The sequence below is a fragment of the Bos indicus x Bos taurus genome, chromosome 24 (genome assembly GCF_003369695.1).
Source record: "Bos indicus x Bos taurus breed Angus x Brahman F1 hybrid chromosome 24, Bos_hybrid_MaternalHap_v2.0, whole genome shotgun sequence".
In the NCBI taxonomy this organism is placed as follows: Eukaryota; Metazoa; Chordata; class Mammalia; order Artiodactyla; family Bovidae; genus Bos; species Bos indicus x Bos taurus.
The window spans coordinates 18531748-18675926 of NC_040099.1; positions in this window are offsets into that span (position 1 = coordinate 18531748).

A 144179-nucleotide genomic window follows, 5' to 3' on the forward strand; every position below is an offset into this window, starting at 1 on the left:
CATTTTGTGTATTTATGTTTTATTTCCATCCAGTTTGCAAGTTCCTATTTTGTGTCAATCACTCATGGTGGTGGTGCCATTCCCTGTATGATATCTTTCGGGTATGCTACCTCTGTGCTAGAGGTTTATTGATTTTCCCCATACCTTAGTACCAGGCTTAGTAACATAAATGTAAACAAAATTAGAAATTACCATGCATGAAGTTAATAATTGTTTGAAATTCCTAGAAATAGATATTAATGTTTTATTTATTTATCCATGACATATCAATAATGTGCTAATCATATGAAACACTAAAATGCAACCATTGATTTAAAGACATTACATTCAAATCGACAGACTTTTGCTGTTTGAATTATCCATTTTAACTTTTTGGTAGAGGAACTTGAGTTTGAGTTTTCACACATCTCTCTCATCCTGGGTTTTGATCAAGTTTGAGTAAAAACTGAAGCACAGAGAACCGGACTCAAAAAGTGTTTATAATTCCTACAGGAAAAATCGAGTGTCTAAAATTGCAGATCATATTTTCAAAAATGTTTTTGCAAAATGTCCAAGGCAGCTGCTAGACCAAACAGAGAGAAGAGATGATAGAGTTGGAAATTTGTTTTTTTCCATTTCTTTTTAGAAAAACATGATGAAATTCAGTAACTTTTAAAATTAAAGGATACTTTTATTCTCTTAGAAGTCATGTTTCTAACGAAACATAGAAGCAATGGTATTACAATCAATATGACACCAGCTACTTCAAATAAACCATGAGACATTAGTGATGGAGGCCCTTCCACATCTTCTGGCTATCTAAATAGCCGGCAGTATTAACAATATTTGAATGTTCTCAAGCAGTCTATAAATTTGAAATTTAGGAGATTTTGAGTTACTTTCTATATTTACTGCATGAAAATTCCAAGTTTGTTCTAAAAGGAAACCAAGATTTCAGGCTGGCATGTGAAAATAAGAGCGAGTGAATTATTCATTTTATTTGATGATTGTAGTTGCAGAGAGGTTAATCAATACAATATTTATCTCATGGATTTCATTTTCCAGAGTAGTGGTTATGGTGAGTGAATAAACTGTAAAGTTCACTTAACATTAATCAAATAACCTTCAATCAATCAACATTTACCAAGCAGCACTTTGCAAGACCAGGAGGGATACAAATGTATAGTAAACACCTTCCACACGGGGATTCCCTGGCAGTCAAGTGGTTAAGATTTCACCTGCCAGTGCTCGGATTGTGGGTTTGATCTCTGGTCAGAGAGCTAAGATGCCACAAGCCTCACAGAAATAAGACAAACTATAAAACAGAAATGATATTTTAACAATTTCAATCTAAAGATGGGCCACATAAAACAAACAAAAAACAACAGTAACCTTACAGCTGGGCCAGGAGAGGGTATTCCTTGCGCTAAAGGGACACCCCAACAAGGAGTTGGCTGTCACTTCCAGATTCTGCTCTGTATACTAGAGACCTTGGAATTCCCTTTATTAATGGTTCTGAGTGTACTCCTAGCAACTGCATGGGCTTTTCCCCCTTTTTTGTTTTCAGAGGTTGAATAGGATATTGGGAGTGCAAACCCCTAGACATGAAGGGAAGCCAAGGGACATTTAAGGGGAAAGTTTCTAAGAGGTGAGGCACACACACCTGAGGACTCCTTTACAGTGCAACTATACAAGGATGGCAAGAAAGCCAGGTGTGGTGAGATCCCATGTGAAAAGCTAGGTTTTCGATAGCTTCATGATCAAAAAGAGCTTTGAGGACTCTGAGAATTTTAAATTCAACTTAGCCTCTGGGTTGTCATGAAGATACACTTGCCTAGGTAACATATAAAAATTAATTTTTAATTTATAACTTATAAGTATAAAGAAATCAACCCTGAATATTCATTGGAAAGACTGATGCTGAAGCTGAAGCTCCAATACTTTGGCCATCTAATGTGAAGAGTGGACTCATTGGAAAAGACCCTGATGCTGGGAAACATTGAAGACAGAAGGAGAAGGTGGTGTCAGAGGATGAAATGGTTAGATAGCATCACCAACTCAACAGATATGAATTTGAGCAAACTCTAGAGATAGTGGAGGACAGAGAAAACCGATGTGCTGCAGTCCATGGGGTCAAAAGAGTCAGACACAACCTATCAACTGACCAACAACAAAAGGATAGGAGATATTAGGTCTGTGGAACTTGTTCTTGATCAATAAAATGGTCAGGATGAGCTAAATGCATTGTCGTTGTCTGCAAGAAGTTTACATTTAAGGAGATGAAATAAAACATATAAAATATTCATTATGCATATAAAGGAGCATAAAATCAGAACTCTTTAAACCTGGACAATTACATACCACTTATTTTTATTTTCTCAGCATAGGTAAATAATTATTTTGCCTTCCTAGGAGGCCCTAGTGGTAAAGAACCTCCCTGCCATTGCAGGAAGCATAAGAGATACAGGTTTTGTTCTTGGGTTGAGAAGATCCCCTGGAGAAAGGCTTGGCGACCCACTCCAATATTCTTGCCTGCAGAATCCCATGGACAGAGGAGCCTGGAGGGCTACAGTCCATGGGGTCACAAACACCTGGACAAAACTGAAGCAATTTAGCATGCATGATTGCAAAGATTATTAGCTTGGTTGTAGCTTTCTTAGGTACTGAAAGAATATTTTGTTCACAAGACCAGTTCCTCCTGGTTTACTTTTGAGAGTATTCCAGGATTAGTTCAACATAATGTCTTTAGAATATGCAGTGTTAAGTTTGTGTGTAGGTGTGTGTATGTATTAACATAGAAATCTAAGTTATTTCAGGAATTTGAAAAGGGATGGCTGGCGGGGAGGGGGCAGGGAATAAATATCTGCAGTGAATATCTTGGCGAAGCATATTAAATATAAAAAGTACATATCTGTTATTAGATTGTCCTAGTTTATCAGTATATATTTTAAAAAGTAATTAAACCCACTGAACTCAAAAAAGTAGGGTCTATAATTTTGAAATGACTCCATAGTGTGGTCAAACTACCTGTGATATTAAAAGAAAAGAGAAGAAAAAATGAAATACCATTGAAATCTTATCTCTTGGATATAGTCACTGCCCCACAGCATGAGCAAATCTGATTTTCTACAGGTGTCTCTTACAACAGGCTTTAATATGCAGGTCATGTGATTACTATCTATGTTTACATGATAGAGAAGAATAGAATCAGAGGTAAGAGATTTTTGACTTAATTTTTTTTTATTATAAAAAATGTATTTAAATTGAATGGGTCTAACATTCAACTATCTCCTAATGCCTTTTACCTAGTAGACCAGCTGTTCAGGCCTCTTAGGTAAATAACTAAATGTTTTTAAAAGCCACACAAATACATATTTAATCAATAGACTGGAACAAATAGAACCTCAATGGGCTATTTGGAGCTTGGGACAATTGGAAGATTATTGAGCTGGTAGCCCACTGTGGCTCATGTTAACATTTTAGAGCAGGTTAAAAAATGCTAACCTGAACTCACTTTAATGAAAGTCCTTAATGTGCAAGATTAAAAAGTCATAATGGAACATTATTATAGAGGGGGCAACCTGGATTAAAAGTAGTTCGGGTAATGTTTGTTAAACATGACTTATCACACATAAGGGAAAGAGAACTTAAGAAATTGGTTCAAAAGCAAAACAGAGTATTTTAAGATGTTTTTGAGAACACAGTTCCAATATTTGCAGATTTATTTGAATATATTTATTCATTTATGTATTTGTTATTTACAAATACTTCAAAACAAATTTTGTGAAGCAGTGTATTTAAAATGTTTCTGAGAATCATAGAAGTTTGATTTCATCTTATAGATGACTCATTTTCTCATGTTTTTGATCAGTTGTTAGTCTCTCAAGGAACAAGATAACCTAGAGTAGGTTCTTTGTTCATGGAATTAGAAATAAGCCCGTATTTTAAATAGTCACTGGCAATTTTACTGTTTGACTTTGCTTAAATCATATTTGGTTGGCCTCTTCCTGTCATGCCTTTGCTTCCCTCCTAGCTAAGACGGTAAAGCGTCTGTGTACAATGCGGGAGACCTGGGTTCAATCCCTGGGTCGGGAAGAAACCCTGGAGAAGGAAATGGCAACCCACTCCAGTATTCATGCCTGGAAAATCCCATGGACCAAGGAGCCTGGTGGGCTACAGTCCATGGGGTCGCAAAGAATCTGACACGACTAAGCGACTTCAATTTACTTCTTCAAGAAGACCAGTGGAGAAGGCAATGGCACCCCACTCCAGTCCTCTTGCCTGGAAAATCCCATGGATGGAAGAGCCTGGTGGGCTGCAGTCCATGGGGTCGCTAAGAGTCGGACACGACTGAGCGACTTCACTTTCACTTTTCACTTTCATGCATTGGAGAAGGAAATGGCAACCCACACCAGTGTTCTTACCTGGAGAATCCCAGGGATGGTGGAGCCTGGTGGGCTGCCGTCTATGGGGTCGCACAGAGTCGGACACGACTGAAGCAACTTAGCAGCAGCAGCAGCAGCAGCAGCAGCAGCAAGAAGACCGGACACTTGGCATGGAGATTTCCATTTGTACTTCATCAGTGGTATAGCTTCAGCTACTTTTCTGGAATCATCTCAGGTCTTTCATCTATTCTGTGAAACATAGTTTAATTAATATCAAAAGTAAAATCCTAAATACACATAGCCAGATAGATGTAAACTGTAATCCATCATAGTATGATCGACGGTGGTGAGGCACTGAGGTGGTCTCCATCATCTCTGCTGAGCTACAAAAATTCCATCTTCCCCTTGGGACACACCTCTTGATGGGTAGCCTTCTTCCATATGGACAGGCTCAGGAGAGTAAGTGGCAATTTGTGTGGTAAATATTTGAAAAGCTTCTTTTTGTCCACTGAAATGCTTACAATGAGAGGTTCTATTTTCTGCACCCAGCTAGATAGTCATGTATATCTACTGCCCGGCAAGTGCTTTGCTTCAGAAACCACTGTTCTAGGATTATGTGCATAGATAGATTATGTGCATTTTAGAAAGGAATGGGAAACCCTACACAATGATGAAGCTGCAAGGGAATGCCAAGAATGCTTTAGATGTACAGGGATAGCATGTTATAGAGTGAATGGTCTTTGAGAATGGTGCTACCTGGAAATGAGCAGGATGTGGTCTGCGTGGCTTTCACAGTGGCACTGGCAAAGGAGACAGATGTTGAAGCCTCTTACAGGTAATCAAAGACCTATAAATAGGGCAACTTTTATTAAATCACTTTATTGAACCCTTACCACATGTAGAATTCTACCTCGAAAGAAAGTCCCATTATCTCCATATAACTGAAGCTTTGATATCCAGAGAATGGTGTTTTTGTTAAGATATTCATTTGTGTAAAAAAAAAAAAAAATCCACTGTATATTTACAATTTTGAAAAGAAGTGTGCCAAGCACAGTGAAGTTATATAAAGACGGATAAAATATATGCTTTTTTTAAAAAATTTAAATTTATTTATTTTATTTGGAGGCTAATTACTTTACAGTATTGTATTGGTTTTGCCATACATCAACATGAATCTGCCACGGGTGTACACATGTTCCCCATCCTGAACCCCCCTCCCACCTCCCTCCCCGTACCTTCCCTCTGGTCTTTCATATGCCTCACTTAAAAGCATATATTTTAAAGACAGATAAAATATACGCTTTTAAGTGAGGCATATGAAAGAGGATACAATGACCCAGAGTAGAGCACAGAGCTAAATCAGTTCTATACGCAACCCAGTTATCACAACCTCTCAAGATGGCAACTTCTACTCTATAAGGGGGTCACACTGAACCAAGGTCCAGTTCTTAAATACTTGATGGTTCCAAGACTGGAAATTCAGGAGAAATGGGCATTTTACCTAAGGTCTGGTGGGAAAGCAACAAATATTTCATACAACCCTTCAATGTCTCTCTTCTCTATTACTCAATTACTCCAACAATGTGACTTTCTCTTAAAACTTATCCTCTATCCCCTCTAAAAATTTCCCTCTCTGGTGGGGAGAAACTCTTCTGTCTAGTATCTGTGCTCAGTTTGCTTGTCTCACTCAACCAAACAAGAACAGATAAGTTATCTGTCAAAGGAGGGTGGTCTCCATTCTGAAACACAGAACCTAGGCTATCACTAAATGAAAAATTAATGTTGATTTGGAGAATAAACACGAGATTTAAAAACAGGTAGCTTTGTTCTAAAACATCTCTGAGCAAGTCTTTATAGTCAAATAGATACGTTTTGCCTTTTACTCTCTCAGTGAGCCCAGAACTTACAGAAGAGATTTCCAGTGTGATAATTGTGCCCCAGAGGAGTGCAAAGGCAGTATGTTCAAGCCAAAAAGAGTTGGACAGTTGAGTAATTACACAGAGAATTTGATCAAGGAAGACATCCAAATTGGATCATCGAGACTCTAAATGTACCCATCCTCGGGCCTTGTATGCATTGGCAAATTAAGTGAAAAACAGAGAAGTGATTGTCCAGATAATTCAGACTAAGTAATATTTTACACCAATTAAACCAAAGTGTTATTTGGCCAGTTTTCCTTGGTTTAGTTAATTTTATTCTCCCCTTCATTCAGGCAATGTAGACCTCTATTCACCTGTGTGATTGCTTCAGCTCTCCATCATTTTTTTTTTTTCCTTTTCCTCTTGGGGAGATGAAATCTAAGTTCTTATTTAGAAACCTAGAAAGGATAAGTCTAAAAATCAGAAGACTTTGTGTTTTTTAAACTTATACTTAAGATATGACTCATACACCCTCCTTCTGAGAGGCCAAGGACAGTCTTGACCGTCTAACCAGCTCCCAGCATAACTGCAAACCAGACAGAGAGTCTTCAGAAAACCTATGCCCAGCTACTGATGGGAAGTAACCATGGTATTTATTCTGCCTTGCTCTCCTGCAGGGCTTTGCTCTTCTCTGAAAGTGCCTACAGTGGAAAGCACTAGCTAAAATTGTTTTGGCTGGGGTGATAATGCTTTAAAATGTCTTCTGATGTTAACCTACCTCAGAGTAGCCACCTCTCAACAAGAGTATCTCCCCATCTGGGCAGTCTTTGAAATCTAGTGACTTTGTCTAATGTTGTAAAACCAGTTAGTGTATTTGGAAGTAGTGACATGGTCATAGACATAATCAGTTCCTTCAAATTCTATCACTAGTCTTCTACTTGTTCTGAATATGAATGGTGTTTGTATTGCATGCAAAAAACAAACAAACAAAAAAAAACAGCCAAAATGTAAGGAATTAGGGTTCAATTCATTACTATGGAGAAGCAAAGCGCTTGTTGTAATCAATGGCTGGCCATAGTGGCAAAATTGTGGTAGCAAAGAAGAAAGGGTACATCAAGGATCATAAATAAAAGAGAAAAGATGTTCTCAATCTCTGTATCTATACACATTTTCTATGCTAAATTAAGGCCTTTTGTGGTTCTGTGTGGCAATGTCATCAATAATGAGTAAAACAGGATTAAATAATTTTAAATAATATTTCTAACATATCCATTCATCAGCATGAAATATTCTATGGCACTGACAACCCAGGGCCCTCGGAAATATTTTAAACCTTTCAGAAATGTTCCCCACAGGGAAATTTTGGACACTGGAATTCTTTCCATTAGATAGACTGATTGAGAACCACGGTTACAATAACACTTAATTCAACTGAGTTTTTAAAACAAAGGTTTGTCTAATTGTTTTGCCTCATTCTTCATGTACTACCCATTTCCTGAAGTTCTGTAAAGTCAGTATTGAAACAGAATGAGTTGTAGGATGTATGATTTGTTTCTTGAGTTTTCTTTCTGCTTAAGAATATTTACTGTCTAGCATTTTTTTCTAAAGATAGCTATGAAAGGTGCCTATGCATGCCATACATTAATTAGTTTATTCATGTATGCTTCAGTCAACATTAATGAAGGCCCTACTATGTGTCAACTTTGTGAGGTTCAAAGACATAACATAAAGTTAGATTACAAGTATGGGCTAAGTGAGCTTCCCTTGTGGCTCAGAAAGTAAAGAATCTGCCTGCAATATGGGAGACCTAGGTTCAGTCCCTGGGTGGGGAACATACCCTGGAGAAGAGAATGGCAACCCACTCCATTATTCTTGCCTGGAGAATCCCCTGGACAGAGGAGCCTGGGGGGCTGCAGTCCATGGGGTCACAAAGAGTTGGACATGCTTGAGAGAATAACACACTTGGATGGGCTAAGTGACACATACATCACTTTCAAATATTTGATTTATATACAAAAATATTAATACTTACATCAAGCTTCTACTACATATCTGAAGTTGAGAGTCATTCACTAAAAAGGCATTCTTTGCCTCAGTGTTACATTCACACATCCAACCCTAGAACTGCATTATTTTTCAGCACAAAAACAACAAAAAAGGTGGACCCTGCCTTCAGTGAACACCTGGAAAGTACTGAGTACATAGACACTAACATAATGAAAGGACAGCCAATAAGATGGTTGTATGTGCTAGATGCAACGATAAGTTAGAAACATCTGAGTTGGCCTGGGCATCAGAGAAACAAAAATCAATCTCAAGTGCTACCACCCAAAGAGCTGTTATGAGATGTCAACCCTTATGTGTGATCCTTGTCCCTTCATGGCAAATAGATGAAGAAGCAGTGGAAATAGTGGCAGACTATTTTCTTTTGGTGGGGTGGGGGGAGGCTTCAAAATCACTGCAGATGGTGACTGCAGACATGAAATTAAAAGAGGCTTACTCCTTGGGAGAAAAGTTGTGAGCAACCTAGACAGCATATTAAAAAGCAGAGACATTACTTTGCCAACAAAGGTGTGTCTAATCAAGGCTATGGTTTTTTCAGTAGTCATGTATGGATGAACTATAAAGAAAGCTGAGCAGCAAAGAATTGATGCTTTTGAACTGTGGTGTTGGAGAAGACTCTTGACAGTTCCTTGGACTGCAAGGAGATCCAACCAGTTCATCCTAAAGGAAATCAGTCCTGAATATTCACTGGAAAGACTGATGTTGAAACTGAAACTCCAATACTTTAGCCACCTGATGCGAAGAATTGATTCATTTGAAAAGACCTTGATGCTGGGAAAGATTGAAGGTGGGAGGAGAAGGGGATGACAGAGTAAAAGGTGGTTGGATGGCATCACCAACTCAATGGATATGAGTTTGAGTAAGCTCTGGAAGTTGGTGATGGACAGGGAGGCCTGGCATGCTGCAGTTCAATGGGGTCACAGAGTTGGACACAACTGAGCGACTGAACTGAATTGAACTGTTACACTTTATCTCTTATTTAGACTCCATTGCCTATAAGGTAGGTATCAATATTACACTAACTTTAAAGATGTAGGAAATTGAGATGAAGAGTTGTTGTATATCTTGCTCAACATCCCATAAATGGGAAGATTCAAATTTATACCTTTTTTTAAAGTTAAGCTTCCTGAAGGGATAAGGCCAGGGTACATTGGTCACAACATTGCCTTCTAATGTCTTAAGTAAATCAAACCATCTGCTTGATCTCTATTTTCTTATATAATGAAAAAATAACACTATCTAAAATATTTCTGAATGTCTTTCCCACTAAAACATATTGAGTAGAAACTGAAAATATATGAGATATCTGTATACTTGTATGTCAAATTCCCAACAGTGGTGTACTATATTATAATTTTCCTATTACTAATAAAACAAGATAATTTTGGTCCTGTTAAATAAAAAAAGTTGAACTAAGGTTGCATCAGTTTCAGGGAATATGATAAATTATATGCTTCCTTCATTTTGATAATGAGTGTTTCAATGTTTAAACAGAGTCCCAAAGAATAGCAAGGAGAGATAAGAAAGACTTCCTCAAGGATCAGTGCAAAGAAATAGAGGAAAACAACAGAATAGGAAAGACTGGAGATCTCTTCAAGAAAATTAGAGATACCAAGGGAACATTTCATGCAAAGATGGGCTCGATAAAGGACAGAAATGGTATGGACATAATGGAAGCAGAAGATATTAAGAAGAGGTGGCAAGAATACACAGAAGAACTGTACAGAAAAGATCTTCATGACCCAGATAATCACGATGGTGTGATGATTCACCTAGAGCCAGACATCCTGGAAAGTGAAGTCAAGTGGGCCTTAGAAAGCGTTACTACGAACAAAGCTAGTGGAGGTGATGGAATTCCAGTTGAGCTATTTCAAATCCTGAAAGATGATGCTGTCAAAGTGCTGGACTCAATATGCCAGCAAATTGGGAAAACTCAGCAGTGGCCACAGGGTTGGAAAAGCTCAGTTTTCATTCCAATCCCAAAGAAAGGCAATGCCAAAGAATGCTCAAACTACTGCACAATTGCACTCATCTCACACGCAAGTAAAGTAATGCTCAAAATTCTCCAAGCCAGGCTTCAGCAATACGTGAACTGTGAACTTCCAGATGTTCAAGCTGGTTTTAGAAAAGGCAGAGGAACCAGATATCAAAGTGCCAACATCCACTGGATCATCAAAAAAGCAAGAGAGTTCCAGAAAAACATCTATTTCTGCTTTATTGACTATGCCAAAGCCTTTGACTGTGTGGATCACAATAAACTGTGGAAAATTCTGAAAGAGATGGGAATACCAGACCACCTGACCTGCCTCTTGAGAAAACTATATGCAGATCAGGAAGCAACAATTAGAACTGGACATGGAACAACAGACTGGTTCCAAATAGGAAAAGGAGTATGTCAAGGCTGTATATTGTCACCCTGATTATTTAACTGATATGCAGAGTACATCGTGAGAAATGCTGGGCTGGAAGAAACAAAGCTGGAATCAAGATTGCCGGGAGAAATATCAGTAACTTCAGATATGCAGATGACACCACCCTTATGGCAGAAAGTGAAGAGGAACTAAAAAGACTCTTGATGCAAGTGAAAGTGGAGAGTGAAAAAGTTGGCTTAAACTCAACATTCAGAAAACTAAGATCATGGCATCCGGTCCCATCACTTCATGGGAAATAGATGGGGAAACAGTGGAAACAGTGTAAGACTTTATTTGGGGGGACTCCAAAATCACTGCAGATGGTGATTGCCCCCATGAAATTAAAAGACACTTACTCCTTGGAAGGAAAGTTATGACCAACCTAGATAGCATATTAAAAAGCAGAGACATTACTTTACCAACAAAGGTCCATCTGGTCAAGGCTATGGTTTTTCCAGTGGTCATGTATGCATCTGAGAGTTCAATTGTGAAGAAAGCTGAGCACTGAAGAATCGATGCTTTTGAACTGTGGTGTTGGAGAAGACTCTTGAGAGTCCCTTGGACTGCAAGGAGATCCAACCAGTCCATCCTAAAGGACATCGGTCCTGGGTGTTCATTGGAAGGACTGATGCTGAAACTGAAACTCCAATACTTTGGCCGCCTCATGTGAAGAGTTGACTCATTGGAAAGACCCTGAAGCTGGGAGGTTTGGGGGGCAGGAGGAGAAGGGGACGACAGAGGATGAGATGGCTGGATGGCATCACCAACTCGATGGACATGAGTTTGGGTAAACTCCAGGTTTGGTGATGGACAGGGAGGCCTGGCGTGCTGCAATTCATTGGGTCACAAAGAGTCAGACACTACTGAGTGACTGAACTGAACTGCCCTGAACGTATAAAAATGTATATGTAAGTTACTCCTATTTTCTCTATTTACCAAACTAAAAAATAAAAAAAAGATTGTTCTTGCCTGGCAATTTTTCCTCTTTTAACTCTTAACAAACTCTATTTATCTTCTCAACACAGAGAAAAGAGACCACAAATTATTCAAGTCATCGTTATGTTGGAGGAGATCTATGGTTGGCTCTTTGGCAAAAGCAGTAATCTGCAGGTTATTTCAATAGTGAAAAAGAGAACCAGCCAAATGTCTTTAAAACTATAAACTATTGGTTTAGTATCTTTTCATGGAGACATCCATGTCAGAAGGACAAAACCAATAATCAAGATTATGGATTCATGATGGAGAGAGTTACTTTATAATATATGAGTTAAATTACCCTTGATGATCTTCAGTTCAGTTCAGTTCAGTCGCTCAGTCATATCTGACTCTTTGCGATCCCATGAACCGCAGGACACCAGGCTTCCCTGTCCATCACCAACTCACAGAGTTCACCCAAACTCGTGTCCATTGACTCAGTGATACCATCCAACCATCTCATCCTCTGTCGTCCCCTTATCCTCCTGCCTTCAATTTTACCCAGCGTTAGGGTCTTTTCAAATGAGTCAGCTCTTTGCATCAGCTGGCCAAAGTGTTGGAGTTTCAGTTTCAACATCAGTCCTTGTAATGAACAACCAGGACTGATCTTCTTTAGGATGGACTGGTTGGATCTCCTTGCAGTCTAAGGGACTCTCAAGAGTCTTCTCCAACACCACAGTTCAAAAGCATCAATTCTTCAGCACTCAGCTTTCTTTATAGTCCAACTCTCACATCCATACATGACTACTGGAAAAACCATAGCTTTGACTAGATGGAACTTTGTAAGAAAAGTAAAGTCTCTGCTTTTTAATATGCTGTCTAGGTTGGTCATAACTTTCCTTCCAAGGAGTAAGCGTCTTTTAATTTCATTTTGCATCTTTTAATTTGATGATCTTAGTAGTCTGACAAAGAGCAAACCAGTAGATAAAAAATATACACCAATTAATACTATGAAACTCTTGGATGAAGCCCTCCCCCAATCACTTTTGATTGAATAATTCAGTAAGGAACTAAATCTACTAGGAACATATTTAGAGGAAAGAAATAATGTGTGTTGGGTGAAAAAAAGCATGGGGTATGCAACAAGCACCAAGTTGGAGGCAAACTGGTCTGGAGTTTAGTTCTACTTACATCACTGTTGTGGGGTAAGGTTTTGGCAAACTTTTGAATCTCTATGAGTCACATTTCTTCTGAAACAGAAACCAAAAAAAAAAATTGGAGCTGTTTTAGGAACATTGTTTATGATTGCACTTTCCAAAGACAATCCCAGATATTAAGTGTTTTTATGATTTGTTCTCCACGCAATGTTTTTGAGAAAAATGAGAAGCTGTCCATTATACCCAGATTGGGAATGAGAGAGGGTAATATTTTCCCAATATCTTGTAGAAAAATAAGAGATAGGATCTTTACAAAAATTTTGATTTCTAACACTGAGTTCAGTTTTCTTGTTATATTATGACAGTCTTCACAATATTGATGGACATTCTGAAAAGATGGATACTGTTAGAACTAAAAAAAAAATTGCCATTAATTAGTCTTTCTATAAACCATACTCCCTTTTATGAGTTATACTTTATTGATTTCTGGGTTCAATAAAGATTTGAAAGTTGTTGACATTTCAGATCTTCCAATAAAAAGAAACAGTTAGTAGCTACAGAGGTATGAGGCTACTCCTCTTCAAGCCCTTAAACTCTTCAAGTTAAGATAGAAATTGCTGGAATATGCTTTCAATTTTCTAGTTGACAGGACTTTTAGTTTAAGTAAGAGTTAATGGATAACCTTCCAGAGCAGGTAAACATGCCCTGCCTCAATTTTGGAGGCAATTTAACCATCAGATTGTCCACAGAAAAGAATACATAAACATGTAGATGGGAAAGTATGGTCAGCCTAAGGATGTATTAGTGATAAAGCTTTTATGTTGTTGTTGCTTCTCATTTGAATGATGGTGAATTAGCCAGATGCTGTCCTTGAGACACATGACATACTTCAAAGTGGTAGGTTATTCAGTATTTCATTGGAAACTGTCACTCACAATAGATATTAAAATCAAGTGGCCACAGAAGTCTGAGTTCAGTTCAGTTGCTCAGACATGTCTGATTCTTTGCAACCCCATGGACTGAAGCATGCCAGCCTTCCCTGTCCATCACCAACTCCCAGAGCTTACTCAAAACTCATGTCCATTGAGTGGGTGATCCCATCCAAACATCTCATCCTCTGTCATCCCCTTCTCCTCCCGCCTTCAATCTTCCCCAGCATCAGGGTCTTTTCCAATGAGTCAGTTCTTCTCATCAGCTGCCCAAAGTATTGGAGTTTCAGCTTTAGCATCAGTCCTTCCAATGAATATTCAGGACTGATTTACTTTAGGATTGACTGGTTGGATCTCCTTGCAGTCCAAGGAATTCTCAAGAGTCTTCTCCAACACCACAGTTCAAAAGCATCAATTCTTCGCCACTCAGCCTTATTTATGGTCCAACTCTCACATCCATACATGACTACTGAAAAATCCATAGCTTTGACTAGATGGACCTTTGTTAGAAAAGTAATGTCTCTGCTTTTTAATATGCTATCTAGGTTGGTCATCACTTTTCTTCTAAGGATTAAGCATCTTTTAATTTCATGGCTGCAGTCACCATCTGCATTGAATTTGGAGCCCCCCAAAATAAGGTCTCTCACTGTTTCCATGTTTTCCCATCTATTTGCCTTGAAGTGATGGGACCAGATGCCATGATCTTCATTTTCTGAATGTTGAGTTTTAAGCCAACTTTTTCACTCTCCGCTTTCACTTTGATCAAGAGGCTCTTTAGTTCTTCTTCCCTTTCTGCCATAAGGGTGGTGTCATCTGCATATCCGAGGTTATTGATATTTCTCCCAGCAATCTTGATTCCAGCTTGTGCTTTATCCAGCCCAGCATTTCACATGATGTACTCTGCATATAAATTAAATAAGCAGAGTGACAATATAGAGCCTTGACATACTCCTTTCCTGATTTGGAACCAGTCTGTTGTTCCATGCCCAGTTCTAACTGTTGCTTCTTGACCTACATATAAAAATTTCTCAGGAGGCAGCTAAGGTGGCTACTGATTCCCTAATGTTCAATAACTTCAGGATTCCCACTCTTATTCAAATTCTGCTTAAACACTTATTCATACCTTGAATTACATTGAGAGCAAAGCTTATTATTGTATTATAATGAAAATGTTATCATAGAAAAACATGCTCACAAGATTCAGTTAGATGTGTGGTTGAACTCTGGCCCAGGCTCTCCCTTCATGATTGTCTTTTAACAGTTACTGACCTTCAGTTTGAGGGCTTTCCAGTTGGCTCAGTGGTAAAGAATCTGTCTGCCAATGCAGGAGACACAGGTTCAATCCCTGTGTCGGGAAAATCCCCTGGAGAAGAAAGTGGCAACCTATTCCACTATCTTTGCCTGAAAAATCCCATGGACAGAGGAACCTGGCGGGCTACAGTATATGGCATCAAGAATTGGACAAAGAATCAGACATGACATAGTGACTGAGTACACACACATGCACTCAAGCTTCAATTTGCTTATCTACAAAGAGCAGATGACAGCTTATTACAGACATTAAATTAATTCATATATATGGAAGTAACTGACATACAGTAGACACACTCACTGCATCCCGTTTTTTTAGTTGGTCTTCCCTGCAGTGCAGGAGACCTGGGTTCAATCCCTGGGTTGGGAAAATCCCCTAGAGAAGGGAACGCCTACCCACTCCAGGATTTTAGCCTGGAGAATTCCATGGACTGTCCATGGAGTTGCAATGAGTCAGACATGACTGAGGGACTTTCAATTCACTATGCTGTTAAGGCTTTTCTTGCCACTGTTGCAAATGTTTCCTCAAAAAATGTTGATGTTAAAGCTCAGAGAGTAGGGGAAAAAAATCAATTGCATATCAAACAGTTGTTTTTCATTTAATTCATAACTTGGAATTAAGTGTTTTTTGGATCCTATAAGTAATGTTCTGTTGACCCCAGTATACCATTTACCAGTGAATGGTAGTCATGATATATATGGTCATCCGTGACAAGAGGTAATGGTAGAGATAACATGAAAGAAGGACCTATTGCTTTGGGTTATTTGGTTACTTTCCACACAGAATGAGTAACTTGAAACAAGTTTTCAAGATGGGGGCCTTTGTGTTTATTTTATGTGTTCATGTTTTAATAAAACATAAAAGTCTAAGCAAATATAACAACAGCATCATTAATTCATTCTGCTAAACAACTCCCATATAAAGACACCCACATATGTTTCCTTTTCTTTGTACCAGTAGTGACCTCAAGCTCCGGGAGCCGGTGATGGACAGGGAAGCCTGGCATGCTACAGTCCATGGGGTCACAAAGAGTCGCACAGGACTGAACGACTGAACTGAAATGAGTAGTGACCCAGGTCGTAACCTCAGAGTGGGCTGCAGAGAAGCACAGAGATCAAAGTAAATCATAGAAACCCATTTAATATCTCTGTTCCTGTCAAATCTGCTAACAGTCCATAGGCCATAAACCAAAGCAATTCACAGTATCTAACTCATCAACAACTACTGGAAAAATATGCTCTGCTCACCTGATGAAAGTGAAAGTCAGTCAGTCATGTCCAACTCTTTGCGACACCATGGACTACACAGTCCATGGAATTCTCTAGTCCAGAATACTGGAGCGGGTAGCCATTCCTCTCTCCAGGGGATCTTCCCAACCCAGGGACTGAACCCAGGTCTCCCACATTGCAGGCAGATTCTTTACCAACTGAGCCACCAGGAAAGTTCCCACCTGGTAGGAGATACAACAAAATCACATGGCAAAGTATGTAGATATTTAATTCTATAACAGGGATTGAAGAATTTGAAACAAACCAGATAGTAAGCCTGGAAATTTTCCTCTCCTATATCTTAAAAACAGACTATATAATGTTTACTGCTTTATTATTTTTATAGTTTATATGATTCAGCATAAATATTTTTAAATAGGTCAAGGGCCATCAGTGCATTGCCATTCTGACTATAATCTAAAGGAATATATAATAAAATAATTCTGTTAGCATTATATGTCTCTGAGTCCTCAATGATGTACTTCTGCAAGAAGAAAGTCCCAGAAGGGAGAAAAAGGAAAAAAAAATATTGGTAACTTCTTTTTTTTTTTTTTTTAAGTTTTAGGCCGCTTCTCCGACCACCGCGCCGCCGCTGCTGCCCAAAGAGCCGCAGTAGCTGAAACACGGGAATAGCTCCCTCCAACGAACGACCAAACCGCTCTGCCTGGTAACTTCTTTAAAGTATGATTTTAGGTCTAGCCTGACCTATAAAAAAATTACAGTACTGCCTATGTGACATAAATTGGAGGTAGAATGATGTAAAGCTTTGCACCTTCTTACTTCTACCATGAAGAATGATGAATGCTTGCAATTATATTTTGCACAAGCCAAACTTTTGATTTCATAAATGCACAGATATTCAAAGTAACTGAGAATAAATTATTTCCTGATAATTGAAGTTTTGGGGGCAATTAAGGGGGCTCCCCTGGTGGCTCAGATGATAAAGAATCTGTCTGTAATACAGGACACCTGGATTCAACTCCTGGGTTGGGAACATCCCCTGGAGAAGGGAATGGTTACCCACTCCAATATTCTTGCCTGGAGAATTCCATGGACAGAGAAGGTTGGTGAGCTACAGTCTATGGGTTGCAAAGAGTCGGATATAACTGAGCAACTAACACACACTCTCGAGGATAACAAAGGGGCTTTGAAACATTGTGTATCCAGAAAGTTCAACAAGAGTAAGAATGAATAGAAGATATACATTAGAGACTTATTACAAGGAATTGGTTTATGTGATTATGAGCACTGGCTAGGCAAGCTTCGGATTAGTAGAGCAGGGGGTCAGGAAGGGCAAGCCAGAATTCTTAAGTGTGAACTAAATCTACAGACCACTGGCACAATTTCTCCTTCTTTTCCAGGGAAATTCATTTCTGCACTTAAGGTTTTACAACTGATAGAATCAGTCCCACCCAGGTTATCTAGGCCAATCTTTCCTACTTAAAGTCAGCTGAGGATGAACTTAATCATATCTTCAAAATACTTTCACAGTAACATCTAGATTAGTGTTTGATTGTGTAATGGGACTATAGTCCAGCTAAACTGGTACATGAAACTGATCGTGGCACACTGTGACCCAAAGGGTAGAGAAAACAGACCCTAAATGGAGATAAGAGGGCTGTGAAAAACAAACTTTACTGACATCTGACCAGATCTGATTTCTAGATTTGGATTGAAATATAGAAGTCATTTGCTTGTGGCTTTTGTCACCATTCCTAAAAGCACTTTGTCATAATCAAACTGACAACCTGCTCCCTTAGAAGCTTGTGGGAAGAGTTTCTCAGAGATGTGCTTAATTGAAATCGCTCTTGGAGATTTTCTCTCTGCTTTATAGTCTTAGGATTTGCTTTGTTTTTAAACTGGAGCAGAAGAGAGGATGAATGGCTGATATATTCGATGATACATAATCACATTAATACTTTATTGCCACATTTGTCAATATATTAGTGCAATATGTTATCATATACATTATTAACTGTTGCTGTTAAATGTTTTATACTGATCTTTTACATTTTTTATTTCAATTGTGATAAATCTGGATCCAAGGGATTTTTTTTTTTTTTCAGAAAAAGAGGGAGTGAAAATATTGCATTAAAGGAATTTAGGAGAATTTTTGAGCCCAGTCTCACAAACAAAGAATATCAGTATTTTCCTCCTGTAGTCTTTTTACTTGCCCTTTCTTTGCTTAGAGGCTGCAGGTATTAGAACTTAAAAGTAGCAGACTGACTGTCTCTATACATAAGAAACCCGATAATTCCCCATCTTTGGCAATATCTCTGTAGATCATCGACAGAGGCTCCCACATTGTGTGATGGTTGTGGGGTGGCCTTCGATAAACCTGGATTAACAGCAGAGATGGCCTCTTCCAGTGGAGTATTATTTTTAAATGTTATCTCTTGAAGTCGGGCTTATGTTCTTAGCCATAGAGTGGTGCCATCATTCCTAAGCAGAGGCCAAAATTAAGGCTTATTTGACACGTTCTACTATCTTGTTTAGTGTTTTCTCTCTCTCTCTTTTTTTTTTTTTTTCATTTGGGGTAATTAGAGGAGAAAGGAAATATTATAGAATTGGGATTTCTTGAAGTGTGGTGGCTTTCATATTTAAAAGATTAGCAAGAGAGTGACGATTTCATATCATGAATTCCTTCTTGGTGCCTCACAGAATATAAATTGCTTCCCACATCCCTGAGACTAAATTTTACAGAATTGCTACATTTCTGAAAGTTTTTGTGTAAACAAATGTTCTACATACATGAGGTGACTTTGCTATCTAAAGAAAGTATGGCATGTGTCAATTTGTAAAACAAATGATTGCTCTTTAATCTGTTTTTATAAATTATGGTTTATAAATAATATTTTTGATTAATAAGAACTACTAAGCTTCTGTGATGCATATAAAAACTGGTCAGTATAAGGGTTAGGAGGTCAGAAAATTTCTTCCACTATATGTACATGTCTAAGTCACTCTTTATTCTAATCCTCACTAATTGCAGTGTTAATTTACTGTGTTGCTTGACTCCCTGAGGAAACGAGCCTTAGAGCAGCTCAGTGTTCTATCTCTATTTTCTCAGTTTTGAAATTCAGTAGCCAACTAGATAACCTCTTAATTCCTTTCCAGTTTTGATTTCTTTGGCTTATTTCTTCAAGGGTACTTTCCAATTGCATTCTGGCAAAATTCTGTGTTTTAAACTCATACACATCCCCATATATAATGATCAAAATGATCATATATATTTTATTTCTGTCAATTCAGTTTATTCACCTAACTCCCTCTTTGGGATCTTTTCATGAAAACTGTCTTTACACCATGCATACCTTCAGAACTCTCCCACTATTTCATAGTACAGAAATCTTCCCAAACCAGGCCAATGTGCCAATCCCATAACTGCATTTCCAAAGATGGATTTTACTACTGTCTGATTAAACAAAGTCTAAAATATAATACATATTTCACATATATTCATTGTATGCATTGCATATAAACATATATTGCATTTATTATGTATGCAAATACATGTTACTTATGACGTAACAAAATATATGTTCAGAGAGAAAGAGACAGATTATCTAATGAATCTGTTAAGTGAATTGAATTAGAGGAAATAGGTCCCTATGGAAGGATCACATGGGTCTTCATTGATCTTGCTGAGGTTAACAGGCATCAGAGGGCTCGGTCGACTCTTACCTCTATCACAGTTTTTGTTTTTTTTTTTAAAACAAGAGGAAAGGGACCTGAATACAGTTTAATGAAGTTTGTAAATAACTATGCTTTATCAACACATTATTAAAACCTAAATTTCTTTTTATAGGCCCTATGACTATTTTCCCCAAATCTCTTTTATCAGGCTCATCATTAAAGTGCTATGATGGGACAAGACAAACTGTTTTTTAAGAATCCATCCATTTATATAATGTAAAAAGTGATATTTTGTCTGCCTTCTTATTCATCATTTTGAACACCACCTATCTTCCATTTATCTCTACCTTTGTTTAATGAGGTTCATTTATATCAAACGAATCTTGAGCTTCAAGGGTTACTGTCATCCTTATAAAAGAATTAATCCTATTGTAAGGATCAACATTTATAACACTATTTGACGTACGTTCCATTTGACAAGCTTGCTTTTGTTCCCATATTACAAATGAAAAAATAAGTCTCCTCTTGGCAATAACTTTCTTAAGTTTGTTAACCAGCAGGGGGTAGAGTTAGATTTCAAATTGTAGCCTGGATGTTTGAAAAATCATCAAAGATCTGTGCTCTGATATGTTCCCCAGGAAATGGGAGGGTCTGAGGCAAGAGCCCATGGAGAAGTCATCAGAGTATCCTCCAGTGCCTGGCCTGGTCCTGGCAGCCAGTGTTATTCAATAAGTATTTTCAAATTGTAGGTGAGCTGCAGGGCATTCCTTTCATGACTATGGCTTCCAAACGTATTGCTCTTTTCCATTCGTCTTTCTTTTTTTTATATAGTTGTTCCTTATAGATCTCAGTCATCATCAAGTAACACTTCCCTCAAACTTCTCTTAGCCATCTTCATGTTGGTTTTTGAAAACCTCTCTATTTGGTTATGCTTATCTTTAGTATCATGACCAGAATGTGTGTGGGATCCTAGGATATTCAGGATATCACCTTCAGTTCAGTTCAGCCACTCATTTGTGTCTGACTCTTTGCAACCCCATGGACTGCAGCATGCCAAGCTTCTCTGTTCCTCACCAACTATGGAGCTTGCTCAAACTCATGTCCTTTGAATTGGTGATACCATCCAACCATCTCATACTCTGATGTCCCCTTCTCCTCATGCCTTCAATCTTTCCCAACAACAGGAACTTTTCCAATGAGTGCGTTCTTTACATCAGTTGGCCAGAGTATTGGAGCTTCAGCTTCAGCATCAATCCTTCCAATGAATATTCAGGACTGATATCTTTTAGGATGGACTGGTTTGATCTCTTTGCAGTCCAAGGGACTCTCAAGAGTCTTCTCCAACACCAGAGTTCAGAAGTGTCAAATCTTCAGCACTAAGCTTTCTTTATAGCCCAACTCTCACATCAATACCTGAATACTGGAAAAACCATAGTTTTGATGAAATGGACCTTTGTTGGCAAAGTAATGTCTCTGCTTTTCAATATGCTGTCTAAGTTGGTCATAGCTTTTCTTCCAAAGAGCAAGAATCTTTTAATTTCATGGATTCAATTACCATCTGCAGTGATTTTGGAGCCCCAAATCATTGTTTCCATTGTTTCCCCAACTATTTGCCGAGAAGTGATGGGACCAGATGCCATGATCTTGGTTTTCTGAATGTTGAGTTTTAAGCCAACTTTTTCACTCTTTTCTCTCACTTTCATCAAGAGGCTCTTTAGTTCTTTGCTTTTGAGCATAAGGGTGGTGTCATCTGTATATCTTAGGCTATTGATATTTCTTCTGGCAATCTTGTTTCCAGTTTGTGATTCATCCAGCCTGGCATTTTACAAGATGCACTCTGCATATAAGCTAAATAAGCCAGATGACAATATACAGTCTTGACATAGTCTTTTCCTAATTTGGAACCAGTCTGTTGTTCCATATCAGGTTCTAACTGTTGCTTCTTGACATGCATACTGATTTCTCAGGAGGCAGATAAGGTGGTCTGGTATTCCCATCTTTTTAAGAATTTCCCACAGTTTCTTGTGATCCACAGAGTTAAAGGGTTTGGCATAGTCAATAAAACAGAAGTAGATGTTTTTTTGGAACTCTCTTGCTTTTTCAATGATCCATCAGATATTGGCAATTTGATCTCTGGTTCCTCCGCCTTTTCTAAATCCAGCTTGAATATCTGGAAGTTCTCAGTTCATGTACTGTTGAAGACTGGCTTGGAAAATTTTGAGCATTATTTTGCTAATGTGTGAGATGAGTACAATTGTGTGGTAGTTTGAACATTCTTTGGCATAGACTTTCTTTGGGATTGGATTGAAAACTGACTTTTTTCCAGTCCTTTGGCCACTGCTGAGTTACCCAAATTTGCTGGCATATTGAGTGCATCACTTTCAGAGCATCATCTTTTAGGATTTGATATAGCTCAACTGGAATTCCATCACACCCACTAGGTGGTGGTAGTAATTCCAAAGGCCCATGTGACCACACATTCCAGGATGTCTGGCTCTAGGTGAGTGATCACACTGTCATGGTTATCTGGGTCATGAAGATCTTTTTTGTGCAGTTCTTCTGTGTATACTTGCTACCTCTTCTTAATATCTTCTATTTCTGTTAGGTCCATATCATTTTTGTCCTTTATTGTGCACATCTTTGCATGAAATGTTACTTTGGTACCTCTAATTTTCTTGAAGTGATTTCTAGTCTTTTCCATTGTATTGTTTTCCTCTACTTCTTTGCTCTGATCACTGAAGAAGGCTTTCTTATCTCGTCTTGCTCTTCTTTGGAACTCTGCATTCAAATGGGTATATCTTTCCTTTTCCCATTTGCCTTTCACTTCTCTTCTTTTCTCAGCTATTTGTAAGGCCTCCTCAGACAACCATTTTGCCTTTTTGCATTTCTTTTTCTTGGGGATGGTCTTGATCTCTGCCTCCTGTACAATGTCACAAACTTCTGTCTACAGTTCTTCAGGCACTCTTTCTATCAGATCTAATCCCTTAAATCTAGTTTGCCACTTACACTGTACAATCATTAGTGACTTGATTTAGGTCATACCCCACAGGACTGGAAAAGGTCAGTTTTCATTTCAATCCCAAAGAAAGGCAATGCCAAAGAATGCTCAAACTACCACACAATTGCACTCATCTCACACGCAAGTAAAGTAATGCTCAAAATTCTCCAGGCCAGATTTCAGCAATACATGAATCATGAACTTCCAGATGTTCAAGCTGGTTTTAGAAAAGGTAGAGGAACCAGAGATCAAATTGCCAACATCTGCTAGATCATCGAAAAAGCAAGAGAGTTCCAGAAAAACATCTATTTCTGCTTTCTTGACTATGCCAAAGCCTTTGACTGTGTGGATCACAATAAACTGTGGAAAATTCTGAAAGAGATGGGAATACCAGACCACCTGACCTGCCTCTTGAGAAACCTATTTGCAGGTCAAGAAGCAATGGTTAGAACTGGACATAGAACAACAGACTGGTTCTAAATAGGAAAAGGAGTACGTCAAGGCTGTCTATTGTCACCCTGATTATTTAACTGATATGCAGAGTACATCATGAGAAATGCTGGGCTGGAAGAAGCACAAGCTGGAATCAAGATTGCTGGGAGAAATATCAATAACCTCAGATATGCAGATGACACCACCCTTATGGCAGAAAGTGAAGAGGAACTAAAAAGCCTCTTGATGAAAGTGAAAGAGGAGAGTGAAAAACGTGGCTTAAACTCAACATTCAGAAAACTAAGATCATGGCATCTGGTCCCATCACTTCATGGCAGATAGATGGGGAAACAGTGCCAGGCTTTATTTTTTGGGGCTCCAAAATCACTGCAGATGGTGATTGCTGCCATGAAATTAAAAGATGCTTACTCCTCTGAAGGAAAGTTACGACCAACCTAGATAGCATATTGAAAAGCAGAGATATTACTTTGCCAACAAAGGTCCGTCTAGTTAAGGCTATGGTTTTTCCAGTGGTCATGTACAGATGTGAGAGTTGGACTGTGAAGAAAGCTGAGTGCTGAAGAATTGATGCTTTTGAACTGTGGTGTTGGAGAAGGCTCTCGAGAGTTCCTTGGACTGCAAGGAAATCCAACCAGTCCATCCTAAAGGAGATCAGTCCTGGGTGTTCATTGGAAGGACTGATGCTGAAGTTGAAACTCCAATACTTTGGCCACCTCATGCGAAGATCTGACTCATTGGAAAAGACTCTGATGCTGGGAGGGATTGGAGGCAGGAGGAGAAGGGGACGAGAGAGGATGAGATGGCTGGATGGCATCACCAACTTGATGGACATGAGTTTGAGTGAACTCTGGGAGTTGGTGATGGACAGGGAGGCCTGGCATGCTGTGATTCATGGGGCTGCAAAGAGTCGGACAAGACTGAGCGACTGAACTGAACTGAACTGACTGAATGATCTAGTGGTTTTCCCGAATTTATTCAATTTGTATCTGAATTTGGCAATAAGATGTTCATGGTCTGAGCCACAGTCAGGTCCCTGTCTTGTTTTTGCTTCCTGTATAGTGCTTTTCCATCTTTGGCTGCAAAGAATGTAACCAATATGATTTCGATATTGACCATCTGGTGACGTCCTTTTGTAGAGTCTTCTCTTGCGTTTTTTGAAGAAGGTATTTGCCATGACCAGTGTGTTCTCTTGGCAAAACTCTGTTAGTCTTTGACCTGCTTCATTCTGTACTCCAAGGCCCAATTTTCCTGTTATGCCAGGGACCTCTTGACTTCTCACTTTTGCATTCCAGTCCCCTATAATGAAAAGGGCATCTTTTGGGGGAGTTAGTTCTAGAAAGTTTTGTATATCTTCATAGAGCCACTCAACTTCAGCTTCTTTGGCATTAGTAATTGGGGCATAGACTTGGATTACTGTGAAATTGAATGATTTGCCTTGGAAATGAAGAGAGATCATTTTGTTGTTTTTGAGATTGCACCCGAGTATGACATTTTGGACTCTTCTGTTGACTATGAGGGACACTCCATTTCTTCTAAGGGATTCTTGCCCACATTTATAGATGTAGTGTTAATCTGAGTTAAATTTGCCCATTCTAGTCCATTTTAGTTCACTGATTCCTAAGATATCAATGTTCACCTTGCCATATCCTGTTTGACCACTTCCAATTTACCTTGATTCATAGATCTAACATTCCAGGTTTCTATGCAATATTGTTCTTTACAGAAATGGACTTTACTTCTACCACCAGTCACATCTACAACTGGGCATTGTTTTTGCTTTGGGTCTGTCTCTTCATTCTTTCTGGAGTTATTTCTCCACTCTTATCCAGTAGCATATTGGGTACCTACTGACCTGGGGAGTTCATCTTTCCGTGTCGTATCTTTTTGCCTTTTCATACTGTTCATGGGGTTCTTCATCTTGGCTTTGGGTTATATCCTCCTGACCTCAGAAGATGTGGAAAAAATTTTGACTTAATATTGACACAGATTTCCAAGAAATTTTACTATTTATCCAGCAGTTTTTTTATAATGAGCATTAATCATAATTAGCAGTGAATGACAGAAAAGGAAACTGTAAATAATTTACTATTATTTTATATTGTTGACTTCAATTCTATGTCCTATTGTTGAATGTTTATTTCTTCTACTTCATTGGTTTTCATTTTGGTGATGAAAATGTAAGGCCACCTAACTTACATAAACAGAGGAATATGGTCCTTGTGACTGTGATGTTTGAGGTAGATCTGGCTCCAGGATGACTGTAGAGGTTAAAGGTTGTGTCTGAGCTATTTCTCCTTCTTTCCTACTTGCTTCTCAGTTTCTTTCAGTGCATTTGCCTCATTTCCCTCTAAGTGCATATGATATCTTCTGAGCAGCTGATTGGAGCCATCACTGAAAGTTTTTCATCAAAACTCTACTGTCCCACCCTCTTGGACAGTGCGGCATGGCATTTTCTGCTCCTACTGTAGATGAGGGTGGTATGTGATTGAATTCTGGCCTGTGGAATATTAACAGAAGTTTTGATACCATTTTTGGGCCAAGACTTGTAAATGGTACAAGAGACCAAGGCTTGCTCTCTTGCCTCCCTTTCTTCTGAAGGAAGATAAGACAGAAAACCAAGGGGGCCGGTGATACTATAAGAACAAAGGAATCTCAGTTACTTAATCATCAATGGGGGAAACGTCATGCTGACTAGAAATGCCTTGTTGAACTATTAAGATACTAATAAGTCATTTTCAAAGTACTATCCGTTTTGGGGTGTCTTTGTTATATCAGCTGTCCTGATCCCAGTGACTACTCTGTAACATATGGCAATAAGAAACTCCTTACTCATCAGGTCCATGATTCATAAGAACAAGAATATCTTTGGTGCTAGCTTAGACACCAATTACCAAGGCATTTTAAAGATAAATTTGAACAAAAACATCTGAAAGATACAAAAAAAAAAGATGTTTTCAGATTCTGAGGTTATCAAACACATCATTTGACATTTAAACTAATAGTATGGTTCAGGAACCTGCTTCAGATGCGGACTCTTAGGCCACATGTCACAGTTTCTGATTCATTTGGTTTGATGCAAAGCCTAGGAGTCTGCATTTGGAAATTGCCAGAGGAGATGCTGAGCCAAGTGTTCCATTGACCAAAGTATGAGAAAAAATAAAAATAAAAAAATAAAAAGCTAATTATTTTGATTAAAAAGTCTGATTCAGGATCTGGGGCTGGCATTGAGTTCTATGAGTTTTATTTTCTGTTGAAAGAAATAATATTTATTATTAATAGGGAAAAGATACATAAAAAACAAAATTAAAATAATATCCCCAGCTAAACTTAAGCAAAATTTAAAATTTTGATCATTACCCAGAAGATACAAAACATATCTTGCCCATGTGTGCGTGTGTGCTAAGTTGCTTCAGTCATGTCTGACTCTGTGTGATCCCATGGGCTGTAGCCTGCTAGGCTCCTTTATCTGTGGAATTCTCTAGGCAAGAAAGAATACTGGAGTGGATTGCCATTTCCTTGTCCAGGAGATCGTCCCAATACAGGGAATAAACTTTCATTCTGAATGTCTCCTGCATTAGCAGATGGGTTCTTTACCACTAGTCCCACCTGAGAAGTCCTTTCTTGTCCATAATAGATGCTAATTAAATTGTACTAATTAAAGATGGTTTGGTACAAAGGCAGTTGTCAACCCTAGCTGCTCACAGAAATCAACTGGGGAGATTTTCAAACTGCAGATTCTTGAGGTCCAATGTCAAATAAAATTCATATATTATGGCAAGATAGAAATTTAAATATAAAATTTTCTCTGCCCTTTGGCCCCCTCTCTCCCTTCCACTGTGCCTTGTGTATGTGTATTATGCATCAACCAAACCTCCCCCAGAGTTATGCAAAGAGGAAAAACTGGTCATAGCAAACACTCTCTTCCAACAACATAAGAGAAGACTCTACACATGGATATCACCAGATGGTCAATACCAAAATAAGATTGATTATATTCTTTGCAGCCAAAGATGGAGAAGCTTGGTATAGTCAGCAAAAACAAGACAGTGAGCTGGCTGTAGCTCAGATCATGAAGTCCTTATTGCCAAATTCAGACTTAAATTGAAGAAAGTAGGGAAAACCATTAGACCATTCAGGTATGATCTAAATCAAATCCCTTACAATTATACAGTAGAAGTGACAAATGGATTTAAGGGATTAGATCTGTTAGATAGAGTGCCTGAAGAACTATGGATGGAGATTTGTGACATTGTACCAGAGGCAGGGATCAAGACCATCCCCAAGAAAAAGAATTGCAAAAATGCAAGATGGTTGTCTAAGGAGGCCTTATAAATAGCTGAGAAAAGAAGAGAAGTGAAAGGCAAGTAAGAAAAGAAAAGATATACCCGTTTGAATGCAGAGTTCCAAAGGAGAGCAAGAAGAGATAAAAATGCCTTCCTCAGTGATCAATGCAAAGAAGTAGAGGAAAACAATAGAATGGGAAAGACTAGAGATCTCTTCAAGAAAATTAGAGATACCAAGGTAACATTTCAGGCAAAATGAGCACAGTAAAAGACAGAAATGGTATGGATCTAATAGAAATAGAAGATATTAAGAAGAGGTGGCAAGAATACACAGAAGAACTATACAAACATATTTGCATGACCCAGATAATCATGATGGTGTGATCACTTACCAAGAGCCAGACATCCTGGAATGTGAAGTCAAGTTTGCCTTAGTTAGCATCACGGCGAACAAAACTAGTGGAGGTGATGGAATTCCAGCTGAGCTATTTCAAATCCTAAAAGATGATGCCTGAATATACCAGTAAATTTGGAAAACTCAACAGTGGCCATAGGAATCGAAAAGGTCAGTTTTCATTCCAATCCCAAATAAAGGCAATGCCAAAGAATGTTCAAACTACCGCACAACTGCATTCATGTCATATGCTAGCTTATTAATACTCAAAATTCTCAAAACCAGGCTTCAACAGTACGTGAACTGAGAACTTCCAGATATTCAAGCTGGATTTAGAAAAGGCAGAAGAACAAGAGATCAAATTGCCAACATCTGTTGCATCAATGAGAAAGCAAGAGAGTTCCAGAAAAACATCTATTTCTGCTTGATTTACTATGCCAAAGTCTTTGACTGTGTGGATCACAACAAACTGTGAAAAATTCTTAAAGAGATGGAAATACCAGAGTACCTGACCTGGCTCTTGAGGAATCTGTATGCAGGTCAAAAAGAAACAATTAGAACTAGACATGGAACAGCAGACTGGTTCCAAATCAGGAAAGGAGTACGTCAGGGTTGTACATTGTCACCCTTTTTATTTAACTTATATGCAAAGTACATCATGCAAAATGCTGGGCTGGATGAAACACAAGCTGGAATTAAGATTGCTGGGAGAAATATCAATAACCTCAGACATGCAGATGACAACACCCTTATAGCAGAAAGCGAAGAATATGTGAAGAGCCTCTTGATGAAAGTGGAAGAGGAGAGTAAAAAAACTGGCTTAAAACTCAACATTCGAAAAAACAAAGATTCATGACATCTGGTCCCATCACTTCATGGCAAATAGAAGGGGAAACAATAGAAACAGTGACAGACTTTATTTTCTGGGCTCCAAAGTCATTGCAGATGGTGACTGCAGCCATGAAATTAAAAGATGCTTGCTCCTTGAAAGAAAAGCTATGTCAAACCTAGACTGCATATTAAAAAAGCAGGGAAATTGCTGACAAAGTTCCATCTAGTCAAAACTACGGTTTTTCCAGTAGTCATATATGGATGTGAGAGTTGGACCAGAAAGAAAGCTGAGTGTTGAAGAATTGATGCTTTTGAACTGTGGTGTTGGAGAAGACTCTTGAGAGTCCCTTGGACTGCAAGGAGATCAAATTAGTCAATCCTAAAGGAAAGCAATCCTGAATATTCATTGGAAGGAGTCATGCTGAAGCTAAAGCTCCAATACTTTGCCCTCCTGATGTGAAGAACTGATTCATCAGAAAAGACCCTGATGCTGGGAAAGATTGAAGGCAGGAGAAGGGGATGACAGAAGATGAGATGGTTGGACGGCATCACTGACTTTATGGACATGCTCTTGAGCAAGCTCCGGGAGTTGGTGATGGACAGGGAAGCCCGGCGTGCTTTCAGTCCATGAGTTCGCAAAGAACTGGACATGACTGAGTGACTGAACTGGCTGAAAGCTCCTTCATCAGCAGAAATACCAGCTCAGCCATAAAGAGCTACATTCTCGTAGCATCAGCAAGATTACTCCTTAAATGATAACATTCCTTCTTAATCTTGTAAGACCCACAGTGAACCTTAGATCTGGATTGTGTAAACTATCAGTGACTGTAATGGATAGCCCTTTGTCTCTGAAAAACTTAGTGTGCCTTCACTTCTAATATGCAGGACTGCTCTCAGAGCTTTCTGAGATGTTCTTCTTGGGTTATAGTCTTCATCATAGCTTGAATAAAATTTCCCATTTCTTTCTTTTTTCAAATTTACTTTTTAATTTGAAGAAAATTACTTTACAATGCTGTAATGCTTTCTGATGTACAACGTCACAAATCAGCCATAATTATATATATATATATATATATATAAAATATAATATATATATTACCTTCCTCCCTTCTCCACATCCCATACCTCTAGATCATCACAGAGTGCCTGGCTGGGCTTCTATCATTCTGCAACAACTTCTCACCAGCTATCTATTATATGCATTGTAGTATATATATGTCAAGGCTACTTGCTCCATTTGTTCCCATCTCTCCCTCCCCAACTGTGTTCACAAGTACATTCTCTATATCTGTGTCTCTGTTCCTCCTGCAAATAGATTCATCAATACTATTTTTCTAGATTTTACATATATATTAATATACAATATTATTTTCTTTTTATGGCTTTATAACCAGCTCTAAGTTCATCTATTTCACTAGAATTGACTCAAATTTATTCTTTTTATGGCTGAGTGATATTCCATTGTACTCATTTACCGTATCTTTTTCACCCATTCATCTGTTGATGGACATCTAGGTTGCTTATATATCTCAACTATTGTAAACAGTGCTGCTATGAACACTGGGGCACACGTCTTTTTCAATTATGGTTTTGTCAAGGTACATGCCACGTAGTGAGATTGCTGAATTATATGGTAGTTTTATTCCTAGTTTTTTAAAAACAAATCCCATTTCTTTCTTAGATGGAATTATTACATTACATTTTTGATTAGTACATTCCAGTTTTAGGCTTAATTCAGTGGAGGCACAGTCTAGACATCAGACTTTTAAAAGATTCCTATAAAATTCTACTGTGTAGTGTTTAGAACCTTGCAAAATGTGATTCTTAGATGAACAGTTTGAGCATTGCCTAAAAATGTATTAGATAGATAGATAGATAGTAAAGTTACTCAGTCATGTCCGACTCTTTGCGACCCCATGGACAGTAGCCAACCAGGCTCTTCTGTCAATGGGATTTTCCAGGCAAGAATCCTGGAGTGGGTTGCCATTTCCTTCTCCAGGGGGTCTTCCCGACCCAGGGATCAAACCCAGGTCTCCCACATTGTGGGCAGACGCTTTACTGTCTGAACCACCAGGTGCAAATTCTCAGACCTTTAGGCACTAAATTGCAAATGCTTGGGGAGTGCTTCAGCCAATGGAGACTGAATACGAGACATGCCCAGTTTAAGAACCGCTGGTCTAGGTACTAGTTTCCAAATCTGATTGATCATCATAGGTATCTTGGGGAGAACTCTGAAAATAGAAATTCCTCAGCTTCACTCCAATTTCCACTTTTTAATCTAGAAAGTCTGAGGAAGGCTGACAACAACCTTTCTTTCTTTCTTTTATCTTTTCCTTTATTCTTGGCCAGACTTGGGAACCAATTAGAAAATATTTTCTGAAAATATAAATGCTAATTTAGGAAATGAACTCTAGCCCTGCCACTGTTCATAACTGATCACATGACTCTGTATACAGGATTCTCCTGTCCTCTGAATCAAATTTCCTCACAGTGACTGGTGACTCCCATTTGTATTTGGAAGCTCTAATGAACCTGAATGAAATTTGTAGCTTCAAAGCTCCTATAAATGTGAAATATGACTATGAAATGGTCTTTGAGAGGAAGAGGATATTTCCTGCTCTCCTGCCCCCTGGGAGAATATTACTGACTATCATGTCTCTTTCATTTCTTCTTTAATGGGAAACCTCCTGAAGGACACCTTGGGCTCTGCTATTGTCTTCATTTCCATAGCTGTCTTGAGCTAAGCTTTACCTTAGGAAACTCCTATTGTGAGGCTACCTTTCTGCAGGTTCCTCTTCCCAGCTCTCTCTTCTCTCTCCCCTTTTCTCACCTCTCTTTTGTCTCTTCCTGTCCTAGACAGCGTCTGTCCATTTCACCCTCTTTCTCTTGTATTATTACAATTTAAGTATCGTGAAGTGGAAGTCAGATTGCTGAGCTTTCGGAGACAGATGAGACCAAGCAGTCCGCCGGGAGCACTCGGCACCAGCGTGCGCAGTAGCCCAGCATATGGAGTTGAATCTCCAGATACTGACATTAACACTCCTGCTTCAGGTAACTCATTTAGCTTTGGTGTCATTTTACAATAAATATACCATCCACCGACACAAATTAGACAGCTATTGAGATTAATTTTGAGGCACTATCGGCAACATCTTAAATCAAAAATCATTCTTTATTAGCATGCTTGGCAGTATAGTGTGCCTGCCCTCCCCCCTCCTGATCCCTGCCACAGAATAAATGAGGCCCCATGGTTGACATAGCGCATCAAGTGTTTTATAATAGTCTAATTGTAGCTAATGGTTTGTGCAGCTAATTAAGGCCCTATGAATTACTGTAATCAGTCAGGCTCATCCTTTAAACCAGATAGTTCTATTCAACCGTCCCTTTAGTAAGAAACAATATGTATATGCACATACACACACACACACACACACACACACACACACACACACACACATATATATATATATATATATATATATGTATAAGGACACATACACACTCACACAGGCTGTAATGATCAGCCAGGTTCATCTGAGCACAAAGAGATTAATAAGACTTTTCTCTCTTCATTACAAAATATTGATTTAAAGAAGGACACATTTCCAGCAGCAGCTCCAGTCCCTGTAGATGGGGCCAAGGTAGAGTCTTCTGTATGTCTTCTACCTGAAAACTGAAACATGAGTTAATGCCTAGTACAGCAGCTCTCTGACTCTTCTCATAATCCATCCAGGTTGCAGCCCAGAGTTACCTTTTGGGGCATTTGTTAAGTTGTGGGAAACCAGACACTTCAGAGAAATGGTGACAAAGAAGCCACCTGAACAGCACAGTTGAAAATTCAGAAGGGACCAAACTCCATTTGTGAACCAGCTGGTTGACAACACTATCAACATGATTAAGCTTCTTTGATAGCAGTTACCAAGGATTTAGAGGAAGAAGTTACTGAACAATTCTAGAAGAGCTTTCCTCTCTTAAAGAATTGTAAGAGGAATGGGATAATTTTTTTTTGCAGTGGGTTTGCTTTGATGAGTATATTCTAAACAGAAGATCTGTCAGAGTACAGAAGAGTTTTCCAAAGGCCTGAAGCATATATAATTTCTTGGTTTATTTGAAACTTGACTGGACATAGCAAAAAATAACTTTGGAAGCAATTCTATAAGGCCTTGGGGAAACAGAGAAAAGGAGCAGTAGGCCTTCTTTAGTAATTGTATCTGACTCTTTGAGAGGGAGAAAACATCCTATAGAAATGTCATCCATATGACCTCTGTTGGAAAACATGCAATCTGGTCCCCCAGGGTCCCATTGTCAATGAAAAGTGGGAAAGGAAACAGACTTTCATGAAGGCGATGTGGTCACATTATTTCCAGCTCACAATCTCACTGGAACTGGGTAGAATCTTGATGGTTCCACCAGTTTTTCACCTTTTTAAAAGCAAGATTAAATTTAACTGCTCTGGACAGATACTTGGAGAACCAGTTATACCGTTTCCTTCTATCTGGTCAAGATGTTTGTATCCTCAACAAATGGCCATTTATTTATGATTTTAAAGAAAGTAAGTTGATATCCTTTAAGAATTCTGGCCACTTCCTCTCAATTTCCAAATTAGAGTACTCTTACTTCATTAAATTCCCCCCTGTTGATCTTCTTAGTTCATTGTTGTGAGATAGTGGAAAGATCATTTGTCAAGAAAAAAAAAAAAAGAGTGTTACTTGTCATATAACTAGAGTTTTGGAATTTGGTATTTGGATATTCAGTGTATCCCTCCAAGATTTACATTTATAGGTGGCTACTTAATCTGCATCCTATTTCTAAAGGATTCAACATTCAGGTATAGATGTCTCCTTGTTTCTGAAATGGCAGTTATCAAATTAAAATGCTTACATTTATGCCTAGCTGCTTCAAAATTAACCAGTGGACCTTGTTCATAAAATTCCATTTATTTACTTATATTTTAGGAAGACTATTGATACATTTTTCATGGTTATCAGTGATGGCATTCAAAGCTTTCTTTTTTATCTAAGTACACCTTGGAAACATCAGCTTCATGTTGACATTTGATTACACATATTTCAAGCTTCTATATGAAGATTTTCTTTTTTTTCCCCTTGAAGATGACCAGATGTTGGAATAAATCGGACTGATGGAGATGAAGAATGTGATTTGCCCAGCTCTCAACACTATCCACCTCTCCTCCTCCTTCTGTTCTTTTCACACCTATAATCCTTGTACTTGTTATGGCACTTAAAACTCAGCTGTGTTGACCTAGGTAATTTTAAAATAGATATTTCTAGTTCAGGTCAAACGATACCTGTCCTTGCTTGGAAAGCTTGCAGGGTAGGGGCTGGGCATTTATTTGTACTGCACCAGAATGAGAGTTGATGACAAATTTCCCTCACCTGCTGTTTGTCTCCTTCTCCAGATCAGCACCTACAGCCCTTTCTGTATATGAAAAAGTAATATTATTAGTCATTCTGGGAACAAGTCATATTCTGTTGGCTTTGGGTGGAATAGGGAAGTGTACATTCTGTTTGCACCACACTTCACACCCTGAGTTTCAAGGATCTCAAAAGAAAGCATGTTGATGCATGTAAAATCTCATTCACCCACCATTTGTCATTGTTCTTCTACTTCATAGTAAATCTTTAAATGTACCACAAAACATGTGTGCTAATAGACTCAAATACCTTGATAACCTCTAGGAAAGGAAACCAAAAGTATATAAACATATGCTCAGTCTTTAATGTTTCACTCTTTCGTTGTATTTTAAAATGACCCAGATATTCAATGAATTATTGTTTTTTAGTCACTAAGTTGTATCTGACTCTTTGTGACCCCATGGACTGTAGCATCTTATGCTCTTGTCCTTCACTATCTCCCAGGGTCTGTTCAAATTCATGTCCATGGAGTCAGTGATACTATCTAACCATCTCATCTTCTGCCACCCTCTTCTGTTGCCTTCAATCTTTCCAAGCATCAGGGTCTTTTCCAGTGAGTCAGCTCTTTGCATCAGGTGGCCTAAGTATTGGAACTTTGGCTTCAGCATCAGTCTTTCCAATGAATATTCAGGGTTGATCTCCTTTAGGACTGACAGGTTTGATATCCTTGTAGTCCAAAGGACTCTCAAGAGTCTTTTCCAGAACCACAATTCAAAAGCATCAATTCTTTGGAGCTCCACCTTCTTTGTTGTCCAACTCTCATATCCATACATGACTACTGGAAAAACCATAATTTTGACTATGCCAACCTTTGTCTCTGCTCTGGCATACGCTGTCTAGGTTGACCATAGCTTTCTTTCCAAGGAGCAAATGTCTTTTAATTTCATGACTGCAGTCAGCATCTGCAGTGATTTAGGAGCCCAAGAAAATAAAATCTGTCACTATTTCCTTTTCCCCCTTCTATTTGCCATGAAGTGATATGACTGTATGCCATGATCTTAGTTTTTGAATGTTGAGTTTCAAGCCAGCTTTTTCACTCTCCTCTTTCCTCATCAAAAAGCTCTTTAGTCCTTCACTCTGATATTAGAGTGGTATCATCTGCATATGTGTCCTGTGCTGTGCTTAGACACTCAGTCGTGTCCAACTCCTTGGCAATCCATGGACTCTAGTCCACCAGGCTCCTCTGTCCATGGGGATTGTCCAGGCAAGAATACTGGAGTGAGCTGTCATCCCCTCCTCCAGTGCCTCTTCCCAACCCAGGAATCAAACCCATGTCTCCCACATCGCCCGTGGGTTCTTTGCCATCTGAGTCAGCATATGTGAGATTGTTGATATTTCTCATAGCAAACTTGATTGCAGCTTGTGATTCATCCTGCCTGATATTCTGCATGATGTACTCTGCATAGAAGCTACATAGGCAGGTTGACAACATACAGCCTTGTCACACTCCTTTCCAAATTTTGAACCATTCACTTATTCCATGTCTGGTTCTAATTGTAGTATTCACTACAGTAGCACCCATCATAGTGCTACTCAATCCCATAGAGGTAGAGAGTAAAAAATAATCTCTTGCATGTCTGAAAGTCAGCTTTATCTGAAATTATTTATCATATTTGTGTGACTGGAACTCCTGGGTATGCTGCTGGGATAGACATTCACTTATCTCAAAATGCAGATGTGGGTCAGTTAAGATATGAAGGTCTCATGGTTTTCTGATTCTATACAGGTATTGAACGAGGGCACCAGAGCTCCAGTTATTCATAGACAGTTCACTGGAGACTGGCTACTGCTTTTAATTTACTTAATGTTATTTCTCTTATTTTATTTGATCCCACTCCAGAAAGTGGACACTATATGAATCGTACTTATAATTACCATATGTACTAGTTACAGAACCACAGGGTTCATTTATAAAGAAAGATTAAACACATACATTATTGTAATAAATTAGGTTCCCAACTTCCTTTACTCTTTGTGCCCAGAGTATCCTAAAGAATCCTGATCCAAATCCAGGGAGGATATGGAGAAGAATGGGCCACCAGAAAACCCCAACATTTCATGGGAATATTTCAGAAAATCATCTGGCATGTGGATCCATCTTCAAGATGACTCTAAGTCTCTCTATAACAGGGAAAAACAGAATTTCCCTGCATGCATTCTACATTTTGTCAGCCTTTTCCTACTGCAGCAATCATTTATTTTGAAATTTAGAGGTGTGAGTTTTGATTGCCAGTGTAGCGAAGGGTGAATTGATTAGTACTGCCCATGCCCATGGCAAATTTGAATGTATACTGCATTCTTGTTTCCTAATTCCTGTGACCCAGAATTTATGAATTTTTTATTTAATTTTGAAAACAAGACACTGGCCTAAGTTAACAGCATTATTGACAGTAAAATGCAAGAACATTGTAGGTATAGAGAACATGGACTATATAATTCTTGGTTGCATTGTGAAGAGAAAAAGTAGATTAGAGAAAAAAATTAAAGACTAGAGTTACCCAGTGTTTTACATCAGTAGCAATTGGCTTTAGCAGCCCAGTTGTCATAAATGTGTCTGAAAAGGAAAGTCTTCAAACCTTGGATCTGCCTCCTCTATAGAAAGAGTATCTTTTCTCACTCTTCCAGAATCTAGAACCTGTACACTTTTAGAATTCATTGTGAGTTTGTATTCCTTCAGGAAGCATTCCCAAAGCATGCCAGATTATGCCATCTCTCCTTTTTCTGAAAAGTAAAGTTTCTTATTACACTGGTAACTTTGGAGCTTTAATCATATATACCCTTGAATTTGTTTACCATTCATGTTGTGGTTTGTGTAAGCTAATGTTGAAATTAACCCACAGCTCTGGAATCTACACTCATGTAGACATTCATGAAGAAGGCAAGAAGTCTAAGAAACTCTTGAGGGGAAATGAAGGCAATATTTTAAGAAAAAAGAGATTATTCAGATTGGTAAAATAAAATAAGGGGCAGTAAACTAAATTTAACTCAGCTGTCCCAAAAAGTAAACTTATCAACCCAGGAATCCAATTTATAGGTTACTTGAAAGCTAGCTCAATTCAATCTTTAAAACTACTTTTCCAAACTAAAATATATTGAAAACGATTGTTAGAAAATGCAATAGCTAATGATTACCTAGATTTTCATTTTGAGAAGTAATAAAGCACAGTTGTAAAGAGCAGAATCCAGAGACAGATGGCGAGAGTTTGCCTTTGAGCTCTCCACTTAGGAGCTGTGTGACTTTGGAAATGTTGCTAAACTGTTCTGAGTCTCTCCTCATCCAAAAAAATATAATAGTTCCAATATCTACTTCATAGGGTCATTATGAAGATCACATGGCTAAATGGGTTCAACATTTCTCAGAATATTATCCAGCACATAATAAATTCAACGTAAGGATAAGTATTAATATGTTTTAAGTAGGTGAATGATCTTGAAATATTAGTATAAATTAGAAAGACTCAGATAGAAAGTGGCCTGAAACACCTATATCTGAGTTATAATCACATTTCTTTAGGTACTTATTGGCCCCAAAGATGTGTTCTATTATTATTGCTGGATGGAGAGTTGAAATACAAAATCTGATTTATTTTCAAAGATTGAAGAAATAGAGCTAGAGTTTTTAGCATACATATAACTTTCCATTATCATTCACTATCTACCAACTTGTAATTAGTATCTGTTTAAATCACAAAAGTGGCAGGACCACTTCTGGGCCAAATGAAATCTGATTGTTGGAGACTGGAATTAAATTTATTTTGATGTGATTTGGATCAACACCATAGTAATAATCAGTTTTGTCCTATGGCCATGTTTTTAATTCTCTGCAGTTAGGACTTTTAAAAAGGAAGCACAGACACCTTTTGATGTTGCATAAAAAATAGAATTTTAGAACTTATTCCCTTTATGGCCTTTGGATGCCTCATATCTCCAACCATGAAATGAAAATAATTGTTTTTCTTAAAGTTATGGTAACTCCAGAGTAATGGTAAATCCCCAACTATTTAATATGACATATAAAATTTCCATTCAATCACTTGTCATGTTTGCTATAATTCTTCTTCTAGTTTCCCAAAATATGGTTTGGAGATATTCATGTAGTTATAAGCTGGTCAATATTCATGCAGAAAAGGCAATGCAGTCTAGAAGAAGGCACTGTTCTTATGAAACATAGTTACCATGATCACACACCCTCAACCATACAGTCAAGCACATTAAATTTTTTGTATATATATATATATATATATATATATACACACACACACACATATAAGGAGATAAAAGAACAAGTTATTTGAAACAGACTTCTCTTAGAAAATTAAATGTATAGATAACATGCACCTCAAGTTGTGTGTATATAAGCTTGTGTAAAAGAGAGGTTGTCATGCAACTAATAAAAATAAAACTAGTGGCAACATTCAGGTGGGATTGTCTAGGTGCCATCCGTTCTTCTAAGTTTTATACATGTAGTGTGTGTTGAGAACAGCCAAAAAGTAGATACTGCTTTTACTCCTGTTTCATGGATGAGAACACTGAGGCACAGAGAGGTGAGGGAGATGCTCCAGTGGTTCAGAATTCAAATCCAGACACTCTTGCTGCCATACACTGTGCTCTTAACCATAGCGGCAATGAATTCTGTTTGGGGAATGGCTGAGTTTTAACTAAAGATGCAATCAATCAAATTTTCCTTTTATTTAATTAAGAAAGCAAATTTGTTTTGTCTGGGCTTGAGGATGCAAAACACTATAGACCAGCAACTTAGGTACTTCATATATAGCCACTTGCCTGATTATGTAATTCAAAATGTGGAAAATAGTATGCAGAAAAGCATCAGGAATAAAATTAATTTTTAGAGCATAAAACATTTCAGAAAGTGTAGCTGCTTATAGTCCACAATTTGCAAGCAAAAATAAGCCAAACTATGAGGATGATAAGTCATAAATTATCCTAAAACCTCACATCATGTTTATCACAGAATAGGCATTCACAGAACATCTCGCAATTGAGGAATCTTCTGGAAACGCCAAAGACAGAGAATCTAAAATGGCAGACTAAGAAGATCAATGGCCTCTTCTCTCTTCCTCACTTGTCAGAGTATGGTTTATATAAGGGTCAGAAAGTCCCTGTTCCATCCCATTTTATTAGCATCTGCCATACCTGCAGGTCCAGGCTGACCAGACTTGTGCCTTTGGCCTCTTTTGAGCCATTATTTGTGTTGTCAATGGGCATGACACTCAATATAATCTCCCAAGTAGCCCCTGTACAACTGCCATGTTGTTGTACAGAAATTCCACTATTGCCAGAGCCTGAGAGAAATGCCATATTCTAACACTTGCTCCGTGGTTTAGTTCATATACAATCTTCTAACAAGAGATGATCCTTATTTGCTTGTCCTACATCATGGTGTTCAATGGCTCAGCACTGGCAGGACGTTCCCTTGTGACCTTATCATCAGTGTCCACAGCGACTGCTAGAGCACTGAGGACTGGACAGGCTGGAGCTATGGAGATGCTGGCTCCTTGTTTGTGTCCCCAGCTGTCTATCAAGTCAGTCTGTGACTCTGTAGGAATGAAGGCAAGAATTCCTTCCATAATGGGAGATGCTTATTGGCGGGCACACAACTCTCAGATACTGGAGAAGGAAAGGCGCTTTCTAGACTTTCTAATTCGGCTTTCTCAAGAGAAATATTTACAGCTGTGCTGGCAAGTTACAGTACCTGAAAAACCTCTCTATCTCTCTTCCCTTTCCTTTCCTTTCACTTTCCCTTCTTTTTCTCTCTTTCCTTCTTTTCCTTTTTATTATTTGTTTTTCTTTTTCCCTTTCAAGGACTATAATTCTCTATTTGAGTTTTCTGATATGGGCTTTTTGGATTTTTGGATCTTAATTTCAGATGACCATTGCACAACCCAACTTTGTAAATATATTTAAAAAAACTACTCAGTCTTCCAGTGGGATTTTAAATTTCCTTATTCAAACTATCTCACCCTTTGTCCCTTGGGTTCTAATCAGTGGCTTTTCACTTTAATAATGTACATTGCCATGTGTAAAATAGATAGGCAGGAAATGTATGTATGACAGGAAAATGAAGCAGAAGTAGATGTTTCCCTGTAACTCCATTGCTTATTCCATGATCCAAAAAATGCTGGCAATTTAATCTCTGGTTCATTTGCCCTTTTGAAACTCAACTTGTACATCTGAAAGTTCTTGGTCCATGTACTACTGAAGCCTAGCTTGAAGAATTTTGAACATAATATTGTTAGCATGTGAAATGAGCACAATTTTATGGCAGTGTGAACATTCTTTGCTATTGCTTCTCTTTGGGACTGGAATGGAAACTGACCTTTTCCAGTCCTGTGGCCACTTCTGCTTTCCAAATTTACAGACATATTGAGTGCAACACCTTAACAGTATCATCTTTTAGGATTTTAAATAGCCCAGCTGGAATTCCATCACCTCCACTAGCTTTGTTCATATCAATGCTTGCTAAGACCCACTTGACTTTACACTCCAGGATGTGCTTCTCTAGGTGAGTGACCACACTATCATGTTTATCCGGGTCATTAAGACATAGTTCCTCTGTGTTCTTGCCACCTCTTCTTAATCTCTTCTCTTTTCTTAATCATTTCTGTCCCTTTGTCATGCCCATCCTTACATAAAATATTCCCTTGATATCTACAGTTTTCTTGAAGAGCTCTCTAGTCTTTCCCATTCTCTTGTTTTCCTCTATTTCTTTGAATTGTTCATTTAAGAAGACCTTCTTATGTCTCCCTGCTATTCTCTGGAACTCCACATTCAGTTCAGTATATCTTTCCCTTTGTCCTTTGCTTTTTGCTTCTTTCCATAGCAATTTGTAAATCATTCTCAGACAACTGTTTCCCTTCCTGCATTTCTTTTTCTTTGGAATGGTTTTTATCACTGCCTCCTGTACAGTGTTAGAAACTTCTATCCATAGTTCTCCAGGGTTCTCTCTACCAGACTGAAGCCTTTGAATCTATTTTTCAACTCCACTGTATAATCATAAGGGATTTGAATTAGGTCATACTTGAATGGCCTTGAAATTAAAAGACGCTTACTCCTTGGGAGAAAAGTTATGACCAACCTAGATAGCATATTCAAAAGCAGAGACATTACTTTGCCAACAAAGGTTCATCTAGTCAAGGCTATGGTTTTTCCAGTGGTCATATATGGATGTGAGAGTTGGACTGTGAAGAAAGCTGAGTGCCGAAGAATTGATGCTTTTGAACTGTGGTATTGAAGACTCTTGAGAGTCCCTTGGACTGCAAGGAGATCCAACCAGTCCATTCTGAAGGAGATCAGCCCTGGATTTCTTTGGAAGGAATGATGCTAAAGCTGAAACTCCAGTACTTTGGCCACCTCATGCGAAGAGCTGATTAATTGGAAAAGACTCTGATGCTGGGAGAGATTGGGGGCAGGAGGAAAAGGAGACGACAGAGGATGAGATGGCTGGATGGCATCACTGACTCGATGGACATGGGTTTGGGTGAACTCCGGGAGTTGGTGATGGACAGGGATGCCTGGCATGCTGCAATTCATGGGATCGTGAAGAGTCAGACACGACTGAGCGACTGAACTGAACTGAATGGCCTAGTGGTTGTTCCTACTTTCTTCAATTTAAGCCTGAATTATGTAATAAGGATCTAACGATTTGAGCCACAGTCAGCTCCAAGTCTTGTCTTTATTGACTGTATTTAATTTATATGTAGAGTAGATCATGAAAAATGCTAGGCTGACTGAATCACAAACTGGAGTCAAGATTGCCAGAAGAAATATCAACAATCTCAGATATGTAAATGATACCACTAAAGGCAGAAAATGAAGAGGGACTAAAGACTCTCTTGATGAGGATGAAAGAAGACAGTGAAAACACTGGCCTGAAACTCAGCATCAGAAAACTGAGATCATGGCATCCAGTCCTGTCACTTAATGTCAAATTAAGAAGATGTCAAAGAAGAAGAAAAAGTGGAAGCAGTGACAGATTTTACTTTCTTGGGCTCCAAAACACTGCAGCCATGAAATTACAAAACTTTTGCCTCTTGGAAGCAATGCTATAACAAATCTAGACATTGTATTAGGATGCAGAGATATCATTTACTGACAAAGTTCATACACTCAAAGCTATAGTTTATCCAGTGGTCATGTACAGATGTGAAAGTTGGACCAAAAAGAAAGCTGATGGCAGAAGAATTGAAGTTTTCATATTGTGGTGCGGAAGAAGACTCTTGAAAGTGTTTTGGACTGCAAAGAGATCAAACCAGTCAATCCTAAAGGAAATAAACCCTGAATATTCATTAGAAGGACTGTTTCTGATGCTGAAGCTCCAATAGTTTGGCCACCTGATGCGAAGAGCTGACTTATTGAAAAAGACTCTGATGTTGGGAAAGACTGAAGGCAAAAGAAGAAGAGGGGTGCAGAGAATGAGATGGTTAGATAGTATCACTGATTTAATGAACATGAATTTGAGCAAACTCCAGGAGATAGTGGAGAACAGAGGAGCCTGGCATGCTATATAGTTCACAAGGTCACAGAGTTGGACATGATTTAGCAAATGAAAAACAATTGGTTATATGGCCAGTAGATCAGATTGCTGGATTATATGGTAGCTCTCTTTATTTTCTTAGGGAACTTCCATACAGTTCCCTATACATACAGTTCAGGCTTCCCAGCAGGAGTTGCAGGAGATGCAGGTTTGATCCTTGGTTCAGGAAGATCTCCTGGTGGAGGAAATAACAACCCACCCAGTTTTATTGCTGAGATAACCCCATGGACAGAGGAAACTGGCAGTTTACAGTTCATGGGGTCACAAAGAGTTGGACACGAGTGAGCACACACACATGGCATGGTGCTTTCCGTAATGATTGTGCCAGAGACATTTTACCATATGTTTAAAAAAAAAATGGACATGATGAGAGTATACTAATTTGATTTGTCTGAAAATGGGTTCTAAACCTTACATAGGCTAACTTTTATATTTGTGCAACATGTCTACCTATATCTTTATCCTTTTTGTTCTTTGTTTAATGTTTCAGAGCAGATTCAGGATTGGAACCCAGTTTTATAGGCCATATACCTTTGAAATCTCAGCACAGAGTGCAGTGCTCCATGACAGGCCAACAGTCTCGTGTATTCCAGTTGCAATTCAAGCCTCACCTACTTTTCTGGAACCTTCTCTATTACACAGTTTTCCTTCTTCCTTGGAATTCACATTGCAAAGAGAATCTCTAACAAAAATTATAATGTCACTGTATATTGCCACTGTGTTATAGCAATGATTTTATTTGTACTTACCAACTTTATGAGACTATAGGCTGTTTCAAGCAAAGAACTACAGGCCTTGTCTTTAAAAAATACTAGACTTGATATTCATAATTAGCAAATATTTAGAGAATCCTTGTTGACTTTCTCGGTATTGGTTAGATATGATGCAATGAGATAGGATTCTCAAAGAGGATTGGGGAGGAAAAGAAGAAAGGGACACAGGCCCCATGGTGTTTTCTTATCTATTAAATTTGGAAAGCTCCTGCCTAACAACCCTCTATCTTATAGGCCTACAGATCAGATCAGATCAGTCGCTCAGTCGTGTCCGACTCTTTATGACCCCATGAATCGCAGCACGCCAGGCCTCCCTGTCCATCACCAACTCCCGGAGTTCACTCAGACTCACGTCCATCGAGTCAGTGACGCCATCCAGCCATCTCATCCTCTCTTGTCCCCTTCTCCTCCTGCCCCCAATCCCTCCCAGCATCAGAGTCTTTTCCAGTGAGTCAACACTTCTCATGAGGTGGCCAAAGTACTGGACTTTCAGCTTTAGCATCATCCCTTCCAAAGAAATCCCTGGGCTGATCTCCTTCAGAATGGACTGGTTGGATCTCCTTGCAGTCCAAGGAACTCTCAAGAGTCTTCTCCAACACCACAGTTCAAAAGCATCAATTCTTCGGCACTCAGCCTTCTTCACAGTCCGACTCTCATATCCATACATGACCACTGGAAGAACCATAGCCTTGACTAGACCAACCTTTGTTGGCAAAGTAATGTCTCTGCTTTTCAATATGCTATCTAGGTTGCTCATAACTTTCCTTCCAAGGAGTAAGCGTCTTTTAATTTCATGGCTGCAGTCACCATCTGCAGTAATTTTGGATCCCAGAAAAATAAAGTCTGACACTGTTTCCCCATCTATTTTCCATGAAGTGATGGGACCGGATGCCATGATCTTCATTTTCTGAATGTTGAGCTTTAAGCCAACTTTTTCACTCTCCACTTTCACTTTCATCAAGAGGCTTTTGAGTTCCTATTCAATTTCTGCCATAAGGGTGGTGTCATCTGCATATCTGAGGTTATTGATATTTCTCTCGGCAATCCTGATTCCAGCTAGTGTTTCTTCCAGTCCAGCGTTTCTCATGATGTACTCTGCATAGAAGTTAAATAAACAGGGTGACAATATACAGCCTTGACGAACTCCTTTTCCTATTTGGAACCAGTCTGTTGTTCCATGTCCAGTTCTAACTGTTGCTTCCTGACCTGCATACAAATTTCTCAAGAGGCAGATCAGGCGGTCTGGTATTCCCATCTCTTTCAGAATTTTCCACAGTTTATTGTGATCCACACAGTCTTTCACAGCATCATCTTTCAGGATTTGGAACAGCTCAACTGGAATTCTATCACCTCCACTAGCTTTGTTCGTAGTAACGCTTTCTAAGGCCCACTTGACTTCACATTCCAGGATGTCTGGCTCTAGGTCAGTGATCTCACCATCGTGATTATCTGGGTCGTGAAGATCTTTTTTGTACAGTTCTTCTGTGTATTCTTGCCATCTCTTCTTAAAATCTTCTGCTTCTCTTAGGTCCATACCATTTCTGTCCTTTATCAAGCCCATCTTTGCAAGAAATGTTCCTTTGGTATCTCTGATTTTTTTGAAGAGATCTCTAGTCTTTCCCATTCTGTTGTTTTCCTCTATTTCGTTGCATTGATCTCTTAAGAAAGCTTTCTTATCTCTTCTTGCTATTCTTTGGAACTCTGCATTCAGATGTTTATATCTTTCCTTTTCTCCTTTGCTTTTCATTTCTCTTCTTTTCACAGCTATTTGTAAGGCCTCCCCAGACAGCCATTTTGCTTTCTTGCATTTCTTTTCCATGGGGATGGTCTTGATCCCTGTCTCCTGTACAATGGCACAAACCTCATTCCATAGTTCATCAGACACTCTATCTATCAGATCTAGGCCCTTAAATCTATTTCTCACTTCCACTGTATAATCATAAGGGATTTGATTTAGGTCATACCTGAATGGTCTAGTGGTTTTCCCTACTTTCTTCAATTTAAGTCTGAATTTGGCAATAAGGAGTTCATGGTCTGAGCCACAGTCAGCTCCTGGTCTTATTTTTGCTGACTGTATAGAGCTTCTCCATCTTTGGCTGCAAAGAATATAATCAATCTGATTTTGGTGTTGACCATCAGGTGATATCCATGTATAGAGTCTTCTCTTGTGTTGTTGGAAGAGGGTGTTTGTTATGACCAGTGCATTTTCTTGGCAAACTCTAATAGACAAAGTCAGAGCTGGCAGAACCAAAGCAGAATGTAGTGATGCCACATAGGTGACAAGAAAGCTCTATAGAGTTCTACTGTGCTGTTATGTTCTCACAAGAATGAGGCTTAACTATTTAAACTTTGGCCATCATCATGGAAGGTCTAGGAGGTGACATTTTCAATGATACCTCCTAGACCTGGCAGAGATGGCCCTGCCTGCTGTCAACCTTCCATGATGATGGCCAAAGTTTAAGTTGTTTTAAGCCTCATTCTTGTGAGAAGATAACAAAACAGTAGAACTCTATAGAGCTTTCTTGTCACCTATGTGGCATCACCACATTCTGCTTTGGTTCTGCCAGCTCTGACTTTGTCTTTCTTACAGGCTAACTGAAGCTAATTCTCACATAGGATAGTTTGGGTTACTCATAGCAGAAAAGCACAGATGAATAGAGAAGCAGCATTGAGATGATCATAAAACCCTTTCACTTGTGGGAAGATCAATGTTGATATGTGGCTTGTTGGTTTATACTTTAGAGGCCCCAGGTGATACTGTTAACCAATCACAATCTCCTTACCCTTGATCCATTTCCATCATTTCCTCAAAGCAGCCACTTTTGATTATTTATAGTTGAGGTACTCTCTGTAGAGAGTTCTGGCCACAAAAGGCACGGTATATAAAGCATCACAGTATCTCCATTACCAACTGGGCCAGCATCATCCAGGAGCATATATAAGTAGATAGGGACTAAGACTGGGGATGTAGGAGCAGATGCCTGTAAGTATCCAGACCTGTTGGTACCTAGAAGTGTCCAGTATTATAAATGCAGGGGACAAAAAGAAGAAGTCACTATTTCTATATATTGGAGGTCATCCTGTAGGGATATGACAGACACATAAAGAGGTCATTTAAATATAGCATTGCAAATGCTATGACAAGCTGTATAGAAATTATAAGAATGGAGAAGTAGATTCAACCTGCTTTGGAGGAGGTAATCTGAGGAATATATTTTTAATATTTGTTGAGTTTTTTCATGAATTTATGGTTCTGTGGCTTAAATCCTGACTGTGATTGAGGGGGAAAAGTGTATGATTGCTGAGAAAGACATTCAACAAAGAGTTTCAGACAATATAGGCAAAGGCAGAGAGATGGGTTTCAGGCACAATAAGCAGTTTGTTCTTATTAGATCTGGGGTGACATCTCCTTATTGGAGCTGCAGTTAGGTGGACCTCACCACTGACTGTGCTTCTGGAGACAATCTGAAGCTCAATTTATGGTACAAGATAGAAGAATTTTAAGCCAAAGCAAAAGCCCAATCTTATGAACTGAGTCAGAATAAAACAATAGCTTAGGGAAATACGAGAGATAATTTCAAGTCCTCAGAGGACAAGTCCAAGAACTGATTGCAGAGAAACCGATTTTGAAAAAGATATAAGCCATCAGTAGTCATAACTAGAGCAAAAGAACTTAACTAAATTCTGTTGGAGGATTTCCTGATTGAGTGAATCTTAAATAAGTGATTTGAAAAGGCTCTGAGCCCTCAGGTAGTGGGTATTAGATGTAAGAAGCTGGGGAAACAGTTGATTTGGGGATGACATTGCCCAGTCCTCTGGGATCTTAAGAAGAGCCTAGGAAGATGATCAGCTCATTTTCCCCAGCAAAATTATTTGCAGCATAGATCTGTATCTGTTTACATTAACACAAAAGTGATTTCAGGATTGTCTATTGCTTGATATCAAAATCTTTAGTCTCAGTTCCATGGATATTATTTGGTGCTTCAGATGGTTATGAACCTGTTAAGAATATATTCAAATTGTATGCAAATTTATAGGCAAAAGACCTATGAGATCTTATCAGGAGATCCATAAGATCCAAGAAGATCTTATCAGTTCTTTAAATTTCATAACTCTGAATATTTAAAGTCCACTAGTACAGACACAGAAATTTATATTTTCTTTCCAGAGATAATACCTACTACTTCTTATGAGACACAAGAGAATTTGTGTCAAGTAAAGATATAGGTATTAGTATTAAATGAAGAGTCTATGATCACATATTTTTCTTCACTAGCCATTGTACTTTTCTTTAATAGATCAGAGTAAGGTGGAAGCAGGATAGACCCACACCCCATCTTTACTGCTTCTAGAATACATTGAAGAATCCTTCTTGAGTAAGTACTTGCTATGTATACCTTATTGCTATTTTGCCTGAAAATTTCTCTCAACAGGTAAAATTGACTTCAGGATCCATAGTTTTTGGTTAACTGGGAAGAAGGTTATATCAGGTAGTTATAACTTAGGCCTAATGACACGAACCCAATACAAACTCAAACATTTTATGCTCTGGGATTCAGATGACCTTATCTGGAGTTCTGTTCAAGATGCTATGAGGACAAGGATGCTTCCATGCTTCAATTTAAAATTTTGCCTGGGATGCCTGGGTTCAGTATTTTCTCACTGTCCTCTCATATTAAAAAACCCAGTTTGTCAGAAACAATCTCAGCACAGCGCTTGCAAAAATCACCACATTGAATGTGTACCTTCTGGAACAGTCAGAGGAAAGTTGCCTTTCTCTCACTGCTTTCCATAGAGCGAAGGATTCTGGAATTTGAGATGTTATCTCCCAAGGTGTTATTTATGGTAACTTTCTTATTTTCTGTTATTTCTGTGAATATTTGGGGTTCTAATTTAGGAAAGGCTGTTTATCCACCATATTATAGAGAGGTAGGCTCTTTCACAAATCATAATCAAGGTAAAAATCAGTGAAAGGTATATTCTTATTTTCATATGAAAGTCTATAAGCAATCTCTCTGAATACCAAATATCTTTGAGAATCCCTGGATGACCCAGCATTAATCAGATTTCCTTTTTCAGTTTCTAAGGTCATGAGCCTTTCCAGGTAACAGGTGTAAGAACAGAATTTAGAAGCAGAAACTGCCAAGTTGCAGACTATTACTGAATCTCTGGTCAAGTAAGAGAAAAAGTGGGCCCTTCCTAATGACCCTGGATATGCCTCCTTGAGATTCATTTAGATGTAATTACAAGATATTTCCTTCCTATTAGTATATATTCACAAATAACCTTGCTAAGCTAAGTCACTTCAGTCGTGTCCGACTTTGTGCGATCCCATAGACAGCAGCCCACCAGGCTTTCCCGTCCCTAGGATTCTCCAGGCAAGAACACTGGAGTGGGTTGCCATTTCCTTCTCCAGTGCATGAAAGTGAAAAGTGAAAGGGAAGTTTTGGAAAGCCTCCATGGATGAAATAGAAACTTCTACTCACTCATCTCTGGTTTTTTCTCCTAAATACGTAACAGAGCTCATTTCTGAGACCATGTCATCTTATTATTTGTTGGAGCCATGTGGCTATCTCTGGTCAGTGGGCTGTGGGTGAAATTGATTATTGATACGGAAGTGTTATTTCAATGCGTTCTTCGCTGAACACTGTGCCATCACAAGAACAGTGCTCCATACAGTTGCCTAGACCCACAGAAAACTTCTCATGAGTGAGTAAATTGTTGTGTTAAGCCATTAAATATTTCATCTGAAGTACAAGCCTGTTGTGATTTAAACAACAGAAGAGGTGTTGTGAGGTTTATAAAATAATTTTGATAGTGGATAGTAGAAGTAAAAAAAAAAGCATAGGCAAAATCATAAAAGTAGAAAAATGTAATTTTCATTTTATACTGTCCTTGGATTTTTTTTTTTTTTCCGTCAAGAATGCTGAAGTGAAGTGAAGTCACTCAGTCGTGTCTGACTCTTTGAGACCCCATGGACTGTAGCTTGCCAGGCTCCTCCATCCATGGGATTTTTCAGACAAGAATACTGAAGTGGGTTGTAATTTCCTTCTCCAAAGAAATGGAGAAAATTAAAAAGAGAGAGAGAGAAAGGCATAACTTTGCCAAACAAGGTCCATAGAGTCAAAGCTATGATTTTTCCAGTAGTCATATATGGATGTGAGAATTGGACCATAAAGAAGGTTGAACATCAAAGAATTGATGTTTTTTAATTGTGATGCTATTTTGAGAGTCCCTTGGACAGCAAGGAGAACAAACTAGTCAATCCTAAAGGAAATCAGCCCTCAATATTCATTGGAAGGACTGGCGCTGAAGCCGAATCTCCAATAGTTTGTCCACCTGATGCAAAGAGCCGACTCATTGGCAAAGACCCTGCTTCTGGGAAAGACTGAAGGCAAAAGGAGAATGGGGCGGTAGAGAATGAGATGGTTATATAGTGTTACCAACTCAATGGATGTGAATTTGAGCAAACTCAGGTAGATGGAGGACAGAGAAGTCTGGCGTCCATGGGGTCACAAAGAGTCAGACACTGCTTAGAGGCTGAAAAACGAACAGTAGTTTTCATCAGGGAGAAAATAAATGAAAAGAATATAGAGAGGACTAGATAATAAGCCAGAAGGCATAGATTAAAATGTTTGTACTAGCTTCATACTTAATCCTGTTGCCAATGGATGATCATCTATTATAGTAATGTACCTATTAAGAATCATTAAAGTGAGAAGATATTGAAAGAAAAAAATAATTTTTTAAAAACATAGATAAGACTAATAACACCTACAAATAGGGAATTAGTATCTATTAGAGATGGGAGAAAAACAAAGTAGAAAATATACTTCAATAATGAATATTTATGAGAAAAATTATCTACTTGACAATAGACCGATTTTGGAATGAAGACAGAATTTGTCTCAAAAAGTCAAGGTGACTGCTATTACAGCACATGGTGAGTTAGACTTTCTATGCCCAACCAAGTACTGAGTATCTTTTCTATGGGATACTCTCCTCTGAATTCTAAGCAAGTAGTTAATTTTACAGAAAAACATATATCTAAAATGGAGATGTCCTCTCTGGGGAAGATAAACTTATATGCCCCTAAGCCCTCAGTTTGTCTTAGCCTGTCTTTGCAATATTGATCTGTATTATCTTTGGGAAAAATCTCAGCATAGCCTATATCAATTCATGTAGCTCACATCAGTTTGTCAGGCCAACACAGATGCCTGGAGACTTGACATCTGGTTTCCATTCACATTTGCCCCAGGTTAGTGTGTGCATGGGGTAAACATTGCCAACCTTCTCTAATTCAACATGCTATGGGAACAAAGTTGGAGATCGCTGCAAAATAGGAAGTAAAAGTTCTTCCAGGGCCATGATTGACTGTGATTTAAAAGAACGTAGGAGGCAGAAAGAACTCATGGTTAAGAATATAGAATGTGGAGATAGTCATCTCTGAATATGAATCCCTGATCCCACTACAAGTCTCTACATACCGCAATTTTCATCTTGGAAAGGACAATCTCCCATGTAGGGTATGTCATTAAATGGGATGCTGCTGGCAAAATCCTTTGCACAGTTTATTTTTAAAGTAGCCAGTAGAGTGATTGTGCTATATGTAAGCTTTAGATAATAATAATAAAAAATTCTTACCTATCTCTTACCATATGCCAAATACTATTTTCAATTTACATACATTAACATTAGTCCTGGCTATAGCCTATGGGGAAAATATGATTTTTATCCCCCTTTTACATATGAGGGAACAGCAAAGGTGAACACCTAGCCCAAGGTTATATAGCTAGTAACGGGGGGGATCTGGACCACAATCCCAGGCAGCTTCACAGCAAAGCCTGTGGTCCTAATTACAACGGCCTAGGTATACAGTTCAGGGGACCTCAGTACAATCCCTGGGTCAAGAAGATCCCCTGGAGTAGGAAATGGCAACCCATTCCAGTATTCTTGCCTGGGAAATCCCATGGACAAAGCAGCCCGGAGGGCTATAGTTCATGGGGTCGCAGTCAGACATGACAGAGTGACTGAGCACACAAGCATATAAGGAAATAATATTTTCGTATGTGAATCAGATGAGGCATAAGTTAGTATTTCTCAACTGAATCCTAAACGTATGTTTTGCCCTTCCCTCTGCTGTCATTGAGCTTCCCAGCTGGCACTAGTAATAAAGAACATACTTACCAATGCAGAAGATGTAAGAGATTTGAGGTTCAATTTCTGGGCTGGAAAGATCCCCTGGAGGAAGGTATGGGAACCCACTGCAGTATTCTTGTCTGGAGAAACCCATAAACAGAGGAACCTGGAGGGTTACAGTCCATAGAGTCGCAGAGAGTAGGACACGACTGAAGCAGCTTAGCACACATGCCTGCTGCTGTCATCATGGGTGAATATGACAGTTTGAATTGAAAGTGTTATTTTAAAAAAAAATGCCTGGAAAGAGAGTTAGAGCTACAGGACAAGTTCTGGTTTAGGGGTTTGGGGATTTGCTTTCTTGGGGATACCACTAAGGAGCTGCATGATCTTGGTTTGGTATGTCAACATCTCTAGCCATTGATTTTCTTATTATATGATTCTTATGATCTCCTTTAGAATACAATCTGGGAGTGTTTCACCCCACTAGAAAAGTCCTACTTGTTTGTCAACCACCAGCATTGATTTAAGAGTGATAGGGAATTTGGTTAGAAGTTGAAATTATCCATATTTAAGAATTGGATGTGTATGGGAACAAACATGATCAAACAAAACGACTTTGGAATTACATCTATTTTATTGGAGAAGGAAATGGCAACTCACTCCAGTGTTCTTGCCTGGAGAATCCCAGGGATGTGGAAGCCTGGTGGGCTGCCATCTATGGGGTTGCACAGAGTCAGACACAACTGAAGTAACTTACCAGTATTGCAAAAGTGTCAGGAGACTAGGAAAAGCCAGAGAAAAGACAGCAAGGAAAGGAACCCTGCCCTAACTCCTTGTCAACTGGAGATACCCAATCATTCTCAGAAAAAAGGAAATTTCCCACTGCATGCTAATTTCACTGAGGGATGATGCTACCCTCTCCTCCCCTCCATTACAGCTCTCACTGGCTCGGGATACACTCGCCCTTAAGAACAATGGGGCATCGAGTCATTCCTAATGATGCCTAATTTCCTAATGATGCCTAATTCCTAATTTCCTAATGAGGAAAAATAGAGCAATACTTGACCAGTATTTTAAGAGCCAAGACAAGTCCAACATAGTAAATATAACGGGTCTTCTCATGATGGCACTTGTCACTAGCTGGAGAGAAAACAGGGCTGGAACCTCTTATAGCTGCTAAGGAAATGCTGGCTGGCAAGGCACTGGCTCAGTTTGTGCTCAGATTGATTTGGAGAACCTTGGGAACAGGACCTGAAAGGCAGCAAAGGGGTGGCCTTATATCTGAGCCACTCTTCAGTAAGCCTGAGAAAGAGGAGGGTGAGTACTGTGAGTGGGAGAAGGGAGGTGTTAAGAGAATGTCCCAGGGGCAGGCATCAGAAGAGAGCAGTGGGCTTAGCTCAGCATGCAAAACACAAACCAAAGCCTGTCACTCTGAGCCCATCAGACAGTCTTAAGACTTCCAGGCATGCCTTTACAGAACATTCTCATTTGATTAAGACCACAGGTCTAGCCACAAGGGAAAACAGAGTAAAGAAATGTGGTTCTCCTATATATTTTAAGGGTTTTTACGGAACTGTGATTGAGGTGTTCGAGAACTTCTGTAATCAAAGAGAAGCAAATGTAATACACCAATCCATAATACTCAAAAAGAATTAGATGACATCAGCAAAAAGAATCCGTCATATAATAAAATGCTGACTCTGTTTTTCCCCACCCATCAAATATGAGAAGACAGATTAGGCGAAGTAAACTAAAACATCAGTCAGGACGTGTGTTTCCCAAAATGTCCCTGTGTCTTGTCTTGGATTTAAGGACTCTGGCTATGGTAGCTGACCAGGTGCAGGTTCCCTCTCTTTCAGAATTTTTATTAGTAGCCTCTCATCTATTATAAATCTAAATTATAATTTAATTTATAAATATAAAGTGACCCCACATCATGCTTCATGAGATGTGTATGAGGACTCACAGATACAGTTATCGAATCCATTCTTTAGACAATGTTGTAGAATTAAAATCCAGCACCGACCAGAGAGAAGGAGTTTCCCTTTATAAGCTGAGCGTAAACACTACAAGATCATGACTGAGCATTGTTGACTGCTCTATCTCATGAGCCCCAAACAACTGATTATCAGGTAAATGATTGTCCAATGAATGAATTAGAAAATAGTTATCTTACCTATTGGACAGAAAGGAGATCCAACCAGTCCATCCTAAAGGAAATCAGTCTTGAATATTCATTGGAAGGACTGATGCTGAAGCTGAAACTCCAATACTTTGGCCACCTGATGTGAAGAACTGACTCATTAGAAAAGACCCTCATGCTAGGAAAGATTGAAGGCAGGAGAAGAATGGGATGGCAGAGGATGAGCTGGTTGGATTGCATCACCGAGTCAGTGGACATGAGTTTGAGTAAACTCTGGGAGTTGGTGACGGACAGGGAGGCCTGGCATGCTGCAGTCCATGGGGTCGCAAAGAGTCGAACACGACTGAGTGACTGAACTGACTGACTGACTATCTTACCTATCAAACTTCAAATTCCTCTGTCTCAAAAGACAAATGATGCAGACATCTTCTTCTAGCAGCATTACACGTCTGTTCCATTAGACTTGAATGTTATTTTTCTTGTTCTTGTTTTGATCTGTCTTCCCCCATTTCTGACTCCCTTGCCCTTACTAATTAGCTCTCACCTTCCATCACCTCACTTCTTTTGTCTGGTGAGGGATAGTGGAGGGAAAAAGAAAGGGAAAAAAAAAACCAAACACCTCACCCCTAAAGCATTATATTCTATTATTATTCAAGCCAAATTTAGGTGGACTAAACTCAGGAAAATAAGGACGTCATTATTAAGAAAATGAGAAGCTATGTGTGATTTTTTTTCTGCCTGTTATTTCCAAATGGTTACCCGCACCTCCATTTTATAGTGATTTTAAGATTATTGTAGTGAAACCTGCCCACAAAAATACAGATTTGCTTTCCATCATCACAACATGGACCTCACCATGTGAAGATGCAATTTGTATTTTAAAATACATATTAAACTTCATTCCAGCCCCCAAAGCTATGCTTCCTGGCTTTTCTCCATTCGACCACATACAGATCCTCACTGCTGGAAGCAAACTTGATGTATGGAAATCAGAACTCTCTTAAACTCCAAGGTGATTCTTTCCTTTACAAGAATATTCACCAAAATGTTTCTAAGAAATAGCTACTGCCTCCTCTGCATTTAAATGATAGTATGGCATACAAAAATTCAGTCCATAAGAAAGTTGAGAGAGTTCAATTATATGCATAAATGACAAGGAAAATAAGTTACATGGGAATAATGATTTCTATTTTCAAAGTTTTGTTATCAATCACTACAATTGAAGAAATGATTACCTTCTAAAGATAAAACAGGGTGCTTAGGTTAGGGAATAAAAGATAATAAGACACAGACTGTGCTTTCAAGAAGCTTATGTTCTAATGACAGAGACAGCCAGTTAAATATTTAGAACACAGTGTGATATGCTGCCTATTAAAAATAAGACAGCAGGTCCAAAATGAAGTCACTTCACCAAAAATTGAAGTACGGTTTCAGTTGTTCCACAAACAGAATCTTAAATCAGTCATTCAGGAATTGCCTGGTCAGCACTATTTGATAATCTACCTGATAGATCCCTGTCATCCCCATTACAAATGTGATTTTTCAATAACTAACCCACTTTCTTGACTGCTACACATTCCTTCTTCCCTTTCCCTTCGGTTTCTAAAAGTCTTTCATTGTGTATAGATTGTTGGGTCTCCTTTTTTATCTTCAGGGTTAGATGCCCCACATGACTAAAATCTATTTCTGTTCAAATAAGCTCAACATTTTAACATGCCCCTGTTTGTCTTTTGGCAGTTCTGGGTTCAGAAGAGGGAACCAAATGAGACCCCCGATGGCCATCGGGAGCAGCTATCAACCAGATGTGGCTGCCTCTAGAGCCCCTTAGTTCCTGCTTTCTCATTGCTTCTGGAGGGAGTGAGCAGGTCCCTCTCAGATTCTAGACCCACCATTTTGGGTTCCTACATTGAGCAATTATTTTGGACTGAGTCTGAAAGCCAACTGGAGTTGAACGGGGTTTAACTTAGAAGGTGGACATTGGTTGAACTGCTTTCAGTGTCAGACGATGTCTGATTTAGAAACTGAACTCAGTCTGGGATTGGATGGAATCCAACATAGGAAGTGAACTGAAAGTGGGGTGGGGCTGGGTCAGACTTAAACTAGATACTAGATCCAGTGAGGCCAGGTGAATACAATGCTGTTTTAAGGCTGAACAAACCAGTTAAGCTTACAAAAGTCAATCTCAAAGTACAGTGGCCACAGTGGAAAACTTTTAGCCTAGATGTGCTTGCCCATTTCTGAGGTGCTCTAGAGACAAAGAGGTCTCAGTCAAGCACTCACGACCAAAGGCAGAGAATATAGTAATTTTCTCATGCACAGTTTCTGCTGACCAGACACCCCACTCACACCAGAGCCTGCAGATAGCATCCCGAGTATTGGAGCTTCAATACTTTGACCACCTGATTGGAAGAGCTGACTCAATAGAAAATACCCAACGTTGGCAAAGATTGTAGGCAAAACTAAAAGGGGGTGGCAGAGGATGAAATAGTTAGATAGCATAACTGACTTTTAATGGACATAAACTTGAGCAAACTCTGAGGGATAGTGGAGGACAGAGGAGCCTGGCATGTTACAGTCTGTGTGGTCAACAAAAGTCGGACAACTGAAAAACAACAACAACAATTCATTGAAAATCTAGGTCATTTTTAAATACAATGGAAGAGTGAAATATTAATTACTGAACACAGATTTATTCATTTTTTTGTTTCCTTTACTAGAGGAACTCAAGATATTTGAGTTCATTACTTCATATGTTTTACGACATTTAAATATTTACTACAAGCAAAAATATACTTATAGAAATTTTGAAATGTATTTTTACATTTACCAATGCACAGAATTGCCAATGTACTGTTGTTATAAACAATTCACAATGGCCTAATTCTCAATTTTCACTATGAATAAAGGATTCTAAAGGTTAAGAGTTTTAATCAATGTATATATAACTATCACTACTTTGAAATGATAATGGTAAAATAAATGTGTATATAAAGTAGATAAGGAAAGTTAAAAAAAAAAGCTTATTGTTCTAAAATGAAAAAGACAAAAAACATTGGACAAAATCTGAACAGAGGTAGTTGTAAATGGGGAAAAGGAATCCTGGGAAAGAAATTTTATGTGTGGTCAAGTTGGCTAATATTTGAATGGGTTTGTTTCCATAATTAATGAATGAGTTTTAATATTTAACATGAGTTTTAATATTGAAAATACACTGGTACAAAATCTGGTCTTTTCTCTGATAAAATAAGAAAATATTTTCTTGAACTATTGGTCTTCTCCTGATACGACATTGTGAAACTATTCATGTTGTTGTTTGTTTTTGTTGGTTTGTTTTCACATTTTGGGTGAGCCACCTGGAAAGCAACAGTTTTGTGCCATACCAAAATAATTTCCTGTTTCACAGTGTCTTTATCAGGCCTTTCATTTCTTAAGAAAACTCAGTTCTCTCTACATTAAAAAGGCAAAGATTTATTCACAACTATTAATATTTCTCTATTTGCCTTTAAAATCTTCTATTGTCACTTTGGTTAAATAGATAACTAAGCATGTTTTTATAATGATCGATTATCTCATTTAGTCAAATATTCAAAACATTTGACAACTCCCCCAAATCAAATTCTAAATGGAATCTTTCTGATCTCAAACTAAGTTGAAGATTTTCCAGAGGTCCCCTGGCACATCTTCTTAAAGGTTTTGTCTGTTTCCTTGTAGAAGGAAGATGTAAACTAATTGTGTTTATTTGGTATGTTAATTATAAGGGAAGGGGCTTCCTTGGTGGCTCAGCATTAAAAGCAGAAAAACTCAGGAGACAGGAGTGTGATCCCTGGATCCGGAAAATCTCATGGAAGAGGAAATGGCAACCATTCCAGTATTCTTGCCTGGAAAATCCCACGGATGGAGGAGCCAGGTGGGCTATAGTCTATGGGGTCGCAAAGAGTCAGACATGACTGAGCATGCATACATACAATTATATGGGAAGCATTGCCAAATAGTGATTATAAACTTATCTGGTTATATTTTTGTGAATGCAATTATTAATATGTGTTCTAGAAATTGTATGAGATTCTTTAAAATATGTCTTGTGGTATAATGTTATCAGTCATAATTCTAGTTTTACATAAGAATGTCATATGACACAGAAAAAAAACAAATATCCTTGCCAATTCTATTGTAATAAACTCTCATCAAATATTTAATCATGGGCATTTTAAAGTCTTCTGTCATTTACAGACAGTTATTGTTTTACTCTGATGCTTTCTTAAGAGTGAAAGTCATAGAAAAGATGCTACCAGATACACTTGACTCCCTGTACCCTTGCCAGATTCAGTTAAGTTCAGTTCAGTTCAGTCACTCAGTCGTGTCCAGCTCTTTGCAACCCCATGAATTGCAGCATGCCAGGCCTCCCTTGTCCATCACCATCTCCCGCAGTTGACTCAAACTCAGGTCCATCAAGTCAGTGATGCCATCCAGCCATCTCATCCTCTGTCGTCCCCTTCTCCTCCTGCCCCCAATCCCTCCCAGCATCAGAGTCTTTTCCAATGAGTCAACTCTTCGCATGAGGTGGCCAAAGTACTGGAGTTTCAGCTTTAGCATCATTCCTTCCAATGAACACCCAGGACTGATCTCCTTCAGAATGGATTGGTTGGATTGCCTTGCAGTCCAAGGGACTCTTGAGTCTTCTCCAACACCACAGTTCAAAAGCATCAATTCTTCAGTGCTCAGCTTTCTTCACAGTCCAACTCTCACATCCATACATGACCACTGGAAAAACCATAGCCTTGACTAGACGGACCTTTGTTGGCAAAGTAATGTCTCTGCTTTTGAATATGCTATCTAGGTTGGTCATAACTTTCCTTCCAAGGAGTAAGGGTCTTTTAATTTCATGACTGCAGTCACCATCTGCCAGATTACAAGATATCAAATCTTGGGTGCATATTTTACAACTGCAGAAGGCTTTCCCTAACATCTGGTCCTGAGCAAATGCTGGAGACCTCAAAATCAAATTGACTAGTAAGAGAAATAGCCAATATCAAGGTAAGCTGCTTCCTCCTGAGGGGTCAGATTGAGAATGTTTCTTTACTTTCTTACTTCCCTCTCTATCTGACCATGCTCTGGAATTATTAGAAAAATAATGCTGGTGTTCATATATCTCAGGACATTGCAAAAGGGGGTAATTCAACCTCCAAACAGCTGTTGGTGTTGTCACACTGCCAGAGATCCCATGGCTCTGCCCTTCACAAAATTCTTATTTTCAATGCCTCAGTTTCAGTGGCATAAACTCAGCCCCCTTCTCTATTGTGACTATTCTCTAGTCCTGGAGGTCCATTTCCCAGTCTCTATTTAACAATTCCATATACTCTTTCATTCAGACTCTACAAAGAAAGGGACACACAGCAAGGGTAACCAAAATAAAAAATAAAACTACCTAGTTGGTGATGGACAGGAAGGCCTGGCATGCTGCGATTCATGGGGTCGCAAAGAGTTGGACACGACTGAGCGACTGATCTGATCTGATCTGATGCAGTCTACACACCCTTAAATTTTACTGCCCTCCATGGCAGTTACTTTTCCAGTCCTAAGCCACACATTCAAATGGAAATACAAGGAGACACTAATGGTTCAAAATTTGTTTCCTTTGGTATATCTCTACTCCTCTGCCTAGAAGTAAGTACAAATGAGCCTGTGATCAGGAATCTCTTCTTAGCTCTTGAAGACACTGTGGAATCTGCTGCTAAAGCAATAGCTGCTCCCAAATACCCCTCACTCTGGTCATTTCTCTTAGCAAGTTAGTCCTTGATTAGCTTTTAACTGAGCAATGCGGTGTTTGCACTGTGGTCCCTGCTACTTGCTGCACTTGCACTGATACTCCAGACCTTGGGAAATACGCTAAGTCTTTCTGACACAGTAAATTCTTTCAAAAGATTTAAGTGATATTTGCACTCGCTAGCCACCTCGCAAATGATTTCCCTAGGAATGTAATTTTGGGAAAATATACAAAGAGAATGACCAACTCAAAGAATGTGAATAAGGCATTGTGACCTGTGAATGCCACACAGAGATTCAGAAAAAACAAACAAACAAACAAACACAAAAACAAAATTGTAACAGTGCCAGAGTGGTGGTTGGAAGTAGCCATTAGGTCAATTTTTTTTTTTTTAATCACGTCTCTCAAGCTAAGAATCTTGATCAACAAGAAAAATTTTTAAAAGAAAATAAGCAATCCCAAAATATAGTTGCTTAAGCTAAGCCTCACATCACCAAATCGAAACTTAACTTAATTACCTTTTCAACTCTTCCAGAAATGAAATCTTAAACGAGTCATTCAGGAATTGCCTGATCAGCACTAGTTAGGTAATCTGCCTGATAGACCTCTGCCATCCCCTAAAGGAAAGCAACTTTGCAATAACCAAGCCAATTTTTGCCTGGTGTAACTTCCTTTCCTCTTTGCCTTGTGGCTGCAAAATGCTTTCATTTTGTACAACTCCTAGGAGTTCCTATGTGTTTCCTGGATTGGCTGCTGCCTGATTCAAATCAATTTTTGCCCAAATAAACTCTTAAAAATTTTAATATACCTCAGTTAATCTTTTAACACCTCTCATAAAGGCATAGAGAAATACAGAGGAAGAACAAATACAGAGGTAACATGTGGGAAATGAGAAAGTCGAATGGAGAAAAGGATATCTTTCTGGATGAAATAAGCATACCCTGACACTTAGCCTCCTCAGTTTCCTTGGCAGTGTCTTCCCCTTGCTAAGGCCTGGACACTAATACACAGCCTTGTTCTGAGTGAGTGAGTGAAAGTCGCTCAGTCGTGTCCAACTCTTTGCGACCCCATGGACTATACAGTCCATCGAATTCTCCTGGCCAGAATGCTGGCATGGGTAGCCTTTCCCTTCTCCAGGGGATCTTCCCAACCCAGGGATCAACTAGCATACTTTAGGTTCTAATTAATTTCACATACGACATAGGGTCCTAACTTATACGGTGTATTTCCTTAGTGTACCACTGCCCCTGCGTAGTCTTAAACAAATAGGGAAAAAACAAATTTAGCTTTCCAATTGATTGATCACATTGATCTTCTCAACAGTTATTTGAATCACTTACATTTCCTCCTTGGCACTCAGAGGGAGATGGCAACACCAATTGTTAATTCTTTATCAACACTACTTGTTCATTGTTTATAGTAGCAAAAAAAAAAAAAAATCCTGTTGAATCTTCCAGCTCAAATGCAAGTTTACAAAAACTCTACAGGCATGATTCACAAAAACCAATGTGTGTGCATGGTAAGTCACTTCAGTCATGTCCAACTGTTTGCTACGCTATGGACTGTAACCCACTAGGTTCCTCTGTTCATGGGATTCTCTAGGCAAGAATACAGGAGTGGGTTGCCCTGCCCTACTCCAGGGGATCTTCCTGACCTAGGGACTGAAACGGTGTCTCTTATATCTCTTGCTTTGGCAGGCAGGTTCTTTACCACTAGAGCCACCGGGGAAGCATACAGACCAGAACACCAAAGTAATCAACTAGTACTTAGGAGAGTGGGCTATGAAGTCATACAAATCTGTTTCTCTTACTCCATAGCTGTACAATTTTGGATAAGTCACTCCACCATTATCTTCAATTTCTTCAACTGTGAAATAGAAATTGTAACATCTCTCTCATAGATTTTGTGAGAATAAAATTAAATCAATTATGAATAACTTTTAACACTGTGCCTGCTAACTGACAAAGTAGTCTGGAAATAGCTATAGTTATTTTAATTGTTTTATTCTACAAAGTATACTGTCTAAGCTTGTCCATTTTGAGAATACATCAGACACTCAAGAGTAATACTTAAGAGAATCTTGGATTGAGGGAGAATCAAAACTCTTTAAAGGCATTGTCAAACGCGTAACTGGGATTAGTCATCATTGTTCCAAGTCACTTCCTATGACCTTTTCCTCACTCTTCTTTTAGTGAACCATCCTTTTCTTTCTAGGATCTTATATTTGCATTCATTTTTTCCCCTCCTTAAGAAATTGCTCTCATATCATTTGTGCTGGTGTTCTCCATTTGTACTCCTCATCTACAAAATCCCTTTCTGACTATTAGAACTCTGGATACTGACCTTTAATGATTAAATCCTGGATGACCCTTGACCTCTGGCTTCCATTTGAGTTTGGCGAGTGGGAGCCACCAACAGCAGATGAAAGGAAAGGAGAGAACCCAGAATGTGTCTTCTGTTTTCTCCCTCTTTTGTCACCATGGTCTGGCAAGGGTGCCTCTGTCTTTCTAGGTGGCTTTCTTTCTTCCCCTTCAGCCTGAGGGGTAACAATGACATCTTGTATTATTACTTTCCAGGAGCATCAGTACCCTTTGTTGATTTCTGAAGTATTGTTCAGTAAATAATTTTCTTTAGAATCCCATCCCTGTTGGTTTCTGCTGGAAAGCTGGCTACCTTTTTATTTTGGTTCATTATTTTTGCCCATTTATCCATTCATTTAACCACCCGCTCAAATTAAAACACAAAAATTAAAATTAGTCACTATGGTGAGACACTGAGGTGCAGTGAGAAAGGTTCATGAAAAGGATTGTAACAGGGCCAACTCTGCAACCTACTGTGTGTGTGTTAGTTGCTCAGTTGTGTCTGACTCTTTGGAACCCCATGGACTGTAGACCACCAGGCTCCTCTGTCCACAGGATTCTCCAGGCAACAACACCGGAGTGGGTTGCCATGCCCTTCTCCGGGGATCTTCCCAACTCAGGGATCGAACCTGGGTCTCTGCATTGCAGGCAGCTTCTTTACTGTCTAGCCACCGGAGAAGCCCAGAACACTGTGAGTTGGCTAGGAATCCGACGTAGATCAACTCCTAGGAAATCAGCTGTGTTAACCATTATGCCACCAATGCTGCATCATAAATGCATTAGAAAAAAGCAAAAGGCATCAGAATTGCAGACATTCTGTCAAGTCAAGAATTTAAGTCCCAAAGAAGTGTCTATCCAAGTTCACCAGCTAGTCCCTGGCAGGATCAGGATAAACCTACTTCTAAACCTGTTACATCTTTAACAAGAATCAGAGCCAGTAAGTAAGGCACAGTGGAATTTCAGGAAATAAACTACTTCTGGAGGCAGGACTGAAAACTCAGGGCTTTGCCCACTACTCAGAATCACACTGTGTGTACAGCCACCTCCTTCACCTACACACGTGACACAGCCCTGCTTCTGGTCCTGCTGACTGAGAAGCGCTCAGCTGTGCTTTGTACACATTTTTTTTCATATCTGAATGCCCTCAGGTAAGGGTGGATTAGCTTGCCCTTGGCTTTCTTCATGTGAGGCATCATCTGTCATGCCTTATGTCTTTTTAAATTTTCTTGGCTTGAACCTTTCCATTTTGTCATCACAAGTTAGATTGCAGGCAGTTCCAACTGTGAGCTATTTGAGTTCTCAGGTGTGTGTTTGAGGGGATAAAGACCTGTGCCAGGAATATAGGTTAATGCCACTGCCAAACACAAATCCTCCTCTTTCAGGTTTTGGAGAAATCCTGGAAGTGATTGTTTGAATAACTGAAAGCCGGCACCTGGTGTTTTTTTTTTTTTCTCCCAAGAAAAAATTCGATGGGTTTATCCATACCACTCTTAGACAAAGATTAGTCTGAACTGAATTTTTGGTATATGTGGCAATTATGAGTAAAAGTCCATCCTTAACATTATCATCCTCATTTGTACTGGATGCTATGGTAATTGACCAGATGCCCACAATCAGGATTGAAGCATTAATTTTTCCAGATGTTGGAAGTATTAGTGTGGACAGCTCTCAGCTCTGCCACCCACCCCACTCTTCCAAAATTGGTTTTTGGTTAAAGAAAACAGCTGTGTCCAAAATCATACCCCTTTTTAGGGGCTCATTAAAATGCTGAGGGCGGGGGGTAAAGATTTGGGCCCTTTGTCCTAATTTGGGATAGCTTTTTACTGCCAATTCCAGACCCCCATAGAATCAGATTAGGGCTCTGTTTCTACTGCATCGCAACTCAACTTTTCCTCCTACCTGGTCCTGCATCCTGTGTTTCCCTCACAGGGTGTTGCTTGTTAGAGCACTCTCCAGTGGACTCTGTGCCCATCCTGTCTCAGAGGTAGCATTTTGAGGAAATTTTACTGGTAACACCCATCATTCCAGATGCTTCTATAATGCTAAGACATATTCTGCAAAATCGGCAAAACATTTTCCCCCCTATTGTTTAATTAAATCCTGAGCACCATCTCCAGAAAAAGAGGCCTGGATTTTCATCTTTTCACACTGGCCCTTTACTCAACTCATGAGCTGTACAACTGCCAACACACTTCACTTTTCTAGATGAATCAGGCAGCCACCTTGTAGCCAACTCTACTGTCCTATTCTTTGGCACCATGGCTCTCTCCTCCATGTTTAGAAAGCAATTTGCTCCAGGGAGCTTCCAAAACACTGCTCTCAGTTGTATTTTCTTTGTCTTCCTTCTTACATAATAAAATGGAAAATGTATTTGAATATATAAAAATTATGCTAATTATCCCAGTTATTACTCCATGAAGTTAAAAAAAAAAGGAAAACATTTAATTGATTATTTAGATGCAATAAGTGAAGCCCTAGGAGACTGAAACTGATTCTCCTGCCTGTGGTACCTGAGAAATGAAAACTGTCCTAGGAGAGGGACACTATCATTGGCGTTGCTGTGCTGTTCACAAAGAGAAGAAGAGAAAGCTCTACCTCTTTGAAAACCTGTGCCAGGATTTACACGTGTTATTTCCCTAACCCTCAAAAGCCCAGGAAGGAAGGAGATGCCTGAAATGGACAAATAAAGAGTAAGTGAATGAATGAAGTATTACAGAGAGTTCTTGCCTATTATTCTAAAGGACAAACCCCACTTCCCTTAGGAAACAGTGAAGTGACAAAAAGGTCTTCTATCAAATAGTATGGGGTTTATTATTTTTTTCTGTTCCCATATAAAAGATACCCATTAGAAATATAAAGTGGAAAATTAGGAAAATTATGTAAAGTGCTCAAAGTCAACCTGGTTACCAGAGAGCTATCCGGGCACCAGCTCCTAGCTAGCCCCGAGTCTGCCTCCTTGGGTGTGCTGGAGTAGCACACCTGAATTCTTCACTGTGCAGGGAGGCTGTGCTTCACGGAAGATGGGTCAAGGGAATCTCATTTTAATTTAGATCATCTTTTGATAGATATTTGTTTCCACCAACACTATAATGATTGTCTTTTAAGGCTGATTTATGTATTCTTTTACCCGCCCCCATGTCTCTCTGTGTCTAGTTTTATTCTTTCATCAGAATAATCATCAGAATCATGTAGTAAATTATTTTTAACTGGATAAATGTAAAAAAACTATACATATCTTTATAGTTTATTATAATATTTAATTAAAGTTAATACTTTGAACAAGCAAGAAACTCAAATGGCTCAAAAATCAAAAGGCCCAAATAAAAGTATGGTGTCCTTTTTGTCATAAGGCAAAAGTAGAAAGTCCAGAGATACCTGAATTAACAGGCAAGCTTGGCCTTGAAGTACAAAATGAAGCAGGGCAAAGGCTAACAGAGTTTTGCCAAGAGAATGCACTGGTCATAGCAAACACCATTTTCCAACAACACAAGAGATGACTCTATACAAGGACATCACCAGATGGTCAATACTGATTTCAGATTGTTTATATTCTTTGAAGCAAAAATGGAAAAGCTCTATACAGTCAGCAAAAATAAGACCTGGAGCTGACTGTGGCTCAGATCTTAAGCTCCTTATTGCAAAATTCAGACTTAAATTGAAGAAAGTAGTGAAAACCACTAGGCCATTCAGGTATGACCTTATTAAATCCCTTATGATTATATAGTAAAAGTGACAAATAGATTCAAGGGATTAGATCTAATGGACAGAGTTTCATAACATTGCACAGGATGCAGTGAACAAAACCGTCCCAAAGAAAAAGAAATGCAAGAAGGCAAACTTGTTGTCTGAGGAGGCCTCTCAAATAGCCGGGAATAGAAGAGAAGCAAAAAGCAAAGGAGAAAGGGAAAGATATACCCAATTGAATGTAGAATTCCAAAGAATAGCAAGGATAGAGAAAACAGCCTTCTTAAGTGAACAGTTCAAAGAAATAGACAAAAATAATTGAATGGGAAAGACTAGAGATCTTTTCAAGAAAATTAGAGATACCATGGGAACATTGCATGCAAAGATGGGCACAATAAAGGACAAAAATATTAAGGACATAACAGAAGCAGAAGAGATGAAGAAGAGGTGGCAAGAATACACAAAAAAACTGCACAAAAAATATCTTAATGGCCAAGATAAGCTTGATGGTGTGGTCATTAACCTAGAGCCAGACATGCTGGAATGTGAAATATTAGGAAGTATTACTACAAGCAAAGCTAGTGGAGGTGATGGAATTCAAGCTGAGCTATTTCAAATCCCAAGAGATGATGCTGTTAAAGTGTTGCAGTCAATATGCTAGCCAATTTGGAAAACTAAGCTGTGACCATAGGACTGGAAAAGGTCAGTTTACACACCAACCCCAAAGAGGGCAATGCCAAAGAATGTTCAAACTACCAGAGAGTTGTACAATCATGCTCATCTCCATGCTAGCAAGGTAATGATCAAAACCCTTCAAGCTAGGCTTCAACAGTACCTGAACTGAGAAATTCCAGATGTTTAAGCTGGATTTAAAAAAGGCAGATAAACCAAAGATCAAATTGCCAACATCCATTGGATCATAGAAAAAGCAAGACAATTTCAGAAAAAAAAAAAAACAACTACTTCTGCTTTATTGACTGTTTTGAAGCATTGAGTGTGTGGATCACAACAAAGTGTGGAAAATTCTTAAAGAAGAGGGAGAGGGTGGGAAGATTTGGGAGAATGGCATTGAAACATGTAAAATATCATGTATGAAACGAGATGCCAGTCCAGGTTCGATGCACGATACTGGATGCTTGGGGCTAGTGCACAGGGACGACCCAGAGGGATGGTATGGGGAGGGAGGAGGGAGGAGGTTTCAGGATGGGGAACACATGTATACCTGTGATGGATTCATTTTGATATTTGGCAAAACTAATACAATTATGTAAAGTTTAAAAATAAAATAAAATTAAAAAAAAAAGTTGGGAATATCATACTCCTTTATCTGTCTCCTGTGAAATCTGTATGCAGGTCAAGAAGCAACAGTTAGAACCAGTCATCGAATAACAGACTGGTTCAAAATTGGTAAAGGAGTACATCAAGGCTGTATATTGTTACCCTGCTTATTTAACTTATGCAGAGTTGGTTGTTTTGCAGTTGTCCAGTTGACTCTTTGTGACCCCATGGACTGTAGCACACCAGGACTGCCTACCCCTAAGCATCTCCTGAAGTTTGTGCAAGTTCATATCTATTGCATTAGAGATGACATTCAGCCATCTCATCCTATGACACCCTCCTCTCCTCTGCCCTCAATCTTTCTCAGCATCAGAGGCTTTTCTAATGAGTCAGCAGCATTTCGCATGAGGTGACCAAAATACCAGAGCTTCAGCATCAAACTTAACAATGAGTATTAAGGGTTGATTTTCCTTAACATTGACTGGTTTGATGTCCTTGCTCTCCAAGGGATTTTCAGAAGTCTTCTCCAGTACCACAGTTTGAAAGCACCGATTCTTTGGTGCTCTGTCTTCTTTACAATCCCCAGCTCTCACAACCATAGATGACCACTGGGAAGACCATAGCCTTGATTATATGGACTTTTGTTGGCAGAGTAATGTCTCTGCTTTTCAGCATACTGTCTAGGTTTGTCATAGCTTTCCTGCCAAGAACATCATGTGAAATCCCAGGTCAGATGAATCAAAAGCTGGAAACAAGATTGCTGGGAGAAATATCAATAACCTCAGATATGCAGATAATACCACTCTAATGGCAGAAAGTGAAGAACTAAAGAGCCTCTCCATGAGGGTAAAAGGGGAAAGTGAAAAAACTGGCTTAAAACTCAGCATTCAGAAAACTAAGATCATGGCATCTGGCCCCATCATTTCATGGCAAATAGATGGGGAAACAATGGAAACAATGACAGACTTTATCTTCTTGGGCTCCAAAATCACTGCAGATGGTGACTATAGCCGTGAAATTAAAAGACACTTGTTCCTTGGAAGAAATGCTATGACAAACCTAGACAGCATATTAAAAAGCAGAGACATCATTTTGCTGACAAAGGTCCTTATAGTCAAAGCTATGGTTTTTCCAGTGGTCATGTATGGATGTGAGAGTTGGCCTGTGAAGAAGGCTGAGGGTCAAAGAATTGGTGCTTTTAAACTGTGGTGTTGGAGAAGACTCTTGAGAGTCCCTTGGGCAGCAAGGCAATCAAACTAGTCAATCCTAAAATAAATCAATCCAGAATACTCTTTGGAAGGACTGATGCTGAAGCTCAAGCTCCAATATTTTGGCCAATTGATGTGAAGACCTGACTCATTCAAAAAAACTCTGATAATGGGAAAGATTGAAGGTAAGAGGAGAAGGGGACAACAGAGGATGAAATGGTTGGATGGTATCACCAACTCAATGGACACAAGTTTGAACAAAGTCCAGGAGATGGTGAGGACCGGAAGCCTGGTGTGCTATAGTCCATGAGGTTGCAAAGAGTTGAACACTGCTTAGTAATTGGACTGAACTGAACTGAACTGAAGAGTCTCCATGTCTACTCATGCACTAAAACACTGGTTCCCTTCCCCACAAAACCCTGTAATATTAGGTTCTTGGCCTTCCTTCCAGAGATATACCATGAGAATTCAAGCAATTTATATAAATATATGTATATACATTTTCTATTTCCTACCTTGTTACATAGAGATAGCTGTTTTATACACACTTCTGCATCTTCCTTTCTTAATATAACAAGGTAGTTTAGAGATAATTTCCATCAGTACAGAAAGACTTTCTAATTCTTTTTTTGACTGCTATGTAATATTCTTCTGTATAGCTCTACCATATTTTAAAAATGTTTGTTTCCTATTAATGTACATTAAAGTTGTTGCAACTAATTAAAATTGCAAGTGAATTGCAAATATTTTCTTAAAAAAATCTGTAGGATACAATCTTGTCAGTGAATTTGGTGCTTCAAAATGCAAGTATATTTGTAATTTTGATAGTAATAGCCAAGTTTATCTCCACACAGGTTGTACCAACTTGTACTCTTACAAAGAATTCACATTCACGTCTTTACCAATGCAGTCTGTCATGATTTTTTCTTTTTTTGGCATGGTATCTTGAAGCTGTTAGTCTGCATTTCTCTATTAGAAGCCATGTCTATCATTATTTTACATAATTTAAATTTATAACCATTTACATTTATTTTCTAAATATATATATAGAGAGAGTCCATTTTTCCTTATTAAGAAATTACTTTTTGTTATTAGAATATTATACATTGTACTTTTTTTTATCTTTAGTTTGCTAATGATGCTTGTTATCATGATACTCTTTTTTTTCTAACTTACATATCTTCAAATTTGTTGGTTCTTTATGGGGTTTTACATTGTATGTCAAGATAACAATTTTTTCACTCAAGTAAAAAATAATTCAGCTATGTTTTCTTCTCATATACTTAAAGTAGTTTTTCATGCCTCTATGACAAGAATTACCTTGTTCATAGATATTTGATATATTTGGCAATTATTTCAAAGAATTTGCATATACTGGATTCAGACCAAGCACCTCCTCAAAGATATTTGAAAGAGATAAAAAGTTGCTGCTGCTGCTGCTGCTAAGTCGCTTCAGTCGTGTCCGACTCCGTGCAACCCCATAGACGGCAGCCCACCAGGCTTCCCCGTCCCTGGGATTCTCCAGGCAAGAACACTGGAGTGGGTTGCCATTTCCTTCTCCAATGCATGAAAGTGAGACGTGAAAGTAAAGTTGCTCAGTCGTGTCTGACTCTTAGCGACCCCATGGACTGCAGCCCACCAGGCTCCTCCATCCATGGGATTTTCCAGGCAAGAGTACTGGAGTGGGGTGCCATTGCCTTCTCCGAGATAAAAGGTTAAACAATATCAAAAAAATATTTTTATGGCTAGCAGGGTACAGAACAAAAAGCTTATAAGATCCTTAAGAGAGAAAATCCAAAGATTTGGGTGGCCAGATCTCAGAAGAGCTCGTGTATCAAGAACTTGAAGCAGGAAGAAAAAACATAAGGCTGTAGGACTTTATTATAGCTCATGGGAATTTGGAATTAGTTCCTGTGATGAGATAGCATAAACTGAAAATTAGAAGACTCAAGAAGTTTCAAAATGAAAATTTAATGTGCAGCTTATCTGAGATGTTTTTGAGTTGTCTCCTTCATCAATTCTGGTGTCTGAGGAAAAAACAAACAAAAAAAAACCCACTTATTTGCTGATTTTTTTCTCTGACACAGTGCCCCCAAGGTAGAGAAATTGTGGGATTAAAAAGAATATTCACATTTCCGTATCTTTTAAAGAGAGAAAATAACCAGAACCTTTCAGCCCAGTAATTCTTCAATAATAGAATCAATTTCCTTTTTCTTCTATTGGCAGTGTGATACAATGGGAAAGATGTTCAGATATCAGTTGCCGTGGGTTTTATTAAATATCAGTATCTTTAGCTAATTTGCAGTGCTTCTTGAAGGTTTATTCTGTGCCAATTCCTGTGTGAAATGTTTGATGTATTTGCCAAAGTATCACAGAGGTCTTCATAGCAGATTAAGAAAGGTTGGGTACATTATTGTATCCCATTTTGAAGACACTGGGGCTAGGGCAGGCTGTCCCCAAATATGCCTTAATGTTATATTGATCATTTTGAATTAAAGTTACTTAAGAAATGGCCAACGCAAGGACATTCTGACCTTCTGAAAGCAGGAAATGAATCTCCTATGAAAGTTTCACTCTGTGTATCTGGAAGCAGAACACCCTTATCACTAAACATAGAGAATTTGGGGTTGAGAAGCTTATGTAAACACATCTTGCTACTCCTTTATTATCTCAAACCTAAAATCCATTTAGATTCTTCACTAATTAAGCACCCAAAGCCTAAGTTTCTTTGTCCTGTCAATTTCTCACAAATTTACTGCTTCTTTGCCTAAAAAACATAAAAGCTACCCACTCTGGCCACCTCTTAGGTTCCATTTCTGTAACACCTTTGTGTGCACAAATTAAATATATTTATTTTTCTCCTGTTAATTTGTCTTTGTGTCAATTTTATTATTAATACAGCCACTATAAGAACCCAAGAGAGATAGAGAGGGAAATTTCCCCCTCCTTAGATGCGAGAATAAGGTACAGAAAGGCTATTTAAATTTGAGCTGATAACATGTAATTGGGGTGAAAACTGAAGCCTGAACTTTTAATAATGTATGGTCCAAATTTATTATTCACCCCTCATGAGATTTTAGACAACATACATATCACAAAAATTATTTACCTACACTACTCCACTAACTAACTTTGTAGAAGATTGTGAAAACAAAAAGAAACATTTATAAAATGTGAGAACACAATGGTAACAAAAAGAAAGTCATACAAATAATAGAGTGTTACTCAAATAACTCCAGTGCAATGGGGATGGAGGTATAAGTTTGCAAATTCAAATCCATGAGACCCAAAAGGGGAAAATGAACCAAACTAAATTCTATAAACAACTAATTTTCATCTCTAACTTCTTGATAAACCAAAATTGGTTTGTTGCTTTTCAGTCACTCAGTTGTGTCTGACTCTTTGCGATCCCATGGACTGCAGCATGCCATGTTTCCCTGTCCTTCATCATCTGCCAGAGCTTGTCCAAACTCATGTCCATTGAGTCAGTGATGCCATCAAACCATCTCGTCCTCTGTCATCTCCTTCTCCTCCTGTCTTCAGTCTTTCCCAGCATCAGGATTTTTTCTAATGAGTCAGCTCTTTGCATCAGGTGGCCAAAGTATTAGAGCTTCAGTTTCAGCATCAGTCCTTCCAATGAGTATTCAGGATTGGTTTCCTTTAGGATTAACTGGTTTGATGTCCTTGAAATTTAAGGAACTCTCAAGAATCTTCTCCAACACCACAGTTCAAAAGCATCAATGTCCATCATCAGATGAATGGATAAGAAAGCTGTGGTACATATACACAATGGAATATTACTCAGCCATTAAAAATAATGCATTTGAGTTAGTTCTAATGAGGTGGATGAAACTGGAGCCTATTATACAGATTGAAGTAAGCCAGAAAGAAAAACACCAATATAGTATACTAACACATATATATGGAATTTAGAAAGATGGTAACAATAACCCTGTATACGAGACAGCAAAAGAGACACTGATGTATAGAACAGTCTTTTGGACTCTGTGGGAGAGGGAGAGGGTGGGATGATTTGGGAGAATGGCATTGAAACATGTATAATATCATATATGAGACAAGTTGCCAGTCCAGGTTTGATGCACGATACTGGATGCTTGGGGCTCGTGCGCTGGGATGACCCAGAGGGATGGTATGTGGAGGGAGGTGGGAGGAGGGTTCAGGATGGGGAACACATGTATACCTGTGGCAGATTCATTTTGATGTATGGCAAAATCAATACAATATTGTAAAGTTAAAAAATTAAATTAAATTAAATTAAAACACACACACAGACACACAAAAGCATCAATTCTTCAGCGCTCAGCTTTCGTTATGGTCCAACTCTCATATCCATACATGACTACTGGAAAAACCATAGCTTTGACAAGACGGACCTTGGTCAGCAAATCTCTCTGCTTTAATATGCTTTCTAGGTTTGTCATAGTTTTTCTTCCAAGGACCAAGTGTCTTTTAATTTCATGGCTACAGTCACCATCTGCAGTGATTTTGGAGCCCAAGAAAATAAAGTCTTTCACTGTTTCCATTGTTTCCTCATCTATTTGCCATGAAGTGAAGGGACCAAAGCAAAGAAGAAAAGGAAAGATAACAAGCATCTGAATGCAAAGTTCCAAAGAATAGCAAGGAGAGATAAGAAGGCCTTCCTCAGCGATCAATGCAAGGAAATAGAGGAAAACAACAGAATGGGAAAGACTAGAGATCTCTTCAAGAAAATTAGAGATACCAAGGGAACATTTCACGCAAATATGGGCTTGATAAAGGACAGAAATGGTATGGACTTAACAGAAGCAGAAGATATTAAGAAGAGATGGCAAGAATACACAGAAGAACTGTACAAAAAAGATCTTCATGACCAAGATAATAATGATGGTGTGATGACTCACCCAGAGCCAGACATCCTGGAATGTGAAGTTAAGTGGTCATAAGAAAGCATCACTACGAACAAAGCTAGTGGAGATTATAGATTCCAGTTGAGCTCTTTCAAATCCTGAAAGATGATGCTGTGAAAGTGCTGCACTCAATATGCCAGCAAATTTGGAAAACTCAGCAGTGGCCACAGGACTGGAAAAGGTCAGTTTTCATTCCAATCCCAAAGAAAGGCAATGACAAAGAATGCTCAAACTACTGCACAATTGCACTCATCTCACATGCTAGTAAAGTAATGCTCAAAATTCTCCAAGCCAGGCTTCAGCAGTATGTGAACCATGAACTTCCAGATATGCAAGCTGGTTTTAGAAAAGGCAGAGGAACCAGATATCAAATTGCCAACATCCGCTGGATCATAAAAAAAGCAAGAGAGTTCAAGAAAAACATCTATTTCTGCTTTATTGGCTATGCCAAAGCCTTTGACTGTGTGGATCACAATAAACTGTGGAAAATTCTGAAAGAGATGGGAATACCAGACCACCTGACCTGCATCTTGAGAAATCTGTATGCAGGTCAGGAAGCAACAGTTGGAACTGGACATGGAACAACAGACTGGTTCCAAATAGGAAAAGGAGTACGTCAAGGCTATATATTGTCACCCTGCTTATTTAACTTATATACAGAGTACATCATGAGAAATGCTGGGCTGGAAGAAGCACAAGCTGGAATCAAGATTGCCGGGAGACATATCAATAACCTCAGATATGCAGATGACACCACCCTTATGGCAGAAAGTGAAGAGGAACTCAAAAGCCTCTTGATGAAAGTGAAAGTGGAGAGTGAAAAAGTTGGCTTAAAGCTCAACATTCAGAAAATGAAGATCATGGCATCCGGTCCCATCACTTCATGGGAAATAGATGGGGAAACAGTGGAAACAGTGTCAGACTTTATTTTTGGGGGCTCCAAAATCACTGCAGATGGTGATTGCAGTCATGAAATTAAAAGACGCTTACTCCTTGGAAGGAAAGTTATGACTGACCTAGACAGCATATTCAAAAGCAGAGACATTACTTTGCCAACAAAGGTCTGTCTAGTCAAGGCTATGGTTTTTCAAGTAGTCATGTATGGATGTGAGTTGGACTGTGAAGAAAGCTGAGCACCAAAGAATTGATGCTTTTGAACTGTGGTGTTGGAGAAGACTCTTGAGAGTCCCTTGGACTGCAAGGAGATCCAACCAGTCCATTCTAAAGGAGATCAGTCCTGGGTGTTCTTTGGAAGGAATGATGCTAAAGCTGAAACTCCAATACTTTGGGCACCTCATGCGAAGAGTTGACTCATTGGAAAAGACTCTGATGCTGGGAGGGATTGGGGGCAGGAGGAGAAGGGGACGACAGAGGATGAGATGGCCGGATGGAATCACCAACTCGATGGACATGACTCTGAGTGAACTCCAGGAGTTGGTGATGGATAGGGAGGCCTGGCGTGCTGTAATTCATGGGGTTGCAAAGAGTCGGACATGACTGAGTGACTGAACTGAACTAAACTGAAGGGACCAGATGCCATGATCTTAATTTTTTGAATGTTGAGTTTTAAGCCATCTTTTTCACTCTCCTCTTTCACTTTCATCAAGAAGCTCTTCAGCTCCTCTTTGCTTTCTGCCCTAAGGATGGTATCATCTGCATATGTGAAGTTATTGATATTTCTCCCTGCAATTTTGATTTCAGCTTGTGCTTCATCCAGCCTGGCATTTCACATGATGTACTCTGTATATAAATTAAATAAGCAAGGTAACAGTATACAGCCTTGACATACTCCTTTCCCAGTTTGGAACCAATCCATTGTTCTATGTTTGGTTCTAACTCTTGCTTCTTGAGCTGCATACAGGTTTCTCATGGGGCAGGTAATTGGGACATACTCCTTTCCCAATTTGGAACCAGTCCATTGTTCTATGTTTGGTTCTATCTCCTGCTTCTTGACCAGCATACAGGTTTCTCAGGAGGCAGATAAGGTGGTCCCATCATCAAAGGCTTTAGCATAGTCAATGAAGCAGAGTGTATGTTTTTCTGGAATTCTCTTACTCTTTTCTAATTTGTGATCTGGAATAAGTCTGGGATCAATGGTTCTGGAATCTGTTCCCATTTCTTGCTTTCAAATTTTTATGTAATAGAGAATTCAGACTTTGTCACTGGTTCCTACGATGGAGACTCTAAATCCTTCAAATTTATCAAGTTGTAAAAATGTCTTTGTTATTCTTGAGCCACTTGGATCACACTTGATTTTATGCTAAGAAACAAGTTTATTCAAGATGAATACTGGTCATCAGAAAGACTATACAGAATTGGAGGGTTAGGGTCTTCAGCCAGTAGGGCCTCTGGGAGAGGAGGGAGCTTGTGAAATAGACTCAGAACTCTGTGTGACTAAAGATTTCCCTTTGTATGACAATTTTTACAGAAATGTGTCTTCCGGTTCTACACGCAGTGACTGTCATGCTCAATCACAGAAGCCCACTGATGAAGGAGATAGCACCTTATCTTTCATCCTACCATACATGGCTGCTCTTACCTTTGACATTTACTCATCTTATCACAGATTTTGTTCAAGTCCCTGCTTTGTGTACCCCCAACCATGGCATAGTGGCTTCCCTGATGGCTCAGCTGGTAAAGAATTTACTTGCAATGCAGGAGACATGAGCTTGATCCCTGGGTCAGGAAGATCCCCTAGAGGAAGAAATGGCAAACCATTCCAGTATTCTTGCCTGGGAAATCCCATAGGCAGAGGAGCCTGATGGGTTACAGCCCCATAGGATTGTAAAGAGTTGGACACAACTGAGCAACTAAGCACAGCAGAACCCCTGTATTCCTGTACCCTCTCTTCAGGGACCTGAGTACTTTATGGAAGTCCTACTGAGCAAAGAAAAATACTTGGGCTACATCAGGACTTGGTGTGAACTGAATGTTTTCCTGAAAAATAATCCCTCCTCTTCCTGCCATTCTGGCAATCTCTCAGAGTACATTATGTCTGAGTGGAAGGATAGAGAGAAGCTGGGGTTAGAGAAGAAAGGATAGGAGTTTATCTCCCATATCGTATATTTTTGCCTATTTAGTTCACCATGTCAAATCTCTAAGGAAGGAACAATTGCCTTGCGTTGGCCTCAGTCTTCTGTGGTCCATCAATTTTGAGTCACATCCCTTATACTCAGTCTCTGGGCTCTACTTACTGGTTCCTGGTACCTACCATAGACCCCAGCATGGGACAACTTGTTGGAGAGGGCCTCCTTATACTTCCTCTGAGCAGTCTGTTGGGTACCCTGATTTATACCCTGTAGTAGAACTTACAATATACCTGGCTCATCTTGAGGCTCAGAATGGACTGATCCTTCCATCCAGACCCTCTGGAGAGGGAGATGGGAGAGAAACCTGAGTCTTATTCTTATGTTATTATACACTTACTAAAGTAGATCTTACAATAATACAACTTGAAGTATACTGGCAAAAAAATAGTTCTATTTTTGAACCTCGATATTTCTACTGAAATGAAAGTTTCCATCAGACAGTCAGAAATGGCATGTAAGATTCTACCTGCTCATGTCCTCTTCCGTATTAAGCAAATGGAAAAAGATGCTTAAATCTTTCAGTGGCCATCTTTCAATTGGTCAGGCTAATTACTGAGAAATTTTCACATTGTTATCTTATCTGCTTCTCCATAAACTCAAGTATCACATAGTTACATGTTGGTACCCCATCAAAAGCCTTGGAGGAAGGCTTCTTTCAATACCGCTGTAATAATGAAAGTCATCTGTGGTTCATAACTGTGATAGAACTCCAGGTTAACAGTATGGTGAAAAGCATTTAGCTGTTCTGCTATCAAGAAAATAATACTTAAAGATAAGAAGAGAGGGATTAATTTTAAATCAAGGTTATTTTTACCAGTAATTTCTTCCCAACAAAAATTGGATTTGCTTATTTTTACTGATTAAAGCTGATATCTATACTGTATTTTAAATTTTTAGATATGGTTCTTGAATTCGGCTATCATTCTGGATTTTTTGTTAGAGTTATTTAATAAATAGTTATTTTTAAGCACAAAATTTATAATATTCATATCAAAAATGTCATTTATAAAACCCCAAGTTGAAGATCTTATAATGGTGATTTTATTCCTGAGTTATTTACATTCTGTTATCACTCCAAATTATTATTTGTACTTATTATTTTTGGAAAATATAGTTTATTTTTTTTAATTTTATTTTATTTTTAAACTTTACATAATTGTATTAGTTTTGCCAAATATCAAAATGAATCCGCCACAGGTATACATGTGTTTAAAGATCATACAACTATAAAAAACCTTATATTCAATAATTTTGTCTTTCTTTTTATGCCTTAAATAAACTAAACGAGTTATTACATTGAATAAGTTTTCTCTTTCTGTACCTCTCCTTTCCATAGCTTGTTCTCAGTTACTCAGTCATGTCCTACTCTTTGAGAGTTCATAGACTGTAGCCTGCCAGGCTCCTCTGTTCCATGGAATTTTCCAGGCAAGAATACTAGAGTGGGTTGCCATTTCCATCTCCATGGTCCACAGCTTGGTAGGAATGGCCTTGAATCACAGCTCAAATGTTACCATTTTGGGTGGCCATTCCAGTATAAGCAATTTAATTTCTTCTCTTACTGTGTCATTTTCAATTGCATTGTACAGTTTTCCTTTATTTATAACGTTTAATGTAATATTTATAATGTGATTATCCTATCTAAAATAATAAGACTTTAAGCAGGATTTTCACTGGACATATTGATCATTTATTTTGTGAAATCCAATAAGATTAAAATTGGTGGTTTAGTCGCTAAGTCGTATTTGACTCTTCTGACCCCATGGACTGTAACCTGCCAAGCTCCTCTGTCCATGGGATTCTCCAGGCAACAATACTGGAGTGGGTTGCCATTTCCTCCTCCAGGGAGTCTTTTCAACCCAGGAATCGAACCTGGGTCTCCTGCATTGCAGGTAGATTCTTTACAGACTGAGATATAAGGGAAGCCTAAGATTAAAATTTGGGATTCTTATTAGTCAGCCATAAAAAGGAACAAAATTGTACAATTTGCAGAGATATGGATGGACCTAGAGACTGTCATACAGAGTGAATTAAGTCAGAGAAAAGTAAAAATAGTATCATATTACTTATATGTGAAATCTAAAAAAATGATATAGATAAACTCAATTGCAAAGCAGAAAAAGAGACACAGTCAGAGAATGGGCATATGTATACTTGGGAGTGAGGGGAGGATTGGATGAACTGGGAGACTGATAAAATAAAATATGTATACAAAGAAGGCTGAGCACCAAAGAATTGATGCTTTAGAATTGTGGTGCTAGAGAAGACTCTTAAAAGTCCCTTGGGTTAAAAGGAGATCAAACCTATCAATTCTAAAGAAAATCAACCCTGAATATTCATTGGAAGGACTGAAGCTGAAATTGAAGCTCCAGTATTTCGGCCACCTGATATGAAGAGCCAACTCATTGAAGAAGACCCCGATGCTGGGAAAAATCAAAGGCAAAAGGAGAAGGGGTGGCTGAGGATGAGATGGCTAGATAGCATCACCTACTTAATGAACATAAATCTGAGCAAACTCTGGGAGATAGTGAAGGACTGGGAAGCCTGGTTTGCTGCAGTCCATGGGGTTGCAAAGAGTCCAACACAACTTAGTGACTGAACAACAAATACATAAAATAGGTAATTCCTGAGAATCTGCTATATATTATAGGGAAATACTCAATGCCCTCTGGTGATCTAAATGGAAATGAAGTACAAAAGAGAGGATATATGTATATGTATAGCTTATTTACTTTGCTGTACAGCAGAAACTAACATAACATGGTAAAGCATCTTCTTTAGAACAGACATTTAGGTGGCTTCCTTATCTTTGGGTATCATAGTGCCACTATGAATACTGGAGCGCATGTATCTTTTCAAGTTGTGGTTTTTTCAAAATATATACCCAGGAGTGGGATTGATGAATCACATGATAACTCTATTTTTCATTTTTTAAGAAACATACATACTATACTCCATAGTGGCTGCACCAATTTACATTCCCTTCAACAGCGGTAAAAGGTTCCCTTTTCTCCACATCCTCTCCACCTTAAAGCAACTATACGCCAGTAAAAATTAATAAAAAATAGATAAAATTGCCCTGACACACTAAAAAAAATAAAAAAATTAAAAAAATAAAATTTGAGATTCTTCTATCTCCCCCTAAATAACTAACTTTCCATAGTGGCAGTTTCTTCTGAGATCCAATTTTTCATTTTCCATGCTGTGTCTTCCATCTGCATGTACTAGATTCACTGCATTGCTGCATATATGAGAAGGTCTCCTTTGGGGAAACTTTCCAGTACTGGCAAGCTTCGAAAGACAGACATGTTTGGGGGACAGTAGGCACAGTGTCAGAATCCCCTTTCCAGGCCGGCTCTAATAAACTCATTACATTAAGATCAAAATGGCTGGCCAGCTGTTCCCCTTCCCTGAAGTATTTGTGCTTTGAAGGGTGAGAAAAACCTAAAATGGACACACTAAATTTCTATTTGTTAAACCCAGACATGAAGAAATATGGGAAAGAAAAAAAAAAAAAGGCAAGGAAATCAGAAAGTGCTGTGTTTTCACTTTTGGGAATTATCCAAAGTGGCAAGAGGGACCACCAAGCCCGCTTTCTGAGATTCTCAAGTCTTTTGTAAGGCTGTCTAGAAATCAACTGATCCCTAAATCCTGCCTTGGTTTTCATATTTGGCAGAGACTTAGGTTCATTAAAATATCAGAAGTCACTAGAGAGCCTCCAGTGTACTGGCCTCATTTGGGGCCAATTCTCTCATCATGTTGGGCACAGGCTGACTCCCAGCAGGGGTCACAGCTGGCCTAGGAGAGTTAATTATCCTCAGGATGTAACCACAAAGCCATAAGGCTGTCACTCAGGCATTTGCTCCTGCTTGCCAGTAGCTTTGATGATCAAGAAAGGCAAAGAAAAGCTCCTATTATCAATACGACGTAATACATTTCTTATTCTAGGTAACGAGGGACTAAACTAGGAAAACGTAAGATGAACACAATTGTATTATTTATTCAAATACAAGGCTTCTTATTCTTCTTTTTTGAATACTTAGTCTGGTGTCAGGGACTCTTCTAGAAATATGTAGAGACAGTAGTTACAAAGATAAAACAAGTTTCTGCTTCATCATATTCCAGTAACAAAAAATAGGCACAGAATAACAAAAAATAAATCTAACAAGAAAGTATCAGGTCAGTCATTATTTAAAAAAAAAAAAAAAACTAAACAATGCAATGTAGTAAAAAAAATTACATTGAAGAAGAGGAAATTAGATTGCTTGTCAGGTATGGTCATCCAGAACGGTAACATTTAAGCTGAGATACAAGTCCATTCCCATAAAGATGTGGAAAAGAAAGTTTCAGGCAGAGAAAAGATCAAATAGAAATCCATGAGACAGGAACAAGTTTGGTTTATTTGAAGAACCAAAAAAAAGAAGAAAGAAAATGAAAAAAGGACTAGTAAAATTTCTAACTTCAAAATATTGAGTAGATAGAGTAAGCACAGTTTATCATCATATTCCTGCTAAGTATGACTAATAACTGCAGTCCTTTTAAGAACAGTGAACATAAGATGTCTCTGAAGTGTGGATAGAATAAGACAGACAAATTAAGGACCTCAGGACTTGAGTAACAATAAAACGATGAATTTCTTGATTTTTCCGTTTTGCCTCATACATTACAGACTTGGAGCTGAATAGAAGCTAATAAATCAGAAGCATAAAAAACGACAAACAAAATGAAACAAAATTCCTGACAAACGCATGCCCTCTGTAGACAAAAGATGAGAAAAAGAGAAGGTTTGCAAGGAAGAAAACTTCTATACAGCACTTCTCTACTCAAGCCAAGGACCACAGATACAACTGCTTCTGAACCTTCACCCAGATCAACAAAGGCTGAATGGGAAACTTACATTTCCAATCTGATGAGTCAAACCAAACTTCCTATTGAGTTGTCAGAGGAGATAAGTAAGGAGTTTGGATTTTTATTCTAACTTGTTAGTAACTGACACCACTGCCAAAAAGAGTCAGTGGAAACCACAAGAGAAGGCTGGACTTCACTTCTACTCAGCATTAATAATGTGCCCCTTTCTTTCCATGAGGGGATGAGGTCAAAGGAGGTCTGGGGGGTAGAGCAGATATTCACCATTACTGAGCAATAACAAGGCCACATCCACCTCTACATGCATTATCAGTTGAGAGCACATGAGACTGGAAATCCCAGCCTGCCCAGCAGGCAGTTATGAGGAGTTCTCTCCCTCAGTTGCCAGTGTAGGCTCAGGGGGAATCTGGATTTAACCTCCAACTGGCAGTAACAATGCAGCACCATCCATCCCAGCTCCAGTGGGTCCAAATACAATATCAGATCAGATCAGATCAGTCACTCAGTCGTGTCCGACTCTTTGCGACCCCATGAATCGCAGCACGCCAGGCCTCCCTGTCCATCATCAACTCCCAGAGTTCACTGAGACTCACGTCCATCGAGTCAGTGATGCCATCCAGCCATCTCATCCTCTGTCATCCCGTTCTCCTCTTGCCCCCAATCCCTCCCAGCATCAGAGTCTTTTCCAGTGAATCAACTCTTCTCATGAGGTGGCCAAAGTACTAGAGTTTCAGCTTTAGCATCATTCCTTCCAAAGAACACCCAGGGCTGATCTCCTTCAGAATGGAGTGCTTGGATCTCCTTGCAGTCCAAGGGACTCTCAAGAATCTTCTCCAACACCACGGTTCAAAAGCATCAATTCTATAGCACTCAGCCTTCTTCACAGTCCAACTCTCACATCCATACATGACCACAGGAAAAACCATAGCCTTGACTAGATGGATCTTTGTTAGCAAAGTAATGTCTATGATTTTGAATATGCTATCTAGGTTGGTCATAACTGTCCTTCCAAGGAGTAAGTGTCTTTTAGTTTCATGGCTGCAATCACCATCTGCAGTGATTTTGGAGCCCAAAAAAATAAAGTCTGACACTGTTTCCCCATCTATTTCCCATGAAGTGATGGGACCGGATGCCATGATCTTCATTTTCTGAATGTTGAGCTTTAAGCTAACTTTTTCACTCTCCACTTTCACTTTCATCAAGAGGCTTTTGAGTTCCTCTTCACTTTCTGCCATAAGGGTGGTGTCATCTGCATATCTGAGGTTATTGATATGTCTCCCGGCAATCTTGATTCCAGCTTGTGTTTCTTCCAGCCCAGCATTTCTCATGATGTACTCTGCATATAAGTTAAATAAACAGGGTGACAATATACAGCCTTGACGTACTCCTTTTCCTATTTGGAACCAGTCTATTGTTCCATGTCCAGTCCTAACTGTTGCTTCCTGACCTGCATGCAAATTTCTCAAGAGACAGATCAGGTGGTCTGGTATTCCCATCTCTTTCAGAATTTTCCACAGTTTATTGTGATCCGCACAGTCAAAGGTTTTGGCATAGTCAAGAGAATCCATAGACAAGCCACAGGCTGGCAGAATATATTTGCAAAAGATACAACTGATATTGTTGTTTTTAAGCTGCTAGTCATGCCCTACTCTCTGTGACCTGATAGTCTGTAGAATGTCAGAGTCCTCTGTCCTCCACTATCTTCCTGAATTTGCTCAAATTCATATACATTGAATTGGCTATGCTGTCTAACAGTCTCATCCTCTGCTGCCCCCTTTTCCTTTTGCCTTCAATCTTTGCCAGAATCTGGGTCCTTTACAGTGAGTTGGCTCTTCACATCAGGTGGCAAAAATATTGGAGCTTCAGCTTCAGCATCAGTCCTTCCAATGAATATTCAGGATTGATTTCCTTTAGGATTGACTGGCTTGATCTCATTGCTGTCCAAGAAGCTCTCAAGAATCTTCTCCAGCACCACAGTTAAAAAGCATCAATTCTTCAGTGCTCTGCCTTCTTTACAATCCAGTTCTTGCATTTGTACATGACTACTGGAAAGAACATAGCCTTGACTATATGAAACTTTGTCAGCAAAGTGATGTCTTTGCTTTGTCATACACTGTGTAGGTTTGTCAAATAAACTATACTCTAACATAAAATAATTTTTTTGAAAAATAAAAAGGAATAATGCAAGGAAGATTTTATAGTAGCCATTATTTAAAAACTTTTACAATTACATACACACTTGAAACAAATGACATTAGACTCATAAAGAAATATAAATTGTCTGCAAATAAGCAGGAGATAGAATTGAAGAAGCAAGTGGAAATTTTAGAACTGAAAAATATAAAGACTAAAGAAGCTCAGTCAATGGAATTTATAGTGAAATGCAGAAGAGAGAGGAAATAATTAAATAGGTAGATAGAACAATAAAATTACTTAGTCAGAAAACAGAAATAAAATATACTAGAAGAAAAATGAACAGAGATTCCAAGATCTGTGGTATTACAAAGTTTTAATATTCACTTCATCAAAGTTCTGAAACTGGAGGAGAATAGAGTATGGCTGGAAAAGTTTTAGAACAAATAATGGTTGGAATTTTCACAAATTTGGCAGGACAGTTTAGTGAACCTCAGTTTAGTTCAGTTCAGTTCAGTTGCTCAGTTGTGTCCAGCTCTTTGCGACCCCATGAATTGCAGCACGCCAGGCCTCTGGCACCCCACTCCAGTACTCTTGCCTGGAAAATCCCATGGATGGAGGAGCCTGGTGGGCTGCAATCCATGGGGTCGCTAAGAGTCGGACACGACTGAGCGACTTCCCTTTCACTTTTCACTTTCATGCATTGGAGAAGGAAATGGCAACCCACTCCATTGTTCTTGCCTGGGGAATCCCAGGGATGGGGAGCCTGGTGGGCTGCCATCTATTGGGTCACACAGAGTTGGACACGACTGAAGTGACTTAGCAGTAGCAGTAGCAGTAGACCTCACTGTCCATCACCAACTCCCAGAGATCACTCAAACTCATGTCCATCGAGTCGGTGATACCATCCAGCCATCTCATCCTCTATGGTCCCCTTCTCCTCCTGCCCCCAATCCCTCCCAGCATCAGAGTCTTCCAATGAGTCAACTCTTCGCATGAGGTGGCCAAAGTATTGGAGTTTCAGCTTTAGCATCATTCCTTCCAAAGAACACCCAGGACTGATCTCCTTTAGAATGGACTGGTTGGATCTCCTTGCAGTCCAAGGGACTCTCAAGAGTCTTCTCCAACACCACAGTTCAAAAGCATCAATTCTTTGGTGCTCAGCTTTCTTCACAGTCCAACTCTCACATCCATACATGACTACTGGAAAAACCATAGCTTTGACAAGACAGACCTTGGTCAGCAAGTGTCTCTGCTTTTGAATATGCTATCTAGGTTGGTCATAACTTTCCTTCCAAGGAGTAAGCGTCTTGTAATTTCATGGCTGCAGTCACCATCTTCAGTGATTTTGGAGCCCCCCAAAATAAAGTCTGACACTGTTTCCACTGTTTCCCCATCTATTTCCCATGAAGTGGTGGGACCAGATGCCATGATCTTAGTTTTCTGAATGTTGAGCTTTAAGCCAACTTTTTCACTTCCTCAGTGGATAATCCCAAATAATTAAGACAGGATATACATCATAAGCAAACGTTTGAAGTTAAAGAGAAAAAAATATTTTAAAAATCATTAAATTATCTAGGGGTAAATGACACCTTAACTGAGAATGGTGATACACATGAAAGTGAATTTCTCATGATATAATAGAGAACAAAATTAAATAATGTAACATTTTTCAAGTGCCAGAAGAAAAGATTTGTAAACCGTAAGTCCTATATCCATTGAAATATCCCTCTGAAATTATGGGGGAAAAAAAAGCATTCTCAGATATATGAAAATTTAAACAGCTGAGCACAAGAAGACCTTTTCTAATGGAATAGTTAAAGGAACTTCTCAAAAGGAGAGGATATAATAAAAGAGGAAAATTTAGAATATCAGAACAAAAAGAAGACAACTTAGAACAAAAAGAAGATAACTTAAGCAATATTATGGGTAAATATGATAGGCTTTCCTACTCATTTGGAGTCTTCTAAACTTTAACAGTTAAAGTAACTATTATGTTGTAGCACTGTCCAATGTGATTCTAAATGTATGTAGAGAACATATTTAAGACAATTATAAGTGGATGTGAGCTTCCCTGGTGGCTCAGATGGTAAAGAATCTGCTTGCAATTCAAGAGACCTGAGTTCTATTTCTTGGTTGGGAAGATCCTTTGTAGAAGGAAATGGCAATCCACTCCACTATTCTTTTTTGGAGAATTCCATGGACAGAGGAACCTGGTGAGCTACAGTCCATGGGGTCTGAAAGAGTTAGACACGACTGAGCAACTAACACTTTCATGAGTGGAGGTGCACAAAAGAACATGAAGAAATTTAGGGTTTATATAGTTCACTCTAATTTGTAAAATGGCACCAGTAAAATCTGATAAGTTTTATACTAATATGATACAACATGTGGTATATTATAATATATAGTATAATAAAATCTAATGTGTCATCCAATGTATCTTTTCATTTCTTTGATTTGTGTCCTCTTTGATTTGTTTCATCAGTGTCTTACACTTTTGGGAGCACAGGTCTTTTGTCTCTTAGGTTTATTCCTAGGTATTTTACTTTATTTGTTGTGATGATAAATCGTTTCTTGAATTTCTCTTTCTGATCTTTCATTGTTAATATATAGAAATGCAACAGAATTCTGTGTATTTATTTTGTAACCTGCAACTTTGTTAAATTCACTAATGAGTTCTAGTAGTTTTCTGGTAGAATCTTTAGGATCTTTGCATAGTATCATGTCATCTGCAAAAGTGACAGTTAAACTCTTTCTTTTCCAATTTGGATTCCATTTATTTATTTATTTATTTATTTTCGCTAATTGCTGTAGCTAAGACTTCTAAACTATGTTGAATAAAAGTGGTGAGAGTGGATGTCCTTGTCTTGTTCCTAATCTTAGAGGAAATTCTTTCAACTTTTCAATATTGAGTATGATGTTAGCTGTAGGTTTGTCATATATGGCCTTTATTGAGGTATGTTCCCTCTGCACCCACTTTCTTTTTTATCATCAACAGGTCCTGAATTTTGTCAAAAGGTTTTTCTGCATCTATTGAAGTGATCTGATCATATAGTTGTATTTTTCTATTTATTGATGTGGTGTATCACATAGATTAATTTGTGGATATTGAAAAATCCTCCCATCCCTGGGATAAATCCCACTTGAACATGTATGATCTTTTAATGTATTACTGGATTCCAACTGCTAGTATTTTGTTGATTATTTTTGCATCTATGTTTACCAGTGATAGTGGCCTGTAATTTTCTTTTTGGGGTTATCTTTATCTGGTTTTGATATCAGGGTGATAGTGGATTCATAGAATGAATTTGGAAGTTTTCCTTGCTCTGAAAATTTTTTTGGAACAAATTCAGAAGGATAGGTGCTAACTCTTCTCAAATGTTTGATAGAATTTGCCTATGAAGCCATTAGGTCCTGGACTTTTTTTTTGTTAGAAGTTTTTAAATCAGATTCAATTTCAGTGCTTATACTAGGTCTATTCATGTTTTATATTTCTTCCTGGTTCAGTTATATGAGACTGTATCTTTCTAAGAATTTGACTATACTATTCAAGCAATCTACAGGCTCAATGCAATATCTATCAAATTAACAATGACATTTTTCACAGAACTAGAACAAAAAACTTATATGGAGACACAGAAAACCCTGAAGAGTCAAAGCAATCTTGAGAAAGAAAAATGGAGCTGGAGGAATTAGGCTCCCTGACTTCAGACTATACTACAAGACTACAGTCACTAAAACAGTATGGTATTGACACAAAATAGAAATATAAATCAATGAAACGGGATAAAAAGTCCAGAAATAAACCCATGTACCTACAGTCAATTAATCTATGACAAAGGAGGAAAGACTAAACAATGTTGGAAAGAAAGTCTCTTCAATAAATGACGCTGGGAAATTGGGCGGCTACATGTAAAACAATGATATTAGATGATTCTTTAACGACGTACACAAAAAGAAGCTCAAAGTGTATTAGAGACCTAAATGAGACTAGACACTACAAAACTCCTAGAAAAAGAAAGGCAAAGCACTCTCTGATATAAAATGCAGCAATAATTTTTTTTCAATCCAACTTCCTGAAAACAAAAATAAACAAATGGGACATACTCAAACTCAAAAGCTTTGCACAACAAAGTAAACAATAAACAAAACAAAAAGACAACCCACAAGTTGGGAGAAAATATTTGAAAATGATGTGACCAACAAAAGATTAGTTTTCAAAATTTACAAACTGCTCATGAGGTTTAATAGCATCAGATCAAACAACCCAATGAAAAAGGGACAGATGACGTAAATAGATATTCTCTAAAGAAGACATACAGATATTCAAGAGGCACAAGAAATGATGTTCACCAATGCTAATTACGCAAAGGTAAGAAATGTAAATTAAACTACGAGATGCCATCTCACACCAGCCATAATGGATATTATCAAGAAATTCACCAATGATAAATGTTTAACAGGGTGTGGAGACAAAGGAGCCTTTCTACACTGTTGGTGGGAACGTTAACTGATAGAGCTATTATGGAAAACTGCATTGAAGTTCCCTAAAAAATGAAAAATGACTCTGCAATCCCACACCTGAGCATATATCCAGAGGAAAACATGATCCAAAAGTTATACATGCACCCCAACATTCATTGCAGCACTGTTTGCAATAGCCAAGGCATGGAAGCAGCCTAGAGGAATGGATTAAGAAGATGTGGACATATATGCAATGGAATACTACTCAGCCAATAAAAAGAATGCAATAATGCCATTTGCAGCAACATGGATAGACATACAGATAGTCATAGCAAGTGAAGTAAGACAGATAAAAAAAGAGAAGTATTGTATGACATCCCTTATAGGTGGACTGTAAATAGAAATGATAGAAATGAACTTACTTACAAAACAGAAAGAGACTCCCAGACTTAGAGAACGAACTTATGGTTGCTGGATGGAAGGGATAGTTAGGAGTTTGGGATCAATATGTACATACTGATATGTTTAAAATATATAACCAATAAGAACCTATTGTATAGCACAAGAAACTCTGCTCAATGTTATGTGGCAGCCTGGATGGGAGGGGGGGTTTGGAGGAGAAGGAATACATGTATATGTATATGTATATGTATATGTATATGTATATGTATATGTATATGTATGATTGAGTCTCTTTGCTGTTCACTTGAAACCATTAAAACATTGTTAATTGGCTATTTCCCAATACAAAATAAAAAGTTTAAATATATATATAATATCAACAATAATTATTAAAAACATATGGGCTTCCAGTTTTTGGTTCAACAAGTACAAAGCCGCAAGTCATCATTTCAACTCTCACAACAAGAATAAAAAGCTGAGGAAACTGAAAAATAATGACGTTTTAAAGATTCTTCAGTCTTATGGACTCTGTTGGAGAGGGAGAGGGTGGGAAGATTTGGGAGAATGGCATTGAAACATGTATACTATCATGTATGAAACGAGTTGCCAGTCCAGGTTTGATGCACGATACTGGATGCTTGGGGCTGGTGCACTGTGACGACCCAGAGGGATGGCATGGGGAGGGAGGAGGGAGGAGGACTCAGGATGGGGAACACATGTATACCTGTGGCGGATTCATTTCGATATTTGGCAAAACTAATACAATATTGTAAAGTTTAAAAATAAAATAAAATTAAAAAATAAAAATGAATAAAAAAAATAAAGATTCTTCAGAAAACTGAAGTTATAGAACCAACAGACACCCTAAAAAGTGAAGAGACAGGCTAATATGGAGATATAGATCACCATTGCTGAAGCAGAAGCTGCCAGAGCCAGTAATGGTGGGAACATCTAAATGTCAATTTCAATAAATTGCCAGAGGTTCAGTGTATAGTAGCTTGAGAGTTAAAAGCTCCTAGGGACTCAGTCTGTTGGAAAGCCTCCATAAATTCATTGGTTTTACCTCCAGGGGAGCCCCATCAGTTTCTCAGGGTGAAGACTAGAGAAAAAATCTCCACCTGGTTTGCTTTGTTGTTGTTTTCATTGCTAAGTCATGTCCAGCTCTTTGTGACCCCATGGACTGTAGCCCACTAGCCTCCTCTGTCCATGTGAATTCCTAGGCAAAAATACTGGAATAGGTTGCCATTTCCTCCTCCAGGGGATCTTCTTGACCTAGGGACAGAACCAGTGTCTCCTGCACTGGAAGGCAGATTTTTTACCCCTGAGCCACAAGGGAAATACACCTGTGTTGCTAGTGGAAGGGGAAAATTTTTGAAATATACCCAATGATAACAATCATTTTTGAATTAAGCCCAGATAATTCTATATAGCAAAGACCTACACAGCAATATTCATCAACCTTACATGCAATGAAGGAAGGGAAATAACACAATTCCAGGCACTTCTAGCCTTTCTGTCTCACTTAAGGAGGAAAAAAAAAATGATGTGAGAATCACAGTTCAGGTGCACAAGCTCACTAAAGGACCTAATCCTATTACTATAAAATGCTTCCTTTCCCTTTACTCTTTTATCCCCCACCACATCAGTAGGGCCTCTATACAGCAGTTCAGTTCACTTCAGTTCAGTCTCTCAGTTGTGTTCAACTCTGCGACCCCATGGACTGCAGCATGCCAGGTCTCCCTATCCATCACCACCTCCTGGGGCTTACTCAAACTCATGTCCAGCGAGTCGGTGATGCCATCCAACTATCCCATCCTCTGTCGTCTCCTTTTCCTCCCACCTTCAATCTTTCCCAGAATCAGGGTTTTCTTACTATACAACAGTGGACTAAGCTTAAAGAACTTCGAGTTTAAGAAGCAGTTGTTAAGGAAACCCTAAAACAACAGGGGGAACATAAACATGAGCATAGAGGAAATTGAAGCCTCTTAACACATACATCTATAACAAAAAATAAACACAGGATAGCTCCTACCCAGATTAACAAAACACCTCAAACTAAAGTTTATGCATTTTAGTGCCTATTTTCCACTATGAACAACATCAAAAGTTATAATATGGGTGTTCTTTGGAAGGACTGATGCTAAAGCTGAAACTCCAATACTTTGGCCACCTCATGTGAAGAGTTGAATCACTGGAAAAGACTCTGATGCTGGAAGGGATTGGGGGCAGGAGGAGAAGGGGACGCCAGAGGATGAGATGGTTGGATGGCATCACCGACTTGATGGACATGAGTTTGAGTGAACTCCGGGAGTTGGTGATGGACAGGGAGGCCTGGCGTGCTGCAGTTCATGGGGTCACAAAGAGTCGGACACGACTGAGCGACTGAACTGAACTGAAAATGGCTCAGCTGGTAAAGAATCTGCCTGCAAGGTAGGAGACCTGGGTTTGATCCCTGGATTGGGACAATCACCTGAGAAGGGAAAGGCTACCCACTCCAGTATTCTGGCCTGGAGAATTTCATGGACTGTATAGTCCATGGGGTTGCAAAGAGTTAGACATGACTGAGAGACTTTCACTTTCACTTTCAAAAGACAAGAAATACACAAACATTCAATCTGAAGAGCTAAAGCAAGCATCAGAGCCAGAGTCATATATAGCAGAGATATTGGAATTATCAAACTGAGAATTCAAAATAACTATATTAATGTGTTAAAGAGTCTGATGGAATAAGTAGACAATATAGAAGAATAGATGGGTAATGTAAGTATAGAGTTAGAAATTAAGAAAAAATTAAAATGAAATGTTTTAAATTAAAACAGTATATCTAACAGAAGCAAAAATTGCCTCTTACAAGCCTTTTGGTGAACTGGGTATAATCAAATAAATAATCAGGATACCTGATGATATGTGGACCAAAACATCCCAAACTAAAAACAAATAGGAAAATAATATGGGACAGAATATCCATGAACTCTAAGGTGATTACAAAAGGTGCAACATATGTATAATGGGAACATCGAAGTAGAAGAAAGACCCTTATTGCTTGTCACTGCTCTTTTGATGAAAATCTATCCTTTCTTCCATCCTTGTGCTTTTGAGAGTCTCTTTTTATGCTTGGTTTTAAGCCGCTTTACTATAATGTATATAATTAGGATTTTATTTATTACACCTTACTGTTGTACTTTTGGAACATGTGGACCATGTGTGATGATTTTTTTCATCAATTTGGAACATTCTCTATCATTGTCTTTTTTAACTTGTTTTTGTTTTAATTTTCTATCTTTTTTTTTCTCTGGGTTTCAAATTTTACTTTTGGTAGAATATTTTGCTGTTTAACATGTATCTTTAACTTTTTTTTTTTACCTCTTTCTGAAAACATTTATACTGTTGTGTCTCTGAATATTTCATTTTGTCTTTCCCAGTTCTCTTTTCTATCTTCCATCTACAGAGTACTTAATTTTGCTTTTATTTTTTTTAACTAAAATGTTTGTTTCCTTTATGGTTTCTTATTGTCTATCTAAATTTTTCATCTTTTATTTATCTGTACCTACTATCTTTAACTATTTTAAGGTTTATGTGTCATACCTCCATTGTATTGAACATTTAGGCTTCGCTTGTGGCTTAGTTGGCAAAGAATCTGCCTGCAATGCGGGAGACCTGGGTTCAAGCCCTGGGTTGGGAAGATCCCCTGGAGAAGGGAAAGGCTACCCACTCCAGGATTCTGGCCTGGAGAATTCCATGGACTGTATAGTCCATGGGCTCACAAAGAGTAGGACATGACTGAGCAACTTTCACTTTCACTTTCATTGAACAATTATGGCTTTTCTATTGTATATCCTAACTCTTATTTTTCAGTCACATTTTACTGCACTCTTTCATACCTGGTTATTTTCCACTGAGTGTTGGATGTTATGTTTATTTATTTTTTTTAAAATTTATTTATTTTAATTGGAGGCTAATTACTTTACAATATTGTATTGCTTTTGCCATACATCAACATGAATCCACCACGGGTGTACATGTGTTCCCCATCCTGACCCCCCCTCCCACCTCCTTCCCCATACCATCCCTCTGAGTCATCCCAGTGCACCAGTCCCAAGCATCCTCTATCCTGCATCGAACCTGGACTTGCGATTTGTTTCTTATATGATATTATACATGTTACAATGCCATTCTCCCAAATCATCCCACCCTCTCCCTCTCCCACAGAGTCCAAAAGACTGTTCCATACATCTGTGTCTCTTTTGTTGTCTCGCATACAGGGTTATCATTACCATCTTTCTAAATTCCATATATATGCGTTAGTATACTGTATTGGTGTTTTTCTGGCTTACTTCATTCTGTATAATTAGCTCCAGTTTCATCCACCTCATTAGAACTGATTCAAATGTATTCTTTTTAATGGCTGAGTAGTACTCCATTGTGTATATGTACCACAGCTTTCTTGTCCATTAATCTGCTGATGGAAATCTAGGTTGCTTCCATGTCCTGGCTATTATAAACAGTGCTGTGATGAACATTGAGGTACACGTGTCTCTTTCAATTCTGGTTTCCTCGAATGTTATGTTTATAAAATTGAAAGATAACTGAAACCATGGATTATATGTTTTTCTTCCATGGAGCTTTATATTTGCTTCTGGCTGTTGGTAGTAGAACGACACTAGAGTACCTTAATATAATCAGACCTCAAGAGATCTGATACTCACAAATGCTATTCTATTTGCTTTCTATTCCTAGGAAGTATCTTGAGAACACATTGAAATTCTTGGTCCCTTTAACTTACCAGTGCTTCCAATGACAGGCTTTTAATTTTGATTTTCCTTAGCTCTGTGCATCTATCATAAACCAACTGCAACTTTTAATCCTCTCAGCTTCCCAGCTTCTCTTCTAGAACTGACAGATTATGCTGAGGGGGAAAATGGCATCAAATATCAGTCTTACCTCTCTGGATTTTCTATTCTTCAAGGTCTTGTCCCTATAACTCTTAATTTCCTTATAAATAGTCAGATGATTTCAAGTATTGTATTTACAATAGTTCATCCAGCTTTATGTGTTTTAAGTTGGCGTGATCTAGACTTCCACTCCTAGTATATGTTATGTTTTTCATAGGCTTGAGTTGTTGTTTCATAGGCTTTTGTGTTGACAAATAATTTTCATAACAAATGCACAGCTCACTCTACCTGTCCTTTATCTCCTCCTCTCTCTCTTCCTCATTATTATTTCAGAGAATGTTTTGGTCTGAAAACATTTGATTCAACCCTCTATTATGGTTTGAAAAGATATGTTGAAATCTTAATTCCTGATACTTTTGAATGTTACTTTATTTGGAAAAAGTATCTTTGCAGCTGTAATAAAATGAATATAAAACCATTAGGATGGGCCATACTCCAATAAGACTAATGTCTTGATAAGAAAAGGAAAAACAAAGACAAAGAGAGACACAGGGAAAGAGTTGCCAGGAATACCAGGAGCTAAGAGAAAGGCATGGAATAGATTCTCTACTATCAACTTCAGAGAGCATAATCCTGCTGACACCTTGATTTTTACTTATTCAAAATTTTGAAATAATAAACTTCTGTTGTCTTATGACAACCAGTTTGTGGTACTTTGTTATGACAGCCCTAGGAAATTAATATACCCTACTCTTCATCCCAATAATTTCTCAAAATTCTACATTTCTAAACTGACTGTGGTCTCTTTTCAGTCATTCTGTTCTCGCAGTCCTTTTATCCACATTAACAAATTCCTTGTCTGCAACTGGTGACATGTGTGATTTTCTTTTCCTTTCTGTTACCTTTCCTTTCTGATCTGTTCCCCATGTAAACATTCTTCATTTATTCTTTTTATTCTTTAATACAATTGTACTTCTTCTTTTGGATATGTCAGAGATTACTTCAGCTCTTTGCTAAAGTATCAAGGGCTATTATGTTTTTTCAGGGGCTTCTGTTGGCAAGAGAAGCAATTGGTAAACTTATGTTTAGTTTTCAGGAATAGACTCCCTCTCTCAGGCGTACTTACATTTTCAACAAACTGCAGTGGTAAATTGTGAGACACAACAGGATGTAAACACATCAGGTATAATAGGGTGTGTGCTAAGGGGAGCTTCCCAGATGGTGCTAGTGGTAAAGTACCCATCTGCCAATGCAGATTAGACACAAAAGATGCTGGTTTGATCCCTGGGTTGGGGAGATCCCCTGGAGAAGGAAATGGGACCTCATAGGATGTGAACAGATCAGGTGTAATAGGGTACATTTACATTTTTAATGTTTTTGAAAATTTTTTGTCTGCTGACCAACAGTATGAAACATTTTTACAGAATGCTTAAAATCACACACACATTCACACACAGATGTAATAGAAAAAAATGTTTGCATGCAACAATCCTTAGCTTACTAAGATAAAAATCTCCTGTTTTCTGCTCAATTTTGTGCTTTTATAGTTAACAAAATCCAATTCATGGACAACTAAAAATGAATTCACAATAACAAATCATGATCCACACTTTGAAGATCACTGGGGAGGTGACTGATTTTTGCCTGACTGTACTTTCTGATGATCACGATGTGGGGTCTCACATTAGTGAAGCTAAAGAAAGATCAGGAGGAATGCATCACTCTCTCATTAGATCTTTCTTCTGATTCCCTTCATATAATTCTCTGAAATGTATTTGTTTAGTTCAGATTCCTGATACACAGAAAGAAGACATATTTTTAAGGTTTTATTGAAGGTATCTTTGCCTGAAGGTGGGTGGGGAGTGTGGGGGGACAGAGACTCCTCAAATTATGTTCTAACAGAGAAATCTGTTATTTCAGCATCTGGTTTATTTGAAACCCAATCTTTTCCTATTTACTCTCCCTTTGTTGAAGTAGAATTAAATTCCATGAAGGGACACATTTTATTTCCACCAGGTGGTTCTTTGGTGCTGTATTTTTCTTCTGTTTGATAAAAGCCATTTGTGAACTTATTTTTGGTTTCTACCATTGAATCAAATATAAAGACAAATTCTAATTCAAATATAAGCTACATTCTCATAGAATTGCTTGACATCAAGCGTGAAACCCAACAATAGCATGTTCTGATAAAGAGGACACAGTGTTTGCTCTGCTGAGGCTTTTCTGAATTCCTGATACCTGCGGGTTTGTTTTCACATTGGTGCCCCCCTCCACCATTTGGGGCATGACAGGGAAGGCTCAGAGAAAATATTGTTGGAAAGAGTTAATGGCAGGTGCCATGCTTGCTTATTGCTTTCTGGCAGCTTTCAGCAGTTGATGCTTCACCATTAAATATTTTCATATACAGTTTTCGATTTGCCTTGAATTACTGAAATATACTAAGCATATCTCTCCAAGGACCAGAGTCACAGTGTAATAGGCTCCTGCTAATAGCTTGAAACTGTATAGCAATCTAGTTTTAAAATACAACACAAATCTTTATCTAAAAGCACTAACACCTCACTCTTGTGTTCTCAGACTATGTTTTCACATTTCCTCTTGTGATGCATAGGAAGGGGGGAAAAGCTACAAGAGAAATGATGCATTCCGGGCAAGGAGCCAATTTAAAAAGTCTGTTCTTTCCAGTTTGCTGTCACTTGTCGTGGTTAAACAAAACACGGAGGAGAAAAAGAGAAATTGGCTTCAGTGTAAATGTCAACATTCTGATTAAAGCAAACACAAAGCATTCAGAACTCTTGACAAAAAAAAATTAAATTGAATTATGAAGGGTATGCAAATGAAGCCCTTCCTCTGTATGATTACCAAGACTTATGCATTTTGTATTTTCTGTCGGTACTGAAGAAATCTGTGCTGCAGGACAAGGTGTTCAGGAACAGGAAAGGGAAGGTGAACAACACATTTCCCAGCTTATGACAACCAGACCCACTAAAATATTGGTTGAGGATTGGCCCAACACTTTACAAACAGTGGGGAAGACTGGAAAGGTGACAGTAAGGCCTGGGACTTTCAGTCTATCGTCTTTCTAGCTACACAAAGTTCCCCCTACGATGCAAATCCCCAAAGAATTTGTCTAAAGGATTAAAAAGATATCATTTGTTAGAGGGTAGAGCTTCAAGAAAACTCATATTAAAATTCAGTGATGTCAACTATCCTGTCGTTTTCTTTGTATCTACTTTAAGACCTTAGAAATTGAATTGTTTGAAATGCAGTTTGAAAGCACTCTCAGAATGCATTCATGATATGCAGTTTTTAAGATAGCAGAATATACTCCATTTTTATAATTAAAATTAATGGGAAAATAAAAAATAAATGGTGTGCATTGGTCCTTTTTCCCTGGAGGAGAATATATTTGCCTTCTTGGGTGAATACATATGGTTTGATGATAAGAGGCTACAGATGAGGTGCGTGTTTGTCTTTGTCACTGTATATGAAGAAGGCTGTGTGCTAAATGTGAGAAAAATCTTCCGTCACCTTCTATTCTTTCCTCCCCGGGATCTATGGTACCATTGTGTTTCTGAGCCTTACCTTTGCCTGTGATACTGCAGTTGCTTTCTGATTTATCATTGCTCTTGTCTCTCTGCTTTTGGGGATGTTGTGAAACTGCTTTCAGAGCTGCAGTGTGCGCTCAGCCTGTTATTCCTGATCCTAAAATCTGAAATAGTTACGTAGTGCCTGTCAGGAAAGTCCAAACCCTGGCCTGATATTCAAGGCTTTTTTAACTGGCCTTAAACTAACTCTGTATTCCTTTCATAAAAATTTACTGGGTATCTACTAAATGTCAGTCACCTTGTTGCCTACACATTTCCTACTTTGGGTTTATTTTATTACTCTCCCATCATATTCTGTACTTTTCCATTTACACCACCTTATTCTTCCTGTGCCCTTTCCTTGTATAGATTTTCCTGCATCTTTACCTACTAGACCCTCATATTTTTCAAGGCTAAATTTAAAAGCTTCTTCTTGAAATCTTTCCTGTTACTGTACTTGAAAATGACCTCTTCCTTCCCAGAAATTTTATAACTTTCTATTTGTAACCCTCAGAACTTATTAATATTACTTTGAATTACTTATATGTGTATACCTTGCATCTGGCCTAAAAGAATCTTAAAGCTGAAGCCTTGTTTATGTATCTTCATGTCCTTCCTGAAATCAGATCACTGTTAAGTGGTGAGATATACATCCAGATAATACTGGGAAAGTTATGTTACCTATCAGTGTTCCAAACCCCATGTCCATAAAATGAGTATGATGATATCTCTCTCTGCAGGGCATTATGAAGATCATGTTTATACAATTCTGTAGTGCTCTAAGTTTCAACTATAATTTATGAGATTTTAAATTTTAATATTTTGATACTGTATCCATAAGTATTTAAGTACTTAAATAAATGAATGAAGTTAGTAGTTCATGGAGGTAGATACTAAATCTGTAGCATCAACCATCTATCAGACATTTTCATAGATTGTTTAACAGAATTCTCACTATCACCTTATAAGTCTTGTATTGAAATACTTATTGTGTAGATGAGGCTGGACAAGTTACGTACATGCATTCAGTCTGACTCCAAAGCTTATGATTTTTCTTGAACACTCAGGAATTTATTCCTTGGCCTGTCCTAAATAACAGAATTTATTAAACTCGATACAGAAACAGCACACTCTCAGTCCTACCATGGGACCCTTTCCCCATTCCTTTCAGTTCAGTTCAGTTCAGTTCAGTCGCTCAGTTGTGTCTGACTCTTTGCAACCCCATGAATTACAGCACGCCAGGCCTCCCTGTCCATCATCAACTCCCGGAGTTCATTCAGACTCACCTCCATCGAGTCAGGGATGCCATCCAGCCATCTCATCCTCTGTCATCCCCTTCTCCTCCTGCCCCCAATCCCTCCCAGCATCAGGGTCTTTTCCAATGAGTCAACTCTTCGCATGAGGTGCCCAAAGTATTGGAGTTTCAGCTTTAGCATCATTCTTTCCAAAGAAATCCCAGGGCTCATCTCCTTCAGAATAGACTGGTTGGATCTCCTTGCAGTCCAAGGGACTCTCAAGAGTCTTCTCCAACACCACAGTTCAAAAGCATCAATTTTTGGTGCTCAGCCATTCCATTAGTGTACGACAATAAATTAATTGCACCTCAGAGAACCAGACTAAAAGTCTCGTACTGCCATTTCCCCCCCATATCCAGCACTGCCCAGGTTTTTCCTAAATATGTGCCCTGATCATTCATTAACCATTGTGTTTAACAGTCTTCCAGGCTGCCAAATGCAGATCCCTGTTTCATTGTAGCAAGTGTTCCAGGTGATATTGATAAAATCTGTCTATGGAGCAGGCTTTGAGAAATAAAAGACTTTCAGGTTCAAATGTATTAGGGATTATACCACTTCAATCATGTAGGGATCTCAAATGTTTTCATGAGATATGAAGTGAGATTCATCACATTCTATAGGATAGAGAGGCTCAGATCAGATAAATCGCTCAGTCCTGTCTGACTCTTTGCGACCCCATGAATCGCAGCATGCCAGGCATCCCTGTCCATCACCAACTCCCGGAGTTCACTCAGACTCATGTCCATCGAGTTAGTGATGCCATCGAGCCATCTCATCCTCTGTTGTCCCCTTCTCCACCTGCCCCCAATCCCTCCCAGCATCAGGGTCTTTTCCAATGAGTCAACTCTTCGCATGAGGTGGCCAAAGTACTGGAGTTTCAGCTTTAGCATCATTCCTTCCAAAGAAATCCCAGGGCTCATCTCCTTCAGAATGGACTGCTTGGATCTCCTTGCAGTCCAAGGGACTCGCAAGAGTCTTCTCCAACACCACAGTTCAAAAGCATCCATTCTTTGGCGTTCAGCCTTCTTCACAGTCCAACTCTCACATCCATACATGACCACTGGAAAAACCATAGCCTTGACTAGACGGACCTTTGTTGGCAAAGTAATGTCTCTGTTCTTCAATATGCTATCTAGGTTGGTCATAACTGTCCTTCCAAGGAGTAAGTGTCTTTTAATTTCATGGCTGCCGTCACCATCTGCAGTGATTTTGGAGCCCAGAAAAATAAAGTCTGACACTGTTTCCACTGTTTCCCCATCTATTTCCCATGAAGTGATGGGACAGGATGCCATGATCTTCGTTTTCTGAATGTTGAGCTTTAAGCCAACTTTTTCAGTCTCCACTTTCACTTTCATCAAGAGGCTTTTGAGTTCCTCTTCACTTTCTGCCATAAGGGTGGTGTCATCTGCATATCTAAGGTTACTGATATTTCTCCCGGCAATCTTGATTCCAGCTTTGCTTCTTCCAGTCCAGCGTTTCTCATGATGTACTCTGCATAGAAGTTAAATAAACAGGGTGACAATATACAGCCTTGACATACTCCTTTTCCTATTTGGAACCAGTCTGTTGTTCCATGTCCAGTTATAACTGTTGCTTCCTGACCTGCATACAAATTTCTCAAGAGGCAGGTCAGATGGTCTGGTATTCCCATCTCTTGAAGAATTTTCCACAGTTTATTGTGATCCACATAGTCAAAGTCTTTGGCATAGTCAATAAAGCAGAAATAGATATTTTTCTGGAACTCTCTTGCTTTCCATGATCCAGTGGATGTTGGCAATTTGATCTCTGATTCCTCTGCCTTTTCTAAAACCAGCTTGAACATAAGGAAGTTCACGGTCACGTATTGCTGAAGCTTGGCTTGGGGAATTTTGAGCATGACTTTATTAGCGTGTGAGATGAGTGCAATTGTGCAGTAGTTTGAGCACTCTTTGGCATTGCCTTTCTTTGGGATTGGAACAAAAACTGACCTTTTCCTGTCCTGTGGCCACTGCTGAGTTTTCCAAATTCGCTGGCATATTGAGTGCATCACTTTCACAGCATCATCTTTAGGGATTTGGAATAGCTCAACTGGAATTCTATCACCTCCACTAGCTTTGTTCATAGTGATGCTTTCTAAGGCCCACTTGACTTCACATTCCAGGATGTCTGGCTCTAGGTTAGTGATCACACCATCGTGATTATCTGGGTGGTGAAGATCTTTTTTGTACAGTTCTTCTGTGTATTCTTACCATCTCTTCTTACTATCTTCTGCTTCTGTTAGGTCCATACCATTTCTGTCCTTTATCAAGCCCATCTTTGCAAGAAATGTTCCTTTGGTATCTCTGATTTTCTTGAAGAGATCTCTAATCTTTCCCATTTTGTTGTTTTCCTCTATTTCTTTGCATTGATCACTGAAGAAGGCTTTCTTATCTCTTCTTGCTATTCTTTGAAACTCTGCATTCAGATGTTTATACCTTTCCTTTTCTCCTTTGCTTTTTGCTTCTCTTCTTTTCACAGCTATTTGTAAGGCCTCCCCAGACAGCCATTTTGCTTTTTCGCATTTCTTTTCCATGGGGATGGTCTTAATCCCTGTCTCCTGTACAATGGCACAAACCTCATTCCATAGTTCATCAGGCACTCTATCTATCGGATCTAGGCCCTTAAATCTATTTCTCACTTCCACTGTATAATCATAAGGAATTTGATTTAGGTCATACCTGAATGGTCTAGTGGTTTTCCCTACGTTCTTCAATTTAAGTCTGAATTTGGCAATAAGGAGTTCATGGTCTGAGCCACAATCAACTCCTGGTCTTGTTTTTGCTGACTGTATAGAGCTTCTCCATCTTTGGCTGCCAAGAATATAATCAATCTGATTTCGGTGTTGACCATCTGGTGATGTCCATGTATAGAGTCTTCTCTTGTGTTGTTGGAAGAGGGTGTTTGTTATGACCAGTGCATTTTCTTGGCAAAACTCTATTAGTCTTTGCCCTGCTTCATTCTGTATTCCAAGGCCAAATTTGCCTGTTACTCCAGGTGTTTCTTGACCTCCTACTTTTGCATTCCAGTCCCCTATAATGAAAAGGACACTTTTTTAGATGTTAGTTCTAAAAGGTCTTGTAGGTCTTCATAGAACCGTTCAACTTCAGCTTCTTCAGCATTACTGGTTGGGGCATAGGCTTGGATTACTGTGATATTGAATGGTTTGCCTTGGAAATGAACAGAGATCATTCTGTCATTTTTGAGATTGCATCCAAGTACTGCATTTCGGACTCTTTTGTTGACCATGATGGCTACTCCATTTCTTCTGAGGGATTCCTGGCCATAGTAGTAGATATAATGGTCATCTCAGTTAAATTAATCCTTCCAGTCCATTTCAGTTCGCTGATTCCTAGAATGTTGACATTCACTCTTGCCATCTCTTGTTGACCACTTCCAATTTGCCTTGATTCATGGACCTGACATTCCAGGTTCCTATGCAATATTGCTCTTTACAGCATCGGACCTTGCTTCTATTACCAGTCACATGTTCAGCTGGGTATTCTTTTTGCTTTGGCTCCATCCCTTCATTCTTTCTAGAGTTATTTCTCCACTGATCTCCAGTAGCATATTGGGCACCTACCGACCTGGGGAGTTTCTCTTTCAGTATCCTATCATTTTGCCTTTTCATACTGTTCATGGGGTTCTCACGGCAAGAATACTGAAGTGGTTTGCCATTCCCTTCTCCAGTGGACTACATCCTGTCAGATCTCTCCACCATGACCTGCCCATCTTGGGTTGCCGCACGGGCATGGCTTAGTTTCATTGAGTTAGACAAGGTTGTGGTCCTATTGTGATTAGATTGACTAGTTTTCTGTGAGTATGGTTTCAGTGTGTTTGCCCTCTGATGCCCTCTTGCAACACCTACCATCTTACTTGGGTTTCTCTTACCTTGGGCGTGGGGTATCTCTTCACGGCTGCTCCAGCAAAGCACAGCCATTGATCCTTACCTTGGACTAGGGGTATCTCCTCACTGCTGCCCTTCCTGACCTTCAAAGTGGGATAGCTCCTCTAGGCCCTCCTGTATCCGCGCAGCCACGGCTCCTTGGATGTGGGGTAGCTCCTCCTGCCCGCCACCCCTGATAGAGAGGCTAGAGATGATCAAATATCACTTCCCATTTTATTCAGGAAGGTAAGACTCTCTCTAGAGTTTAACTGGAGTTAACCCACATAAGTCATTAGGATTATTGACTAAGAATTATTGTGATGGTTTTCAATGGACTCCCCATTCATTTATTCAATACTATTTCTTGGGCCTTCACATTATAGTGTCATTCACTGAAGAAAGTCAGCCATAAATAGCTTCATCTTTCTGAGAGTTTACAATCTGGTAACTATAATGTCTTATAAACAAAACTATAAAACATGAACAGGAATTCCAAAGAGATTGTCATGGATGTATTTCAAATAGGTGAATTAAAAACATTCACACACACTTCTTAAGCACTTATGTGTAATGCAGGAGCTGGTGTGAAACAAGGCAGGTATTTTCAGAGAAAGTGAAGCTGTACCTGTTTTACCACCAGCACAACCCTCCCAAGGGGCCCTGGACAAGAATCAAGACTTCCCAGGCCCACTTCCCACACTTTGTCATCTATGCACTCAGATTTAGGAGTGAAGTCTCTTTTTGTTGTTGTTTTCATGTGGAGAAAAATACATGTTCCTTCCTTCAAAGTAAACATTCTGGAAGCTGTTGTGATTGTTCAGATTTCTTTAAAGACCTTGACGCCACTTACCATTGCTTTTTAGTCTGCAGGGAACATAATGAAACTGAAGTCTCGCATGGAGCTTTTATTCCTCTTCTTTCAGACTTAATAGAAAGCAGTAGGGGACACTTGGGCCACCAAAGTCAGTGCCATTTCAGGGTCTGCTTTGGTTTTGTTCTCAAGAAAAATGGCATTGGATTAATTTTTTTTTTCTTTTTTTGTAAACAGGATGTTTTGCACAGAAGAAGCCCTAACATTTACCATTTATCTTTTCCTCTCTCCTCTTCTCCCCCACGCCCCTCATCTGCCTTTTCTTTCTCTGGGCAGGACAAAGAGCGGAGATTGAATGACTTCTCCCTTTCATTGTTCTTTGGCAATGGCTTGGGACTTTGTTTGACTAAGGCCATGAAATACGTTTTACATAAAACCCAGCATGTAAACACAAAGAAACACACGCATAAACTCTTCTTTTGACAAAAGTTTGCACCTTTACCAGACATTATGTTTTCCTTTTGGACATCTCCCACTTCCAAAATATTAACTTTAAAATATTAACTTTATTTGCCTGTTAGCAAGCAAAGGCAATATTTTGCATGGAGTCATACTGTATATATTCTTCCTTAGATAAGGATTTATTCTTTCTGATTTTTCAACTCTTTCTATTCAACTCAAAACAGCATTTTTTGCCTCTAAGTTCTCAAAAACCATAAGCAGGCACCACAAAAATAGAAATAACAATGAACAAAGAACAAAGACAAAAGTAAACACTCTTTGGTCTTGTTAGAGTCAAATTCTAATATTTTTAATTCATTTAAGAGATACTAAATTAAATTCACAACTAATGGCTTCAAACAGGCTAGATGAAAATGCTGCTTTGTATCATAGAAGCTGAAGTTGTTACTGGCTGCAACAGTGAGTGCCAGGAAGGATTCCAAGGCTGATCTCCACTGGAAAGCATACTGGAGTCCATTACTCAGGTCTGCCAAAGGAGTAGCTACTGAGCCTTGTGGAAGGATTGGCATCCATTGGGCTTCACCTAGCTCTGAAGTCCTCTGGAAGCTCTGAGTTTTTTTCAGACTATGAATCATTCAAGGTTGCATTTTAATATTGAGGGACCTAGGTAGTTTTCTTCATAGGCCTGTCTCTCAATAAAATAAACTATTTTATTACTGCACTGGTGTAAAGACAAATATAATCAGTGCTGGATTTATAATGGAATACTGCTATTCATCATTATTATAATTGGCTTTACTTCTTCTGATTTTAAAACAAATCACTATGGAAACATTTTCATGTTTGTTCAAAATTTGGCACCAGACATGATGGTCAAGAGGAGAATGAAGAAAGAGGCAGCACTCCATGTTGGTGTTGATAATAGCAAGAGAAATTACGTAGGAGGCTTACCTTGGGATCTCAGGACCCACAAGGAGAACCCAAAAGGCTTATAGAGAGGCCTTTAAAAGTTTCATTCAGATATTCAATCCAGGTGGTCTCAGCAAAACCATACTCTCTCAAGGCTGTATCTTTGAAACAGCTCCTAATGGGGGAATGATGGTGGGTGGAACACACATTCCAAACACAATGGAGTGGGTGGGGAAACTTTTGCCGCCTTGTCCAGCTCATGGGTCAGCTGGTGGTCACCATCTCTCCATGACCTCCTCCAATATTTTGTGAACTTCTAAATGTGTTATAGGGCCCAGGCACTGTGCCTATCAGCTGGAAAAATATAGTTTGTCTAGAATCCTTCAATTTTAATACAAAAAAACTTTGTAGTTTAAAGGTAAAAGAAATGACCCTTTTTTTAATGAGTAAAAACCATGTTCTAAATAATCTCTAGAATAATAGAGATTAACTTGCATGCCTACATCTACTTTTTGGCTAATAGCACACATTTTGTGGCAGGTTATATTTTAAATATACCATAGTGGCTGTGGATAGCAGAACCATTTGGGACTGAGCTGGAGACCAGTATATTCATAGGGTCAGGGTTAAGCCTTTGACTGTGTGGACCACAACAAACTGTGGAAAATTCTTAAGGAGATAAGAATGCCAGACCACCTCACCTGCCTCTTGAGAAACCTGTGTGCAGGTCAAGAAGCAACTGTTAGAACCTGACATGAACAATGGACTGGTTCCTAACTGGAAAAGGAATACATCAAGGCTGTATATTGTCACCCTACTTATTTAATTTATATGAAGATTACATCATGCAAAATGCCAGGCTGGAAGAAGGACAAACTGGAATTAAGATTGTTGGGAGAAATATCAATAAATCCATGTATGCAGATGACACCACACTTATGACAGAATGAGGAGAGGAACTGAAGAGCCTTTTGATGAAGGTGAAAGAGGAGAGTGAAAAAGCTGGTTTGAAACTCAACATTCAAAAAACAAAGATAAAGGCATCTGGTCCCATCACTTCATGGCAAATAGATGGGGAAACAGTGACAGACTTCATTTTCTTGGGATCTAAAATCACTGCAGATGGTGACTATAGCCATGAAATTAAAAGACAACTTGCTCATTGGAAGAAAGACTATGAGAAACCTAGACAGCATATTAAAAAATAGAGACATTGCTTTGCCAACAAAGGTCCATCTAGTTAAAGCTATGGTTTTTCCAGTAGTCATGTATGGATGTGAGAGTTGGACCTTAAAGAAGGCTGAGCACCAAAGAATTGATGCTTTCAAACTGTGGTGTTGGAAAAGACTTCTGAGAGTTCCTTGGACTACAAGATCAAACCAGTCAATCCTAAAGGAAATCAACCCTGAATATTCATTAGAAGGACTGTTGCTAAAGCTGAAGCTCCAATACTTTGGTCACCTGATGCAAAGAGCCAACCCATTGGAAAAGACCTTGATGCTTGGAAAGATTGAAGGCAGGACAAAAAGGGATAGACAGACGATGAGATAGTTGAATGGCATCACCAACTGAATAGCCATGAGTTTGAGCAAGCTCTAGGAGATGGTATAGGACAGGGAAGCCCTTGAATGCTGCAGTCCATGGGGTCACAAGGAGTCACACACAACTGAGTGACTGAACAGCAGCAGTTACTGTTGCTAAGGGTTAAGCCTTAGGGATCTTACAAGGAATTAGATTGGAAAAAGAAAGAGGTGATTTAGAGATGGAATTCACAAAGTGGGACAAGAAATAGAATATTCTTTGTTTTCAACACTTCGTCCAGGACTACTTTTCTAAAGGAGAAATATATTTTATACAGGTAATATATGATTTCAAACACTATGAAAGTGAAAGTGAAAGTTAAGGTCACTCAGTCATGTCTGACTCTTTGCAACATCATGGAATATACAGTCCATGGAAATCTCCAGGCCAGAATACTGGAGAGGGTAGCCTTTCCCTTCTCCAAGGGATCTTCCCAACCCACGTCTCCTGCATTGCAGGCAGATTCTTTACCAACTGAGCTATGTGGGAAGCCTCAAGCACTATGATAAGTTTATAATGAAAATAAATAAAAATCCTCCATAATTCCAGTAATTCCACAAAGATCTAGCCACTGTTAATATTACTAACAATAATCTTTAAGAAGCAGCTGTATATTAATTAATTAATTAATATGTAATTATATATATAATTACACAGATAATGTATATGATTATATCACACGGATTGTTGTTGCCTGCATTTTTACTCAAAAATATATCATTGACAACTTCCATATCACAAATTCTTAATCTAAAATATAATTATTAATCCACTGCAGAATGACTCATCATTTGTTTAATTGTTTTTGCCTATAGAATTTATGTTTTCTCTCGGAGAAGGCAATGGCACCCAACTCCAGTACTCTTGCCTGGAAAAGCCCATGGGCGGAGGAGTCTGGTAGGCTGCAGTCCATGGGGTCGCTAAGAGTCGTGCATGACTGAGTGACTTCACTTTCACTTTTTACTTTCATGCATTGGAGAAGGAAATGGCAACCCACTCCAGTGTTCTTGCCTGGAGAATCCCAGGGACGGGGGAGGCTGGTGAGCTGCCGTCTATGGGGTCGCACAGAGTCGGACACGACTGAAGCTGATACAAACTTTGCTAAGTCCTAAATCTACATCACCTATGAGCACAGCTTGATACATCTGTATTCTCTCAAAAAAATTCATAGAAGTGGATGTTCTGAGATAAATTCTTATATACTTCAGATTGTTGACTGTTTTGTTATCTTCTTTAATGAACTATGTATTCATATCCATATCCTATTTTTCTTACTTTTTTTCTTGCTTTGAAAACATGCTTTATATAACAAAAACATTAATCCTGTGATCGTTGTATATATTGAAAATATTTGTGCTAGTTTGTTTATGTCCTTTGGAAGTTGTCTTCTTTTTCTCTGCAGATGTAAAAGTTTTATTTGATGAAAATCTATCAATATTCCCTGTTTGATTTTCTTTTTGATGTTAGCATCATATTAAAAGCATTCCCAAACCTCAAACTTATATGAATAGTCACTAATATTTCTTCTATTACTAGAAGTATAAAAAAATCTGTATTTAAATTACTTTATTCATTTCAGTATAATATGTGAAGTATAATTCAACATTTTGCATTTTTATCCATATTTATTAAACAATATATTCCCAAGACAGTTTCTTACATCTTATATTAAATCTGAATGACACGTGTCTAGTTTCTAGACTTTCTGCTTTTCACTGATATATCTGTTTATTCTATACCAACAGCATGCTATTTTAATTTTTAAATCTGTAAAACTTAAGACAAGGAACACCTGATGGATCCTTTCTTCTTTTTCAAAAATGAGCTACTCACTAACTTAGTTTTCTTAGAAGAAATATAGCATAGTTTTTATTATATAAATATTTGGGCAACTTATTGAGATTGTACTAAAGTTAGCTTAATTCTGAAGAATAAATATTTTCACAATATTTTATCTTCCCATCCAGGGTCATAGGACATTGCCCTAATATCTATTTATTTATTAGTATGCACATATTCCCATCACTGATGCAATGGACATGAACTTGGGCAAATTCCAGGAGATGGTTAGGGACAGGGAGTCCTGGCATGCTGCAGTCCATGGGGTCCCAAAGAATCAGACATGACTGGGCAACTGAACAGCATGAACAATTCCCCCACACATATACCTACATACAAACACATGAACAGATGTAGATGTGTAAGTAGATTTATCTAAGTAGAGTTTTAGAGACTTCTTCCACTAACACATTTTTGCTTACTTCTTGATATATTTTTTAAAAATTTTGGCTGCTATGGCAAATACATAATCTTCTTTTTGTTTTACATGTTCTAAGTGGTTATTGTTGCTCTATGGCTACTGTTGTTGTTTAGTCTCCAATACCAGTAAGTCATGTCCTTTTCTTTTGTGACCCCATGGACTGTAGCCTGCCAGGCTCCTCTGCTTTTTCCAGGCAGGAATACTAGAACCAGTTGCCATTTTCCTTCTCAGGTGATCCTCTACCCAGGGACAGAGCCCACATCTCCTGTGCTAGCAGGCAGTTTCTCCAGCGCTGAACCACCTGGGAAGCTATTGCTTCGCTATAGGAAAGCCTTTTAGTTTTCTATTTATTTTACATCTCTGAGCCTTACCACATTTCATTGTTAGCTCAAACTAATTTTTCCTTTGATTCATTGAGGTTTTAGATGAAATCTTATAATCTGTAAGCAATAGTATTTTGTCATTTTCTTTATAAAATTTATATCTCTAAGTTTTCATTATCCTATTTCATCAGTTAGAACTTCAGAAACTTGCTGAATAATAGCAGTCGTAGCCAATATCTCTTTTTCCCCGGAATTTATCAGGTATGCCTCTGGAGTTGTGTAGTCATTCAAGGTAGCATAGTAAGCATGGAAAACAAGATGTTATCCATAGTCCTATTTCATTCCAAAGTTTATTTTCACTTTAGTCTGTTTATTTTAATAACAAACAGATTTGAGCTTTATGAGATGCATATTAGCATCTATAATTCTTTTTTCCCTTCTCTTTTGATCTTTTGATGGGACACATTATATTTATTGCTTTTGTAATGGTGAGCCCATTTGGCACACCTGGAGTAAACTTTATTTGGCCATGATGTATCATTCTTTTGATATATTACAGACTTTAATTTGTTAAAATTTTACTTGGCATTTTTGCAGTTGTATTTATAAATGTGGTTATTCTGTAATGTGTGCATAGGCATATGTGTTTGTATCATGAATGTTCTTTACTAATTATGGTGTCAAGTTCATGCCAGCTACAGAAAATGTGCTCAAAAAAAAAATTGTCTTTTTCTACGATCTGGAACAATTTAGATTGCATGCAAATGTAGCATCCCTGGAAGATTTGATAGATCAACCCACAATCACCCAGATTGTGTTACATGTGCCAGTTATTCAAGCATTAAAAGTAACTTTCTCCCTAAAATCCACTAAGAATTCATCAAATCTCCACTATGCTAGATGCAGGGGGGAGACATTGGAAGTGGTTAAAGTAGGTCCACAACAAAAAGATGGTCTACAATACAAAGCAATTACTTCCAAGCCTCAAAATGTGGAGCATGTTATGCATTTCATTGGAATTCAAAAAAAAAAAAAAGAACGACTAATAATAGTCTTGGTATACTTGGCTTGGAAAGTTTTCTGTTATTCCTTGTGTGGTTATGTTTTTGTTTTTGTTTTGTTTTGTTTTCCATTTTGTTTTTCTCTGAATGAGGAGGGATTTAGTCTTAATCTCAGGATAGCCTAGCTGAGAAGTTCTGAGAGCACCTTAGCTGTAAGTATGAACTACTATTTGGGATATTGACTTCTGTGCTAGAAGCACCAGTGAGCATGCTGGCAGAAATAAGAAAGCACATTAAGAATATAATGTTAGAAGGAAAGATTAGAGTCAGATGCCCAGGGAAATTGCAATATGTACAATTCTTCCAACAATCTATTTTCATCCATAGGTGTTTTAATGAAAACCGCAAGCCTACTGATATCCAATGCCAAAGGTTCAAATAGATCACTTGCAGTCTCCCTTCCAATTTTTGCCCCTCTGAGCCTTTGAGTATCTAAAGCCCCATAATGTCTCTTGGCTTCTGGAGTTGAGCATGATTTGACTCAGGACTTCAGTAAAGAAATGATTTCCAGGTTAGCCTATCAAATCTATTTTATCACTTAATCATGAATTTCCCACCCTTAGGAGCCAACAACAACAGTGGTTTGTGTCAGGCACGTTAGAGAAAAGCACATCTATATCTTATGAGTCTATTAAAAGTCACCGAAGTTAAGACACTGAAAGTGCCATTAAGTCATTTTTCCATCTCTCAGAACCTGGCAAGGGATTGTTCCCCATGGTGCATTTTCCTGCTTCTCTTGCAGCCAGGTTTTAAACATCTTAAGCTATAACACTACCTTCCCTTCACCGGAGCAGTGACTATACTGCCTCATAAATCTCTTAGGTCGGAATTCTTTCCAACATAACTCCAGGTCCCTTGTGATGTATTTTTTTCTACCCCTGGGAGGCCCTGTAGTTGTGTCACCTGTTAATGGAAAGAAAACAGGAATTGACTTGTACAAACATCAGAAAATGAGTCTGTTGCTATCCTTTGTTTAATTTCTTAGCTGTAAATAGAAAATTTTAGATCTTAAGGAATGCATCACTGAGCTATCCTAAAGGAAATCTCATATATCAGTTAGTCAAGAATTTCTGTTAAGTGTCATGAGAGTAGGGAATTTTGGACATTTTAATCAACATTGTAAACCAAGCATCTGAAAGAGTCCCTGGCAAATAGTAGATGCCTGATAGGTATGTGCTAAATGCCTGGATATATAAATGGATTGCTGTGTGTCTGGTACAATATTATGCCCAATGGGGATGCTAACAAAAGAAATATATAACTCCTGCCCCACAGAAAACTATGTCTCATGAGGGAGGCAAGATTTTTCCTGGAGACTAAGCAGTCTGTAAATGAAAAGAGTTTAAGAGTTATACCACGACTCTGAAGTTCTAGGGATGAGCGTATGATGTCAATCAGTCAGTTCAGGTCAGTTCAGTCGCTCAGTCATGTCTGACTCTTTGCGACCCCATGAATCGCAGCACACCAGGCCTCCCTGTCCATCACCAACTCCCGGAGTTCACTCAGACTCACATCCATCGAGTCAGTGATGCCATCCAGCCATCTCATCCTCTGTCGTTCCCTTCTCCTCCTGCCCCCAATCCCTCCCAGCATCAGACTCTTTTCCAATGAGTCAACTTTTCACATGAGGTGGCCAAAGTACTGGAGTTTCAGCTTTAGCATCATGCCTTCCGAAGAAATCCCAGGGCTCATCTCCTTCAGAATGGACTGCTTGGATCTCCTTGCAGTCCAAGGGACTCTCAAGAATCTTCTCCAACACCACAGTTCAAAAGCATCAATTCTTTGGCATTCAGCCTTCTTCACAGTCCAACTCTCACATCCACACATGACCACTGGAAAAACCATAGCCTTGATTAGACGGACCTTTGTTGGCAAAGTAATGTCTCTGTTCTTCAATATGCTATCTAGGTTGGTCATAACTTTTCTTCCAAGGTCCTAACTGATCCTGACTGATGGATAGGTTTAAATCACAACGAGAGAAGGACCATCCCTGGACTGTCTTCTTTCCATTTGTTCCCTTACCTCTGAACATATCTCCAACACCTGTGAATTTGCCTAACTGCATAAAGTCACAGTCCCTGAGAACCTGGTTTTATAACCTATGGTTGCAAAGACATTGGGCTTTACTGAAATAAAATCACAACAAAAACCCCAGCTGGTGGTCAATGGAAGCAAGGCTGTTCTGACTGAAACAAACTAGGGGGCCTCTATGAGGCACCCTGAGCAGATTCCTGGGGTTTCAAGGGCTCCCCCAAGGGAGTCCAGGGACCATTACCACCCACAGGCAGATGAGGGACCCTGTTCTCTCTCTCCACTCTTCTCCTTACACATATCTTTGCAGCCATGCCTAAGCACTCCTTCACCAAGGACCATTTTCTGTGAGCACATCATAATCCAACACCTAGAAGGAAGCACAGAGAATTTGCCTTCAGCTCTTGCTGTTTGTGCAGTTTATGTACTTTGCGTGTATGTGTTTCTCCAATTCAAAACTGAATAAATAGTGCACAGACAGTAATAGCACCACATAACAAGGGAAGCACAGAGCCCTTGAACTATAACTTTCTTTTGTGCCAGAACAGCACAGTATTGTAAGACTGGTTCTTTGAACAGACTATGAAAGTGATTGCTCATATGGTGGATGTGATTACAGCACTCTCAGAATCTATCCATTGCCTTAAATTGCCTCCTGCCTCAGTTTGTCCTAAAACTGAAACCTTGCACATTAGACATCAGTTTTTGTAGAACTCCATTATTTAGAAAATATTTTCAGAAAAAGTTAGGTTAAAATTGTGTTATTTTCTAATAATTTTGTCTTGAATGAGTTTATCACCTTAACTGTGCAGTCAGTGAAGTGGGATCTAAAAACAAACAAACAAAAAATCTGATTCCCTTTATTATGGTCTACAGTGTGTTCCCCTGGAATTTATCTGTTGAAGTCCTAATAATCAACATGATTATATTTGGAGATATGAATATTAAAGAATTAATTAAATTAAATAGGTCATAAATTTGGTCTCTATCCCAATATGACTGATATCCCTATGGGAGGAAAATGAGACACCAGGAGTGTGCAGAGGAAAGCCCATATGAGGACACAATGAGAAAGCAGTTAACTGCAAGTCAAAAAAAAAAAAAAAAAAAGGACTCAGGAGAACCTATTCAAACTATAGACATCTTGATTGCGGGCTTCCAGACTCTATAACTGAAAATACATTTCTATTGTTTAAGCAAGCCAGTAGTATTTTGTTTTGGCTCCCCTAGCAAACTAAAGTGAAATTCCCTGGTGGTTTAGCTGGTAAGAATCTGCCTGCAATGCAGGCGACCCAGGTTCAATCCCTGGGTCAGGAAGATCCCCTAGAGTAGGAAATGGCAACCCACTCCAGTATTCTTGCTTGGAGAATTCCATGGACAGAGGAGCCTGGCAGGTTATAGTCCACTGGGTCACGAGGAGACGGACACAATGAAGCAACTAACACTAATGGACATTTTCAGTTTCTTTTCAATATAATAGTGTTACCAACTTTTAGTGTAGCACTTTCTTTAGCAAGTCTCACTATGTCAGCCCTCTTTCCCCACAAAAAATAAAGAAAAACAGGGATAAGCAGTTGTTCCTGGGTTCCCTTTATTTACCCTCATGGCAGCTCCTAATATACTAGGTTGAAGATATCCTTGCCACTAACTTGGTTGCCCCAGTAAAATGGAGCTTGTTGGTGGGACACGTTGCGTGTTTGCAGCACAATGCCCACATTGTTACATGTGGTTACACATTCAGTTTTTTAGAAATGGTGAATTTAATAAAATAATGTAGGGGAAGATAATAATGTAGATTTTAGATAAATATTCTAAATCATGATTTTCCTATCAAGGGCCCATAGACTATTAAAATCGTCATACATATTTATTTGCTCTGTTAATATCTTACTACTTCATCAAACAGTAGGTCTGAAATTAGAGAAGTTTCTACCAGGTAAATGATGAGGCTACATTTACAGTTGTATCTGTCAAACAGCTGTGTTCCTATAAACATGCATAGCTCTTCCACCTTCCATACAAAACTTGCTTCCATGTTACATCAGTGGTTAAAACCTACAGTGCCATTCTACAGCTTCCAGAGAAACATTCTAAGTCTTTGTATTGGCAGACATGCTAGTCATGGCATTCCCTACATGGTTTTCCTTGCTTGGCTGTCCCACAGTCATCATGCCTCCTTCTTAGAACATATCGCATTAAACCTTCAAGAAATACACCATTCCCTTCCTTTGCTCACCTAGAGAACTCAATTCTTATTTTAAAACTCAGTAAGGTCAAAGTTGCTCAGTCATGTCCAACTCTTTGTGACCCCATGGATTATACAGTCCACAGAATTCTCCAGGCCAGAATACTGGAGTGGGTAGCCTTTCCCTTCTCCAGGCGACCTTCCCAATCCAGGGATTGAACCCTAAAACTCAGTCCAAAAGTTATATTTTCTGTGAAAGCTTGAGAATGACGCAGTTATTTCCATTATTTTCCATAGCACTCTGAATAGACACTGAATATACACTCCCCACACTGTGTTATAATTTCATACAAATTCCAATCATGCAAAGCTCAAAGAAGTGCCAATAACAACATACCATCACTTACTAAGAAACAATTGTCAAGTAATTTAGTAGAAGAAAATGATGACTTGCCCCCAAATCTATTGATATCATAACCTTTGGTCTCTTCTGTCTCTTTATTGCCTCCAAATGTTTCCTCCTTAAAACAGATAATACACTGATTCTCCTCTGTTAGGTGTGACATCAAGGAAGACTGAAACTAGCCTGGCTTTCAGATTCACAGAAAACGTAATTCATTGCAAGATTTTCATCTTTGTAACACACATTTTGATCTTAGATAAGCTGATAGTTTTTTCCATTGCAACATTAGTTAATTTCCTTTCTTCCTCCAGTTCTGTACTTCTCCACTTCATGATAATTAGAGAGAATATTCTATAGATCTCACAAACAATATAGGACTTCCCTGGTAGCTCAACTGGTAAAGAATCTACCTTCAATGCAGGAGACCATGGTTTGGTCCCTGGGTTGGGAAGATCCACTGGAGAAGGGATAGGCTACCCACTCCGGTATTCTTGGGCTCCCTTGTGACTCAGCTGGTAAAAAAATCTGCCTGCAGTGCAGGATACCTGGGTTCAATCTGTGCATTTGGAAGATCCTCTGGAGAAAGGAACAGCTACCCACTCCAGTACTCTAGCCTGGAGAAATCCATGGACTATTCCATGTGGTCACAAAGAGTCGGACACAACTGAGCAACTTTCACTTTCACAAACAATATGCATGCCAGACATGATGTTCACTCTCAATTCAAAGACACTTATTCTCAACAGGTCTCCAAGCTATTTTACTTTTGTCTTATGGATTAGTTGCCTAGGAAAATTCTGAGATGTACAACATGCTACTGATATCCTGGACCCCAATATGTTGCTTAAATTCATGCAACCTTTCCTAAATATCCAATATGAATATATCATATTAGAACTAATACTGTATGAAACCTACATATTAAATAAATAGATATTACAGGAAAATGTCTCAAGACAATAGAGAATATGATGCAATTAACAGAACAACCCTAATCACAAGTAAGTCAACTCAGCTTGTATAGTCACCCCAAAACTTTATCCTCCTGGCTCTTGCTCTAGTAAGTTTTCCCAGTTCTCTTTTTATTGCTGCCATACAAGGACCCTCAGTCAAACATGTACATGGACATGACATCTGCGTGCTTCCACACTTTTATTTTCTTTTTAACTTCACCTGCAGAATAAGGCCCAATCCCCTTAACAACCCATTGCCTTCACATTGTGCTCTGAATCCAGCTTTTAGGATTGGGACTCCTTAACTCAACCCAAATCTACCTATACACATATTTTACTCTAACTGGACTCCTTAAACTTCTTGAAACATACATCTCTTCATGCCTCTGAGTTTCATTTTATTTCAGCTATTTCTGCTGTCTGAAATGCCCTACTACACTGGGATCATATCTGTTCATTCTTAGGACCCAATCCAAATTCCACCCTCATGAATTCTTCACTGCCTCCACAGGCAAAATAACCTAAGTCTTCATCCATATTATAGGATTCAGTCACAACAGTACACATAGATCTTTGTTCTTTAATTTTATCACATGCTGTACTACCTGATATTTTCACAGAGGCTTCTTCCTGCTCTCCCCATTTACAGACCCCAGTCTCAATTGAGATGGTAAGGGCTAAATTTATTTTCTAAGTTCCACATTATATTTTATATCCCTGTAAAATAAAGGCTCTATAAGTTTCATGTGACCTACCAATATTGAATATAAACACTGAGATTTTCTGAACAATGTCCAAATATTTCATATATTGAAATTTAGAAATATTTAAAGGATTGATAAATTTCACATGTAAAGATATTTCCTGATGACAATCCGAGGAAAGGTAAACACGCTTTCAAGAGAACAATAGAGTGAATTTTCAAAGAGAAATTTGAAAAGCTAAAGCAAAGGTATTTCTTATTTTTAAGGATGAGATGGACTGTCTTCTTCAATTTTCAGAAATGAGATCAATACTGTGACTCTTCCAAATTGAAGTTTCCAAAAACGTAGGTAATAGGAAATTTGCACTTGAACCCACCTGATACAATTGAGAAAAATGTGGTGAATAAGAACAGAGATCATAAGGAAATAAAAATTTTAAAAAAGAAATAGTTTTTATCTCTGACTCTTGAGAAAAGTTATATAGGGAAGAGTTTGCCCATAAAGTAGTTAAGGTCAACATTCATCTGGTCTAACCATATATAAGTAAAATTAGTTAAGGGACCCTAAGAAGTGACAACCTTGGGGACCACAGTGACCAAGAGAAAACATACATTCAAGATTACTCTTCAAAGACTCTAAAGAGTTGCTTGGAAAAGGAAGTCATTCATCTTTGCTTAACCAATATTTCACAAACTTATTTAAACATAGAACACTGTTATTTTTCTATAAAGTAACCTATACAGCTAAGTTTAGTGTTCTGCCTGCCAAGGCTGACCTGATGTTTACTTTAACCAGGTTGTGTGTGTGTGTGTGTGTGTGTGTGTGTGTGTGTATTCTTCCTGAGGAGGTCTGATAAAAGATAAGCAGTTAGAGTTTTTACTCAAGCCCTTATCTTTCTAGTTTAGTGAGACTATTTTGAATTTCATTAGCTCTTAATCATGCCAAAGACTGAAAGCAAGGAAAAAGAGATAAGGAAATTCAACATCAGAAAAAAGAGAGAAAGAAGAATGGAGTATAAAGGTGAAGAAATGCCTGGAAAACCAGATACCAACAGCAGAGCATAAAAAAAAAAAAAAAATCCTGCCAGATGTAGCCAACTAAAGTCTAACTGAAGTTTCAGCAGCAGGCATTTCATCTGTCATATCAAAACATTTTCAATACCATCTACGAATGCAGCACTAAATTCTGGACTGCCATTAATGTCAACTCATTTATAATTTTGGCCTGCAGTACTACAAAAAGGCATATGACAGCCTACTATTTCACACCTGCTGTTGAAATGAATAAAAATGACTGAAGCCCTTAAAAGCAGAAAAAAAGAGGGAGGGGGAAAATAAAGCCAACAACACTGCACAATAAGGCTGGAGAGAACTCGTTACCAGACTTGTGTTTTGAGGACCAAGCTGTGGCTAATGTGTCCTTCACAGATCTAATAGTACTAAGAGCAGCCCAGGTGTAGAAATCGTCATACTTGGGGATGATTTTCTGTCTCTTTGATTGGAACTATTTTACCCATTCACTGGACTTCATGACTTATACCTGTTTACACACTCTCTCCTTAGCCTAAATGAGTATGATACACACCTTCTGTAATACTCCTTTGTGAACTTTGTCATATGTGGTACTGGGAATATTTTGATAGGCCTCTGCCCTCTGAAATGTTGAAACTATTTCTTGTACTCGTCTTGAATTCCCTTTACTGTTCTCTCTCTAGAAGTCTGCAGCATATTATGGGCACCATAGAATGTTGGACATTGTCTTAACATCTGATCTTGCTTTCTTTAACCAATCCAATCATAGGCAGAATGTTAAATATAATTTTGAATAACTAGATGCTGTGGTTGCTAATCTTTAGGTTTGCCTGATCTGGCCAACTGTAGTCAGGACAATATCTAATGTATGCATGCATGCATGCTAAGTCGCTTCAGTCATGTCTGACTCTGTGCAGCCCCATAGACAGCAGCCCCCCAGGCTCCTCTGTCCACAGGATTCTCTGTCCAGGCAGTCTGCAAAGTGTGTGGAGACTCCTATTTTTATTATAATATTAAGGTATCATTTGCATTTTTCACTATCTTGACATTCGCACTAATCCAAAGGAATAGTGAGTGAAACTGCCAACATATTAGCAAATAATGGGTGATGTTTTCATGTTATCAAATAGTTCAAGAATCATATTATTCATTGGTTTGGCTATATCAAGAACAAACACAAGTTTTTTAATATATTCATATTCTCTTGATACAGTACAAATCCAGATGGTCCTGTACAATATAATTGTAGAATTATATTGAATGGAAATTTCCATTAATATTTGATTAAAATCAAAGTCACAAAGCTGAAAACAAGTCCCAAGTATACACAATTGTAAAGCGTAAGTACATGTAACGCATATTTTTGAAGGATCTAGTTTTCTTATTTAGAACTGCGGCTTATCTAAAAGAAAGATGAAGAATTCAATGAAATTTACTTAACTGTGACATGTCAATCTTGGGAGCTAACTATATTACTTTTTATTTTCTTTCTTCCTTGGGTTGGGAGTTCAGTATCCAATTCTTTGTAGAGGTTGATGATGTCTACCATAAAACTGATTCTCATTTCCTGGTTAAACACTTGCTAGGGAATCATTCTTACTGATCTGACCTTAGGCCTTTTTGAGCAAGAGAAAAGAAATTAGAGAGAATCTGTGAACAAAGACAAGGGGAATCCATGCACTAATATCATTGAAGTAGCAAAGATATAAAAAAAAATGAATTTCTCTTGGGAAAACGGAATGCATTAGGCACAGACAGGCTTGAAATGATTTGCATATACCTCACCCAAAAGGTGCATCTGATACTAGAGGATCTCCCAGTGGTAAAATACCTTGTATATTACAAAGGATTCAGACTAAGAGGAAATGATGAGAAGCTCAACCACAGAGGATATTCTCTACATGAGAAAATTTATCTCTTGTAGGATATTCCATGCATCCCTCTAAGCCATGATTTGAATGCACATCACACAGAGGATCTCTATAGTTTTGCAAATAAGTATGAAATACTTGATCTCTTCCACTAATTTCTCAAGAATCAACTCACCAGAGGAGAGAAATAGGAGGCAGAAGTGGATGAGGTGTTGAACAGCAGGCCCCATTCACCATCACAAAGGTCTCTAAAGATGAGGATTGAGTTTTATTTATGAAAAAGTGACCTGTTAACTCCAGGAAGTAGTCTGTAAGACAGTGCACCATTGAAAGTAATGGTTAGATAACACAAATAAAACTATTTAAAATTTGTACTACACTCAGTTCAGACTTCAATCTATCTTTAGTAAAGTTGGTTTACGAATTAAACATAAAAGCGCTTACAATGTGTCACAAATCCTGAGTTTGCATAACTTGTTTTAAATATTATTACACCAGGATTTCAAATATTCTAAATAAACGACAATGTCTCATTGTATATGTTAAGTGAGAAATGCATACAAAGCAGCATTTTGATATTTATTGTTTTTCATATAGCCAATAATATCTTTCTCCGAATCTCACTAATTCCAATTGTATTTTTTTATCAAGTCAATGAGGTTACAGTGAATGTTTGTACCTGCAAATAACCATGTGCTATATTTGACTAAGTGCTGTCAGCATCCTCTAATTAAAAAGAATTGGTTTCGAAAACACTCATTCTCGGCACAAATAGAAAAATCTGTCAACAAAGCATATGATTTGTAGAATACAGGAAAAAAAAAAAAAGAGTAACAGTATCATCATCCATCATTACTTGTAGAACATCTAGAAGGCAGTCTGGCAGCTTTTGTTCAGAGAGAGAACAGTGGGATACCTCAGTCCCTCTGAATCATCTACCTATTTTAGGTGGCCTCTTTCTGAAAAAGACAGGTTGCCTTTTAAGCTTCTGCCTTAGAGCACAGAAGACTGAGAGGTAAGAACCATGGAATTACAAAGAATTGTAGAAGATATCTCCAAAGCTATCTAACCTTCATAATCTATAGGTGAATAAATTCTAGAAGAGATAACTTGAATGACAAACCCAAGGTCCAGAGGACTGTTATTCAGATCTCCTAACTCCAGTTTTTGGTTGTTTTTTTTTCCCACTAAGATTCCTATTCATAAAGACATTTGTTAATCTACCTCAGAAACACTTCCAATTCTGAGTATAAAGAACTCAGGTGAAAACAGGGGCTAGGAGGATTTTAGTTATTGTATAGAAAAATAAGAACAGCGGCCAAATCAGTAAACTTTCTCACCTTTTGGGAAGAAATTAGAGGATTGTAGAGAACAAAAAATAAAATCAGCAACAGTCAAATAAACGGACATCTAGAACAAAAGCAAGACATGGGTCAACAATTCCTCTTAATTATATATAAATTTTTCACTTTCTGGGAATGACTGAAAAGTTCTAAGAATCATGATCTCCATGAGTCAGGCTATGGCCCACAAGTGTGGAAAAATACCAAAATGAGAAGGCAAAGATAATTAATGGCAATGGATTACTCTATCCTCTCATCTCCACCTTGAGATCTGATAGTTCACAATGTATAACAACTAGAGATTCCTGGTGAATGTCTGTAATACCCTACATAATCTCACAGTTTGTAACACTGGATCAGTAAGGGCTGGAGACCAAAGAGAATGCTGGGAATGCACTGGTTGTTATTTTCAGAAGGGACTTGTTTGGCAAACTGAAGGAAATATTGAGTGTCTGTTACTGAAAGAGTAAATATAGTCGTGGATTGTTCGTGAAAGTTGGGGCATATCAGTTGCAGTGATACTAAGGTAAATAGAGAAGTGGAACCCGAATGAACAAAGGCAGCCATGTTGTTGGGTAAGGGTGGGTTTATCAAATATTGACAAACATGAAATGATTGTAATCAGTCACTGTCAAAGGAGAACAGGTCCCCTCCTCTCTTTTACAAATGATCCAATTAAAGGAAACATGTTGGCTATAAAAGTCAAAATCAACAATGCACTATACTCTGACAACCCATCCAACATATAAAATCAATAGTGCATTCTGCTGCCATGCAGCACAAAGTGACAGCAGCAACTTCCCCACCTCTTTAGTCAAATATGACACTGTATCAATCGATCAAAACTCAGTACTTATTGAGCAAGGCTTCTGAAGAATGCATACTGCATTGTACTTCTATATCCACCCCCTGCTCATTTTATTTTGATAAATTTTAACTTAAAGGCATAATACCTTAGAATGTTCTGTTGACACATGGAGTGTTTATTTGTATAATCACCATACAATTTGGCATTGACTACGTTTACAACATGATTATAAAGCACTGTAGGGCTAGAAATGCAAATGCCATTAAATCAAGAACTGTAATTTTGGTTCTGTCTCCACACCATTGCTTTGTCCAAGTCCCCCATTCAGAGTGACAAACAAGACATAGATGGCTCCAACTAGTCATCAGGCTTGCACTAGAACTAAAAACAATCTGAAAGGGAAACAAGGGGGTGCTGGATATGGAACAAAGTGTGAGTTTGACAGGATAAAAAAATCCATAACTAAATATTTGTTGTCATGTGAAAAGGGCAGCAGAGAGGAATCAGATTCTGACTCTGTGTGCCCTTGAACAAATCATTTTTCTACTCTGGATCTTGAGCTTCTATAAAACTAAGGAATGGGTTTAATGGACTAAAGTAACTATACAATGACTAAAGTTTTAATAGTCTAATATAATGCTGTTTAAATAGTCTCTTCCCAAGATCCGTAGTCAGAATAAATTTTCTATTATGACAGACTGAATTACATTTTATAAACAGTATTTACCAGAACTACGTGCAATGCTCGCTGATGTTTTCTAGTCTATCAGTTTTCATTTTCTTTATAAATGCTGATCATGACTGCCAATGGATCACAACCCACAGCTTGAAAATCATTGTTTTATGGCCCTTTGCTTTTTCTTTTCCCTGCTGCTCATGGGCCTTCTTTCCTCCTTTCTCCCTTTCATTTAAGCATCTCAACTGTAAGTTCCAAGCTCTGATCCCTTGTATTTAGCTGAATTTATATTTTCTCCAAATATTCTATATTTCTCCATCCCATAGGGCTCGCACAATACAAGGAACCTCAACTGGTTCTCAACAAATTCTTATTTGGTTAACTCCCCAACTCCTTCACCACTTGGAAAACAAAAGTCGTGTGAAAAAGGTATCTATTACCTAGATTCTTGGATATCTGGGGGTAACATGAAGGGACTTTATAGTTATTTAATATATTTTTTTAATTTTCATAAAGTCCGACTGTGCTCATAATATGCTTTTAAGTAAAAGTAGGGATATAACATTTCATAGGAAGTATGAATTCAACTAATAAAACCATAAAAAGACTGAAAGGAAACGTGCTAATATAATAATAGTCTTTTTACCTCTTGATAGAAAGTTTCTATGCAATTTTCAAATTCATCTTTTATATTTTATTCTGTTCTCCAAATTATCTTCCTTTACATGTGCTACTTTGATTATTACAGGAATCATTTTTTTTTTCATTCCTAAAAACAGAAGACAAAGTATGCTAGGGAATTTAGTAAAATGATTTGGAATAGTCACTCAAATGCTGTATGAGTATCTATTGATCAATCAGTCAATTGATCAGTATATCCATCTATCTATCTAAATGCACTTCCTTTCTGACAAAGAACTGGTGATGTACTTAAAGTGTCTTTTTAAACTCTGTTGCCTCTGTATATCTTAATCCAGCACTAAGGTCATTTTGTTGTCAGTAATAGTATTTCTTTTTCTACAACTCAAGGTCATCTAAAATGAATCAAAGCTTGGCTGTTGCCTGTTCCCTGTAACCATCCTAAATTTTAATGTGCATAAGTCATAGATACAACAAACTACTACGAGCTATGGAGGATGTTAATCAGTGTCAGCCATTGCTTCCTTTTTATGCTTATGATCTCATCATGTTACTCCTCCCAATTATCCCAAGGAAGAGTTGGCATTGGTGTTGTATTTTTATAGCTAAGGAAACTGAGGCTTGACTATTAAATAGGTAACAGATTTAAGCAGTGGTACCAGACCACCTGACCTGCTTCTTGAGAAACCTGTATGCAGGTCAGGAAGCAACAATTAGAACTGGACATGGAACAACAGACTGGGTCCAAATAGGAAAAGGAGTACGTCAAGGCTGTATATTGTCACCATGCTTATTTAACTTCTATGCAGAGTACATCATGAGACACGCTGGGCTGGAGGAAGCACAAGCTGGAATCAAGATTGCCGGGAAAAATATCAATAACCTCGGATATGCAGATGACACCACCCTTATGGCAGAAAGTGAAGAGGAACTAAAAAGCCTCTTGATGAATGTGAAAGAGGAGAGTGAAAAAGTTGGCTTAAAGCTCAACATTCACAAAACGAAGATCATGGCATCTGGTCCCATCACTTCATGGCAAATAGATGGGGAAACACTGTCAGGCTTTATTTTGGGGGGGCTCCAAAATCATTGAAGATGGTGATTGCAGCCATGAAATTAAAAGACGCTTACTCCTTGGAAGGAAAGTTATGAGCAACCTAGAGAGCATATTGAACAGCAGAGACATTACTTTGCCAACAAAGGTCCATCTAGTCAAGGCTATGGTTTTTCCAGTGGTCATGTATGGATGTGAGAGTTGGACTGTGAAGAAAGCTGAGCACCGAAGAATTGATGCTTTTGAACCGTGGTATTGGAGAAGACTCTTGAGAGTCCCTTGGACTGCAAGGAGATCCAACCAGTCCATTCTGAAGGAGATCAGTCCTGGGTGTTCTTTGGAAGGAATGATGCTAAAGCTGAAACTCCAATACTTTGGCCACCTCATGTGAAGAGTTGACTCATTGGAAGAGTCTGATGCTGGGAGGGATTGGGGGCAGGAGGAGAAGGGGACAACAGAGGATGACATGGCTGGATGGCATCACTGACTAGATGGACATGAGTTTGAGTGAACTCTGGGAGTTGGTGATGGACAGGGAGGCCCAGCGTGCCACAGTTCATGGGGTCGCAAAGAGTTGGACATGACTGAGCAACTGAACTGAAGTGAACTGAATCCTAAATGAATTTGAGCAATCACAACTTTAGAGAATGTATGTTCTCTTAAATTCAGTTTTTTATAACTTTCAACGTTTATTGTATTTAAGCTTCATGAATCAATGAACTCAGTACTACTATCATTATTGCAACTTTGAAAGTGAAAGTGAAAGTCACTCTGTAATGTCCAGCTCTTTGTGATGCCATGGACTATACAGTCCATGGAATTCTCCAGGCCAGAATACTGGAGTGGGTAGCCTTTCCCTTCTGCAGGGGATCTTCCCAACCCAGGGATTGAACCCAGCTTCCTCTCATTGCAGACAGATTCTTTACCAGCTGAGTCACAAGGGAAGCCCAAGAATACTGGAGTGGGTAGCCTATCCCTTTTGCAGCAGATCTTCCCGATCCAGGAATTGAACTGGGGTCTCCTGCATTGCAGGCGGAGTGTTCACCAATGGAGGGAAAGACATGGCAAGAGAATAAGTAATAAAACTAAAACTATATTATGTATTTAGAAGTCCTCAATAAAAATTCACTCCTATTCATAAAAATTCTAACCAGAGTTTTTTATCATTCAAGCTTTATTGATTCCCACAGGGGCTAAGAGAATTTTATATTTAAGTGTTCCGTTTCCCTTTATGAAAGCAAGGCAGGTATGGGTATCCTAATGATACTGTTTTATTTTAGATGACATCTAAGAAATAAATATTTTAAAAATATAAATAGAAAACAAAAATATACCTATTTCTCAGTATTTTCTGCTTTCAAATAAGTATTTGAAAATAGTAATATTCACTGCTACAATATTGACACAACAAGAACAAATCAATCTGTTTAAACAGTGCAAAGGTGTAACATAATAGGTTAGTCCATCTTTTCTCCATAAGTTTGCCCAATTTTTCTCTCTACCATGAAGAGTTCCCTGGTTAGCACCATAGTATCTATATTCTATTACTCAGCCTCCCTCAGAATTTTATCTTATTCCATCTAAAATTTCTATCAGTAGTATTTCCAAGTCAAAATGTCCCAAATCATTATGCAAGACTTTCTACAAGGGAGTTCTAATGAGCTTTTTCAACCCAATTTACCACATCTCTTTGGGGGAGGACTATGCTCTAAGTTACTCTTATATACTTTGCTTAGCACAGTGAAGAAAATAATAAGATTTTAGAGCCAGCAAAAGACCTTAAGGTTTGTCTCTCCAAATCAGGTCATCTAAAATAAAATACTGATGCAAGAGAGTGCTCCAAGTCATAGAGAAGGTTAAAGGTCAAGATATTAACAGAATCATTTCTTTTAGCTCTTAAACATGCAGTTTGCTCAAGAAATATTTGTTGAATAAATTGTATTATTGACCTCATGTTTGGATGCAACTTTTCACCTGGTAGGAATTGCAATGTTTGATGGAATAGCCAAGATAGGAAACTTGTACATACATTGAAACATTCAATATCATTATAATGTAATGACAGATTTTTCTTAAGAACATTAGAGCAATTCATCATTGAATAAGATAGTATGGAGAAAATGCAGGAAAAAAAAATGTTTCCTGAATCCCAGCTTATACAGAATATGTCCATCAGCACATTCCCAATGAAATAAAGCTCATTACTAAAAATTTTCCCCTCACTTTCTATTTGTGGTCATCGGTGAAATCTGGGATCCAATTTAGTAGAATTAGAAGAGATCTTAGAGATAAGTCATTTGTTGCTGTCACTTCATTTTGATTGAGGAAACTGAAGCTAACAGTTTAGGATATGTGTAATGTAAGCTCTCGGGCTTCCCTGGTAGCTCAGATGGTCTAGAATCTCCCTGCAATGCAGGAGACCTGGGTTTGATCCAGGTTGGGTTGATCCTGGGTTGGGAAGATCCCATGGAGAAGGGAATGGGTACCCATTCCTGTGTTGTTCCCTAGAGAAGTCAATGGACAGAGGAGCCTAGTGGGCTACAGTCTATGAGGTCTGGGGTCGCAAAGAGTTGGATATGACTGAGCAACTTTCACTTTCACTAATGTAAGCCCTCACGTTTGTTTTGTCATTGTTGTTTTTCTTTTTGGAATGCAAGTTCCTGACATAAGCTTTGATTGCCAAGGAGACTGGCATTCACGTAAAAGAAAGCAATCTCAATCAATACACTGCCAGCCACTAGAGGACACAAAGAGTAGAACATCCCCAGTTGAGTTTCCTTTGTTGTAGAGATTTTCAGTTCAGTTCAGTTCAGTCGCTCAGTCGTGTCCGACTCTTTGCGACCCCATGAATTGCAGCACGCCAGGCCTCCCTGTCCATCCCAGAGTTCACCCAAACCCACGTCCATCAAGTCAGTGATGCCATCCAGCCATGTCATCCTCTGTTGTCCCCTTCTGCTCCTGTCCCCAATCCCTCCCAGCATCAGAGTCTTTTCCAATGAGTCAACTCTTCGCATGAGGTGGCCCAAGTACTGGAGTTTCAGCTTTAGCATCAGTCCTTCCAAATAACACCCAGGACTGATCTCCTTTAGAATGGACTGGTTGGATCTCCTTGCAGTCCAAGGGACTCTCAAGAGTCTTCTCCAACACCACAGTTCAAAAGCATCAATTCTTCTTAGTAGATTTCAATAATTGCTCATTTCAGTCACTTACATTTTCTTTTCCTTTGATTTAAATTTCTGCTCTTCTGTTTTAAATTAATGATAAAGAGTAAGCCTATGAAACCCTAGGCCCCCACCCTGGACCCTGATAAAAGAGGAACCCCAGCCCCTCTCTCTCTCTCTCTCTCTCTACAGGTCACCTCTCTGTTTGGCCCCAGGTGTACTATGTAATTCCAAGCATTGTAAGTAATAAATCTTTATGTTTTAAGTTTTCAAATGGGGTTATCATGAAAGTTTTCCTTGCAATCATCATAAGAACCACAAGGTCCAGTCCAGCCAGAACATTGGTGCTCAATAGGCTGAGACATCACCAAACAATATGGCATACAAAGAATCTTTGTTCAAAAAAATCCAAGAATGATTTCAACAGTGTTTTAAAACTGTATACACAAAGTCTTCTGGTCACCATGAATATTCTCTTCGGTTTGCCTTTTACAACTAGAAAAAGACTAGCAGGTCAAGTTCTGGGTTCCTCAGTTACACATAAACATATGCAGCATAGATTTATCTGTTATAAACATAGTAGTTTGCGATCAGATTCCCTAGAAGGAAAACAGACTGATGATTGCTATAGTTACTTCTTAGGCAAGTAACTCACAAAAGTAACATAAGAGATGGGACAGGTTCCATATGTTCTTTCCTTCTCTGTTGGGGTTTCTTTCTCACCAATATAGAGCTCCTACACTTTAGTTATGGATCATTGGGAGTGAGGATGGCCAGGAATTTAATGAGGTACTAAGGCTAAATTTTTAAAATTCATTTTTAAAAAGATCCTTTCAGAGTCAAAACAGTCAGCCTAGGAGTTCATACTAATATTTTAGTCATCTGAGCCATTTCTAGAACCACTTTTGGGAAATGCCTTCAGACCCCAAAGTATATTGTTTCAGTTATTCTCAGTCATTATTAAAGTGTGGCATTTGAGCAAGGCTCGGTTCTTCACAATTAAAACAATAGTATGGATCAAAATTTAGGTAAAAGGGAGTGAGAGGTGTGCTTCTGGGAGCAAACTGAAAAGAAATCCCAAGAAGGATTTAAATTCTGGCTGAAGGAATTGAATAGGTGTTGATTCTTGATTGTATCAAATTGAAAATCCAGCATCAATTTGGGTACAATAAATGCTTTGGTTTAGGGGAGACTCCAATTAAAGCCAAGGAGACATGGGTTGAAATTCCATTTACACTATTTCTGATTTGTGGGATCTTGAACTTAGCCAATCTGCAATTGATTTCCTCACATTAATGCAGGCTCTTTGGGAGAGAAAAAAAATGTTTTGTATGAAGCACCAACTTAGTTTTGTTCATGATGTGCACTCATAAATGGTAGGCATTACCAGTATCCTTGATATTAAGAAACATGTGTCCAGATTATTTAGAGCTTGTAGTCACATTATTATTAGGCTATGTTCTCCATGAAAAAATATATGTATATACATATATTCTTTTCCCAAAACCAGTAAGATAAAAACCTGGTATTCACAAAAATTTCAAATAGATTTTGAAAGATTCTTTCCCCCTTCTCAGCAACTTTTAAAATTTCTATGCTGCCTCCCTCGCAGCTTTGTGTGACATGTACTTTCCTGAAGACATTCACATGTTCTGTTTAAAATGAATCCTCTCTTTTTTTAGCCAGGAGACTGAGGCGCAGAGAGGCTCCCTGCTTTTTGCAAGGCCACACCCAAGTCAGATGCTGTCTGTAACTTCAAGGTCTTCTGACACCAAATCAAAAGATTTTGCCACTCTACCATTTGCTTTTTATCCTACCAAAGTATTAAAAGGAAATAATTAACATACACTAAATGCCATCTTTATCTACTTAACTAAACCTATTTCATTTTCACACCCACAGCCCTAATATTAAGTATTATAATAGACTCTCTTGACACATAAGAATACTTATGTTTAGAAAGGATAAGACATTGGCCCAAAGTCATTCACTGGTGAAGGAGCAAAACTGGGTTTAAACCCAGATATTCCTGAAAAAAAAAAAAAAAAAAAAAAGCCCATTCAGCATAGAAATAACAAAATACAACAGGCCAGGCTTTAAGATACTCTTGAAGACACTCTGGAAAAGGAAATGGCAACCCATTCCAGCATTCTTACCTGGGAAATCCCATAGACAGAAGAGCTTGTTGGGCTATAGCTCACAGTGCCTCAAGAGTCAGACACAACTTAGTGAAAAAACCATCACCAGCACCAGAAGACACTCAGTAGAAATGCTAAGAAGTGTGTGATTTGGTGGTGGGAGAGTGTCCTTTCCCCATCTACACTGCTTATATCCCCTCCTGAGTAGAAGAGATGTGCAATCATGAGGAATCATGTCCTTTTCCTACCAAAATGCTTCTTTCTAATCATTGCTGGGTAGAGGAGCCACTGAATTTTGTAGTGGCTCTGAACTGAATGAGCTATTCAGTCATGCAACTGTGTAAATGAATGTGTATGTTAATTTCCTTTTTCTTTCAGGTTTGACCCTGTGTGCCTCTACTTTTGAAGTTTTGAAACATTTACCTGTATGCTCTTCCAGGACACTTTTGAGTCCTCTTTTTTTCTGTACTCATATACAATACTTAGTCACACCTCATTGCACACTAGTGTACTTTCTTAGTCAAATCCATGGCCAAGTGAGAAAGTCCGAGTGGTTAAGGCAGTGCTGCCCCAGTGCTCAGCATGGGCTATGTGAAGACTGAGAGACACTGATATGTAAAGGTCATTGAAGCTGATAAACACATATATGGTCCATCACATCAAGGGTTTTCTGCAAGTCATCTCTAAGTACAGTATCATCCTCCCACTTGCGAATCTGTCTCTCTTAGTCACCGAAAAGAAGTGATATTATGCCGATATTCCTGGTGTATATTGAATGTTGGGTTGTGCTTTCTGTATGACAAAGTAAAATACTGAAGGCATTTCTTTCATTTAAGTAAGCATTCCCCCACCCGCGCCAAGATCGTGCCTCTCTGGATGCTTCCACAAACCTGATTCTGGATCCTTCCAAGAACCGTGAACCTGGTCACCAAGTTCTGGAATAGCTCTCCCTCTGAGACCCATCACTCAATAGCCAGTGTGGCATGCTAACTCTGCCCAAATTTTCCTCTTGGAGTGGTTTTCTGTTTTTGCTTTTCTTCTGTGCCAGAAGTTACATCGCTGGAGGAGCCAAGGAGAGTCTAGTAGGCTGTGGGTGCAGAGCCTTATGGAAGCAAACAACAATTAAATTTGCCCAGCTTCTCACACTGTAAAACCTGTACTGGCTTCAGGCGGGCAGTAAAGAATTTGGGGGCCTGAGAATCTGGTCCAACATCTTTCCACCACAACACAGCTCATATTTGTTTAAAATACGTTTGAATTTCCTTAATAGATAACATGTGGAGCAGACACTTTTCCATAAGGAGAATTTCATAAAAGTCTCTTGATCTGGCCAACAGTATTACAGAGTCTAGATTATAAGCCATCTAACAAAATGCTGGCATTTCAAAGCACTTCTTATATCACAGCACAAAGCTAGGTGCTCTGAAATGCAAAAGAAACATGAACAATCTGGCCACGAAGCTTACAATTAGCCAAAATAAATGGCATTTGGTTTACTTTTCCACTGGAAAAAAAAATCCTAACTTCAGCCATTAAATAAAAGGAGAGAATTCATTTCAGCTTCATTTCCTCTCAGCCTGTATATTAATATCTTGATTTCCCTGATAGTATCTAGGCATAAAAGTTATGTTTCCAATTTTTCATTTAGATGAAAGATATTCCCCATTGCCTGCTACACACTAAGGACTAAGTAAATGCTCTTCAGCTTTCCTTTAAAAAAAATAACAACCCACGCTTATTTGGATGATTTTTTTCTACTGTGGCTCAGGAGAAAGCAGTATTGGGGCCGTGGCAACATTGTTAACCACACAAATGACCTTCTAATTGCAAACACTTCCTGGCTCAACTGGGATATCATATCTAGAATCATATCCCAGTAATTTATTCTCTCCATTCCCTGAAGAGCTGGCTTGAGGGCAACATCATCGTTTGAGAGACAGCTTCTCTCTTGCCACAGCTACAGCAAACTGTTTTCTTTTATTCTTCATTCCCCCTCCCTCTCCTTTACTAATCAGATCTAAAAGGAATTTCACATCAGACATGGTCAAATGTTGATGATTTTATCTCCTGCAAATGACTCTCCCTGGAGACAATTAACCAACAATTATAGGGTGAGTTCCCACAAGGTCACAGAAATGGCCTTTTAGTTCAGGTCCAACCACCCCAAATCCAGATCATGAAACACAAAGCTGCAAGAAAAATAGCTGCCAAGAAATTGTAACAGAGCAAATGATGGCAAATTAGTTTGCCTTTCCCCTTCTCTGTGTTCCTGTCTTCTCATCATTAAGTTGAGGGTTTTGAATAGACATCGCAAGACCCTCCAGTTCTAGTAGAGAAGGGATATGTGGTCATGGACAGGCTGTCAAGGCAGCATGCTGGTTAGCAGATATGATCCATCTATTTGGAAGCTTCCACTCTACTGGCCTGTGTCCTTTGGGAAGTTGGGAAGATCCTTAGTTCTAAGTCTTGTTTTTCTCACATAAGAAGAAAACAAAATATTGTAAGACCAATGCAGAAGAAAATTCCTGGCTCGCTATAAATACTCAATTAATGGTACCTAATACTCTGAAAAATTAAAAGGTAGAGGACAGAGATTGCCTCTTGTCATATAGCAGAGTTTTACGTTTCTGCCTGATTTCCTATTTTCCTTGGCCATCCAAGTACAGTAGTGTTGCATCAGAGAGATTCAGAAAAGATGTAAAATTTACCCGAGAAAGACTTCTTAGCCTGCAGTGATCGCCATTTTGAGCCATCAGAGTATTTTCCGGCTCCATATCCACTTCCCGTCTCAGGCATATTTGTTTCTGTTGTTCAGTTGCCAAGTCCTGTCCAACTCTTTGCTATCCCATGGACTACAGCGTGGCAGGCTTCCCTGTCCTTCACTGTCTCCTGGAGGAATTTGCTCAAACTCCTATCAGTTGAGTCGGTGAGGAAATCATAAACTTCTTGAATATGATTTTGCTCATACCATTCTCATGCCCCAAATCCTTCCACAGCTTTTATTTATCATCTGTATATTTGATATTTTTCTTCCTGTCTCCTCTTTTCTCCAAGGGTTCTCCTTGATCTGGCTTCATGACATTTGTCCACTCCTGTATCTCTCCCATCCAATAGAAATAAGCCCTTTCCCTCCAGAAATCTTCATCCTACACTTATTTTTCATCCCATGCCATCATTCACATGGCTTCCTTCTTCAGCAGTTGCGTGTCTCTTTGTCTTCCTTTTCCCTCTCTGTACTGTCAGTCTTTAAACACTGGATTTTAGGTTTCATCTCTTCTCTAAGGAAAGTCTTTACTGACATTCTCTAAATCAGAGTTGCAAAAACTTTTTCTGTAAAGGGACACATAGTAAATATTTTAAAAGTATAGGGAAAATGTCTCTGTGGCAGTTACTCAACTCTTGTTTTAGTACAAAAGCAACCATAGACAATATATAAATGCATGGGTGTGCTTGTGTTTCAGCAAAACTTTATAAAAGCATGTAAGTGGAATCATATAGCATTTGTATTTTTGTGACTGGCTTATTTAACTCAGTATAATGTTCTCAAGGTTCATTCATGTAGTGACAAGTGTCAAAATTTCCTTCCTTTTTAAGGCTGAATAACATCCCAGTGTATGTATATACTACTGTTTGGTCATCCATTCATCTGTCAGAGAGGATTTAAGGTGTTTCCATGATTTAGCTGTTGTAAATAATGCTGTTATCAACAATGGTATAAAATATCTCTTCCAGATCCTGCTTTCAATTGTTTTGGGTATATATTCAGAATTATTGTTTCACATGGTAATTTTATTTTAACATATTGGGAAACCATCATACTGCTGACCACAACGACTGTACTATTTTGCATTTCCACCAATGTAGGACAAAGATTCCAGTTTCTCCACATTCTCACCAACACTTCTTATTTAATTTTTTAAATAGTAGCCATCTTAATGGGTATGAAATAGAAACTAATTGTAACTTTTATCTTTATTCTCTTAATGATCAGTGATGGCATCCTTTCAAATGTTTATTGGCCATTTTCCATCTTATTTGGAGAAATATCTACTTAAGACTTTTGCCCATTTTTAAATTCATATTGTGCTTTTTGTTGTTACTGAGACTTAGAAGTTCTATATATATTCTGTATATTTATTAGCCATATAATTTGGAAATGTATTCTCCATTACGAGGGTTGCCTCTTCAATATGATGACACCGAGCTTTTAATTTTTGCACAAAGCTTTTAATTTTCATGAAGTTCAGTTTGTCTGTCGTTGTTGTTGTCGTCTGCGTCTTTATTGTCATATCCAAGAAATCGTTGTAAAATCCACTGTCATTAAACTTTTACAGTATGTGATCTTCTAGGAGTTTTATTTAATCTGTAACATACCTTACTGTGTATTCTGGAAAATGCCCCATGCTATCTTAAGAAAGTATATTCAGTTGTTGGGTAAAATGTTCTGTATATATTTCTATTAGATCAAGTTAATTTTTTTGTACTGATTGAGTCCTTTTTTTCCTTACTTATCTTCTGATTGTTAAATTCGTTATTGAGAGGGTGGTATTGAATTCCCCAATAATTATTGTGGTACTATATTTCTCCTTAAATTATGTCAGTATTTGTTTCATGTACTTTGATGGCCTTAACATCATGGTGCTTCATATATTTTGAGTTTAGGTACATAAATATTATAATTGTCATATGCTCAATATATTAAACATTTTATTAATATATCAGGTTATTTTTTTTTTACAATCTCTTTTTTAATTCATCAATTTTTGTTGTTGTTGTTGTTGTCCTGAGTCTTCACTGCTTCATGCGGGTGACTCTTCCTTGTAGTGAGCCGGCTTCTCATTGTGGTGGCTTCTCTTGTTGCAGAGCACAGGGTCCAGGGGTGCAGGCTTCAGTAGCTGTGGCATGCAGGATCAGTAGTTGCAGCTCACAAGCTCTAGAGCACAGGTTGGTATTTATGGTGCTCAAGCTTAGTTCAGAGAAGGCGATGGCAGCCCACACCAGTACTCTTGCCTGGAAAATCCCATGGACAGAGGAGCCGGGTAGGCTGCAGTCCATGGGGTCACTAGAGTCGGACACGACTGAAAGACTTCACTTTCACTTTTCACTTTCATGCATTGGAGAAGGAAATGGCAACCCACTCCAGTGTTCTTGCCTGGAGAATCCCAGGGACGGAGAAGCCTGGTGGGCTGCCGTCTATGGGGTCGCACAGAGTCCGACACGACTAAAGCGACTTAGCAGCAGCAGCAGCAGCAGCAGCAGCAGCAGGCTTTGTTACTCCATGGCATGTGGAGTCTTCCTGGAATAGAACTCATGTCCCCTGCATTGTCAGGAGGACTCCATTCCACTGCAAAACCAACGAGTCCTTACAATTTCTTTTGATTTAAAGTTTATTGTTAAATTATTAAAGCCAACCCCAGATCTCCTTTGGTTACTATTTATTTAGAATTACTTTTTCTATCCTTTAATTTACAACTTATTTACATCATTCAATCTAAATTGAGTCTCATGTAAACAACATGGAGTTGAATCTTTATTTTTTAAAATCTCTGTCAGATTGAATACTTGAAATCACTTACATTTAAAGTAATTGCTAATAAGAAGAAATTTACTTATGGTACTATATTATTTGTTTTATATATGCCTTGTAGTTTTTTGTCTATCATTTCCTGCATTACTATCTCCATTTGTGCTTGGATGGTTTTTTTTTTTTTTTTTTTTTTTTGTAGTGGCATGTTTAAATTCCCTTTTCTTTTCCTTTGTGGATATTCTATATTTTCTTTGTAGTTGCCATAAGGGTTGCATTTAACATCCTAAAGTTATAATACTGTGACTTGAATTTATACCAGTTTAATAGCATGCAAAGACTCCATTCCTTTAAAATTTCATCTGCAACCATTTTAGTTATTAACATCACAAAATTGCATTTTTATGCATTGTGTGTCCAAAGAGCATTATCTAGCAATTTTTGTTTAGCGTAATCTTTTAAATTATGTAGGAAACAAAGTGCAAATTACAGAACCAGTTACAACAATAGTAACTTTTAGACTAATTGCATTTTTAAAAGAATATATTAGTCTCTTAGATCACATAGAAAAGAAAAAGTGGACTTACAAACCATCATTACAATAATACTGGCTTTTATTATTTTCTATCTATTCATTTTTACTAAGATTTAAAAAAAATTTTTTTCACATGATTTTGAGTTGCTCTCTAATGTCCTTTCATCTTAACCTCCTAGACTTCCTTTAGCTTTTCATATAGAACAAGTCCAGTGGTAACAAACTCCCTTAGCTTTTGTTTATCTGGAAATGTCTTAATTTATTCCTCACTTGTGAAGGGTGATTTTGTTACATGTAGGATTGACAATTTATTTCTTTTAGATTTTAAATATATCCATCCACTCTCTTTTGGCCTTCAATGTTTCTGACAAGAAATCTGCTGATAATCTTGAGAATCCCTGGCATGTGATGAGTCATGTCTCCCTTGATGTTTTCAGGATTGTCTCTTAGTCTTTGGCTTTCCAAAGTTTGATTATAATATGTCTCAGTGTGAATCTCTTTGAGTTCATCCTACATAGAGTTCATTGAACTATTTAGAATTTGTATCTGTCATTCCAACTTGGGAAACTTTCAGCAATTATTTCTTCAAGAAAATCCCTCTGCCCCTTTCTCTGTCTATTCTCCTCATGGTGTCCCCTTAGTGTATTGACCCATTTGATGGTATCTCACAGGTCTCCTTTTCTGTGTTCATTTTTTCTTCTTTTTTTCAGTTCCTCAGACTCAATTTCAAATGTCATATCTTTAAGTTCACTGATATCCTCTTCTGCCTGCTCAAATTCACCTTCATCTCTTTCCCTCTAGTGATTTTTTTTTTTTTTTTTTATTGTACTGTATTTTTTAGAACAAGAATTTCTTTTTGGTTGCTTTTAAGGTATTCTGTCTCTTCATTAATACTTCTACTTTGTTTTTTCTTGACTTTTGCACATCTTACTTTAGTTCTTTGAGCATGTTTAAGACAGATGTTTTAAAGGCAGTGTTTGATAAGTCCACCATTTGGTCTTTCTCAGAAACAGTTTCCTTTTTTTGTCTTTCAACTGGGTTATAACTCCCTGTTTTTTTGTATGTCTTGTACTTTTTTCTGTTGAAAATTGAGGAATTATTTATACTAATATGGTAATTCCTCCCCCAGTGTTTGTTGTTTTGTTTGGTTTGTCTTATTTTTATGGTTGTAGGCTGTTTCCATGTACAGAGTCAGCCTGGGGTGTAAATTCAAGGTCTTCTCAGGTTCTTTCTGAGCCTACAGCTCCCCCTGCATATGTGAAATATTATCTAATTTTCTTCATCTACGTGGTCACTTTTGAATGTCCCATTCCTCAATGTCTAGCTTCCACAAAGGGGAAAAGGAAAAAAAAGTGCAGGAAGATAAAACATGCCATCTCTTTAAATTCCCTTGAAATTTCTTCAGACCAAGGAGAAGGAGATTGCAACAGTGGGCATGAGGGCAACAGTGGTGGCTTGTTTCAAGGCCTGTGCCTCTGTGGTCAGAAGCAGCACTCAGTGGTCAGAACACAAGTCCCTGACATTTGCTGGAGAGTGTTCATACTGACCACCGTGGCTCCTGTGTGCAAGCTGTTCCAAGGATATATGCATAGCCATCTGCCGAGGGGCTGAGGATGGGGAAAGGGTAGGGTCTTCTGAACTAACAGCTGAAACTGATTGAAAATAACCACAATTAACCACTGGAGGCTTCCCATGGAAGTTGAAAGGCTTCAATAGATTCCAGATTTCCAAAGTAATTACATTAGACAGATGTTGCCTGTGCAATTGTGTCGATGGTGAAACAGATTTCTGATGCTTCCTATGCACCATCTTCCGAGAATCTTCTTAAAGCCTTAAGCTCTTATCAGAAGAAATGTTAAACTTTAGACGTTGGCCTGAATTGGAGCAATTGAATGTCTTCATGAGCTTATGTCCTCTGTAGGAACTTTAGAAAACTGAAGGCTGTTGCCTTTCCACCCTCAAAACTTAAGACTGAGGTTAAGAAAATTGCACAGTTCTGTTGGGGTGGCAACTTCAAGAAATTCCAAGGGAATCCAATGCAAAATTACAGGTTTAATATTTTGTCAATAGGACATCATTGTATTTCATACAGTAAGTTATAAAATGATGAACATTTAATTTACATTCACTTGAGCTATGTGTTCAAACTTTTTCAAAAGAAGGAATGTGATATTTCTTTAGGATTTTTCAGTAGAAGAATGGAAATCTCTCCCTGAGATCAGGGATTTTTGTTTTGGTTTTATTTTTAAGAATCTTTTCTAAATCAGTGTTCACAAATCCTTACCACCTGCTTTGTCAAGTCGGAGCCTGTTGAAATAATCAGCAGAGAAAGGCATTTAAGGTAGGGACAGGATGGGGTCAGAGGGCACTGAAGGAAAAGGTAAAAACTTGAAGAAAGTGAACTATGTTCTTCCTTAAATTTAACCAATAAAGAGCCTTAAGTCACATTGTCCTCCATATACAGGAAACAAATATTCTCACCAGACACCCTCTTTTCCAGTCTTCTGATTTCTCTGAGAGCTCAACAGTGTTCCGTGTAACAGTAACCCAAAGTTCAGTGATCTGAAACAAAACAAAACAAAACAAAAATTAGCATTTTTAACATTAATGCATTAGTGCCTTTAAATATTCCTCATTTCTTTTCTTCTTCTTTTTTTTTTTTTTAAATCCAAACATCACTATTTGACTCTTGGTGATCCATACTTGATATTACAAGCATAGGTTTTTGTGTAATGATAAAATACCTTTGTGTCTGTTATTTATAAAGGACTGGCTATCTCCACATAGTCCATGAGATGAACAGCTTTATTTTAGGCTTATTTAGTACTGTAGTGGACTCCTTTGCAAATGTTAGGCTTCCCACTACCACTTCAATTTTTTTTTTTTTTTTTCCTGGCAAATAGCTTATACCATCCTGTACCTCCTCAGCCTTCTGGCTAAACATTGAAGTCTAACAGGCTTTGATAAGCAGATGAGATACTCAAGAGAGTTACCTTATTGGTTTAACAAAATTAAATAGACCTAAGTGAAAGTTTGATTTTTAATGTATAGCATTTAGGATTATTGGAATTCTTTCTAAATATTTGATTTTGTTTTTATTGTTAAAACTTCAGAGTAAGTCATTTACAAATAACTGAGATTACTCTTATAAACAGGAAGGAGAAAAAAATGCATTTGGCTACATTTCCCTTGTGTATGCCCTGTTATTCCCCCGTTTGCCCTTTTCTCTACCTCAGTTCCCTCCTGCAGTGCATTATGCTTCACATGGTACCTGAGCTCATCATGTTGTCCATTGAACAGACAAGTAGATACTTGGCTTATACACATAATTATTTGTGAAGCAGAAACAAGTACAAAAATGTCATTAAAAGGAGGATCACCAGTGGTTAAACATTGAGTCTTCACTTGATTGTGATTAAAATTGCCTGTGTGACTTCAAACAAGATACTTAACTTCTCTGAGGTTCACTTTGTCTGCATCTAGGGTGAAAGACTGAATCATCTCTAAGGTTCCTTCCAGCGCTAATATTCAAGGAATCCACTCTTTGAGATATACTCTTCCTTTTTATGTGAAATCCTCCAAACCCATCAAAGAATAATTAAGATCACAGAATGATGCACATTCCAGCTTTATCAGTCACATCAGATAACTTTTGAGGCTCACCCCCCAGATCTTGCCAGGCTGGAAAGCTTTATGGGTGGGAAACAGTATCAGCATGGGGTTGGCAGCACAGATTTCTTTTGCTGCGCTAAACCACTGCGCTCACTGGGAAACCTATTCTTGTCAAAGCAAATATCGGCCGCCAACCTGCCAGAGCACATCCACAGAGAAGGTGAGCTGACACAGATTAGATGAGCACCAGAATAAAAACTTGCCCAGCCATAGACCTTTGGAAATGGAGAGGAAATTCCACTGACCTCTTTTTCTTCCATCTATAGAAATGTTGCCTTGCTCCATTGTGATTCTGTGTGTAACCTGCGGCCAGACAAAGAAATATAGCAATACTGCCAGGAAAGCTCCTTTCACCACATGTCCAACTTGATTAAAACTGAGGCTCAGCTCCAGGGCTCTCCCTCTGAGAGCCAGGCCTTCAGGGATCTCCAGAAAAGGAAAGACCAGCTGGTTGCAGCAGAGGCACTCCCTGGAGCTCAGAGTGCTTGCTACCCCGGGTAAACCAGGAAAAGTGGGATATTCTCCAAGCATAGAATTCAGACATCCTAAGCCCATGCTTGCAAGATCCCCATACTTTATGCTCCATTTGAATGGAAACTTGCAGTAAGGATGGATGATATATAAATGATACTGAACATAACTTTCCCATTGGGCAATTGTATTTCTCCAGCGAGTTACTGAACTTGGTGTTTTGTCTGAAAAGTACTAATAACTTTTTTTTTCATTGATGTTAGACTGGAAACAATTCAATATAATGCCTGACAAACTCTGGGTACAGTGTTCAGGATATAGCTTTCTGAATACCGATGAACGTAAGAATTAATTTTGCTGTGACTCAGTGTATTAATATTGCTAAAATAGAGATAATAATAGGAAATACCTTCTAAGGTTTTGGGGAAGTCTAAGTCAATCCTTAAAGAGTGGTTAGATCAATGCCTGACATACTATAGTCTCTAAAATGTCAGCTATCATAATTTCTGAGATCACAGTGGTGACCCGCTTTGTCAGAGGCATTCTATAAGTCCAGTCTGAGATCTTCAGTTTTGACACGATTGGACTAAAGTTAGATCTCCACTTTCTCCTTTCTGGAAGCACATTATATATGTACCTCCTGAGGCAGGACAGTGCACGGAATAAGAGGGATTTACATGTTCTTGGTTAAAAGCCTGGCTCTAACATTTATTGGGTATCTGCTTTTAGGTGAGTTTTTCAGTCTCTTTATGCCTCAGTGTCTTTATGGGTTAAGTGGGGTATTATGCTAGTATATGCCTCATGGTATTGCCATGAGAATTAAATTATGTATTAGGATGTTTTTAGCTTCTGGTTTCAGGGATCTGGATCCAATAGCCTTAAACCATGAATATATCGTTTCCTGAAAGGTAGTTGAGTGTATGGTTCATGCCTGCTGTAACTGGAGCTCAGTTCCAGCCCCGCCCTCCTAGTTTTTGTTGTTGTTCTGCTGTGTCTGTCTGATATGTCTCCATGTTAGTCATTCAGTCATATCTGAATCTTTGCGACCCCATAAACTATAGCCTGCCAGGCTCCTCTGTCCATGCGATTCTCCAGGCAAGAATACTGGAGTGGGTTGCTACGACCTCCGCCAGGGGATCTTCTTGACTCAGGGATCCAATCCGGGTATCCTGCATTGCAGGCAGAGTTGTTACCATCTGAGTCACCAGGGAATCCCTTTGATATGTATAGGCTTTAACCACACACTGGTTTCCTCTCTTATCCCCAAATGCTCTTAGCATCACCCAAGCAGCATAGATTCTCATTCACGTCCTCTAGAGAAGAGAGGCAAGCCTCTCTTGATTTCCTCTGACAGCAAAACGCTTTACTGCTGGAAGCTTCCAAATGTGACCTCCCCCTTATTATTGGTGCAAATTAGCTGAGGTCTTTGCATTGTCAAACCAATTACTGAGAAGTATGAAAAGGGAGTACAGGCTTCCCTTGCTTTCTGAAAGTAGAGTGTTCTGTGAAGCCTTTCATAAGCTGAAATGGTGTAAAGCAAACAAGCAATTACTTTAGGACACATCTTGCTAATGGAGGCACAAAATAAATCGAGCACAGATGCTCACAGATGTAGTTCAGAGTTATGGCAGGTTGATGCTGAGATGCTGGGTGTAGTTCCAGGGAAGGGGTTTGGTGGTTCCAGTCTCTCTGCTAGAGTTGCCCCCTGCCTTTATAATGGCTCACTGCAAACCAAAGCTGAATGCTATTTTCACTTTCTGTCTTTTTTTTTTTTTTCATAAAAGTGAAAATTCTATTTGGATTTCTATCAGTTAATGAAAACAAGCACTTATGTAGTTCTTTTGCAAAAATGAAGTGGTGAACTTTCAAAAAATAGAGGATGTGTATATTTCAATCAATTTAGGCTACTCATCTGGGCAGGAGTCTACATCCAGTACAAGTAAGGGACCACTTAGGACTGGAACTGGAGTATCTATGATGTGATGAGTATTAAACAACATTATTTTTTAATTAATATATTTATTGGGAAATTAATTGACAGTGTATTAAAAGCATGAAGCGTAGGGCCTGGGAATACTAAGTACTTAAAAAATGGAAACTACTACCATATAATAAGTCCCCGTCCCTAATCAGTGTACCCACCCACTCTACCTGGACCAGCATATTCATTGCTGTTTCCCACCACATCTCTTCATACCTGCTATATCTGATATATGGAATCTAACCCTGCTGAGCTTACCACATCACATAGCCTTTGGCATCCATCTTCGAAATCATCTCTATGATTCTTTTTCTGACTTCCTCAAATGGAAAGGAGTCTCTTCTTTCTAAGGATTCTGATAGCACTTTCTCTAATATATACTTTTCGAATGATGGCACAAAGTTAATAATATAAATTGATAGTCTCAGTTTTCTAAGAATTCATAAGGTGCTGGGAGTTAGAGTTTGTACATGTTCTTCCAAAATTCCTGACCTGATGCAATGCAGTTAATGGCTACTCACTGAACAATAGTTGGCTGATTGCTATAAATGACCAAGTGGACTCTGGAAAGAGAAGCCTTTTACCTTGCATCACTTTTTAAAGAATGAAAGGACAGCAACACAAAAACAAACCCACAACAAGAGAGGATTTTCAGTGATTTTTGGTTTTTTTGATATAATTTTTTTTTAATTTTATTTTATTTTTAAACTTTACATAATTGTATTAGTTTTGCCAAATATCAAAATGAATCCGCCACAGGTATACATGTGTTTTTTGCAAAAAAAACTTTGGCGCTGCCAACTCCTCATCAAAGGATTATTTTTGCTCTTAAGAAAATCTATGAACAGAGAAAAAGTTAAGTTTAGACAGTCAAAAAAATATCATTGTAAATTAAAAAAAAAAAATGTTTTTACAGATGCCCCAGAACTAGTGTGAATGTTTTCTCTGTCTACATCCATGCAATATAAGTACTGTTTCTATCCTCTCAGAAAAGCAGACATGCTCACTCCGCATTTATTTTGTCCTCTGACACCCTCAATCCTTTCCACTCCCATTGTCCATGGGTCCATGAACTGCCAGGTCAAGGGCAGAGGTATAGGGTGAGTTGTAGGTATGGTGACCACAGAGGACAGGTCACTTCCCATGGACCCTTGACAGACACAAGCTGGGTAGGGCCTGTCTGGTAACCTTCTCCTGGTGACTTGCTAGCACCTATGAACTAAAATCCAAACTTTGACATGCCATTTAATTGGACTCCATCTGATTACTCCTTACTTCCTGTTGCCTTTTCCATTGCATTTAAACTCTCCTTTCGTTTCTTCACCAAGTATTGCTCCTTTTCTCTGCTTAAGTTTTTCTTTCTAGATTCCTCTGGCTAGAGTGCTTCTTGCCCACCCCTCCGTCCACAAGACCCAGCTACAATCATTCCTTCTCTCACAAATCATTCTTTTCTTCCTCTTTCTGACACTCAACTCAGCTGACCCCTCATCATCTTAATTTTTTGAGAACATCATTCATCCAGCACTTGATAATATAAACTGGTGTGGTTTTCCCTACAATTTCATGTTTATTTGTCATTTCTCATCAATTATATGGGAATGCATTGGAGCTGTGATATTCTGGCTCCCTTTTAACTCTTTCCACAATATTCAGCACCTCTCCTTCTTCAATCCACACTCTAGCACAGGAATTTGACATAAATACTCATGCATGTTTGGCGAATTTCAAGTTATCGCAGTGGATTACAATCCACTCTGACCATGTCTGAGCATAATGTTCTTTTGCAGAGTTTATCTCTTTTGTTTGTTGTCAAGTTATGACAGCCAGGAATCCCTCTATTCTTTGTTCAATACCACACTGGAGACAAAGAGTAGTCTCTTTTTAACCGAGAAGCAATAAAGCTGGTCATATCAAGAGGAAGCATTAGAGGGAGAGGGGTGGGGAGTTTAGAAACTGGTGCTTGAATAGTCCATCGTCTTCCCAGCCTTCTGGGTAATTAATTCCAGTTGTCATGGACCATTCCCAGCTCTTTATAAAGTAGATCTCTCACATTACAGCAGCCCTGCTTGGTTCTGCTTAAGTCAGGTCACAGATACAGGAGAACCATGTAAAACTGATTATTAGGTGAAGGGCATTGCTTATATATATTTACATTTCATAAATAGCTGCTAATGAGCTATGTAATTTATAGTTCATATAAATATATAATAACGTGAACTAGTGTTCCCAGAAAACTTTGATTTATATGTACATATTAAAATTATTTGGAAAATAATAACAGGTTATAAAGAAAAAATAAATCCTCTCAAATATCATCACACTTTTTGGTCCTCTTCATAACATAACTAAAGTCTTTCCAGCTGATACTAGTGGTAAAGAACCCGCCTGCCAATGCAGGAGACATAAGAGACATGGGTTAGATCCCTGGGTCAGGAAGATTCCCTGGAGAAGGGCATGACAACCCACTCCAGTATTCTTGCCTGGAAAATCCCACGGCAGACCAGGTCCGTAGGGTTGCAGAGAGTCGAACATGACTGTGGTTCTTGAATTTGGCACAATGGAGTGGATTATTGACATTGGCTAGCTGACTTTGGGTGAGGAGAAAGATGAAGTTCAGTTGCAATGACTGAAGATATATTGAGAAGTGAGGAATCTGTTACAATGGATATAGAAAAGATGAGTGGTTTTACTTTAAGGGGAACAGAAAAATGAGGCAATTTCTGGATTGTCATGAGTTCAAGGTAGCACCAGTCATCTAGCATAGCAGTCAATCCGCGTGAGTTTACATAATTGCACCTGAGTGGTGGCTTTAACAGATGAAAATTCCTGCCTGAAAAATTGCTAATTTCTTCATAAAACACAAGGCAATATCATAAGATAAGAATGGATGGTGATTGGAGGTAGTAAGGTGAAAAAATAAAATCGCTCTCTAAATGGTAGAATTAAGAATAATGGGGGGAAAATTATAGCAAGAGCAATCTGGGTTTAGTATTAGGACAAGATAATAGTCTAAAAACGATGACCTTCTCTAGTGCCTGTGTGATCTTGGACAAGTCACTAGACCTCTCACATCTCTGCTTCCTCACCTTGCACACGGTGTAGCAATATGGTGGTTGTACGGCTTAAGCCATCATATCCAAGCAAATAGCACAGTGCGGGTTCACAGCAAGTTCTCCCAGTGTCTGCCTTTCCTCCCTGGAACAGGTGGATGTCATCTCAGCTGAGGCTGAGCTATAAACCCTCAGGTGTGCTGATAAAAGACCTCAAAGGATAGAACAGGTAGTTAAAGTGAGTGCTCATAAATTCTGACATTCTACTGTTCTGAGCCCTCAGCAAAGTGTCGTCATTTCTGTGATAAAATGACCCAAGCTAGTGTTTCAAAGTAGACCCTGGAACTGCTTTTTGCAGGGAGAGGGCAGTTTAAAACACTGCTTATACGTGTTTTAGAAATTTGTGGATAAAGTAAAAGATTGAGCCAGAGATGACAAACTTACATTATTGAATAATTTTAAATACACACTCAGAAGAAGTTATTTAAATAACAAGTCAAATCTTTACATGATCAGAGATTCTTTTCTCAAAAGTTGAATTTTGCAGAAAGAAAAAATATAGCAAAGTGGTCATTATTCTTTTTAAAAATTAGGAACCTGTGGCTAAATACATTTTTTCAACTATGTTTTTCTAAACCAAATATGCATACATATAGGTACAGCCTATGTTTTTAAGTACAGAAAGAACTATTACAAGAAAGGCATTAACCTGACTTTTTCATCTCCACAGAGGAAAGAAATAATAACAATAAATGACCTGTTAAAGTTCTTCTGGTTAAATGCAACATGTTCAT